The sequence below is a fragment of the Cydia splendana genome, chromosome 22, assembly GCF_910591565.1.
Source record: "Cydia splendana chromosome 22, ilCydSple1.2, whole genome shotgun sequence".
Lineage (NCBI taxonomy): Eukaryota > Metazoa > Arthropoda > Insecta > Lepidoptera > Tortricidae > Cydia > Cydia splendana.
Genome location: NC_085981.1, coordinates 11,328,405 through 11,472,583, shown reverse-complemented (window position 1 = coordinate 11,472,583; position 144,179 = coordinate 11,328,405). Strand labels below are relative to the sequence as shown.

General features: G+C 38.7%; 6 protein-coding genes across 6 annotated transcripts in view; 3 read left to right on the top strand and 3 right to left on the bottom strand.

The window, feature by feature from the left end:
- Positions 1-17,571, top strand: part of LOC134801497 (uncharacterized) — a 318,534-nt gene extending 300,963 nt beyond the window's left edge. The window contains exons 7-9 of the mRNA XM_063774106.1: positions 12,970-13,242; positions 15,448-15,459; positions 17,379-17,571. Of these exons, the coding sequence (XP_063630176.1) occupies positions 12,970-13,242; positions 15,448-15,459; positions 17,379-17,551 (458 nt within the window). The 3' untranslated portion in view covers positions 17,552-17,571. The remainder of the gene's footprint in view (positions 1-12,969; positions 13,243-15,447; positions 15,460-17,378) is intronic.
- A 14,164-nt stretch (positions 17,572-31,735) lies between these two features.
- On the top strand, positions 31,736-35,626 carry LOC134801557 (facilitated trehalose transporter Tret1-like). Its single transcript, XM_063774150.1, has 3 exons — positions 31,736-31,877; positions 33,478-33,623; positions 34,251-35,626. The coding sequence occupies exons 1-3, from the start codon at positions 31,772-31,774 to the stop codon at positions 35,385-35,387; spliced, it is 1,389 nt and encodes a 462-aa protein (XP_063630220.1). The 5' UTR covers positions 31,736-31,771; the 3' UTR covers positions 35,388-35,626.
- Positions 35,627-38,919: 3,293 nt separating this feature from the next.
- On the bottom strand, positions 38,920-43,827 carry LOC134801624 (facilitated trehalose transporter Tret1-2 homolog). Its single transcript, XM_063774243.1, has 4 exons — positions 43,767-43,827; positions 43,150-43,285; positions 40,822-40,967; positions 38,920-40,206 (listed from the first exon to the last, which is right to left on the bottom strand). The coding sequence occupies exons 1-4, from the start codon at positions 43,806-43,808 to the stop codon at positions 38,977-38,979; spliced, it is 1,554 nt and encodes a 517-aa protein (XP_063630313.1). The 5' UTR covers positions 43,809-43,827; the 3' UTR covers positions 38,920-38,976.
- A 6,747-nt stretch (positions 43,828-50,574) lies between these two features.
- Positions 50,575-55,353, bottom strand: LOC134801619 (facilitated trehalose transporter Tret1-2 homolog). Its single transcript, XM_063774236.1, has 4 exons — positions 55,209-55,353; positions 54,106-54,241; positions 52,896-53,041; positions 50,575-51,981 (listed from the first exon to the last, which is right to left on the bottom strand). The coding sequence occupies exons 1-4, from the start codon at positions 55,245-55,247 to the stop codon at positions 50,860-50,862; spliced, it is 1,443 nt and encodes a 480-aa protein (XP_063630306.1). The 5' UTR covers positions 55,248-55,353; the 3' UTR covers positions 50,575-50,859.
- A 5,030-nt stretch (positions 55,354-60,383) lies between these two features.
- LOC134801607 (uncharacterized) lies at positions 60,384-70,102 on the top strand. Its single transcript, XM_063774223.1, has 6 exons — positions 60,384-60,539; positions 65,595-65,894; positions 66,881-67,049; positions 68,501-68,586; positions 69,190-69,338; positions 69,945-70,102. Exons 1-6 carry the CDS (start codon positions 60,447-60,449, stop codon positions 70,063-70,065), a joined length of 918 nt encoding a protein of 305 aa, XP_063630293.1. The 5' UTR covers positions 60,384-60,446; the 3' UTR covers positions 70,066-70,102.
- A 5,073-nt stretch (positions 70,103-75,175) lies between these two features.
- Positions 75,176-109,811, bottom strand: LOC134801467 (facilitated trehalose transporter Tret1-2 homolog). The gene is made up of 4 exons (XM_063774067.1): positions 109,689-109,811; positions 81,097-81,473; positions 80,050-80,185; positions 75,176-76,506 (listed from the first exon to the last, which is right to left on the bottom strand). Exons 2-4 carry the CDS (start codon positions 81,463-81,465, stop codon positions 75,284-75,286), a joined length of 1,728 nt encoding a protein of 575 aa, XP_063630137.1. The 5' UTR covers positions 81,466-81,473; positions 109,689-109,811; the 3' UTR covers positions 75,176-75,283.
- Positions 109,812-144,179: the final 34,368 nt, after the last annotated feature.

Below are 144,179 nucleotides of genomic sequence, written 5' to 3'. Positions count from 1 at the left end.
TACTTAAAGGAAACATTCCTTTATTAAAAAAAAAAACAAAACTGCATTCAAAGATTTTCTAAAATTCGCTTGCCTCGCCCGGGACTCGAACCGACTAAAAATTAAAAAAAATAAACACTCGCAATTTTATTCTACTAGTTGATACAGTGAATGTTAATGATAACATTTCACCAAGAAACATTAGGTCTTACACTCGTCTGTCGTATAAAATATCCATAAAATCTAATATTTAGTACTCAAGATTTATTTAGACAAGCCAAATTGAAGCAAAAAAAGAAAAATCTTTAAATGCAGTTTTGTTTCTTTTTAAAAATAAAGGAATATTTTATCTCCTTTAAGTAAAATGAGCCAGTTTAAGGATTTAAGATAGTTTCCCTCCAGGGCCCGACTTATCTTTCCACACTGTAGATAGGTGATACGAAGTTCACCGGGTCAGCTAGTATTTTATTTATCATCTTGCTTTGGTTCCCGCCGGTGTCGCTCGAATTGTAGTTAGTTCTTTGTTGTTTTTTTTTTTTGTTTTTTTTTTTTTTATGTTTTGTTGTTATGCAAGTGAAATGCATCGAAAAGAGTAAGTAGTTGTATTTATTATTGTTTAATTTGAAACATACGGTTGTGATATTAGTGCTTATGGTACGTATGTGTTTTGGATGCATCAGTTCGAGAAACTATACGTACGTAAGTTGTAGGTTATGTATTTTGTTTAGTTAAGTTAAAAACTGTTGTTTTTGGTGGGCGGTATGGTCTGTCGATTTCCGTCCCCGTACTATATCTATACCTACCTAGCTGTATAATAGCCTCTCGTTAGTTACAATAAATAATGCTTAGATTCGGACCAAAAAAGTCTGCAGCGGATTTGATAGCCCACGCAGTGCAAGTGTCATTTATACGTCATAATTTTATAGAAGTTTGACGTTTAAAATAACACTTGCACTGCGTAGGCTATTTAATCCGCTGCAGACTATTCTTGGTCTGACTCTAGAAACCAGACGCGTTCGCTTTAAGATTCAGCTGCAATCGAAATTGAACCTTATTCCGTAAAGATAATACATACCTACCAAATTTTAGAACTGTTCTTGAGATTTCGAGGTTCGTCCTAATCCGATTGTCCTAAAAACAATTTGATTTGACCATTATTCTAATACTAGACGGGCCCGCAGCTCCGCTCGCGTAAATGAAATAAAGAGTTTGTCTTATGTTTAGGTAAATACCGACATTATTATGTATTCAACCCTGCCAGGGTTTATTTAACTGTGATAGGGACTTTTTATTTGTAACCGTTATTTGGATAAATTAAATCGAAAATTTCTCAAAAAATGATGTGATTTAACAAAAGGCAAGATTGTATTTTTTCATCTACGTAGGTATTTATTTAAAACTTATTTCAACATACAATTATTATTTAATTTTATAAGTCTAGTTGTAAAAACGTTCATTAGATTAATTTCCGCCTTAAGTCGAATATGGATGACCACCGCCCATAAATCGACTCAACTTTGTATTCTTGGCCCATCTCGGCAGCCCGTTCCCCGGACGAATGAAATGTTGGCGCTCGATGATCACCTCTCAGAAGGTAAGCACCTTATGACACGCATTTGTGGTATCATTCTGTGTATATTTCACGCCTTGTGTTTGGTGCAGATGCATCCGAAAAAGAATATAAAGTTGGGTGAATCATCGCTTGGCAGGAAAAGTGGTGGACGATTTACGTCCAGAACTTAACACGGCGGTGCGTTACAGGGAACTCAAAAAGTGTAATGCGGTACATATTTTGAGAAGTGGTGTTGGCGTAAAATGCTGCGTATACCTTGGACAGCTAGAAGAACAAACCTCTCATTTTAAGAGAGCTCAACATTGCCACTCGGCTCTCTGCAACATGCTATGAGACCCATGACTGGGCCTTTAGATTAGAGCCGGTCTCCAACGCATAATGTGTAGGTAGTATCACATAATTTTAGGTCGAATGAATAGCGAACGTGCTTGGGATGGGGCATGTATGAGATGGACTCAATATTACAATGATAAGCAAAGAGGGAACAAAACTGAAGTAGAAAAATGTTTGAAGAGGTCAGCAAATGAGTCTTTAGAGCGAAAAACGCGCCTTTAGGAAGTCAGAAGTCTTAGCCATCAAGTCCATCGAGCACGATGTATGAATGCTATAACATGCGATGTCATATAAGATCCCATCTTGACTACGTCATGTGACAGACATGCTTATGCATCCGAATTGTAGAGCATTTGTTGTCACATAGCGTATAAAAAATATACTTCATATTGACGCGAATTGCATAGCATACGCCTTGCATAGCATTGCGCGTCATATACAAACCTAGAAGACATATCTGTAGTGACAGGAATGCTATAACAGTCCCAATATTTCCATACAAAATTTAGGTGTCTAACTGGTGTGATGTGACTGAGCGTCCGCGAACGTGATAATATGATAATATTATTTTGATTGATAAGTCATATATGTCATAAGTCACTCGTATGAGCATAGACTAAGGTTGAGGTTGACAGCACTTTTTAATTTACTTCGTGTAAAAAAACGCCGAAATAACTGTATACCAACATGACAAACATAGTTTAGGTTTCTTTAACGTACGAATAATTTGGTCTAGTCTGTAACACTACCGAAACGAAAGCAACCGAGAGTTGCCGAGAAATGGCCGATCGTCGTAAAATGAAGATTGTTATGAAAATTTCTTTTGCGTATTTTTGTAAATTAAGTACGCATCGATAGCGATCGTTTTTATGCTTTAGTTCTATTCTCATGTTTATATAAAAGATTGGAACAGTTTCTTCTTATCATACGTTCGTCGTATTCGAGAAATGTGTCAAAAACTTTTTTTGAAATTTGTAAGGCGCCATCTCGCTTCTTCCCTCGTTTTTTATCCCATTCTGGTTTTTCAAATTTATATATATGATGATCAGTCAAGATAACATTTTATTCGAAATGAAGTACCTATTGGAAACAATTTTGACAAATCTCGCATGTTAAGTAAAGTCAGACCAAGAAAAGTCTGCAGCGGATTTGATAGCCCACGCAAGGCCCACGCAGTGCAAGTACATATTATTTTAAACGTAAAACTTCTATGAAATTATGACGTATAAATAACACTGGCACTGCGAGGGCTATCAAAATCGCTGCAGACTTTTCGTGGCTTAACTCTAGGTACTACTTGATATAGAACGATAGTGGCAGTCGGCTCCCGATTCTAGTTTGTCTCTGAATTAAAAAAAAAAGGATGCATGACATGCGTGAAAGTTTTCATTTACGGCCATTTGACGTTAAGTTTATCTTTGAATTATAGTCTGTCAAGCCATTTACGTCAGTAGAAACAGCGGAAAATTTAAAAAATGTAGGCTCGACGGGCAATCATCCCTTAAAAAATTTGAATTTCGTGCCTTTTTCTACTGAAAAAGTTGGTCGACCGGCTAAAATTAAGTAGTTTGTTTTGTTGATATGGATGTAGATAAAGCAGTGTATGTAACTGTACATTATTAGGCATTAAAATATACTAGACACGCCCGCGGCTCCGCTAGCGTAAATGAAATGAGTTTGTCGCATGTTTAGTTAAATACCAACATTATTATGTATTCAACCCTGCCAGGGTTCATAACTGTGATAGGGACTTCTTATTTGTAACCGTTATTTGGATAACTTAATTCAGAAATTTCTCATTAAATGATGTGATTTGATAAAAGGCAAGATTGTATTTTTTCATCTACGTAGGTATTTATTTAAAACTTGTTTCAATATGAAATTATTTTTTTTTAAAAGCCCAGTCCAGTCAGCAAAAACGTTCATTAGATTAATTTCCGCCTTAAGACGAGTATGGACAACCACCGCCCATAAATCGCCTTTTCATACAAACGTAGGTAGTCCCCATTTCCCTTTCTGGATATTAACATTACTTACTACGGCTACGGTGACGCAACGACCCAAAGTGAGTCCTGGCCTCCGACACCAGATCACGCCCTGTTTGTCGGTTTTGCGATAGCTCTCGCCAGTCGCCATGGCCGAGGTTAAGCAGGTCTTGAGCAACTACGTCATTTCAGCGGTACTTAGGACGTCCAATCGTGCGTCTCCCATTTTATTGTCCCAAGTACGCTCTCTTCACGGCACGATCAGTCCTCCGAGGTTTTAGACTCTTACAATCGGAAACTTAAGGCTAAACGTACTGCTTATTTCAACTCGTTGATTACTAACAACCCAAATAAGAACAAGGCGATGTGGAAAGCCATAAACACTGAGTTAGGTCGGAAGGTCCGCGAACGCGTTGATTACACCGAACTTAGGTGGACAACGCCGACCGCCCGTTCGCGACCAAACAACATGCAGTGGACGCTCTCAATCACGAGTTTGTGACAGCAGCTGGCGCCTGCGGAGCGCCCGCAGCAAACCGCGACTGTTGTATCGCTTTATTATTATCGCGCGGGTATGGCGCTAGTGATTCTTCTATGAGACTAAAGCAATTCACACCTGACGAGGTTGTAAGTATTTTTAAAAACTTTATCGCCCCTAAAAACAGCACAGACACTTACGGCCTATCCTCTAAGTTATTGAAACAAGCCAGCCCTTCAATCTGTCACGTGCTCGACCAACTGTACAAAAGTTGTATGAGATCAGGAGTGTACCCGGACAGTATGAAAAAGGTTAAGATATGTCCACTATAAAAAGGAAAAGGTAAGAAATCGGCCATCAAGTCTTACCGCCCAATATCCCTGGTCCCAGGCCTCAGCAAGTGCTTCGAAGTGGGCATAAATAAAAGGTTACTCAACTTCTGGATAACAAGAAACGTACTGTCCGATAACCACCCTAATAGCATTTTCTTGTAGGGATTTTGTTGGGCCTTTGTTTACGTATTAGTTGGGCAACCGTTATATTTGGCCGTACGATTTGCTGGAGGGCCCTCGACAAAGGCCCTCCCGAAGATTCCCAACAGAGGGTCATAAGAGTAATTTTTTCGTTGGGCCTATTTAAATAAATCATACAATTATTCAACGGTGGTGGTTTTGGTTGGGCCGTGGTTGGGCCTATACACATTTGTTTGATGGTTGGTTAATTGTTACATTTGGCCGTACGATTTGCTGGAGGGCCCTCGACAAAGGCCCTCCCGAAGATTCACAACAGAGGGCCATTAGAGTAATTTTTTCGTTGGGCCTATTTAAATAAATCATACAATTATTCAACGGTGGTGGTTTTGGTTGGGCCGTGGTTGGGCCTATACACATTTGTTTGATGGTTGGTTAATTGTTACATTTGGCCGTATGGCTTGCTATAGGGCCAACTGCAAAAAAATAAAAAAGGGCAATTTTTTCGTTGTGCTTCTGTTTGCAAATTCAACAGTTACCCAACGGCAAGTCAGGTAGGTCGGTAGGTAGTCGTGCACCAGGTTGAAGGCCCAACACAGCTTGTCCCACAAAGGGCCAACATTGTAACTTTAACGTTGGGCCTTGTGTAGGATGGATTCTTACAATACTACCGTAGGTAAATAGTTGTGTAATTTATAGTGTGCCTACAGTCTAATTATGTAATGGGCTTTTGTTTACGAGTCCTACAGTTACCCTACGTTAAGTAAGTGGTTGTGTAATACGACGTTGGGCCTTTGCTGATAAATATTACAATTACACTACGGTAGGCATTGGTTGTATCCACATGAAGGCCCTAGGCTAGGCAGCAGTTGTTGTTAATCTTCTCTGTATCGTTCCAATTTTAGTATATGTACTGCCGAAGCAAGTACACTTACTATACACTCTAATTTGTATATATACTAACCGCACTTCGAAACTTCGTAAGCGAGATTTATGTTTTTTGAGATTTAAATTGAGAAAATGTTGGTAAAATACAATTTTTTAAATTTATGTATAAATTTTATAGTTATAGCTATTAGATTTATAAGTAACTTTTAAAAAATATTATGATTATATCCGGAATAATCGAGAAAATAACTATAACTTCGATGTTTGGAGACAGTAACGCCATCTAGTGACACCACAAGCAAACTCAACTGATATTGTTGGGCATCAGTACCACAGCCAATGTTGGTAAATGCGATATTTTTGCTCACTGGGCCAACGAATGTTATCGTTGTTTAGCCACCGGTACCAAAATACACAAAGGCCCATTGTTAGGCGTCAGTGCCACAGCCAATGTTGGTAAATACGATATTTGTCATCATTGGGCCATCGGATGATATCTTTGACTAGCCAACGTTACCAAAATACACAAAGGCCCATTGTTGGGTATCCGTGCCACAGCCAATGTTGGTAAATGCGGTATTCGTCATCATTGGGCCATCGTATGATATCGTTGATTAGCCAACGTTACCAACATAAATAAAGGCCCATTGTTGGGCATCAGTGTCACAGTCAATGTTGGTAAATGCGATATTTGTCATCATTGGGCCATCGGATGATATCGTTGATTAGCCAACGTTACCAAAATACACAAAGGCCCATTATTGGGCATCAATGCTACAGTCAATGTTGGTAAATGCGATATTTGTCGTCATTGGGCCATCGGATGATATCGTTGATCAGCCAACGTTACCAAAATAAACAAAGGCCCGTTGTTGGGCATCAATGCTACAGCCAATGTTGGTAAATGTGATATTTGTCGTCATTGGGCCATCGGATGATATCGTTGATTAGCCAACGTTACCAAAATAAACAAAGGCCCATTGTTGGGCATCAGTGCCACAGCCAATGTTGGTAAATGCGATTTTTGTCATCATTGGGCCATCGGATGATATCGTTGATTAGCCAACGTTACCAAAATACACAAAGGCCCATTGTTGGGCATAAATGCTACAGCCAATGTTGGTAAATGCGATATTTGTCATCATTGGGCCATCGGATGATATACTTGACTAGCCAACGTTACCTAAATACACAAAGGCCCATTGTTGGGCATTAGTGCCACAGCCAATGTTGGTAAATGCGATATTTGTCGTCATTGGGCCATCGGATGATATCGTCGATTAGCCAACGTTACCAAAATAAACAAAGGCCCATTGTTGGGTATCAGTGCCACAGCCAATGTTGGTAAATGCGATATTTGTCATCATTGGGCCATCGGATGATATCCTTGACTAGCCAACGTTACCTAAATACACAAAGGCCCATTGTTGGGCATCCGTGCCACAGCCAATGTTGGTAAATGCGGTATTCGTCACCATTGGGCCAACGAATGTTATCGTTGTTTAGCGAACGGTAGCAAAATACACAAAGGCCCATTGTTGGGCATCACTGCCACTGCCAATGTTGGTAAATGCGATATATGTCATCATTGGGCCAACGAATATTATCGTTGTTTAGCCAACGGTACCAAAATACACAAAGGCCCATTGTTGGGCATCTGTGCCACAGCGAATGTTGGTAAATGCGATGGTGGGCCAATACAAAATTAATGTTGGCTACGGAACGAACCTCATCCCAACGTTTTCCCTACCGTTGGCACCGTGGGCCCCAACGAAAATGCTACTAGGGCAATATGCCTACCGCCACGGCCGATCCACCACCGATCTAGTGCGTAAAGTGGTGCGCTGTGTGATGAGCGCCGGCGAAGCGAAAAGACCGGTGGGGGTCATATGTTGTGACCTGTCACGCGCGTTCGACACTGCCGACCACTCGCTCATCGCTGACAAACTCGCCCACTACGGAATCCGCGGCCCGGCTAGTCAACTGATACTCTATTTCATGACGAACAGAGCCCAAGTTGTTGTCGGAGACGGGGGTGCCGTTGTGTCCTCAGAGCTGCGGAACCTGGTGGGTGTTCCCCAGGGTTCGTGCCTCTCAAACACCTTGTTCACTATCCTACTGAACGACTTGCCAACAGCGATACAAGGCGCGGAGTTATTTATGTATGCCGATGACGTCACGGCAGTCGTCAGCACAACCGCTGAGCAGGACCTGGAAGAGGCGCTAAATCACGTATCGGAACAGCTGCACGAGTGGTTCCAGTTGAACGGTCTGGCACTCAATAAAGATAAAACGTATTTTATGACCTTTAAACTAAATGGTCACACAAGCAGAGTCCTGAAGGTGTGTGCAGGCGGTACAGCACCTGTCTTGCACGCGCCTTCTTGGTTTCCAGCTTGATGGCGCGCTAACGTGGGAGCCGCACATATACGGACTCTGCGGTAGGTTGGGACGCGCGTGCTTCGCGCTACGGCGCCTGGCACAAACACGCTGGACACGTAGTGCGGGAGTGCTATTTCGCAACAGTGCACTCACTCCTTACCTACGGTGTTGAACTATGGGTGCGCGCCTCCGACTGGAACCGTGCGTTCGTAATGCAAAAGCGTGCGGTCCGCGCGATGGCCGGCACGCCTGCGGATGCTCCGGCACGACCCCTTTTTCGTGACCTCAAGATCTTGCCCCTGCCTTGCTTATTTATAAACCAGGCAGCGGTATTTACACGAACGAACCTCGAATCATTTGAGCGAAAGGGTACCAATACTAACTATAATCTCCGCAGCAACAAACACCACAACAGACTAGTCGCCGAAAAACATAGACTCGCGAAGACATAAAAACATATTTATTATTTAGGACCCGCTGTTTACAACCGCTTGCCTGACAATATCAGAGATGCAGCTACTACCGCGGCGTTCAAGGTTAGGTTAAAAAAGTGGCTCTTGCAAGAGCTATTTTATGACTACAATTAATTTTTCCAATTACCTTTAATCTTCTATACATATAATAAAGCTGAAGAGGGTCGAAAGTCTGTACATGGAAGATATTTGAAAAAAAGTTGGCTGGGGATACTTAGAATTGATAACAGAACACGTTCCAACAGTTTTTAGAATTTTTGTCCGTTTGTCTGTTTATCTGTTTGTCTGTTTATTTGAACGCGAATCACGTGAAAACGGCTGAACGGATTTTGATGAAAACTTTACTAATCTGTCGAGAAAATCTCCGGCCAGGTTATAAGCTACAAAAATTCAACCCCTAAAAGGGGGGGTAGCCACAATAATCGATTGACTTAAGTTTGCCCCTGAATCGTATGGCGCTACTTAGGAAGGAGTGGCAAACTTTTTTCAAATATGTGCTAACACTATAGAGTACCCTGGTAAACTAACAGATGGCGCTGAATTTAATACGATGTGACATAAATAAGCCACCGAGGAAGGATTTTGCCAAATTAACTCTAAGTTTAGAAGACCCCTCTTCTAAAATTTCAATCAATCGTACGGGTATCAACAAATTTAATTGAATAATTGTGTTGATTTAATACAACAAAATTAAACGACAGTAAATTAATTGCCCCTCATTGCACAGTGCCATCTTTTGGGCTAGCTGAGTAAACATTAAGTAACCAGGAAAACTAAAAATGGGTTTACATAGTTGCGTAGTGGTAAAATAAACACTATGTGTGTTTATATAATCAACACGCGTATAATTGTATAAAATTATTTATTTTCTCCGTCATGAATTATACCTAATCGTAATTATATCGCATCCATATCAAATCCATATTCATACGTATCGCCTCCTTAAGCACTTAATAATGGCCACGAAGGTGGGTACTTTGAAAAAAACACATTGACCTCTGTCATTTGCAGTGCCGGATTAACCCTTTTAAGCAAAATAAGCATTGCTTAGGGCACCATGTCTATAGTTCGTTTTTTTTTAGCATTAGAAAGAACTTGAAAGAAGGTAAGCGATCTTGACATGTCTTTTAATTGAAAAACGCTTTTTAAAAATCAGTAACTGTTACTTATGAAAGCAGAAGAATATAAACGATCGTATTAGATTCATAATTGTTACATATTTGCCGTAACTTATTTTTAAAATGTGTTTTTGAATTAAAAGACACATCAAGATTGTTTACCTTATTTCTAATGCTAAAAAACCGAATTATAGGGGGCACAAAAAATTATCGAAAAAAATTCGCGCTCGCTTCGCTCGCGTTTTCAATAACATTCTAAGATGCTTATAATAAAGGTGAACATTCGGAAGGCGCCTGCAGCAGCATTAGGTACTCTGTTGCAACGTTACTGCTGCCGCACTGTCAATTTTCGTGATAAAATGATGTGACTGATTTCCATACTAAAAGTAAAAATGTACAACTGTCTATCGAATTGCGTTTTTTTTATATCGAAAATTTGTCGCGCTCGCTTCGCTCGCGTTTTCAATAACTTTCTAAGATATGATAAAGGTGACATTCGGGTGGCGACAGCACCAGCATAAGGTACTCTGTTGCAACGTTACTGCTGCGGCACTGTCAATTTTCGTGATAAAATTATGTGACTGATTTCCATTCTCAGCTGAAATGCAGCAATGAACGTCACTCAATTTACCAAAAAAAATTCAATGTAATCTTGATGACCCTAGGGAGAGGGGGCACCATGGTCTAGAAATACTTAGGGCATCAAAATATTATTATCTTAATCCGGCACTGGTCGTTTGCGGAGTCAAACGATTTGGGACTCGCATTTTATACGCATTTACCATGCCTTCCCGAAAAAAATCGAATCATTCGCGAAAGTTTCGCAACGCATTGAGGTCTTCCTCAGGAGTCTGAAGAAGACCACGGTAAGTGGCGCTCTAGCCAGGCAGGCCGCTTCGCTTTCGCTCGCGCGCGTATACCTTACTGTATCGTCCGATATACACCTACTACTCTGTCGTTTAAATCCTTAGAGAATATAACCAACGGAGACGCCATGTCTATAATTTTCGGTACAAAATAGTCTGGCGTTTTTTGCGGGGGAGGGGCAAATCATATGTGTAGCTACGTAACGTAAACATAGCCATGTCAGATAAACGTCGGTTGACCATTGGCCGCCTATTTTCGACAGAGGGGACTGTTAATGACCACTCCGTTTGGTTATATTCTCTAAGTTTAAATCACGTGTAAAATTTGAATAAGGGCGAATAAAACTCTTGATTTTGGAGTGTAGTTTTATTTAGTGGTACCTAATTGTAAAATATTTTATCTGGACTTCAGTCCTCTAGCATATCCATATGTCAACTTTACTTCAAGTTCCGCCTCCAGGGGAGAGGGAAAGAAATTAGGATTAGAAATTAGCCGCTTACTGACACAGACCGAATTACACGCGGGCGGAGCCGCGGGCACAGCTAGTGATTTAATAATATGTAACTATAGAATATAATATAATAATATGCAAGAATATGCAATTATGATACCTATGTACTACTTATACTTAAATACTATTCTATACCTACTGACTTATAACGATGTGTTATTAATAATAAATTTCATTTCAATTTCATGTCAATCTGAATAATATAACTCGAAAAGAAATTTAAAACAACAAAATGCAAATTAGTAATATGATAAGTCATAAATATGATATAAGTCACTCGTCACTCACTAAGCTATGCTATGGTTCTGCAATAAATGAAATGAAATGGACTAAGGTTGACATAGACACTTTTTATTTTACTGCATATAGCCTCAAGGGAATGCAATCTTGATCTCGCAATTTCGAGATCTCTCGAGATCTCTCACGAATTTTCGAGATTCGATCTCGTTGACAGGAAATCTCGATTTTAGCAATCTCATTTTCAATTAATATTTTCGAGATCTCGAACGAGATTGAAAGATTGATTCGTGTGAATTAGGTACTTTGTTTTGAGTAATCTTTTTGACCTTAGATGCATGTTGTTCAGGCAGTGCTATTGTGTGCGGCCGGCTTTAGCTGACGATAAAAGCACTGTGGCGCTCTCTGTGCGGAAAAATCGGATGACCTTATCGTACCCAGGCACAATTATTTATGATTTTTGCTCGCTTACCCTACATTTTTTTATAAGTTGCTGAATGCTTGTCAAAAATATCAACTGAGCTTGTTACTGCCTCTGCTTACAATTTTGTATAAGTAATTAAAAATAATGATTTCCACTTTTTCATAATTAATTACATGCAAATTAGAGCTACATTATATAGTTTTTTATTTAATAAAAGTTGTTGTTTTATTAAATATCGTTTAATTTGGTATTTTTATCTTCAAAATAAAACATGACGTACTCTAAATACGTATATACGGGATTCTTAGAGATTTTTTCTCAAAATAACACTTTTTAATTACTTTGTCAAATCTCGATCTCGTCGAGATTAATCTCAATCTCGAAAGTGTGACGGTCAACTACTTACCTACTCGTGAGATCCTTTTATGAAATTCATTTCATTCGTTTCATAAACCCACACTCGTATTTTAATGCCTTTCATTATATGGTAGTCACATATTTAAAGGTACCATTAAGCAACTGCTATTATAATTTAATATTTTACGCAACCATAAGTATATTTTCACCACACCAGCTCGGAAAGGCTTACTTTGCACTTCAAAAACTGATAGCAAGGTTGCATTTTGTTCACATGTGAGGCAAAGTAATCAAATGCAAATTTTGAGTTTTTTCTTATGTTTGCTGGTAGAATTTACTAAATAAATGATCATTTTGGATGATAAATATTTAATAACTATCATTTGAATTTGATTTGGTTTTACTTTGTTTGATATTTTACATTTAATTTGCCTCTTGTTCGTGTGGTGAAAAATGTTGTGTTTAACCCTCGTGCTTTGAAACCCTCGCAACGCTCAAGATTCCATTTTTCGAACCACTCGCTCGTGGTTCAATTTTGGAATCTTTCGCTTGCTCGGGTATCAATATTAGCACGAGCGGTTATACAACAACTTTGCCCCCTTGTAAAACAAATAACTATTACTAAGATCTGTACTCCCTAGCTCGCTACGCTCGTGATTTATAGTTTTAAAACACATATCAGAACCTCTACCACCAGTTTTAACGCTGACATAACGCTCACGTCTACGTAATTTACTTTCGGTACATCTCGCTTGCACTAATATGCCAGTACGAGCGAGATGCATAGAAAGTAAGTTACGTAGACGTGAGCGAATGTGTCAATGTCAAAACTGGTGGTAGCCATACTGGTGATTGATGATTGTCTACTTAATAGATACTTGTTTGAATTTCCAGCGAGCTACTATAGAGGAAAATATAAATATGATTCAGCTCATATTAATCACACTCAGTTTCTAAGAGATGGAACCAAATATCAGTGGAGACTAACTTGGAATGAAACCACTGGGTCTGTCCTGTTTGACATGATCCTAAGGGACGGCACGACGTTTGTTCCCCCAAACGGAAGATTACAACACTCCTCCGCTGAATATGCATACCCCGTAAGATACATCGGGCTGGCGGGCGGCAACGCCAGTTACCCCACCTGGTGGGAGCTCACGGGCCCCGGTAACTTCCTTATTTTTCAAATAGTACATACATACATACATACATCACTGGCTCAGTGACCCAAAGAGGATCTTGGCCTCTGACACAAGAGAGCGCCACTCTGCCCTATTCTGCGCCACTTCACGCCAGTTGGGTATTCCGAGGGCGGACAGGTCTTTTTGGGCTTCGTCACTCCAGCGGTATCTGGGACGCCCCGACGGACGATTTTTCAAATAGTAGGCCAGTCAAATTTGATCAAAAAAAAACTTTTTTAGGAATTAATTCCCATCAAGCTAGAAATCATTTTAATACCTTCATTTGGTCCTAAATGCGTATAATTCGGGTTTGTTCCAACCCAGGAGGTGGGGATAAATTTTGGGAGCCTTGGGAGATATATTTTACCTTGTATTAACAAAACCACTGGATGTAGAAGGAACCCACCATCAAGATGTTGACAATCTTTTAAAACTGTATTCATTTTTAGGGTTCCGTACCCAAAGGGTAAAAACGGGACCCTATTACTAAGACTTCGCTGTCCGTCCGTCCGTCCGTCTGTCACCAGGCTGTATCTCGTGATCTGTGATAGCTAGACAGCTGAAATTTTCACAGAGGATGTATTTCTGTTGCCGCTATAACAACAAATACTAAAAACAGAATAAAATAAAGATTTAAGTGGGGCTCCCATACAACAAACGTGATTTTTGACCGAAGTTAAGCAACGTCGGGCGGGGTCAGTACTTGGATGGGTGACCCTTTTTATATATAATGGTACGTAACCCTGCGTGTGCGAGTCCGACTCGCACTTCACCGATTTTTATAGATAGACACGTAATTATTACAAAAAAATATATTTACAATTTTGATTCATTAATTTTAAATACAAAATAGAGCTAATTAGTCTAGTGTTTAAAGTTCGAGCCTAAAGGCTCCAAGCTGTCAAGTGATCTTGATGACGTCACGAACGCATAAATAAACAAACTGCTGCCAAAATTTCAGTCAATTTGAATAACATTAATTATGAGATTATTTTATTATATAAAATTAAAATTAAATATATAAAAAACGGATGATAAGTCGAAAAACGCTCGACATGTTTAAAATACGTGAGTGACCCGTTTTTAATATAATATATTTAATATGTCTGTGTCTCACGGAAGTTTTGTTATTAATAAAATTAAAATTATTTAGAAAATTTATGAAGGGCGTTTTTAATTGCGAATACTAATAACTTAACCTAACGAAGACAGGATCAAAAATGAGTCGATTAATGAACGATTCGTAACATACTTATATTTTAACATTGTTGTTTTTAGACTTATAGAGGGGAGAAAGTGTGACGAATTTGTCGTTATGTGTATGGTGGCGGGTAGATTATCTTTTTCGTTATAAATTAGTATATTTCTAGCCCACGCCTTTCATTCACGTCTCATTAGAATCGAAGTCCCAAATGAAGGTAGTAAGACGATTTCCAGCTTGCTGGGAAATAATTCCTGGAAAAAATCTGATTTGACTGGCTATTAAATTTCATTTGTTTAAGTTAGGTGCATATATATCCGTCTTTAGGTCGCAGGTATACAATACCGGGTGTGGCAAATAAATTAAACATAAATTGTACTTCTCAAACGATGACACCTTTGTTCAATAACTTTTAAATAATTATTATGTAATGTTTAGACTTCCAATTTTTCATACAAAATAAATAATTATTATCTTCTTGTCTTCAATGTACGCTGTCGTCAACTCGTCTGTGTGATTGAAGTTGTTTGTCACGCTTTAAACACGCAATACATTGCGTCTTAGAATAAACTTAGTGAGCTAAAAATCAAAACACAAGTTATTAAGTTGCTGTACAAATGTTGGTCAGTTTGATGAGTACCTAAAGCCTGCAATAATTTTTGCTCCTGTTACAGGCCCACCCTGGATACTAAATTTCAACTAAGGCTTCGGATACACGGACGCGGATACGCGCCGATCCGCTGTATGAGCAAGACAGCGCTATGAATATTATATAGCGATGTTCCGTTTGCACACCGCCGCGGAGAGCTGATCCGCGTCCGTGTCCGTACCGTACCGTACCGTGTCCGTACCGTAAATTAGTTTAGTAGTTTCCGAATAAATAGGCTATGACAAACGGACAGACGGGCGCACGACTGATCCTATGAGGGTTCCGTTTTATCCTCCTCCTAAAAAAAGCATAATTTTAATTGTCTTTTCTGTGTTTTGCAGGCAACCCCAGAGGTGAGTCGGCGAAAGTGGAGGACCCACGCGAAATCGCCCTTTCATACAAACGTAGTCGTCATTTTCCTCTCTGGATATTGGATTAACATTATTGAAAGCTGTTCTTCCTTGTCGTAACCACATGGCTGAGGGACGTGACGAATGTGGACACTCTTCACTTCACCAGTGATCTCCAAGCCGCTCTGCCCTGGGCCCAGTGCATGCTAGATATTCTGTCCGCCCAACGTGTGCCCATACTTCCATCCCTACGCTTCCTTGCCATCCATCAAAAACATTTTGACACAATATGTTGTATATCAACCTATGCTTCTACGTTTGATTATTTTGTTTCTCCATTTTGGATTTCACGGGCCTACAAATCCCGGTCTTTTGATAGGCTTGCGTGGGGATATAGATCCAACACGTAGAGGCCCCTTGGAGAGCTTTAATGTGATGTAGAATTTGAATATTTGATTATTACATTAGGTTAGGTTAGGTAGGTTAGGAGCATTTAATTTTTATTATGAAATCTGTTTTTGCTCCAAATTCTTAGGATAATCAAAAACTCCAAAATAGTCTAGTTAATATATGTAGAAACATCAAATCATGGAAAATATTATCCATAATCCAGAGAGGAAAATAGGGAGATCGGGACTCATACGTTTGTATGGAGCAACGGTCATCCCCTTTCCTTTAATTATTTTTATTAGCCCTTTTGAATCTTATAGATATCCTTCAATGTTTGTTCCTCTTCTATTTTGCGCTCTTTTTACCCATTTTAATTCAGGGCGTGTAGCCAACGTTCCAAATCCTTAACGCTCCGTAGCGTATCGTAGTCATCACTCTCTATCACTCTTCCACACAGGTGCGACAGTGACAGTTGCGTTTTGCGTTTCGATCGTTCGCTACGGAGCGTTAACGATTGCACGTTGGCTACGCACCCAGGTGTTCTTTTAGAATTGTCCTACCAACGCATTTTCGGCTTTCCTGCTATTGACTCTTACCAATGTCCCATCAAAAACATTACATGTAAAAAGATGCAAGTCTCGCAACGCAATTCTTCTACTACAAAAAAGTTTTGAGCTGTAATGTGAAACCAAGTCGGTTATTTTAGTCAGTGCTGTGGTGTTAAAACCGTATCAATATGATATATCTTTAATTTTTAATACATATAATTACTTGGCCATCGCACATAATGCTTTACTCGTACCGTAATCGTAAATATATATAACGCTCAAACTGCATGTGATTAGCGCTAGCGGTATGTTCAATTAGAATTAAGTATATTAGAATTAAGTGTATAGTTGACGATGATCCGTATGTCATTATGCAGCCTTGCGATGACCAAGTCATTATGCGTATTAAAAACCGGGTAAGTCCGAGTCGGACTCGCGCACGAAGGGTTCCGTACCATAATGCAAAAACCGGCAAAAAAAAACGGTCACCCATCCAAGTACTGACCCCGCCCGACGTTGCTTAACTTCAGTCAAAAATCACGTTTGTTGTATGGGAGCCCCACTTAAATCTTTATTTTATACTGTTTTTAGTATTTGTTGTTATAGCGGCAACAGAAATACATCATCTGTGAAAATTTCAACTTTCTAGCTATCACGGTTCGTGAGATACAGCCTGGTGACAGACGGACGGACGGACGGACGGACGGACAGCGGAGTCTTAGGAGTAATAGGGTCCCGTTTTACCCTTTGGGTACGGAACCCTAAAAATTAAAGATATCTTATTGATACGGTTTCAACACCACAGCACTGACTAAAATAACCGACTTGGTTTCACATTACATCTCAAAACTTTTTTGTAGTAGAAGAATTGCGTTGCGAGACTTGCATCTTTTTTGTTTTTGATTGGATTAGTTTGTCTTCCCCATACATTAGTTAGAGCATATGAAATGATATATGAAATAACGTGCGCGTTCGCACCGGCAGGTTACCTGATGGCGTACCGCGGCAGGTGCCGCGAGGACATTCAGCCGCTGCCGACGGAGCCGCCCTCTAATCTGCGCGACGATTTAGACATCAACATGTACAATTTCGCGGAGCGCATGGACGAGTTCGGCTACAACTTCTCGCGCGCCTACAGCACCCCGGCAAAGAGATAATTCTCTAATAAAATATTTACTTGAAACTCTGAAATTTACATTATAAACCTGGTTTTGAACCATTACGGAACTACTTGAGAGTCACCAGCTCGTAATATAGTCGCAATGATTTGACAAATTTTGCTTCATAAAATGGCATTACGAATATTACACCAAGAAAACACATCTTGATGTAGGGGAAGGTCGGGTAAAGCGAACACCCCAGGTAAGGCGAATTCGGGCTCCCAATCCTAAACTATTCGACTTTCTCGCACCACGCGCCTAATGATGTTCAAGATCCTTTGCTCTATGAGCGGCAAGCGTCATAGGGAGCGGTCGCTGCGAGCGTCGTCGGGGACGAGTCAAAATGTGTTTTTAGTGTAAAATATTCGATTTTGAAAGATAAGTACATTGTCTGATTGACATAGTAGTTATCTCGAATTGTAATTCTTGATGCTTCTATTGCTTATATAGACTGGTCATATTATTCACTAGCAAAAAGCAGAGCTTTGTAAGGGCTCGCGGAGTTTTTCTACCTAAACGTACCGGACCGCGACTTTGATCCAATCCAAGGCTTGTTTCATGTTCGATCTAGTGGGTACGTAATAAGTCCTTGAAGAAGGCAATTAACTATAAGTGAGAGCAAGAAAGAAATATACTAACCGGACCCCGGTTGCTGTCCGGTACGCCTGTCTGTTACAGCTTTTACTTTATCCATTAAAAACGTGTCCAGACGACAAAATCAAATTGCCAATATCATACACACGTAATATACAATTTCATAAGCGCTTTTATTGCATCCTACACGGTCGCCCAGTACCTTTTGTAAGGAAGGAACTGGCTTTCCTACATAATGTTGGGTCAGCCAGCCAATGTCCTTGAATTTAATTTTTGCGTCCACTCCACACAAATGAGCGAAAAACTATCCCATCGGGATACCTATACTGGCGGTAATCACGCTGCTCCACACATAAACACACACAAACACACACACACACACACACACACACACACACACACACACACACACACACACACACACACACACACACACACACACACACACACACACACACACACACACACACACTAGGTCCAGCCAGGGTTCAGCATCAGCTCTATCTTGGGTACTAATCTCCTAAGTGCTCATCAAGACGAATCAGATGACCAAAACAGCGTGTGCCTATGTTGCACCAAACCTGAGTTCCAATAGGCACAGCCAGGGTTCAGCATCAGCTTTATCTTGGGTACTACTCGCCTAAGTGCTCATCGAGACGAGTCGGATGACCAAAACAGCGTGTGCCTATGTTGCAACAAACCTGAATTCCACTAGGTACTGCCAGGGTTCAGCATCAGCTCTATCTTGGGTACTGCTCTCCCAAGTGCTCATCATGACAAGTCGGATGTCCAACACAGCGTGTGTCTATGTTGCATCAAACCTGAGTTCCACTAGGTAGGTACAGCCAAGGTTCAGCATCAGCTCTATCTTGGGTACTGCTCTTCCAAGTGCTCATAAAGATGTGTCTATTGACTAAGACAGCGTGTGCCTGTGTTGCACCAAACCTGAGTTCCACTAGGTACAGCCAAGGTTTAGCATCAGCTCTATCTTGGTTACTACTTTCCTAAGTACTCATCAAGACGAGTTGCATGACCAAAACAGCGTGTGCTGTTGTATAAAACCCGAGCTCCACTAGGTACTGTCAGGGTTCAGCATCAGCTATCTTGGGTACTGGTCTACCCAGTGATCACATGACGAGTCGGATGTCCAAAACAGCGTGTGTCTATATATGTTGCACCAAACCCGAGCTCCACTAGGTACTGCCAGGTTTCAGCATCAGCTCTATCTTGGGTACTACTCTCCTGAGTGCTCATCAAGATGAGTCGGATGACCAATGTGCCTTTGTTGCACCAAACCTAAGTTCCACTAGGAACTGCCAGGTTTCTGGGTCATTTTGTTGAACTGCACGCCGACGTTGCAATTGGCATGCAGTCGGCGTGCAGTTCCAATACAAGTTGCAGTCGTGTATCGGTCCTAAGTTACTGAACTGAAGTTTGTATTAATATTATCTTTATTTATAATTTTAGCAGTTCCAAGCAATAGTAACACTAAAGGCGCCATTCATTAATTACGTAAGACAATTTTTGCCAGTTTATGACCCCCTCCCTCCCCTAAGTAAGAAATAATAAGAATATGCTGACCCCCTCCCCCTCCCGCCCTTATTACCATATATTAACGTAAGAATGTAAAGGAAAAAATGAGTAGGTACACGTTTGGATTGTTTTAGCGTTTATTTTTCAAAAAAATATTTTTACGAATGTTTATTTGTACGTACGTTTGTACAGGACAAAGGTACTTGAGCTCGTTTAAGCTAACTCTGCACCGTGTTTGATAGCATAGAGTGTGGAAGTATTATTATTATTTTAAACGTCATAACTTCATAGAAATAAAAAAAATCGCATATTTGTGATCTTACTTACGTAAGATCTATGAAAGCCCCTCCCTCCCCCTAGTAAGAAAATAATGGAAAAAATAAGATATGTTCGATCCCCTCTACCCCAAAATCGTCATACGTAATAAATGAATGGCGCCAAAACTGTTTCTCGAACTGAAAATACCCGATTTAAGTTTTCTAACACAACATGACTGATCAGTACGGTTACCATCAGTTTGTCACTGACATAAACGCCGTCGAGAACGTAATTTACTTTCTATACATCTCGCTCGCACTCGCATATTAGTGCAAACGGGATGTATTGAAAGTAAATTACGTTCTCGGCGGCGTTTATGTCAGTGACAAACTGATGGTAACCGTACAGTTCATCAGCGTCACAAAACATAGGAGTAAATTGACCTCCGCAGTGAATATACAGCAAGATTGATTGTTCTAGTAGGTACTCACAGAAACTTAATTGCTAAATTGGGAATCAAACCAAGCGAAGCGAGGTAGGTCTGAATTCAAAATTTTAACCCACTTTTGTATTCATCGTTGTTAATGGCGTAAGCGCCATCGACATTATTGAAATTTAAAACACCACATAGGTATCGTTGTCTGAGTATTACCCACAACATAAGCCTTCTTGAGCTTTTCTGGGGCTTAGTCAATTTGTATAAACAATGTCCAATATTTATTTATTTAATACTAACGCCATCTGTTAGAGCAGTTAGAGCAATAAATAATTAACATTAGCACGAATGTTAATTCATTATTTTGCCAATAGATGGCGCTAGTAGTAATACAAAGTGTTATTTCATTATTTTATTTTTTTAAGTTCATAAAATGATATTTTTATGTTTGATAACACATCTAGACATGAATTTAAATTACTATGTGAAATCTCAAACCTAACAGTGCAGTAGTTTTTCCGTAAAGTGTACCACAAGAATGCATAGTTTGTCGAATAGTGATAGGGCTCGCTTCGCTCGCCCTAATAAAATTGATTTCGACTGGTAAATCATATTACTTTTTGGCAACCGGGTTTTTTAACCTAATTAAACCTCGCTGAATCCGAATTTACCGGTTGTTCAATCGAAATCTTGACCGGATGTGAGATAGTTTAACTTTTTTTAGATTTTCGTAAATAACTCTTAAACGGTGGCGCATAGCAAAAAATGTTCTATTACACAAGTAAAGTTAAGTTTTATGCAGATGCATAAAATTGCCTACAAGAAAGATTCAGTAATACAATTTTTCGCTAGGATCAATATTCAAAGAGATATTAACGCGGGATATTTAATTATAATCACTTCTAAGGTCCCTTTTTTAGTTTTTCGTAAATAACTCGTAAACGGTGGCAATATCAAAAAATGTTGTCATACGTTAATAATCTACACAAAATTTTGTACAAAAAGACTCAGTACACTTTTCGCAGGGATCAATATTTAAAAAGATAATAAAGAGGGAAAGTTAAGTTAAGTTAGTTAGTTATATGTCAACTCCAATACACATTAAATTACATTAAAAAAATTGTCTTAAAATCAAAATAATCCTTAATTAAAAACATCACTAATCTATTATAATAATAATATGATTGTTCGCACCTGGCTGTTGTAAATCCGCACTTAAACACTGCACTTTAAAGTTCACTTTCCTATCACTAAGCACTCTTACTTTTACTACTATACTTCACTGTATCACTGTCACTTTATTTTTGGTTACTGACTTGACCATGGAAACTGTTTGACTCCATTGTTTTTAGAAAACATACCGTTAGCTAGTTTGCATTTTAAAAAGAGACATCTAGTGATCAATTCAGTAATTAATTTAGAGTATGTACATTTATGCGGCAATTTTAAATCTCAACAATGATATATGGTTAAAAGAAGGTATTGCGGTATATTTTTGCATTTGTTATTGAAAAAAAAAGTTAAGTTTTATTAAGTGTAATTTATAATACAATTACATTGAATTTAAGAGATCTATAACAGTGCAGAAAGACTATGAAATTTGAGAAGAAATGACAGACTTCGCGTGCCATTCCATATATGGAGTACACGCGCCGCCGTCATGTGTGCTATATTTGTTAAGGATGAAGGTATATCGTGTACTAGTACCTATAGGTAAAAATATGTAATAATTTAATTGGACAAATGATAAATGCAGACTTGGAAACAAATAAAAAATAATAATGAAAAACAAATAAATCTGAAAACAATATGCAACCAAAATATATCGAACACTGAAAATTAATAACTATTTCCGTTATAGGTTAACCATCCTTTTAACCGTGTGTTTCGTCATCTAGCGGCATTTTCATTTATGAAATATTATCAATACTCAGGTATCTAAATTTAAATCGTTCTCACACACAACTAAAAAATAATGTGTTTATTAAAAATCTACGAAATACCATATAAAAATAGAAGTCTCTTAAAATATAATTAATGTCGTGTATGTGAGGTGTGCAATAAAGAGTATTGTATTGTATTGTAATGTCATTTTCACTTTTTTTTAATTCACTACCACTGTGATACGCTGGACCTCGTGCCTTGGCTAAGGGCACCAGTAGCTGCAGATCACGCCCCTATTCACCGACACGAACAACGCCCAGCAGCAACCATATCGTCACAAAAATTAGAAGTCCCAGTTTTTGTTTATTGTTATTACGTCCATTTAGAGAATCATGGGCGAGAGCGGGTATTTACCCGGTAAATACCCGATATTTACCTACCCGCGGGTAAATACGCGAGTATCTTCGTTTTTCTTCTAAATTTGAATTGTTAAATGGTATGTGAGTATAAATAAGATTAATTTAAGTATTTTTTTAATAATGTTACATAAAATGTATGTCCAAACTAAGTACGAAAAGGTTGCTATGAGGTGAAGTTCGATTTTAACATATCAGTACAATTATGAAAATCGTGTAAAATCATTCCCTGGCTTCCGGAAATGTTTTAAAACGCTTTTAATATACATTAGAAAGATGAAAATAAAGACTACTTATAAATGATAATAAAAAGAAATTATGCCGTATCACAACTTGGGAAGCTCATAAGTCAAATACAGTTAGTTTTAGGACAAAAATGTATATAACCTTTTTTGTAGAAAATTATGTCTACTTTAGTTTGTACATACAACACTTTTCGATATTAATGACAGATTCCAAGAAATATGAAAAAATTCACTTCTACCCCCCTCCCCAATCCCTCCCTCCTCTTTTTGCCCCCCGCCGACCGAAGTTGGAATGTGTATTATCAACGTATAAGTACGATAATTTACTCGAATCTAAAAAAATACTCTTACGACGGCCTTTTTTTAATATTTATCAAAATTGTACTAAAAATTCCTTAGTTACAACTGCAAGTTTCACTAAACCATTTCATTTTAAATGACACACAATAATTACAAACATTAACTCGGTTTATATCTCCACTTTAACACAAATCGACATGTGCAACAAGAAATGAATCTACCCGTCCATTTGGGTAGATACGGGTAAATACCGGGTAGATGGGTATTTACCGGGTATTTACCTGGGTGGGTAAATTGGGTAAATACCCGCGACCCATCTCTACGTCCATTTTTAGGGTTCCGTACCTCAAAAGGAAAAAACGGAACCCTTATAGGATCACTCGTGCGTCTGTCTGACTGTCTGTCTGTCTGTCTGTCCGTCTGTCACAGCCGATTTTCTCCGGAACTACTGGACCAATCAAGTTGAAATTTGGTACACATATGTAAGTTTGTGACCCGAATACGGACATGTAACGTAAACAAATGAATTTTAAACATGGGGGCCACTTTTGGGGGGTAAATGAAAAAATGAAAAAAAAATTTTCAAACTATATCATGTTACATATCAAATGAAAGAGCTTATTGTAAGGATTTCAAATAAATTTTTTTTATAATTTTCGAATCAACAGTTTAGGAGTTATTCAAGAAAATAGGAAAAAAGTGACCATTCCCCCCCTTATCTCCGAAACTACTAGGTCTAAAATTTTGAAAAAAATACATAAAATAGGTCTATACCTATAGATGACAGAAAAACCTATTAAAAATGTACAGTCAAGCGTGAGTCGGACTTAATTACAGTTTTTAATCCGACCCCTACGGATTTTTTAAAGAGATTTCACTCACGTTTCACATAAAAAATACATTGTTAACAGTGCCAGATTACTTAGAGTAGTAGTTTTCTTAGAGTAATTTGTGATAATTTTCTGATAAGATAATCATTTTAAATATTTAACGGTCTTACCTACTTACGAGTAATTGTAAGGTCAAATTAAAAATAATGTTTAAAAAAAATGTTAAATTGAGAGCTAGCAGATTTTTGTACTCGTCGACTTTAATGGTTGAATTAATAAAGACTTTGTAACCAATAAGCAAAACAAGCACGTGCTTAGGGCACCACGTTCAGGAGGGGCACCAAAATGCCAGGTTGAAAAAGGTGAACAAATTTTAAAATTAGGGACAGACACATCGTTTTTACCACACGATTTTTTTTAGCTGTCCAAAAGCTAATTTGCAAAAATAATGGCGCGTAATTCTTTGGGAAACAATCGGTAGCAGTAGAAGAGTCGTGATTACATGCATAGATTCGATTTCAACCCACTCTTTTGCGGTTCGGCGTTAGGTCTTATGCGAGGCCTTCTGCCTTAATTACACTTGGGCGTGGATCCAAATCCAAGCTTTCCTCTTTCGCAGCTAGGCCTACTGCCTTTCTCACACTTCGCCAATTCAATTCCAAGCTCTGCTTTCTTGCATATTTTATGCATGAAAACAACCTCGAATATCGAAGCCTATTAAGAAATATCGAGCCCTATGCGAAGCTAAGCTGATAGAAAACTGTCCCATCCCTTCTCTGTATGAAATCCTGGATTCGCGCCTGGTTGGGACTAAAAGTAAAATTGCGTTTGTATATCGAAAAAATTTCGCGCTCGCTTCGCTCGCGTTTTCAATAACTTTATAAGGTATGATAAAGGTGACATTCGGGTGGCGACTGCAGCAACATTACTCTGTTGCAACGTTACTGCTGCAGTACTGTCAACTTCCGTGATAAAATGATGTGACTGATTTCCATACTAAAAGTAAAAATTTACAACTGTCTATCATATTGCGTTTTTATATCGAAAAATTTCCGCGCTCGCTTCGGTCGCGTTTCTATTACTTTCTAAGCTATGATAAAGGTGACATTCGGGTGGCGACTGCAACAGCATTAGGTACTCTGTTGCAACATTACTGCTGCGGCACTGTCAATTTTCGTGATAAAATGATGTGACTGATTTCCATTCTCAGCTGTAACGCGGCAATGAACTTCTCTCAATTGACCAAAAAATCAATGTAATCTTGATGACTCGAGGGAGAGGGGGCACCTAGAAATCCTTAGGGCATCAACATATCTTAATCCGGCACTGATTGTTAAAAATTGTGTAATATACGGAACCCTTGGAACGCGAGTCCGACTCGCACTTGGCCGGTTTTTATTTATGTACGTTTACTGTCACTTGTTTTATTTTTAGTATTTTTTTTCCTTAATTTCACTGTCCGATTATTACGCAGTATTACGCACTATGTTGTATTGATAATTGTTTTATTTACTTAGCCGAATGTGAAGTCGAACTTATCACATTATTTCTACCACTTATAGAGTTCCGCTAAATCACTAAAAGTTCACCATAACTGTTCATAGTCCGATAGGTTTTTATTTTTTATTTCTCTTCTCGGCCTTCACTGGCTGGCGCGGCGCGCCGCCAGTACAGCACAAGGCCGCACTGGCAGGATCGCCATGTGAGGTGGGACGTAAAGACAAACACTATCTCAGGAGTATAGGTTTATTCTGATATACGACACTTATGCTAGGGTATATATAGGGTACATGTGAGAGAGTGTGCGTGTCATATATGGTGCACACTACAGGACAAAGCAGTCGGACTACGTTGCCACAAGGTGTAATTGTTCCACGATATATGATATGACCTAAATAACGCTAAAAGACATATAACGTCCATATTAATAGCGTTTAATAATTAAAATAAATGATGATTTCTAATTACCATGCCTAGAAAACGAGACATGGGAATTAGATTTCGTAGGAAATAAAATCGTCTAAAATCTAATTCGCATATTACAGAAATTCTATGTTATCCTCAATATTAAGATAGGAATAAGCTATGTCACACTAGTGCTCGTTAACGAAAAGATGTTTAAATTATATACATTATTGTGGCCATGAAAATTAGATAAAAATTGTCGCCCTACCCGTTTTCATTGTTCTGTCGTAAATTTCTAGAAACTTCAGTGGCTTGTCAAAATCGTACCTATATTATCTGTTAGAAGACACATGACAGAACAAGAAAAGGGAAGTGCAGTACTAGTCAAGGCTTCACGCGCGATGTTGATTGGCTTTGAAAATTTTCAACATAAAAATAGGCACGTATTTAACCGGTCAACTAATTAATCTAATTTGGGTAGTTTAATAAAATAGAAATGGGTACTAAAATTAATAGTTTGGCAACAAAAACGGAGCCTTAAAATATATCAACATGAGTTGTATTTTAATGCCGTTACAGCTTTTGATTATTTTTAGGCAGGTACCAAGTATTTATTTGGCAACTGAAATATTATATTAGAGACCATATTTATGAAGCACATTTTAAAAAGAAAACGGCTATCTATTAATTCAAATATGAAGTTCTTTTAAAATATTTTGTTTGGTCATTACACGGTCAACCTAACACGCTCCTCCTCGCTTTGCTCGTCGTCGCACCTATCTGTTGACTCTAGCAGAACACAGTGGTAACTATTGAAATTAGTAATTAAAAATTTAACAATCTAATGGTATAATGGCCATTAGGCGTTTCATGATTAGAAATTTCGACTATGAGTATACTGACCATTACGTATTGGTAAATTAATTTGATGTGTTTTGTGTAAAAAGTGACCAATATTCATTAAATTTAACTACTTTCGTGTTAAAATACTACCTAGCTGAAACGACATGCTCAGTTATGACTATAGTTGATTCCTTAGGTGTGAACAACTAGATGAAAACTAAATTTTATGATCGCTTTACAATATTAGTTGCCAATTTATTATTTTAGTCGCTAACCTATCACTTTAAGTTCCCTATATTTTTTTGGGTGGCTTGATTTTGCTGCCAGTTTTTTTAATAATATGATGCATATATTTGAGGCTAATATTTATTTTTTTGCGCTAAAATATTAATGCACAGCCAAATTATATTATTATATGCCCAATGAAAGTTCCTGTTTAATATTTTAGTTGCCCGGTTAATAATAAGCCAAAAAAATACTCTCGAGCTCGGACAAAATTTAATCATCGATCACGAGTTATTTACCACAAAGAAGTTAATGTTTTTTGGTGATAGTAAATATCATCTAGTTTAAGTATTTAATATTCAACAAGTGATACTAATGTACAGTTTTTAGTAGGAATTTTCATTATACTCCAATACAGATTCCGGACAGGGCACGGGAGTAGTAATTTGAGGCTTTAAGTATTTTTAAGTGTAAAAACAAATTAATTAGTGAATTCATGTTGACCGCGGAGTGGAAGTGTGACTTCAATTTGAAAAAAAAAATGGTACGTATTACCTGATGCTACCTTCCGATTTTCATCTCGGACACAAAAAAAATCGCGTTCAGAAAATGACCCAGTTATCTGTGGAAAGAAAAATAATTATCATAGTGATTAAAACTTGTATCAAAAATGATAATTTTGACAAAAACTTATTAAACTTATTAACACACTCAGTTGAAATAAACATGTTGGTCGCGTTTTTATCGCCTAACTCTCCGTTCTAACTCTAACAAGTATAATATGTAAGTGCGTAAGTGACGCATGACACGACAGGCGATAAAACGCGACTATGCTACCGCGGCAGACTGTAACAACTGAAGTAGAAGGCACTACAATGCGCCATATGTTTTGTGGTAATAGGCTAGCTGGTAAGATTTTATTACTGATATAAGTCGATCAGTTTTATTTTGAGGATCAAATGTCTATTATGGGACCATTGCATTCAAGCAACACAAAAGCACAGAATAAATAATAGTACTAGGTACAGAAGACTCACTCTCTAACAAAACGCGTCTGTTACGATCAGCCGGGCTAGCACATGATTGGCGCGACAGTATCTCGCGGCGAGATAGACTACCCGCCCCTTTTTTATTGACCTAGTTAGAAAATGACGGGTAGTCTATCTCGCCGCGAGATACTGTCGCGCCAATCATGTGCCCGGCCTACTGGACAGACATGGCCGCCAGGTGGCGACAGCGCCACGCGCGGTTTATGGCTAGCCACCAAAATTGGTGTGGAACGGATGTAATTTTAGCTACTTGTTGCAAAGCGATGAAATCGCGGAGTGAGCCACGCCTGACAAAAGTCGGAAATGACAGTTGACTGTCATTTCCGACTAGTCAGGGCCCGTAGACAACATGCCAATCGCTAACGCTCCGTAGCGAACGAAACGCAACTGTCACTGTCACACTAATATGGACGAGTTATAGCGACACAAAGCGATTGGTTGGCGAAGCGACAGCGATTGTCACCAATTGTCACCTTGGCTAGGCCGCCTGACTACTCTACGCTCGAAATGCCCTTAAAAATAAAGGTAAGCATTTAACCTACATTATTTGATCGTGTAATGTTTTCATCTACCTTCAACTTAACGAGCCATTTGAGGGTAGATTTTGTTTAGTTTTATTTAAATACCTAAAGATACAGATAATAGTTGCGGTCGATGTTATGTTTCTAGTTTCTATACTGTGTGTTTTACAACACATAGCGGAATTTTCTTATAACAATCCAGTCTACCGTAGGTAGGTAGACTTGGTAGGTATATTCAACTTTTATCTACCCTCAAGTTGTATACTTTATATCTCTTCTAACAATCTTTCTTAAGTACATTATTATATAACGTACTTTGTGCTTGCGTTATTTGTTATTAGTAAACATAATTAATTGTATAAACTATACCTATTCAAAGCAATTACGTAAATCGACGATATGAATTGAACCTTATGGCTATAGCAATATAGGAAATTATATCGTTACAGAGTATCTAAACTAGTTCATTAAATGTACATTACAATATCAGTATCACACTGGTAATTTTAGTGACATAACAAATTGGTTAGTCTTTTTGCACGGTTTGCTCGTGCAAAAAATAAATTAAAAAAATGTCTGATTTAAAGTGGTACATTCCATTGCTGAGACAGGTGAGTGTTTTTTCACCACACCAGTAGTACCATGAATCACTGACTGTGTTAACACTGACATTATGCGCTAACGTCTACGTAACTACGTAAGATGACAATCGTTTGCAGAAAACGAAACGCTGCTCTATCATTCTACCAGCATGTTAGTACGATAGAGACAGATAGTGTTTCGTTTCTCTGCGAACGATTGTCACCTTGGCTAGGTCCCCATGAGTTAAGTGACTCGGCGTAACGGAAAGTGGAACTTAATTTTTTTTTTTCATTTGAACAAACACAAACAAAATTTACTTTATTCATGTAGGCCTAGCAACAAGCTCTTATGAATCGTAATTAATCTTAATCTAATTATCAGAGCAATTTATTGATGTTAATATTATTCCATAATAAAATTGGATTATTATACATATCAAATTTAACACTAAAAATTTCACAAAAGGATCGTCAAACATTAAAAAGATTGTATAAAAAAATACTAGTCTAGAATTTCTAGAATAAAATCTAAATGCTTTGCTTCTTCCTTTCATCCTGTTACGCTCTATTGGGGTGTAGGGCTCGAATCTTTCACTGACTGCGGTCCTGGGCACTTTGGGTAACCTCTTCCCACCTCATCCCCAATACGTCCAAGTCTTGCTCCACGGCGCCCAATAAATTTATGGCGACCATGTTTCCGTTTGCCGGACATCTTCTAGATCTGGGTCACTTTGGATAGGTGGGCATCAGGCGGTCTAGCATAAGTTGCGTTCTCGCGCGCGAGTCCATACTAAGACTTGAAGTCGCGCTTGATGTATGGAGTCGCGAGAAGTCGAGAACGCAACTCATGCTAGACCGCCTGGTTTTCTGAGGATATGCCCAATCAAGTTCCCCGTCTGGATCTCCTGTTTTTGTTAAAAATATACGTATGTCCAATATTAATAACAAAACTTCCGTGAGACACAGACAAACCCACTGCCTGATTCGAATTTTAAGATACGTCAAATATTACGTCTAGATACGATATGGATTAGATATGTCAGTGTCAAAAGTGACGTTTCTTCAAACAAAAAAGGCATTTTTGACACTGACATATCTAATCCATATCGTATCTAGACGTGATATTTGACGTATCTTAAAGTTCGAATCGGGCAGCCAGAGAAGGTTACATGAGTGACCATTTATTAATATATTTAATATGTCCAATATTTGATGATATAACTTACGGACTATTTATATTTTTAGGACACTAGGAAAATTTCTCATCTCGTAACCAGTTATCTACCAAACGAGAAAAGTTTTCTTTATTAAACCTAACGTATCAAAATGAATAATGTCCTGACTCCGACAAAAAATGAATACTTAAATATCATTCTGAAATATAATTAAAAAGTATCATATTTAACTAGAAAAACAAGTTACAGCCTTAGTTAATTTCCGTCGGCGTTTGTCGACGCCGCCGGCGTGGCAAAAGGCCCGGCGGTGGCGGAGCGCCGACGCGGCGGCGGACATGTCTAATGGATATTATAATTTACAATCCTGAAACTTGTCTTGCGTGGCGTGTGTTTAAACGGATGTAATTAGCTACACAATCAAATATCACTTACAAAACAAACTCGTTAATTGAGCATAACTATCTATATAATATGCTTACAATACATGTAACTTATTCTTGTTTACCTACATCTATTTAATTAGATTGCCACAACGTGGATAAATAAAAACAAATAAAAATTATCTGCTACAGTCCAGACAAGTTAAAATTAAAGACCAATAGTGTTGAGTTCCTCATCCAATGGGTTAAAAACACTGACAACTGACACTCACGCTAGAACGGTCCTTGTCCGGGCCGAGGCGTCCGCCACTTCGATTTCTATGACGGTTGATCAGTGATCACGTGATGCTTTCTATAGAAAACGAAGTGTCGGACGCTTCGGCCCGGACCTGAACCATTCTAGCGTGAGTAATCCTTTATGTTGGTGGTTGAAATAAGTTCTAACAGTGTAAATAATTAGCTACATGCATGATTTTTTTGGAAGATATTAATCGACTCTACTTCTCGTGAGATTCAAATGTTATGGTCCACTAAGATGTGCCAGCGTGTAGAGAGGGTAGTGCATAAAAAAAAAAACGTTCGTCACTGGAGCATTCCATGAAATTGTCTACCGTTTGTCCCGTACAAACGCGAATTTTCTGAAGATGTGCAGGTATACGAGTTTCCTTTTCTATGACGAATGATCAAAAATATGCACAGAAAAATAATCCCCTGCTTTGAATGCCGAAAAAGTCGCAACACAGGAAATAAAATGTGTTTGTACGGAACAGCCCGTGGAATGCTCCCTCTATATCAAAGGTAGTGGGCAGTGGGCCAGCGGTGGTGCGTACGCATCTACACGTGGCCCATTCCATAGTGCGTGCTCTCAACCATCGCATGGTCATCTCGCTGGTCTAGTGCTGGGCCATCGTGTAGAGGAGCCATTATGTATGAGTATAACAATATAATAAACCTGCTGTCTCTTAATGTTAGTATGACTCACGACAGTTTAAATCCGATCTATTGTTGTCAGTGCCTGGTGACGGCGGCGGTCAGCATCAACATGATCGGCTACGGCTGCGGTTTCGGCTTCCCAGGTATCCTGCTGCCGCAGCTAGAGCTGCCAGGGTCCCTCATCAACGTCTCCAAGAACCAAGAGTCTTGGCTAGGTAAAACACTAGGATTTAAACTGAAATAAATGTCATATATTAAGAAAAAGTGACTAAGGCGTCCAGTGCCCCATGCAGGCACCTGCCGCGATAGCAGAGGACGCTGGTTCGAGTCCAGCCTGGGGCACTGGAGGCCTTGGTCACTTTTTCTTAGTATATGACATTTATTTCAGTTTATTAGTTTGTATAGTAGTGTTTCTACTAGAAATAAAAACAAATTAAAATATTTTATGAAAATAACTTAATTTGTTCTAATACTTCTAATAGTTCACTAGGATTTACAAATAGTGAATAGAATTAGGCGTTACTTTGCGGAAATCCATATTAATTAAAACCAAAATATTACTTTTCTCAAAAATGGACGGCAAAGTCGACTTTGCCGTTTAAAAAATACGTCGCGAAGCGCGTAGTTTATGGTCAGTCAAAAATTAAAAAGTTAAAAACATTGCAGTCTCGATTTTGGGACTGCAATGTTGCATACAAATTCCATTATTTGTCGAGTTCCAAACTTTTTAAAAGTTGAAATGGCCATATCAAATGAAGGCACAGGCCCATTAAACAGCCAAACAGATGATTAGTACCGCGACTATTTAGCTGTCTCAAATAGGTTGGCGTATTTTCGGCAGAAAAATACACTTCTATTTTTTTATTAAAAAAATAAAAAGGCGGCAAAGCTAATTTTTTCAATTGTTTCTACTTTTTTCTGTGAAAATATATACGTAAGAACGTTGCTTTTGTAAAATATTTCTATGATATTTATATTTCTTGCACCATTTTTGAGAAAAGCACTATATATGACTCGGCTGGAAGGCTACTTGCTGGCTTCGGATTCAATTAAACGGACTCCCAAGGTCGTCCGTTTAAAACGAATCCTCAGCCTGCAAGTAGCTACTTCCGAACCTCGACAATAATGTACTATTGTTAATCCGCGAAAAGATAACGTGCTAGTCAATCGGTGCTAACCCGTTATACTTACTTGCGTATTTTTACATGCATGTTCCATTGTTCCCACCCTCGTACCACATAAGTTCCAAGAAACTCACTGGTATGAGCCGGGGTTCGAACTCACGATATTTGGTTTGAAATTCACATTCCTTACCGCTAGACCCAACCAACACTTTGTCCATTGAAGTATTTATAGACATTAAGCACTAATAAATCTTTTTCACCACACCAGTTCGGAAAGGCTTTTACTTTGCACATCAAAAACCGATAGCAAAGTTGCATTTTATTCACATGTGAGGCAAAGTAATAAAATGCAAATTTTGAGTTGTTTTCTTATGTTTGCTGGTTGAATTGACTATTAAAAGATGATTTTGAATGATAAATATTTAATAACATTCATTTGGATTTGATTTGGTTTGTTTTTGTTTGATATCTTACAGGTAATATTTTCTTCGGGTTGATGTGGTGAACAATTTTGTGTTTCACTCGGGGGCAAATTTTGTTTAACCCTCGTGCTTTCAAACCCTCGCAACGCTCAAGATTCCATTTTTTCGAATTTGAAATCTTTCGCTTGCTCGGGTATCAATATTAGCACGAGCGGTTAAACAACAACTTTGCCCCCTTGTAAAACAAATAACTATTATACGTTTTACAGCTTCGGTCAGCTCAATTCCGATGGTCTTTGGCAACTTCTTAGTGCCAGTGGTGATGTCACGGGCTGGCCGGAAGGTGGCTCTCTATGCTGTGACCTTGATCCTCACGCTGGGCTGGTTCGTCGTCATCATAGCTACCAGCTACGAGGTAAGCATACATCACACCCTTTCAATACCTATATATGTGCAAATGTTCACATACTTACTTATGTTATGTTCGTATGTTATCTATTAGATTTTTGGATTAAAATAATATTTCATATTTTTTAAGTGACAAGTAGAAGATTGTAACTGTTACTAAGTATATATAGCTGTGCGAGGGTAAAGGCGGGATCCTGCCTTAAGGTAAAAACTTGTGTGTTTCGATGACAATCGTTTGATAGAAAACGATCGAAATTTTAATGCGCACTTAATGTTCTGTTTCTCTGCTTTTGTTGTGTGTATACAAGTTCGTACATGTTTGTGATTGTCACGAATAAATGTTTTTTATCTTTTATTTTTTAAATAATGCATGGAAATAGTTACGTGACTTTTCCTAATTTTTTTTTTCCGTTTGGCGTTTGACGTAAGTAAAATATAATTGCGTCTCGTGCCTTGAGATTCTCTGAACACTCAAACATTTTTTTTATAAATAAAATAGTTTAGTTTTTATTTGCCAGAAAGTGTACAAGTTTTTCTTAAACGATCACTGCCACACTAGGCTATGCCTGTCTTGTCGAAACATAACAAACGAATTGCCACAACATTTCGTTGATATATTGTTATTTCTTTTCAGATGCTCCTACTAGGGATGATGACCCAAGGCTTCTCGTTTGGCATGTTCATGCCGCTCCGCTCCGTGTACATCGGCGAGTGCTCCAGCCCGCGCTACCGCGGCGGGTTCCTCACGTCTTCGGTCCTCGCCCAGATCTTCGGCATCCTATTCGTCCATTTCACCGGATCTCTCATCAGCTACCAGCTAACGGCCCTCTGCTCCATATCCTTCGCTTTGATCAGTATCATCTTGACGGTATACTCGCCAGAATCCCCGAGCTGGCTCGCGACAAAAGGACAGTATGAGAGGTGCAGAGAGAATTTCACATGGCTAAGAGGGGAGGATGAAATGCCTGAGCTGGAGAAAATGATAGAAACTGTTAATCTTTTGGAGACGCAAGAGAGTACTCGAAGCACATTTAGAGAAATGATTGCAGTAGTAAAGAAGAAAGAATTCTTTAAGCCCGTTTTGCTATTATTTGCCTTGTATATCATGCTCAGTTGTGGCGGAGCACCAGTCATGGGAGCGTACTCAGTGACGATTTTAGAATTGCTAATGCCAAAAGCCAACGCCAACTTCTGGATGGTAGCTTTAGACTGCCAGAGGCTACTCTTTACTGGTGCAGCTATTTTTGTGGTCAACAAAATTAAAAGAAGACCAATGCTGTTCTTTATTGGGGCTCTCTGTGCCGGTAGCCAGCTGTTGATGGGTGCTTACCTCTTCGCGAAGAACAATGATTACTTGCCTTTCGATTCATTGTGGATACCCGGTGTACTTATCAGCTTGCAAATGTTGAGTATATCCATGGGAATGCAGCCGCTGCCTGCCGTGATAGCTGGCGAGGTGTGTCCTTTGCAACACAGGAGTCTTGCAGGGGGTATTGGTTTGACAGCACTGAGTGTGTCTGCTTTTATTGTGCTTAAGACTTTTCCTGGTCTGATATCTGTTGTGGGTCTAGAAGGAACATTGGCTGTGTACGCTGGGGTTATAGCGGCGTGCCTGGCGGTGGCGTGGGTGCTGCTGCCGGAGACGAGTGGCCGGACGCTGCAGCAGATCGAGGAACACTTCAGAGGGACGACACTCATGAACCCTGAAACTGATGAGGAGAAACCATTGACATATGCGGCGCAACCCGTTTACTTCTCTATTCAAAAATGAGTCTAATTTGTACAGATGAAATAGATAGAAGAGGAAAATAATGAAGACTGTTCTCACTAAACTGGAAAAAGTAGCAGGTGAGATATGTCGAAGGCCAATCGAAATACAGTAAACTTGATAAACCGTACAGCCCGGTCCACACAGTGCGAAAATGATGTAAGTCGAACAGGGAACGAAATAGGTCATGTTTTTATTAGATTAAAAATAAGTTAATAAGGTATATTTTATAATATAATAAAAGTATATAATATATTATGTAAATACTGGTTTTATTTGTTTAATTTATTTATTCAGTTATTATTTTGTACAAAGTTTTAAACACATGCCACTATTGGAAACCTCGAGGGTTTATGTAATAATTGGCGAGATAGCCACTGACTTAATAGAGATAGCGTGGACCGATCCACGTTTGATTGAGTAAGGAGGAGGAAGGAATCTCTGTTTTAGTAAATGTCTCCTTATTATATAATAGTTTTTTATACTAATAATAGATTGCTGTGGCCTTTTATTTTTATGTGCCTATTCCCATCTCTATAGCTCGCATAATTATATGGGCCGACCCACACCAGCGTCTTTTGACCGTCGGCGTCTAGTCAGCGCTATGGAAAGGGGCGTCGCTGCGCAGTTGCGTCAACGTTGCGTCGAGCAGCAGCCATAGAGTTGACTAGACGACGACGCTCGAGAGACGCTAGCGTGGGGTGGCCCTATTGCTGTCTCGCCTATGTTACCGGCCATCTATGCCACTGTGCGAATGGTATACTTAATTATGCGCGTGCGATGGAGATAGGAAATGCCGGGTTATTGTACGTGTACGTCTTCGTGCTTAGCGTCCTTACTTTAGTAGGGTCCAAGTTGTGTACTATGTAATACGAATATGCGAGCAATAAATGCTTTTGAGTTTGAGTTTTGTCGTTTCTTATCTTATCTTGTCGACTTTAGCAAAAATTGAATAGGCGGGATGTAGGTGGAAAAAGTAGTGAAGTGTTAGAAGGAATACGTGATGCTTCCCTTTTGCACACTTCAGTGTGCAGCACATTGAGGTATATGTATAAGTTCTAGAGTCGGCCTCTCCAATAAAATGTTTCCGCACCTCAAGGAAGTGCTGGCAGCATTTGGGTTCTGTGAGGGTCGCAGTTGTAACCTAACTTAACCCACCTTTCTGACAGCATTTCGGTTCTGTGAGGGTCGCAGTTCTAACCTAACTTAACCCACCTTTCTGACTGCATTTCGGTTCTGTGAGGGTCGCAGTTCTAACCTAACTTAACCCACCTTTCTGACAGCATTTCGGTTCTGTGAGGGTCGCAGTTCTAACCTAACTTAACCCACCTTTCTGGCAGCATTTCGGTTCTGTGAGGGTCGCAGTTCTAACCTAACCTAACCCACCTTTCTGGCAGCATTTCGGTTCTGTGAGGGTCGCAGTTCTAACCTAACCTAACCCACCTTTCTGGCAGCATTTCGGTTCTGTGAGGGTCGCAGTTCTAACCTAACTTAACCCACCTTTCTGACTGCATTTCGGTTCTGTGAGGGTCGCAGTTCTAACCTAACTTAACCCACCTTTCTGGCAGCATTTCGGTTCTGTGAGGGTCGCAATTCTAACCTAACCTAACCCACCTTTCTGGCAGGATTTTAACCTGACTTGACCTACTTTTCTGTTTATTTTTGTCTTTTTTTTTCTTATTTAGAATTTACTATTGCAGGTCCATGCTGCTATAAATAAAATCAAATATGTTGAAATCGATAATTATGTCGAGTAATAATATATGCATAAAATTTAGTAATAGAGATATTTATGTAGAATGACATTATGAATATAATAAATTCGAAGTTCCAATGAGTATTGTTTAAACTTTAAAATGAAAATGTATAATGATCATTAGGACGAAAATTTAAAATAAATATTAAAAATGAAAAATGCCTTTGTGCGTAATGATAATTTATACTAATAATACCTATAAACCTAATAAAAGCAATATTTATGTGATATACACCGATTATAGCAAATGTTTTGATCGAATAGATCATAACATATTATTCAAATTACAGACTCTGGGTAAGGTAAACGTACTGGTGCTCGACGCGGTCCCAGTACATGTCATCTTGAAACTTAAGTAATTGTCAATAGAGGTGACAGCAAGGTGTCATCTATTGGGCATTAGCATGTCGAGCACTAGTACGTTTACCTTATCCGTGGTGATCTTTTGACGTGATAACGTCACGTTGTGGACAGTACCACCAGCTTTGACATTGACAGATACGCTCGCGTCTACGTAAATTACTTTCTATACATCTCGCTTGCACTAATATGCGAGTACGAGCGAGATGCATAGAAAGTAAGTTACTGAGACGCGAGCGTATCTGTCAATGTCAAAACTGGTGGTAGCCGTACAGATCTCCATGGTAACGTTTTGGCCAAATGTCCATGATCACGTTACGGCCACGTTTTCTTATGACGTTATCACGCAAAACTATCGCCCGTAAACTGACGTTATAGACAACCATAATTATATTTTTTTAGGTGTCGGCCTACGTATTAAATAGAACTCAGGCTGTTGTTCTTGATGGTTTCAAGCCGTCCGTACTCTCTGGAGTTCCCCAGGGATCATTGTTAGGGCCACTCTTATTTGTGATCTTTATCAACGACATTGATTCAATGTTTATCAATAGTGAGTTTCTGCTGCGGACGATATGAAAATCTTCAAAATAGTTAATAGTGAATTTGAAGCCAAATTATTGCGAGATGTGAATGCTTACAATATTTGATTGTTTTTACTTACCGGTATTTGACAACAAAACTGTATTGCTAGGTGCACACTATTTTAATCTGTCTTGATTTAATTTAGACTTTTTCTTGACGAACTATTATAAGTATCATGTGAATGAATCAAATCACATCAAATTCTACTTAGCACGTTTGAAAATAAGAAACAACATTAAAATTATTGTTTTTTTTTAATTTCATCATAAATATTATCAATAACTTAAGCTTAGAGTAACATGGAAAGAATCAGTTTAGTCAACTTCCTCAGTAAATCAGGGCTAGGTATAACTGCGAGCCGTTTCTTTCTATCGTTCGTTCGTCTATTTGCCTCTTTATCGGGTTTGCATTTGCGATATGCATTGATTGTCCCTTACCTAGTATTATACCAATTTATCCTACAAGTGGAGGATATAACCAAACAGAGTAGCCATTAACAGGCGTTCCTCTCTGTCGGAACTCCATGACCAATGGTCATACACATTATATGGACTGGCGTTTATCTGACATAGCTATTTTACGTTACGTATCCATTTGACGTGCCCCTCCCCTGCATAAATCGGCAGACTGTTTTGTACAGAAAATTACAGATAAGGCGTCTCCATTTGGTTATATCCTCCAAGTACGAGTGCCTCGTTGACGCAAATGACAGGATCAACTATTGTATAAGTTTTCGTTGGATAATCTGATTGGCTAAATTTTTTTTCTTCTTCTTTGGCCCAAGCTTTTTTCCGTACGGATCGACGGTAGTACGTTGTAATTTATGAAAATGCGCAGGATATTTTAATTAGATGTCTCATCTGTCTAGTGCCTTCCTAAATTGCTTATGAGAAGTTATTTAACAGTACCTACAGGTTCAATTTCTTCTAAACTTACTCTCTCTATGCCATTGCAACTTGACGTTAATGTTTGACTAGTTTTACTACCTCTTTTATCCACACAATTAAGCTTCTCATTCAAAGGCGCTGACTCCCTAACATCAGCCTCAAGGTCCGGGAGCGGAGCCCCCCTGAAGTGTTCTTCAATCTGCTGCAAAGTCCGGCCGCTTGTCTCCGGTAATAGCACCCACGCCACCGCCAGACAAGCAACTATCACTCCAGCATACACAGTAAATGTTCCATGGAGACCCGCAAGGGCTATTAAACTAGGAAATGCCTTAAGAACAATAAAGACAGACCCACACTGCGCTATTAAACCTATACTTCCACCTAAACCTCTGTACTGCAAAGGAAATACTTCCCCAGCTATAACAAACGGCAGTGGCTGCATCCCCATTGACACACTCAACATCTGCAGATTTATAAGTATACCAGGAATCCATAGATAATCAAACGACAAATAACCCTTAGCTCTAGCGAAGACGTAAGCGCCCATAGCTAGCTGGCTACCAGCACAGAGCACCCCAACACTGAACAACATTGTTCTCCTTCTAACTTTGTTTATCACATAAACTGCGACTATACTGAAGATTAATCTCTGGAAGTCTAATGCCACCATCCATAGATGAGCATTAATGCTAGGCCCAAGCAGAAGCTGCAGAATCGTAACTGAGTACGCTCCCATTATAAGTCCTCCGGAATACGACATTAGAATATACAAGGCAAACATGAGGAATATAGGTTTGTAGAATTCCCTTTTCGTCGCCACAGCCATCATCTCTTTAAGTTTGTTCTGCTCAGTACTCTGTTTTGTTTCTAAAAGCTTAACGCTCTGTATCATCTTCTCCAGCTCCGGTATTTCTTCTTCTCCTCTATACCATATGAAGTTCTTTCTGCATCTGTCATATTGTCCTCTTGTCGCAAGCCAGCTTGGAGATTCTGGCGAGATTACGGCTAAGATGAGACTAATGATAGCGAAGGATATGGAACAGAGGGCTGTCATCTGGTAGCTGATGAGTGATCCGATGAGATGGACGAATAGGAGGCCGAAGGTCTGGGCTAGTGTGGAAGTGGAGAGGAATCCACCACGGTACCGTGGGCTGGTGCACTCGCCGATGAAGATGGAGCGGAGTGGCATAAACATCCCAAACGACAGTCCTTGGAGTAGCCTGCCTATCAGCAGCAACTGGAAAGATTAAGAACATGTGAGAAAAGTAGTGATGGGTGATGTGAATGTTTCAATCCTCGGATAATTGAAAGTGTGGGTATTTCTGGAAAATTCACGACTAACTAACTGCCTATAATTTAAGCTTAGAATAAATTTAAAAGTGGAAAAATTACTGTCTTGTGTGAGACTTGAACTCACGGCCTCTGGAATATAATAATAATAAAATCTATAATTTTCCAATACTCTCAGCACTCGAGGGATGTTAACAGTTAGTTGGAATACTGTAGTGTTTGTTGGATTACTGTACTATCTTTTTATTTTCACCAGAAGATTGTAATCCCGGAGTGGACCCCATCAGCCTCTCAGGAAAATAAGCCAAGGCAATGAGCCAGGCCAAGAACAGCTAAGGAGACTGGTTTGGTTTGCATGTTGTGCAGCCCTGTAGCTTACCTTATAGCTGTGAGCCAGGATGATTGTGCATCGGCCCACCATCTTGGTATGACTGACAACGTAGAGCGCCATCTTCCATCATCACTGCCGGACCTTTAGGATCTGGCTAGGCTGTAGGCGGGGCTCTGAGGCCAATTGCCACAGATCGGGGCTGATGATTGAGGATATAGTCTGCGAGCATACCTCATAGCTGTGGGCGAGTATGATGGTGCACCAGCCCAACATCATGGTGAGGGTCACTACGTAGAGCGCCACCTTCCTTCCTCCACGCGTCATCAATGCTGGCACCATGAAGTTACCGCAGATCATTGGGATTGAAGAAACGGAGGCTGAAAGAATATAAAACATTTTGCTTTAGCTTTATGGGAGATTTTGGGAGTGCATTATAACTAAAACACGAGAGAGAATGTAAGTTCTTATAGGCTTTTAAATAATAATGATGATGAAATGCAAAATAAAGACTGTCAAATTCAAGGTCGTCGGATACGTGATAAATGTGTACCGTAAAATGGGGTGAGTAGGGTTCGCGGGGAGAGTTGGGTTATGAATGGAGAGAGAAGGGATGAAAGGGGGGTGAGATGGGATTTTAAGGCTACTGCTACAAAAATAATGTATTCCAATTTAAGAAGGAGCTATAGTAATACAATACAATACAATACAAATACTCTTTATTGCACACCTCAATAAAAGAAGACAATACAAAAGAAAACAGAAATACAAGCAGAGGTAGACAACAGGCGGTCTTATCGCTAAAAAGCAAATACAATATGTAATATGTATATAATATGTTAGTAATACTCATAATAAAAAAAAATCGATCCAACAATCTTCCAAAATCACCTTTGTATGAAAACCCAACTTACCCCAAATACGAGGGACTACGGGGTGAGGTGGGTTTTCCTGTTTATCGTCAAAGTTATGAAATGGAACTACCCAAAATAAAATAAAAACAAAAATACAAATGTCCGGAACACTTATTATATACACCATTCAGTTTGCATATGTAAAAATAAAATGTTATCGAGGTTTGAATGTCAGTTTTGCACCTACTCAACCCATTTTACGGTAACTAAAGTATTTTTCTCAAAAATGGACGGCAAAGTCGACTTTGCCGTTTAAAAAATAGGTTGCGAAGCGCGTAGTTTATGGTCAGTCAAAAATACAAAAAGTTAAAAACATTGCAGTCTCGATTTTGGGACTGCAATGTTGCATACAAATTCCATTATTTGTCGAGTTCCAAACTTTTTAAAAGTTGAAATGGCCATATCAAATGAAGGCACAGGCCCATTAAACAGCCAAACAGATGATTAGTACCGCGACTATTTAGCTGTCTCAAATAGGTTGGCGTATTTTCGGCAGAAAAATACACTTCTATTTTTTTATTAAAAAAATAAAAAGGCGTCAAAGCTAATTTTTTCAATTGTTTCACCATTTTTGAGAAAAGCACTATATATGACTCGGCTGGAAGGCTACTTGCTGGCTTCGGATTCAATTAAACGGACTCCCAAGGTCGTCCGTTTAAAACGAATCCTCAGCCTGCAAGTAGCTACTTCCGAGCCTCGACAATAATGTACTATATATGGCTATAGTTTAAATCAATTAGCCTAAATGCCCGAGTTCGTGCACGTGGAGACATTAGCCTAAATTTCTTTACAATTTTTTTATCCAAACTTGAACGGATTGATTAAATATTTACTGCATTAAAGTGGCGCCAGCTAGAAGTCCAACCACTCAAATTTCTATGAACGGTAATAGTTTTTTTTTCTGGTTTCCAAGGGTTCACGAATTGTTTTCGTCAGGTCTTGCTAAGGTGCCGTTTTTAATACTTTTATTATGACCTGGGTCATTTTATTTAAAGTTAAACACACTTCTTTAGCCTCCTCCTAGATCTTAAGAGCAAAAATGCAGATTGGTGCAACCGGCTCTTTGAGGATGCTTCTGAAAAATTATTACTTTGTATTTACAGCGGTAAGGAGAATTTCCTCCCGCGGACGCTCCGGCTGTGGAATGAGCTCCCATGTCGAGGTTTTCTCGAGGGACTACAGTATAAGGTTCTTCATAAAAGGAGTGTACAGGTTTTTGAAGGTTTGAGACGCGATAACAAGATGGAAATAAACTTAAAATAATTCGTGGCCTGTACGAAAGTTAATGGCAATAGCACAATGTGCAAATGATATGCCCTATATTACAATTAAGTCGTTTCTCAACTCTTCGGTGGCGCCAATATTTTCATTATTATTAATATCATATGGTGGGATTTGAACTGACCGAGCCAAGAAGCCTGGTCTTCAGGGACTTGAAGCGCTGAATCAGGATGCTCTAGCTGTGGCAACAGGATCCCCGGGGAAGTCCAACGCGCAGCCGGAATCGATAACTCTGCTGCTGTTACCAGACTTTGGTGAGAACTAGTCTAGCCAGAAAGCCTGGTTTCCGAAACTTGAAGTGCTGAATAAGGGTGCTTCAACTGTGGTAACAGTATCCCTGGAAAGACAGACCTTGGTGAAAACTAACCTAGCCAGGAAGCCTGGTCTTCAGAGACTTGAAGCGCTGAGTCGGGATGCTCCAACTGCGGTAACAGGATCCCTGGGAAGCCAAACGCGCAGCCGCAGCCGATGACGCTGCTGCTCACCGCGGCCGTTACCAGACACTGGCAATGATTAAAAAAGTGGTTTAGCACACAAGCATGTTTTTATAAGGCTAACCTTGTCGGTAAGTACTTAGGTATAATACATACAGTGGGTCATTTTATTTATTAAAAATGTACTCTACACTTTTGTTTCGATTTAAGAATTTTTATGTTATTTCTACTCAGAATCACGAACTTATTCGATTTTAATAAGAAAAAAAAGTGTTACTAATTTTTCATACTTGGAAAACTTGGAGCAATATCGGACTATCACTTTAGTACGTGGAATATATAAACAAAGTGATAGTTAGAGTCCGTCTAAGCTAACTTTCCACTGTCTTGAATAGAGCAAAGTGAAGGAATGTCGTTACAAACGTCATATTTTCATAGAAATTTACCATTAATGATGACATCGCCTCACATTGTCATTGCAAGTCCCATGCAGGGTTAACGTGGTCCGACTCTAAATTACTAAATATATAAAGTTACACAGTAAACTTACTTGTCTCAAAAATGGACTAAACGTCTTCGTTTTTTCTGTCATTTTTTAATATTTTTATTATGTTAATAGCTCCCGCACGGGTACACTACTCAAACGCACTAATTCTTCTGTTATGTCACTTTACTAGTATTTATTTCTGATAGCGTTTAATTTATATTTAATTAGTTCACGAGACCGACACCTTGTTATGGTTTAAATCCACTTAAAAAACGGCCTTATTGTTTAAGTCAGAAGGTTAAAAATACATTGCAATATTACAAATGTTCTTAAATAGTTTGATCAATTATTTACATTTATAAACCGCTAGAGTTTAAAGTATCATATACAGTTGTCGTTGTTGTTGAACTAGTCAGCAAATTGCAGCTATGTTTATTTAAGGTATGTTAGGGTTATTACAAAAGCCAGCCAAACTGTGAAATGAACTGTCGCCTGCGGTGTTTCCGGACCGATACGACCTTCACACCTTCAAGAAAAGAGCGTACCCCCATCTTAAAGGCCGGCAACGCGCTTGCAACCCTTCTGGTGTTGCAGGTGTCCATGGGCGGCGGTAATCGCTTACCACCAGGTGATCCGTCTGCTCGTTTGCCTCCTATATCATAAAAAAAAGTTTTCGGGCGAGGTGGGAGTTATGTTTGTTATTTGACAGTTTTGAGTTTTCTTTATACATACTTATACCTAATTCTGAAAACACTGTTAATAAATAGGTATGGCTGGATTTAGAAAATGCTCGTGCTAAAAAAATGGCAGTATTGCTTCTTTAAAAACCGTACCATTACGCAAAAATACGGCAAAAAAAACCACGTTAGTGTATGGGAGACTTAATTATTTATTTTATTCTGTTTTTAGTATGTTGGCAGCAACAGAAATACATCATCTGTCAATACAAATTCCAACTGTCTAGCTATCACGGTTCATGAGATACAGCCTGGTGACCGACAGACGGGCAGTGGAGTCTAAGTAATAGGGTCCCGTTTTTACCTTTGTGTACGGAACCCTAAAAAGGGGATGGCTCCGAAAAACAGTAATGATTGATATGCTTATGAAATGCTTATCTATTTACACTTTTACGGAATAACCCCACCACACCGTATGCATTTATCACTGTTTAAATTATCAACTAGTTTTGATAACCTAATTCTATAAAAGATATGTGGTATAGACAAGGTCATGAAATGTTACGAACATTGAAACATAAAATATTACTTTTTCTACTCGTCGACTGTAATTCTTGAATTAAGATTTCTTATACCAAACTGTAATTGGGTATTTTTAATGTATGGGCTCCCAACTCAACTACCTATAATATTCATTTCGATACAGTTTAGTCAACTATAATGAAATTGACCAATCACAGCTCGCCGCGATCAAGAGGACGAAACAAAACCATAGCTCAAAATAATTATTTATTTTAGGTTGTATAGTAGAAACAATTGACATAAGTCAGAAACGCGCATGTGACACCCTTAATATAGCAACATCCATAGTCTACGAAAACCACTTAGCGTTGCTTGTTAGTCTCCATAGGCTACGCTGGCTGAAATCGAGAAAACAACTGTCTAAAAATTGAATTTAGCGCGGAGAAAATACCAGGGCCTCATGAGTTACGAGAAGGTGTCGTTGACCAGTCCGCCGGGGCGCGTACCAGTATGAAGGTATCGCGGCTGCTCGCGTATTTTAGCTTTTGGTTTGGTTTATTTGTATGATAGACGAGTATGATAGATCAAGCTTTTCAATCTCGTACCTTACTTAGACAACTCAGCAAGCTTCGTTGTCTAAACACGGTACTCGACTGAAAAGCTCTCTATTATATCACGATTGTATAAAATACTATATGCTGTCTACAACAGAGCGTCTATGATACGTATACCTAATTATTTTTATACTTTAGTTATTGGCGTATAAAAACTGCCACCCTACTGTTCTATTTATCACTACACATTATTGTTACATTATAATAATAATTGTTAGAGAGGGTGAAGTCATTTCTCACCTTCTGTACATGGATGACCTCAAATTATTTGCACCAAATAGGACTTGTTGGAGCTACTGAAAACCACCGAAGTCTTCAGTAGTGCCATCCACATGGAGTTTGGTGTCGATAAATGTGCGGTTATGCATGTACAGCGGGGGAGGGTTGTAAATTCAACAAATTTACAACTTTCTGAGACAATGTCTTTCAGATCTATTTCTGAATCAGAAACCTATAAATACCTTGGTATGTCACAGTCGTTGGGTATTGAGGACGAGGGTATTAGACGGTCGGTGAAGGAGCGCTTTTTCAGTCGGCTCACAAAAGTCCTTAACAGTCTTTTGTCAGGAGGCAACAAAGTGCGCGCCTTCAACGCCTGGGTAATGCCCCTACTCACATACTCCTTTGGCATACTAAGGTGGACTCAGACCGAGCTGGACGCCCTGGATCGGAGGGTCCGGTCACTGCTCACCACACATCGCATGCTACACCCACGCTCGTCAGTTATGAGATTGTACATCCCACGGAAGTGTGGAGGCCGAGGCTTCCTAAACGCCAAGGATCTCCACAACCGCGAGGTGTACAATCTCAGGAATTATTTCCTTAACAACGAGTGTGGGATCCATCGTGATGTGGTGGCAGTAGACAGGAACCTCACGCCGCTCTCCTTGGCAAACGAGAACTGGCGCAAACCTGTGGTACTAAGAACTGCGGATCGCAAGGCGGCATGGGAGAGTAAGGTGCTACACGGGCGGTTCTACAAGGCCCTCACGGGACCCGATGTGGACCTGCTCGCGTCGGTGAACTGGTTACGATTCGGGGACCTCTTCGGAGAAACCGAGGGTTTTGCCTGTGCAATTGCGGACGAAGTGATGATGACGAACAACTATCGGAAATATATCCTGAAGGACGGTACGGTCGACATTTGTCGGGCATGCCGCCGTCCCGGAGAGTCACTCAGGCATATCATTTCCGGTTGTTCTCATCTTGCTAACGGCGAGTACTTGCACAGACATAATCTCGTAGCCAGAATTATTCACCAGCAACTTGCTCTTCTATATGGCCTTGTGGACCGCGAAGTACCGTACTACAAGTACTTACCTGCGCCTGTTCTCGAGAATGGTCATGCCACGCTCTATTGGGATCGATCTATCATCACAGACAGGACTATTGTAGCCAATAAGCCTGACATTGTGATAATAGATCGATCGCAACGTCGGGCCGTGCTCGTTGACATCACCATCCCCCATGATGAGAATCTCGTGAAGGCCGAAGTCCAGTAAGTACCTAGACTTGGCTCACGAGATAACCGCCATGTGGGATGTTGATTCGACGATCATTGTCCCGATAGTCGTTTCAGTGAACGGTCTAATAGCGAAGAGTCTCGACCAACATCTTGAGAGACTCTCGCTAGGTGGTTGGATCAAGGGTCAGATGCAGAAGGCGGTGATCTTGGACACGGCGCGGATAGTCCGCCGGTTCCTCTCTCTGCAGCCCTGACCACCGGTAGCTTGGGCCTTGTCCCGCTGCTGGCGGCACCCTAGGTTAGGTTTTTTATAATGTGTTTATATTCATTTTTATTGTTTTATATTCATATTATAAATAACCTAACTTAAGATGAGAAATGAATAAAGAGAATAAATATTGTTACATTAGTGTAGGTACTAACAATGTTTGTTCTGAGCATCGGAGATGTTTTTTTTACATTCTATCAGTAGCTATTTGTAAGAATACGTAAAAATAACAAATAATTAGTTAGCAAGAATAATTAAATAATTATTTATTAATTTTATTTGATTAAATAATTTTATCAATTCGTTCGTGGAAACTGTGTGGCTTGTGAATGTGTATTCTGTATTAACTATGTGTGTTGTATTTGCCTGTATGTTTCCCAAAGGTTTAAATAAAGAAAATAAATCATAGGCACAGGATCATTAATTAATCATCAGGGTTTTTAATTTTAACTGATTTTATGTTGTGCATTTAAATTTTATTCATTTAATTTTTAGTATTTTACAATAGATATAATAGAGAATAGATTTAATAGATATTTTACAATACAATAATTAATACATATTAACAATAGATTTTAAGTCACTATGTACCTAACCCCAATGGATCCTAGTTATCTGAATAAATAAATTATATTATTATTAATTATCGACTAGCCCGGACCGGTCGACAAATCATCATGTGGCCTTCAGTTATTTTGATTACCTACAAAATAACCATTAGTTATTTTGTATATGTGAGTGTGAAGCACAATTAAGGTCTTGCCAGTAATTTGTCTCATAATTAAGATATTACAAACAAACAGTACATGTATGTAAATATTCTTGTTGAGCGTTTCTTTTATTTTTTGCCAGTTTTATATATTGTGACCTTTTTTGCCACTTTTGTGTTATTTCTACTCAGAATCACGAGCTCTTTCGATCCTAATGGGATAAAAAAATGTCCCAGAGTTTTTTTTTGCTATTGTGTTAGGTACTATTTCCCCATATAACTTTGTATGTCGGTGGCGGTAACAAAAAGGAAAGTTTGAAAAATGTATGAAAATTTTAGGACACTTTTTTTCTCCTATAAGGATGAAAAGGGCTCGCGATCCTGACTAGAAATAACACAAAAGTGGCAAAAAGGTCACAATATATAAAAATGGCAAAAAATAAAAGAAACGCTCTGTACAACGTATACGGATACAACAATTAAAGCAACTACCAAAACGACATTTTATCCACTCTGCTCCACAATGCTTAATAGACATTGAATTTGGACTTTATCCCTCGGTAATACTGTGAATATTTGAATGAGTTTTTCAATGGCTGTTAGGACTTTTATATGTGTTGGGACATTTATACCTATTCATAGTAATGAGTCTCTTGTAAGAAGATAATGTTATTTTAATATTCTTGTATGATAATTATTTTATTCTTAGACGGGGCTTTATTTCAGGACTTTTACAACAAAATAAAAACACTACGAAAACTTATAAATAAAAAATTTGCCCTAAATCGTGGTCTGTAGGTAGGGTGCCCAGAAGGCTGGCCGCATTGCCCCGCTGGATAGCAATGCTGATCCTTTGGGCAAAATATTGGCCAGCCCTCTGGTCACCGGAGGCCTCTATGAGGCGCTTTGACAGCTCCTCATAGAGGCGACGCGCGCTAGGTCCCCACGGCCCCAGGGTTTCCACTCCAAACGCCGCAAATATGTAGCTACTACCTAGTGTGACATATTTGCGGCGTTTGAGGCTTTCGGCCGAGGATGCGGCCGCACCAGCGCCAACTTTGGTGCCTGGAATATGGGACGGCGCCATTCTTGTTAAGTACAATATATAATAAATCAATCAACAGTTAATTAATTATCTATTATGATTTAATTAATCACAATAGATAATTAATTAACTGGTTTTGTATCAAGTACAGAAATTAATATACAATTAATAAAATGCAAAGTTCAAAGTTAACACAAGCCTTATTGAGCTTACTGCGGGACTAGGTCGATCTGTGTAAAGAAAAAAATACTAATATATAACTATATTCAAAATTTGAACTTTCTTCGAAAATTAAATTACGAAATAACCCCATACTTAATTCTTGAAATCAATAAAATTACTATAAAATTTAGTATAATCGGTATAGGTACAACTATATAAAAATTAAAGCATAAAACTGTTTTGCATAATAATATATCCACTAATTTTTGATTCTGATTTTGATAAACTTAAAAAAATTAAAAAACTTACTTGTCTTAAAAATGGTGTAATTGTCATCATAGTTGCTTAAACAATTTATAATTTTATACACAACATCTTTTTTAGTCACTCAGAAAGGAACATTATTCAGATGACTAAAATTTCGAGATAATGCCAGTCGCTCTTCTGCTCTAACCGTATTCGACTGATCCTAATGACATGACTAACGGTTACTGTAGGAATTGGTCAAGTAATTACATAATTAATAATCTCCGGTCGCCACACACGACGGATCGGAAATAAATATCGACTTTGGCTAGCCTAATCTGATCAATTAGGTAAGTGACGTCATAATTTAGTAAAAATGCGACTTTAAAAGGAACCTAGCGCGCCGCCATACCATCGAAGATCGCTCTAATGTTAAAATGACGTTTTAAAACATGTGAAATTTGACATGAACATTCAAGTAGGTAGAGTATGTTCGGAAAGAGAAGAGTCATGGAATGTATTGGGCCCCATACATTCCACGACTCTTCTCTTTTCGCACAGACTCTATCATATATCTTTGCAGTGAATGTTCCCTTCAGTTTAGGAAAGAAATAAGTAGGTAATAATAGGTACCATGGTTTTCTATTTGTTGTGATTAACGTATTAATTAAAGAAAAAAATATATTCGTTTATGAAACTTGTAATAAAAGAAAACTGTAAATGCGACTTTAAAAGGAACCTAGCGCGCCGCCATACAATCGAAGATCGCTCTAATGTTAAAATGACGTTTTAAAACATGTGAAATTTGACATGAACATTCAAGTAGGTAGAGTATGTTCGGAAAGAGAAGAGTCATGGAATGTATTGGGCCCCATACATTCCACGACTCTTCTCTTTTCGCACAGACTCTATCATATATCTTTGCACTCTTTGCAGTGAATGTTCCCTTCAGTTTAGGAAAGAAATAAGTAGGTAATAGGTACCATGGTTTCCTATTTGTTGTGATTAACGTATTAATTAAAGAAAAAAATATATTCGTTTATGAAACTTGTAATAAAAGAAAACTGTCCATTAATATTACTTTCATTTTGTTAGAGTATTTTAAAACATAAAATCTCACAAAATCTGTAGAAATGCACACGGTGGGACTAATTACATTTTAAGTCGAATAGTTTTGACTGCTTAGGTACTATGTACTTACGAAGTATCTGTCAAATTAAATATTAAGTAGAACTTTTCTAGTGATTTTACAACTAAAGTCTCAAAACGTCATATAAGTCTAATTAATCTAGACTCATTTGTTTTGGATTCGCGTAGTATCATAACAAAAAATATGGTGCTAATTTGCACTGTACTATTTTTGATCTACTCTTTTAGTCTGTCCTTTTCTTTACTAATTTGCAGTTTTTTTAACCCCTGTTCCGAATTAGGAATGTTTAAGGAAACATCTATGTCTTCTCATTCTCAGATCCATTTAGTATTTCTAGTTCTTTATCATGTTCAGGCTCATAACGCTCTCCTCTGAAATGTTCCTCGATCTGCTGCAGCGTCTTGCCTCTTGTCTCCGGCAGCAAGAACCACGCCACCACCAGACCTGCTGTAATTATCCCTGCATACAGCACATACGTCCCATGTAATCCTACAGAAGATATCAGACCAGGAAAAGTTTTAAGAGCTAAAAATGTTGAAATAGAAATCGCTATTAAGCTTATGCTTCCACCGAGGCTTCTGTATTGTAAGGGAAAGACTTCACCAGCTATCACGCTTGGTAATGGAACCATTCCTATAGCAACGGATAGAACTTGCAAGTTCACTAAGACTCCAGGTATCCATATAGAGTCAAAAGGCAGCAAGTTGTTCGTTTTTGCGAAGACGTAAGCAGCCTGAGCAAGATGGCTTCCAGCACAGAGCGCTCCTGTGGCGAACATCATGAACCTCCTACCAGTTTTATTTATAACATAAACCGCGCCAATATTAAAGAATAATCTCTGCGTATCCAAGGCAACCATCCAGAAGTGAGCATTAATATCAGGGCCCATGAGCAAATGCAAAATTCTTGTCGAATAGGCAGCAAACATTGTGCCTCCCGCGAAGTTCACTATGATGTATAAGGCGAACATGAGTAAAACAGGCTTGTAGAACTCTTTCTTCTTCGCAATTGATACAATCTCTTTTAGGCCTCGCTTTGTTTGTTGTTCCTCCAACTGTTTACTGGCTTCAATCATCTTATCAAGCTCCGGTATTTCCTCTTCTCCCCTCAGCCATATGAAGACTTTTCTGCACTTGTCATATTGTCCCTGAGTCGCAAGCCAGCTTGGTGATTCCGGAGAGTAGATAGTCATGAGGAGACTGATGAAGGAGAAGAATAGAGAAATGAGAGCTGTCAGCTGGAAACTGAGGATGGAGCCGACGAGGTGGACGAAGAGTATGCCGAAGCACTGGGCGAGGGCGATAGTGGTGAGGAACCCGCCGCGATTGTGGGGGCTGGTGTACTCGCCGATGAGCACGGAGCGGAGAGGCATCATCATGCCCATTGAGGTGCCGTGGAGTATTCGGCCAATGAGTAGCGCCTGGAAAATTTAAGATAAGAGTTACAAAAATAGCCGTCGCCATTTTGAAGCGACTAGCTGAAATAACATGAAACTGGTATTAATTTTCGATGCCAGATCTTGTGATACAAAGAAAATAGAGCGAGTAGAAATTTTAACTATGTTTGCATTAAGGATGACACGCTAGACCAGGCCGTGCCCGGGCAGGGGCGTCCGACATGTCATTTTCTATGACGGCTGATCGGTGATGACATGGTGCTTTCCATAGAAAACGAAGCGATGGTAGCTCCGGCCCGGTCCCGGCCTGGTCTAGCTTGAGATCATTTAAACTTCTACCGAGCTGAGTAATATGATACGTAAGTATACTTTTGTTGTTATTGTTTTTTATTTTGCACAGGTAATTAGCGGTTTGGTTTAACAAAAGATAACAAATTAACAATGCCATTCATCGTCAGGTGAGCGTTTCTTTTACTCGTATTTATTGCCATTTTTATATATTGTGACCTTTTTTTGTCACTTTTTGTTATTTCTAGTCAGGATCGCGAGCCCTTTTCATCCTCTGCCGTCAAATGGTAAAACGCTGCAACTCGAGTTACCATCCTGTCAAACAAAGTGTCCTAAAATTTCCATACATTTTACAAACTTTCCGTTTTTGTTATCGCCATACAAAGTATATGGGGAAATGGTAACACAATAGGAAAAAAACTCTGGGACATTTTTTTATCCCATTAGGATCGAAAGAGCTCGTGATTCTGAGTAGAAATAACACAAAAGTGGCAAAAAAGGTCACAATATATAAAAATGGCAAAAAATAAAAGAAACGCTCATGCAGGTACCTAGTCTTTCAAGTGGATCCCGACATTTTAAAACCATCCTACTATACCGGAGGACCTTTGTTCAGTAGTGAGAAACTCGGATATAGACTAATATGATACCTCAGGGCTCGTGGCGAGTATCATGACGATCCATCCAACCATGACAGGCGCCGTGACGGCGTAATGTGCTGCTTTACGTCCCAGCCGGCCCATGACTGGAGGTGTCAAGAAGTTGCCGAAGAACATGGATATCGCCAACACTGATGCTGAAATAAGAATAAGAATAAATTTTATTATCAATAAAACACATAACAGAATATGTCAGGGGTATCCGCACTAGGCTACGCCTGCATCGCGGGGAACCAGTTACAGTTAAAATTATTGAACTAGTTACACAATAAAGTTACAATTACAAATAACAAACTTAAAGTGAACCACTTAAATACAAGTAAGAGAAAAAAAAACAATCTTATTGCAACGCATGGAAACTAAACTTAAAGTATTTTATTTAACTATAATATCTTCTGTCTCGGCATAAGTAAGTGCAATCTTTAAGGTTGCAGTGTTTAAGCAAAGCGTTGTAAGTAGTCAAATCAAATAAGGTTAACGCTTAGATCATTTATACTCTGTATCTTTAGGTATTTAAATAAAAGTAAACAAAATCTACCCTCAAATGGCTCTTTAAGCCAATTGAGGGTAGATGAAAATATTACATGATCAAATAATGTAGGTTAAAGTCAGGTCGTTCAGTGACAGATCCAGTCGGTTTTGTATTTGGTTGGTTAACCAATAGATGTTATAACTACCCGAAAATGTACAAATTGTTTGTTTTTTTTATATAAGTATGCACCTAATGATACAGAGTATAATAACCGGAGTCGCCTTTAAGAGCTTACTCCTCTGCCGAAAACCTTGCATAATTCTGCAATCTTTTGTATGGACTGTCGTTCATCTGACATGACTATTTGTACGTTACGTAATACAAATAACCATACATTTGACGTGCCCCTATTACGTGACGTGAATATTTTATAAAAAAAAAATGAAAAGTGCATTACCGTGTCAATTGCACATTCTGTTGTATTCTGCTTCGGTTTTGTTTTTTTGTTGTTTCGTGTTTGTTTTACGTGTCAATGGGTACACTGAACATCAGCGTTGTAACACTACTCATGTGCTGCGACACACATGCTGAGTGTTATCCTGAGTGTGTAGGTGTAGTACTGAGTGTGTTGTTTCTGGAACCACTTGCAGCACTGTAACTTATAATTTACCTAAGTATGTGTGTTTCGAATAAAAGCATCATTCATTCACTTTGTTGACAAGTCCTCACCTATCCAGGACTCCATCTCCTTGCTCAGCATGATGGGTGAGTCAGGCTGGTGAAGCTGCGGGAGCAGCACCCCTGGGAACCCCAGCATGCAGCCGTGGCCGATAATGTTGCAGCACACCGCCGCCGTCACGTAACACTGTCAATGGATTATCAGTCAAATATAAATCGTCCTTCTTCATTAAGATTTATACTGTGGCTGTGGTTACAGAATAAATAATAGTTTTACCGTACAGAAAGGAAACTTCCTAGAAAAAGCGGTTCAGGGTCGAATCATGCCGTCCCTTTCTAATATCTTCACTATCCCTTTCGGCTTTTTAGTGTTGTCAAAATTCAAGCCATTATCTTATCTGTGGTCGTGCACGCCAAGGGACGTCAAGATGTGTCAACCCTAATAATTGCTCGGAGCAATGCTGAGCCGAACGGAGCCGAGTTTGCCCGAAGGGAGGAGTTTCACACCCCTGCTGCTGTGGTACATTAAATTGTAGAAATTTATTGAGGGCGCCACTGAGCTTCTTTATGTAAACATCCGTGCAGCCATCTCCTTTTGCCGCATAAGTGCATCCTTAACATTTGTTGTTTGACATTATCCATTTCATTAAATTTCTATATTTCATGTACATAGGTATAATATATATATCGCCAGTCATCACTCTCTATGATGTGCTCAGGATTCGCATGTTACGACCAGCATTGCGGCATTTGCGGTGTTAGTCTTTGAAATATCGCTCGCTGATTATACACTGATTGATCGTATAATTATTGATCGCTCATTCTACATGAAAGTGTTGCAATAATTTCTTTCTAAACAACAAAATAACTGCGGCAAAAAAACAAGATAAACTGAACGTCAAATGGCGGTAAATACCTAAACACTTTTTTCAAGCATGTCACACACAGCCGTATTTCTTTAATCTAGAGAAAAACTAAAAGATATTTTATTTTTAATTTGAATGCCATTATAAAACCGTTTTTGATGCTATTATCACATAATTATAACATTTTCACAGATACGAAATTTGCTCTACTCTACACTCGTATATTAATGCGGTTTTGAACGCTTCATAGATGGTTTATGCTGTTTGTAGATAAAATAATAAACTTACTTGTTTAACGAACGGCGAAAACCTACTCTTTTTTCCCATGATCTGTAGATTATATACTCCTATACCTAAATATTCTCAAAATACTTCAACACAAAATTCGCACTATTTATTTATTTATTCGATCATGCTGCATTCTTATCTATCCACCGACTATCATTATACTCGTAATTTTCGCTTCAGGTGATCATGAAAATATCTTATCAGTATTATCTGGAAAAGGAGCGTAGTAGATTAATTCGAGTACCTATATTAAGTAGGTATATTTCATATTTCATTTATTGCATAGTCATGAACATAAATTACATAATAAGATTACAGTTAAGTTGGCCAATTCATGACACCCTGCTAGGACACACAATATTTAACTTACTACCTAATACCTTAATACCTATTAAAACATTTCATCATAATATCTACCGTAATTAGTGTCATATCATATCATTGAGAACCCGAGACCATTGCAATCTTGAACGTTGTGAGAATTTCGGAGCATTTTATAAAAACAAACCTAACCTAACCAAAAATATTGTCTTGTCATGGTTAATTTTATTCATGCCATGATAATTTATTAGGTACGTTTAAACTTTAATAAGGATTATACTGGATGTGTTCAAAGCTGGTTATAGCAAGTTTATTTGCATAATCATGCGCTTACATTTGTATGACCGGAACACAATGTAGTATTATGCTAGTCGGCTTTATCAGATCAGTGTTATAAATAGATTATTAATATCTGGAGGTCGCGGGTTCGAACCCCGGCTCGTACCAATGAGTTTTTCGGAACTTATACATATACGAAATATCATTTGATATTTACCAGTCGCTTTTCGGTGAAGGAAAACATCGTGAGGAAACCGGACTAATCCCAATAAGGCCTAGTTTACCCTCTGGGTTGAAATGTCAGATGACAGTCGCTTCCGTAAAAACTAGTGCCCCAAGCGGACCCCAGGCTAACTCTTAGGAGTTACAATTTTGCGTTAGCGCCCTCAAACTTCAACAAACTTAAGGGGCCCACAGATTACCAGTTCGCCTGGCGATATCAGCCTGTCTGTTGTTGGGAACTGTCAGTGTCACCTTTTGCGTTTAACTGACAGGCCGATATCGTCCGGCGGACTGGGCCCCTTTATAACAACGCATTCGGTTTTTTTAGTAAAGTTTTCCCCTGAATTCCTAATATGGTTAGTATCTAGCTTGGCCTTCTCGGGGCGCGACGGTAACAAGTCACGGCCTATTGCTCCCAAACATCCAAGTTTAGGAGTAAAGGTCTCTTCACACAGGCGCTTAAACGATTTTTGGGCGATTTTCATGATCAATGTGTGGCAGCTCGTGTCAAAGGAAATCATTTTTGTCACGTAGGTTAATAAAAATGGTTAAGCTTCATTAAAAAAAATATTGTTCGATACAAGCTTTTATACTGTACTTTTCTTCCAACAGGCAAACTTACTCATCAAGACAATTCCAAAAAACCCAAACACAATTAGGTTGCGTTGTTTTATCACAGAGTTCCTATGGCTCCTAGTATCCATCATTAGATCAGCCCGATGGTACCATAAAATTTCACTGTCACCCGATTTACATTTGTATGCAAATTTTTAGCTTTCTCGGAAGACGGGAATTGGGTCAAAAACTTGCAAGAACTGATTACATATTCACACACAGACAATTAAACTGGATGAAACTAAATGAAAGCTTGTAAAAACCGCATACGTTTCCGCGCGTGCAAAATCTAACAGGCGTCAAAAGTAAAAAAAATCTATTTCATCGTTTTAAATATGCAATAAAATATGAATATGCCACGACCCCGCCGAAAAAATGTCATACTTTACTTTATAAATCAGCCATTTACGCGTGCGTTATAGTCGTCGGTTGACTAAATCTGTCATTTGTCTAATTATCGCAGTTTTCGGCACTTGGCCAATTATTTTATTGACTGTTGAGTGTGACATCGACTCAAGTTTTATCTATGTCTTATCTAATTCTGCCTTGATTGTTGCAATTATAAAAGCCACAATTTTGCGTTAGCGCCCTCAAACTTCAACAAACTTAGGGGCCCAAGGCCCAAAGATTACCAGTTCGCCTGACGATATCAGCTGGTCAGTTGGTCGGAACTGTCACCTTTTGCGTTTAACTGACAGGCCGATACCGTCCGGCGGACTGGGCCCCTTCAGTGGGCCCCTTTATAACAACGCATTCGGTTTTTTTAGTGTAGTTTTCCCCTGAATTCCTAATATGGTTAGTATCTAGATATCGTTTATCATTGGAATTGAAACATTCGTCAGTTTTTGTCAAATTATTTATCGTATGGCGATTACCATACACTGTACATTAATTAATTACTTAGTTTACAATCTAAATCAAGGGTATATTTTAGATTTATTAATTTCGTTTAGCAGTACCGCTTGTATGTAAATAAATGGTTCATAGAGTCTGTTCGGAAAGAGAAGAGTCGTGGAATGTATTGGGCCCCATACATTCCACGACACCTCTCTTTCCGCACAGACTCTAACAAAAAATAAAATCTAAATCTACATTTTTCAAAGTAGGCAATAGGTTTTAAAATCTTCCACTCGGCCATCGTAGTTTGTCAAATATGTAAAGTACCTATGTCGCTTGCATGGTATGGTTATGATAGTCTACAGTCGTGTTTGCGATAATGACAATGTCTATCCCATTGACGCCCTTATGCCACCTTATGGGCACTAAAAATGGTACGAGTTCAGCGGTGTCACACCCATTCATACCCCATTCTTATTGTTCGTGTCATTCTTATTATTGCCCGTAAGGCCAGTCCTGATATACGTCAATGGTTTATCCCATTCAGTCGCGTGGTGATATAAAGCGACACTTATTTTATTACGTCGATAAAGCCATTCATAATACGTCTGTAGAATACCTCGGAACTTCTTATATTTTAATGGCCACTGCTCCATTTAAAGTTCTTGGTAAAGGCGATGGCAATTAGAAATGACCGGAGATGAATTTGTCTGGGAATGATCGGTCTGTGTTTGATGATACATTTTTACATTACGATTTTAATTAAGGTAATTTAATTTAGATCACATCTGGTATCAAAATTGTATTACTAGGCGCCTGCAATTAAATAATTGTATTAGTTAAACTTTTCCTAAATAGGTATGCTTTTTGTCTATGATTGTCATTAACAAGTCTACATTTGTTGTATCTTGCAAGAGTAGAAATAGTTTTGCATTAAATGTAAGTCTGAGAGTAATTGACATATCTTAATCATAACGCAATCAATGTGAACAAATCCTTAGTTTTATCTACAATTTTTATACCTACGATCGTTGATTAAAAGGCCGTCTCAAAGTTCCTACAATAAAAACTAAAAAACCGTGGAGTCGTCTTGTCAAACATTTTCGTAACATTACATAACATTTCCTGCTAGAACGAGGGTCGTAATATTAGTTTACAACCATCTTTAATCTGTCAACTCCTTTCTTTTTCATTGCCAAGATTCAGAAATATTGTGAATTCCGTTATTTTTGGCGGAGCAAGGCAGATAATCAGTTTGTGGGCTGGGACGGGGTAGGGTGTATGTGACATAAAAGTGCTAGTTCTAAATTACATCATATCACACTTCGAGTGTGACTAAGCTCTGTTTTTAAATCCTAGATACTAAAATGATAATTCGATTTGCCAATTTACCCAATCGTCTTGATTTTGTACCTATTTTGTACTAAAAAAGACAGATTGGCCGGACTAAATTCTGGCAATCGAATTGTCATTTCAGTGTCTGTAATATAAAAACAGGACTAAAAGTCTAAAAGACAAGTGCTGCACACACTAGTCTACACTAGTTTGTCTGTCACATTCGTTCTTGTAGTTGCACTTTTTTTGTACGTGTTGTGGAACATTATTTGAGTGTTTTACCTTAGTGTTTTGTAAATCACACTTTTATAGTCCAAATTTATCTTGCGTCTAATATATGTGTGGACCTAATTTGGACTAATTTTAGTGTGACTTGTGACTAGTGTTTGTAGTGTAGGTTAGTGTAAGATGTCGGTGACCGTGATAATACCGAGGCGAGATATTGAGGACGTACCCCGGAATAAAAATGCCGACGGTGAGGTTAGTGAAAAAAGTTGTGTAATTTGAGAATTGAAGACTGGTTTTGTGGTAAGCTGCTGTGAATAACTTGATCTAATAGAAAGATCGTAAGTACGAAATCCAAAGGTGTTTGTTTACTCTGGAACCTGGAATTAAAAGCGATAACCACGCACGGCGTAGTCGGCGTAAGAATAACATGTAGGTTGGTACTATAACAAAAGGATTTATATTTTTAACAAGCTTTTATTACTTTTAATAGTCACACAACCTAAATGATATCTCGGATATCTTATCTATTACATTTAGGTAGTAGGTAAACATAGGTAGTATTTAGGGAAGTTCTAGGTTTTGTTTGAGATGCCCCCTCCCCTACACTGCTGCAACAGCACGACGCACTTTCCCAATCCTCAGCTAAAATATGTACTGAACTTACAATATTTTTGACTATATACGTGCTCATTTGCACATTACACAAATTTTGCTTTTACCGGGACTTGAACCCAGGACCGCAAATTTTGTAAGCATCTGCTCTCACTTTCTATTCGGTCATAATAATACTGCTACTAAACATTACTACGCGGCATTATTATTTAGTTGACATCGCAATTAAGTTTACTTAATTGGATAGGACTTTCCTAGTATCCTACTAGTCAAATCAGCTTCTTTTTTAGAACTGTCAAAACGATTTGCCAATATGGAACTTATATGAAACGTAGTATAATGACGTCACGGTCAACTCGCATACTTTTTAACCGACTTCCAAATCTCAAAAGGAGTGGAGAGGAGAAATTGCGTTTAAAAATATGTAACTGCTAGCTATGTTTTCCTAATAATTATCTGGTGCTTTATTATTTCGTGCATGATGTGAAATAATTTATTTTAAGTAGAGGAAAGTACCCAAATCAGCATTATTCATTATTGGACTCGTAATCGTAACACAGAAGTATGGTAGCGGTGAAAAAAGTCACGTGACTTCGTAGCATCTGTCATCTCGATACATTTTTTTGGCTAGGCCCCCTGAACTGCCAATCGGTAAGTACCAAAAACTTTAACACAATCGTCTCCACGCCATCCCTCGCCCGTACCCAAGGAGCGGCGGCCACGGCTGAGCAAGCATCAGTTCCACACCAAAACCCGGAGCTTCACATCGTGCACCGCAGTCGCAAGACCATGTCCTTAGCGGAAGGCGTGTCAGACACCGACCACAGGCCCGAGACGCAGGAAGACAAGAACGGGAAGAAGAAGGAGGTTAGACGGGGGCAGGTACGGTTATTGATAAGTTTTTGGAGTTTACTCCTTAAGAATCGATACATATTTAAGCCTGGGGTACCTATGAAAATTTACGGGGAGTATAGGGTATTTGACTACTAGTCAAATCAGTTTCTTTTTTCGAACTGTCAAAACGATTTTGCTTCTATGGAATTTATATGAAACACTAGCCTGTGACGTCACAATCAAATTACCTACTCTTTATAGTTTTATACGGGTTTTAAAATAGAAATTGTGTTTAAAAATAACTGCTGTCTACGTTTTTCTATTAATCTTCTAATGCTTTATTTAATGCATGGTGTAAAATAATTTATTTTAAATACTTACAGTCAAATACCCTATTGGGAGTAAAATCAAACGTTACGTTACGTTATGTTTCGTGCGCAACTTATCTTGCGCATCCCATAGCAAAGGCTGCATGGAAACACTTTATTCAATGTCAACAAATTGCTGTTGAGTTGTTTGAGTTTTGATCTTAAATTTTATAATGTATTTTATAATCATTCGTAAGGAGCCAACTCCAGTCATGCGTCGGAGCTGACACACACTGTACACACACACTGTTTTTTGTTTTGATAAGTGATTTTGGGGGTTTTTGATAAGTTTAGCCGTTTAGTTCGTTGGCTGGTTGGAGTAATTATTTTTTTGGGTTTAATTGGTGTTTTAAGGTGGTTTATGATAAGTTTTGAAGGATTTGATAAGTTTTTGGGCAATTAGATAAGCACAACTGGTACAAGATGGGTAAAAGGTGTAGGGATGAAGTTGTGAAAAAAATGGTTGCGTTGTTTTACAAGATGGTAAGAAATATTTCTTTTGACCCAATTAGTAATGGCTTTTAATGCACATCATTATGTTATACGTTTTACCCTCTGGTGCCACTAACGTCCCTTCATCGTTCACTGCTGAGCTTAGGCCTAAGGTGGTGGTACTAGTGCTCGACATGCTAATGCCCAATAGATGACACCCTGCTGTCACCTCTATTGACAATGACTTAAGTTTCAAGATGACATGTACTGGGACCGCGTCGAGCAACAGTACCACCACCTTATATCTCTTCGAGTACGCCACTTGTCCCGGTCCTAAGCTAATCTCATCCAGAAGTGACCCATAACGGTGCTATGCTCCTATAAAAGTGACCTCAAAATTGAGTCGCTTAACTTCAAACTCGGGCAAATCCAACTGTCAAGTAATAGGGTATATATTTCCTAAGAGGGTCGAATGGATTTATCCGAGTTTGAAGTTAAGCGACACGTTTATTAACAAGTTCGAGTAAAACCAATTAACTACAGTTTAAAAACTAAAATTAAAAACTACCTAAAATTAAAAACTAACTAAAATTAAAAACTAAGTACCTAAAATTAAAAACTAATCTAAACTAAAGTAAATCTAAAAAAGGCCCCCGCGGCATTGTGCCAAAGATGCTGGCAGCATTCCCTCGCTGAATGGCAATACTAATGCGTTGCGAGAGAAAGCTGCCAGCTCTCTGGTCACCGGTGGTATCGGCCAGCTTTTTCAACAGTACACGTCGATAAATATTGCACATCGGTCTTTGGAAAGAGACTCGACTCCGTTCAACGTACAAAGTAATAGTTAGGTACAATATTCAATATTCTAGTTTAGTTAGTTTAGTATATGCACAGTTTCTATAATACCTCTGTATATATATTTTTCAATAAAATGTTTCCACGTTTAAAAAAAAACCGGGCAAGTGCGAGTCGGACTCGCTCACGAAGGGTTCCGTACCATAATGAAAAAAAAAACGGAAAAAAAATGCAAAAAAAAAACGGTCACCCATCCAAGTACTGACCACGCCCGACGTTGCTTAACTTTAGTCAAAAATCACGTTTGTTGTATGGGAGCCCCATTTAAATCTTTATTTTATTCTGTTTTTAGTATTTGTTGTTATAGCGGCAACAGAAATACATCATCTGTGAAAATTTCAACTGTCTAGCTATCACGGTTCGTGAGATACAGCCTGGTGACAGACAGACGGACGGACGGACAGCGAAGTCTTAGTAATAGCGTCCCGTTTTACCTTTTGGGTACGGAACCCTAAAAAACATTCAGTTAGTCGTTAGCAATAGATAGGTACAGATCTAGTGCATAATTATTTTCCATCGTATTTTCACGGAAACGTACGAACGTGTCTTGCTATTTCAGTCAGTCTCGGTACAAAAAGTACTGAGGTTTACTGAAGTAGCATGACAAATACGAACGTTTCTGAGAAAATACGATGGAAAACAATTAATGCACTACATTTCTAGTGCCTACTACTTACTAACTGCAAATTGATTATTATTGTACTCCAGCCCCACCCACACAAACAATTTGCAATCGACCACAACACCAAAAAGGCCGAAACAAATAATCTTTTAACCAAAAACTATCTTGTCCTTGCTACAGTAACTTATTATCCAATTTAATCAATTTATACACAACCATTTATGGCTCTGTGGGAAATTACACTACGAAAAGACCGAATTCAGTCGTGACGCAGCTAAGGATGTGACTATACTAAGGCTGTTTTGACTAATCTTTATACTTACAGTTTATTTAGTGACTTGAGTTCGTCGAAGCTTTCGTACTTTGCACCGACTTGAGTTAGGTGCGAAGAACAAATTCCATACAAATTATTACAAGTTCACTGATTTAAACTTTCACGATTACGTCGAACGTCGGAGGTAAAAATTAAACTTAAATACGCGATTAAGTACCGTTATATTACTATTTATTACAAGTTCCCATGTAACTATTATAATAATTTAAATATCTAAAATATATCAAACGAAGGGGCATAGCTATCGTTAATATACGAGTATATCAAATCGCTTAAAAACATTGTCTATGATGTTTATATCCAGAGAGGAAAACGGGAACCACGTTGTATGGGGAAGCGGTCGCGACTTGGGGACTAAGTTTCGTCTTCAAATACAATGTAATATGTTTTTTAAATATAGGTAAAGAACTATTTTGTGTATTTTTTCCAAAATTTTAGACTCAGTAGTTTCGGAGATAAAGGGGGGGGGGGGTAATTTTTTGGCTATTTTCTTAAATAACTTTCCAACCTAATGTATTTTAAAATTTATAATGTAACTGTAAACTTTATTATGTAACTTTCTCATTTTACTTACCCCCAAATGTGGCCCCCATATTTAAAATTAATTTGTTTACGTCACCATGTTTGGGTCACTAATTTACATATATGTAGCAAATTTCACTTTAATTGGTCCAGTAGCTTCCGAGAAAATAGGCTGTGACTGACGGACAGACAGACGCACGAGTGATCCTATAAGGCTTCCGTTTTTTCCTGTTGTACGGAACCCTAAAAATTAAACAAAGCCTAACCTTTTTGTCGCCGAACGCGCGTTTATAATCGCTAGTGTATATATAGCTTTATACGGCTAATAAGTTTGCCAGATGGCAATTGATAGCAATAACGATGGCCATTAGGTTGTCCACCTACGATCCCAATTATTGTGTTGGATTGTATTGTGGGAGGATTGAGCCGTTTATTGATTGGCGTTACCGTTTTTATTGGCAACATCGGCAATTAATGTTTTACAACTTGTTTTTTTTAGGGTTCCGTAGCGAAATGTGCGCGTGTGTGTGTGTGTGTGTGTGTGTGTGTGTGTGTGTGTGTGTGTGTGTGTGTGTGTGTGTACCTCAAATTGAAAAAAAAAAACAACGGGTTGCACTCCGGGAGTGCCGGCAGAAGTGAAAACTCAATGACATTGTAACAGTTTTTCGATCAGGTCACGTGTCCGTCTTACGAAGCGTCTTACGTCTAACGTTTTACGCTCTCGCGAGTTTAACATTTTTTTCCCATCACAAAAAGTGCACAGCGCCACTAAAAAAGTTTTCACTCCAAAAATTCTTCTTAAATACCTACTTACCACGAAAATTTAATATTATCGCTTGAGCAAATAATATTATTAAACAACATAGTGTGTATCATATAGACATATTTACGCATCTAATATCCGGAAGCGATGAACTAAGTCGAGATGCGTGGTTGACAATACGTTCATAATACAATTATTTATAACAGTATAATAAGTAAGTCAGGCTAAGCTATACTGAAATAAATGTTTGTAGGTATAACAGTAACGGTTCCATTCCAGCCTTGGCTACAGGAGGGCTTGGTAACTTTGTTTATTGTATGATATTTATTTCACTTTATAATTTATTTAAAAGTTCGAATCAGGCCGCGTAGCCAACATGCCAATCGCCTACGCTCCGTAGCGATCGAAACGCAACTGTCACTGTCGCACTAATATGGAAGAGTGATAGAGAGACATAAAGCGTTTCGTTGTCGAAGCGATAGCGATTGTGACCTTGGCTAGGCCGGCAGGGCGCTGTTTGTATTACGTATCACTTTTTTATGAAAATAAGCGTAATGATATCAAGCTCATGCTACAGTTAGGGTACTACATACGATTGAAATGTACGTATAAGAGCCCCAAATACATACATGAGATGAGATAAAAGAATAAGCATTTGAATTAAGTCACCCTACTGTTCACTATATACACTGTGACATGCGCACACGCAGCCACGCGCGGCGCTGCGCCCGCCATTGTATTCCACTTTCAGATCATTGCTCATTGATTTGTTTATCGATCCTTTGAATGAATGGTGATTTAAGTTGTAGATCATGCTGATAGATTCTTATTACTATTTAATATGACTGAGGTCTTATATGGATCAGGTTTTTAAACCCTACCCTAGATTGTACAACAAGGGCATAAAGCGATCCTCAACTATATTGGTTCTCGCTGCGTTCGGAATAAGTTGCCTCGGATAAAAATGGACATTTATGCCCCACTCGGCTTTTCACTTCGACTTTGAATAAAATATACAAAAATATCCAATATTTACTGTATTTATGCTTGCGATGCTTGGCGTTTAAAGTGTTAAGAACCCTTGTCCATCAGGGTTGCCCCTAAGCACTCGTGCCCTGACGATAATTGTAAGTGATTAATTGATTAATTGTGAGTGACTAATTGATTGTGTATTTGGCCGTAACCAAATATTTCCCCTTTCCCCCAGATGTCAGACTCGTTCATGTGGAAGGAGCAAATCCACACTTTAATGAAGGGCGGAGAAAGCGAGTCCGACATATCGGACTCTGAGAACTTCCTCACCAAAGGCGCGTTCCTTCTCACCCCCTCACACGGGCTCAGCATGGAGAAGGCGTCAACCATCTGCGAGAAGATGGAGTTCAAAGGCTGCTTCTCGCTCACGAAGACGGCGACGGGGATACTGTTCAAGTTCTCTCACGTGGATGATTACCAGATGGTGTTCAAGAAGGGATTCCATAAGGTTACGGGGTCCAGGTTCTATAGGAAGGTAAATGCCCTTGGCACCTTGGATACAGTGGGAATAATCTGACCAACTTTATGGCCCAGGCAAATTAAGGGTTTCTCCTTGGAATGAGAGATAATAAGCTGGAAACTCGTTTATGAGATTATCAGCTGAGCAGCTGAACTTGCATCATAGTACTAAGTAATGTACATACACAGTCTATGCAGAGGGGTCAATTATATCTGCAGCTGACGTTTGGTTGACCGCTGCGCGTTCTGTGCCCTATATCTTGAAAACGGCTGATCGCATGAAAAAATGCTTGATACATATTAACTTGTCGCAATTTTTATTCTCTACAATTACTATCCAGATGTAAACAAAATATGAGCCATAGAAACCTTGATATCCGCGAAGAACCAATTTTTATAAAACATAACCTTGACTAATTTCCGGTGACTTTTAAGAGGAACTTTAGAACACCATAATGAAGGTGAATACGAGTTTCCAGCTTGAAATGATATTTATGTAAGTCCCGAATCTTAGGAGATTGAATAGGGCAAACTTATCTTAATCAATTCAATGTCACACGCCACTCGCTAATCAATTTACAGTAGTATCGATCAAGTTGGTCATTTTATTCTGGTCCACCCTGTATGAACGGTGTAGCAAAAATTTACAAATTGGGTACATATATTGCTCCTATTGGGATTTGAACTTTGCATTTAAGTTTGAATAAGTTTTTTACTATTAGATTTCAGTAACAATTATTAGCGCGTTCTTGAAATTGTTAAATGAACACTTTTTCATTCGGAGTAAATAAAACACCTAAATCTTCTTCAGTAAATACTTTTCTTAATGTTTAGTAGCCTTATTGGTGTATTTTTAAGTTTGAGAATACGTGCCTGAGTTTTGATAAGGATCTCTTCGCCCTTCTATTAAAATGTTGCGTATTTTTAGTTATTTAGATATTACGTTCACTTGAGATTGTCCCCTCTTTTATTTTTTATCATTAAACCGCTGGCTATCCTCAGATCGCAATCCCCTGCCGCCCCCAAAAGACATTCACGATCTACGTGTACGACATCCCGGATGAGGTGCCAGAGGAGGACGTCCGCCACGCGCTGTACAAGTTCACGTCCGTCGTGGAAGTGCTGCGGCTGCACTTTTCCGGGTCTCCACGAGAAGGTAGTTTACTTAACGGTCTACCATTAGATACCCTGCCCGCAGACATTCACGATCTAAAGACATCCCAGACGAGGTGCCGGAGGAGGACGTTCGCCACGCGCTGTACAAGTTCACGTCCGTCGTGGAAGTGCTGCGGCTGCACTTCTCCGGGTCTCCACGAGAAGGTAGTTCACTTAACGGTCTACCCTCAGATCCCCTGCCCGCAGACGTTAATGATCTATGGTACAACATCAGACGAGGTGCCAGAGGAGGACGTCCGCCACGCGCTGTACAAGTTCAAAAACGATTATATTATTTTAATATAAATACAATTATATTAAGACGATTAAAAAATGTGAGGTACCTAAATTACTGAAAATATTAAACGTTTCATACTTGAAACGGAATTTGTGATAAAAATGCAAAGACAAAGTTTTTTTTCTTTTTAACAATTATGGCCTGGATGCGTGTTTTTTAAGACATCACAGACAAAGCGGTGACACCATCTAGTTGATTTACATGGAAGCATCAGGTGAGGAAATGTTGCTGTAAACATAACGCTGACTGCGCTAGTTTCCATATATAAGGTACCCCTCTTTGATGTTTCGCCCCCCTGGTCAAATGTCGTGTTTCAGCATCATCAAAATCTGAGTCGGCATAGTTTGACAGATAGATGAGTTTGATGACAACTTGGCCCAGCGCCAAGGGCCAAAGAATGTCTCATGAAGACATCGTCTAATCAAACGATTCCGGATATAGGTATATCTATCTATACCAACAGTCGACGTCAAAGATATTATGTTTACATTTCTCGACGTATTACAAAGGAGTAAGATGCAAAATTGTAAACATATCTTGACGTCAACTGTACAGGGTATAATGTCTATCCCCCTTATCTGTCATTTTGACTTATGTATTTGTAAGAATTAAAACATAATTTAACTAAATCAGGTCCGTAAAGTTTTAGAATAAGGACAAACGATTATTAGCTAATAGAGGTTTGTAGCGCGTTTATGAATAAGGGGTATCTCTTTTAGTACAGTCACCAGCAGAAATTGGTAAGCGGGCGAGGTGTTCAAAATTACCTTGACGCGCTCTTATTCAATAACAAAATAACAATAACAATAAAGTCGCATCAAGATCAATTTGAACACCTGGCCCGCTTAGCAACTATTGCTGCTGACTGTAGATAAAATAACGATTGTGGTTTTGGTGTTACAAAAGTCAGGTCAGAGTATATCTGAATCGGTAATAATTTCATGGATATGGGAGTGGTCATTTCTCCATACAAGTACTCGACTTTTTCCTCCGTGGTTTTTGACCATAATTATATGCCAAGTAATATCTTAGTCGTTTGTTCCGAATCACTTCCATTAGAAGTGGCAATGATTAAAGTCAAAAATATGCTGACAAAGTGCAATTAAGAGGAGTTTAACGCGTAACAATGACATGTCTAAAAATAAAACTTTGCTATTAATTTCCCACAGGCACGTCCACTCCAAAGCCTCATGACAAACCGTCGCGAGCGCTCACCACCATCGACGGGGAGCTGGTCAGCAGCATGGTGCCAAAGGTACGTCTGTGTGACATTTGACAGTTACAGTAAAAAACGTTTATAACATCCAGGGGAAATTTAAAAAAGCTTGTGTTTCGCCTGAAACACATCAGAGAATAGGCTACTTTCCTACTAGTGAAATCAGCTTCTTTTTTAGAACTGTCGAAACGATTTGCTAATTTTTGTAAAAACGAAAGTGACGTCACGGTCAACTCACCTACTTATTATTTATTTCTATCCGATTTATTAAATAGAAATTTGTGTTTAAAATAACTGCTATCTAATGTTTTTCTAATAATTAAGTATCTGGTGCTTTATTTCCTGCACGGTGTGAAATAATTTATTTTATAAGAAGAGGAAACTTCGCTGTTCTACTTTAGGCACATTTAATCTCTCGACGGCTTCAAAATTCGCAGCCGTGAGGAGGTTAAATGCATAAATTTAACTTTTTCCAGTTGACAAAGAGTCAAAATTTAATTGGGACCTATGTACCTACTATGTGTAGGACGCTGGTCGTCAGGAACCTCTAATAAAGTCTCTGATTTTATGACAATATTTGTAAAATACGTGTAATTATGTAGGTAATATTAGGATATACTCATCTTTTATTTCTAATTCCAGGAGGCAACAAGCGTACTTCGCGTGACGCTGGCCAATATTGAAGAAGCTAACATCCTGCTGCAGAACGGCCTGGACTTCTACGGCGCCACCTACTTCCCCACAGAGCTGGCCACTCCCGCGCAGGCCGCTAAGCTCATCAAACCTAGCAGGTGACTTATTTACAATCTTCTTCGACCTCGCGTTTTCCCGGCCTAGCGCCAGGGTTCACTTTCCTACTCAATCTTCTCCACTTTGCCCGGTCTTCAGCATCCCCAGGTGCGAGATTGTTCTCTTCCATATCGGCTATCACGAAGTCCAGCCAGCGCTTCTTAGGCCTATTCTTTATTGGCACACCTCAGGGATACAACTTAAGGGACATTACGTTCAGCCAGCTGAGTTTCTGAAAAATCATAGCGCTTTTTAAAATAATAATACGGCTGTCAAAATATATGAAAGGCATTCTTGAGGCCTTTTTCTGTAACATCATCGATTCGAAACCTAATTAAAAAACTTTCGATCGACAGAACAAAAAAACGAAAATAGGTCTAAAACGCACCATTTGAATTTGAACCCTAAAGATAACTGCATATACTAATTTATGGCTACCATTACTTTTCCTTATACAGCTACTTATATATTTTTATTCGTGATGTAGGTATTTACCGACCGGCGCAACGCCGGTTAGCTGATATTGCATACCAAAACATTCAATTTTATATAAATGTGATGATTATACACTTGAACTCCCCATTTGACACTAAGTTATATCATTTCAGGGTAACAGGAGGAACTGTCTCAGCTCGCGTCCGCGATCTCCTCCCAGTCTTCGACCAGGCCGGATTCACCAAGTTCAACCCCCCAGCCTCTCGCCTCGTCAAACCCAGGTCCAATAAGTAACCAGAAAATCAACAGGGGCAAAACATACCGACGAAAGCAACACAGATCTGAGGTTTTCGAAGATATGTTCACAGTTTTCGAATCTTTGGGTTCAGATCAGATGGGCATCTACATAACTTCATTCGTTTGTCTGTCTATTTGCTTCTCCATCACTTGAGTGTGCAATAATAGAGAGTCTATAGAGAGAGAGAATAGATATTCAATTATCGTAGTAGGGCCCTCAGATTTCGGATTTTCATAGACATGTGTACGTTCAAAACTTCTCTAGTAACTTTTGAACGAGGCCAGTTTAAATGCTTCAGTCGGTGACGTCTTGCCCCGCTTTTCATCAAGACGTTTCATCGGAACATCTGTCATCGGGACATCATCAACTGGGACATCAAGACTTCATCATATTCATCGGGACATTTTGCATCAAGATATCATTCTGAATAACCAAAAGATTAATCAATTGTCTCAAGATCTCTGAACATGAGCATTTACATAAATTACGCAACTATATGCTTCCTTTGGGAATCATCACGCATCTTGTCATGATCATCATCATCTGTTACATTCATTAGTACCTATTTTATTTACTAAAATAATTTATAATTACAGCTTATGAAGATCTGGGACAGCACACACGATAGTAACAACTAAAACGTAACTGCACTAATTGTAAATACAATACAATACACAAACAAACAACAACAAACAAAATTTACTTTATTCATGTAGGCCTAGCAACAAGCTCTTATGAATCGTAATTAATCTTAATCTAATTATCAGAGCAATTTATTGATGTTAATATTATTCCATAATAAAATTGGATTATTGTACATATCAAATTTAACACTAAAAATTTCACAAAAGGATCGTCAAACATTAAAAAGATTGTATAAAAAAATACTAGTCTAGAATTTCTAGAATAAAATCTAAATGTCAAAAAAAAAGCATAAGTGACAAAAGAAGTAGATAGTATTACATCGGAATATCCATTTCCTCATCAATAATCAAAGATACCTAATAAATAAATAATCATTTCGAATAACAATTAATCCCACGTTGTAATATCATTCATGTAGTCTTGTGTGGTATAATAAGCTTTAGAAATAAGTTTACGCTTTACATAATTCTTAAATTTATTAATAGATAATTCAGTAATATGGTTTGGAAGTTTATTATAAAATCTTACACAATTACCCATGAATGATTTTTTAATTTTATGGAGCCGAGTGAAGGGCACTGCGAGCTTATGTTTATTTCTAGTATTAATATTATGAATTTCACAATTTTTCCTAAAATTTACAATATTTTTATGTACGTACAGAATATTCTCATAAATGTATTGACAGTGCACTGTCATTATGTCAATTTCCTTAAATTTATCTCTAAGTGAGTCTCTATGGTTCATTTTGTATATTGCTCGAATAGCCCTCTTCTGCAGAACAAAAATGGTATTTATCTCTGAAGCACCGCCCCACAGTAAAATACCATATGCCATAATGCTATGGAAGTAACTAAAATATACTAATCGAGCTGTTTTCACATCAGTTAACTGACGGATTTTGCTCACTGCAAAAGCTGCAGAGCTCAGTCTATTCGAAAGAGTAGCAATATGGGGACCCCACTGGAGTTTAGAATCTAAAGTTATACCAAGAAAAACTGTACTATCAACTAATTCCAATTCCTCATCCTTCACAATGACACTTGTTTGCACATGCCTTACGTTACTACTAGTGACAAACTTAATACATTTAGTCTTTTTCTCATTTAACAGTAAATTATTAACATTGAACCAATTTACTACTTTTGAAATAGCATTGTTTACATCATTGTAAGCTTGTTGCTGTCGTTTGACTTTGAAAATAAGTGAGGTGTCGTCTGCAAACAATACTATATCATGGTGGGTCTTAATAAGGAATGGCAAGTCATTTATGTAGATAAGGAACAGGAAAGGCCCCAATATTGACCCCTGTGGAACACCCATAGAGACCAATGACCCAGGTGATCGCTGTCCATTCACATCGACCCTTTGTATTCTACCATTTAAGTAGGACTTAAGTAAATTCAGTGCCGATCCTCTAACTCCGTAATAATGAAGTTTCCTGATTAATGTTTCATGACAAACACAGTCGAAGGCCTTAGATAAATCACAGAAGACACCTAAAGCATCTCGTGACTCCTCCCAGGCATCGAAAATATGCTTAATTAGCTCAACACCAGCATCGGTTGTTGAGCGACCCCGTGTAAAACCAAACTGCTTATTATGCATCAAATTATTAACGTTAAAATGTCGTACTAATTGAGAAAGAACTAATTTTTCAAAAATCTTGCTAAATGTTGGTAGCACAGATATCGGTCTAAAGTTAGTGGGGTCAGAGCTGCTACCAGATTTAAATAAAGGAATTACTTTACTATGTTTCATTAGATCAGGAAACTCGCCGCAATCAACACTGTTGTTAAATATAACTACCAAGTCAGGCGCTACAATTTCTACTAAGGATTTGACAGCATGGACAGAGACTCCCCAGAGGTCATTAGTTTTTTTGACATTAATTGATTTAAACGCCTTTATTACATCTGAGGTACAAACATGTTCAAAATGAAGGTCTCCACAACACTCTGGAGCGTTATGTTTTAATAATGTAACAGCAGATGAGGGTGATGAATTTAAATCCTTAGTTGTGGATACTGGTACCTCGGTGAAAAATTTTTCAAATTCTGTAGCTACTTCTAAATTGGAATCTATAATTTTGTTATCAATGTTTAGTTTAAGTTCTTTAATTGTATGTTTCGAGCGACCAGTCTCCACATTTATAACTTTCCAGGTTGCTTTAACAATGTCGGAACTACTTTTTATTTTCTGACTTAGATAATTTCGCTTAGCTATATGACAATCTACTTTAAACTTCTTCGAATACTCCTTCACATGTTCTTTAAATTCATCACTCTGATTAAACCGCCGTTCCTCATATAAGGCATACAGTTCACGTCTTCTTTGATGTAAGTCCGCAGTAGCCCACTCACTAAAAACTGATGCACCACTAACTACGACCGATTTTGAGGTGAATATCGCATTATAATGATCCATAAAAGTGTGAAAGAATGAATTATACATACTATTAGGACTCATATCGGAAGACAAAAAGGGTAGCGCCTGAACTAAACTTAGCTTCATTCTTTCCACGCGGTCCGAGGTTACTGGTACAAAAGTTATTTGTTTTCTCATGGTATTTTTCCTTAATGCCTCAAATACCATTAATTGACCTAAGTGGTCTGATTCTAAATTGCTGATAACTTTTTTAGCAATAGGAAAAATATCTGTGAAAATATTATCTATACAGGTTGCACTAGTAGCAGTCACTCTAGTGGGCTCCATAAACATGTGGTTGAGATTACAAGATTTAAAAAGATTCAATAATCTACAAGACATTGTTGAATTTTCCATAATATTTACATTAAAGTCGCCGCATATAAGCAATTTCTTACTAGAAGATGATATTTTAAGTAGGGCAGATTCCATTATGTTTTCAAATAACTCAAAATTACTTAATGGCGGCCTATACACACAGACAACAATAAATTGCTCTAATTCTACTGCACTTAGTTCTATAGTCCGTTCAACAGACATGGATACAATGTCCTTACGTTCCTTAAATTTTAACTGACTATTTAATATAATTAATGACCCACCATGTATGGAACTAAGTCTGGTGAACGAACTTCCTGCCTGGTGATTATTAAACACACACACACACTACACACAGACGACTAATTAAACTCCGCTCTGGTCGAACTCTAAAATAACAAAACACTATCAAGAATTGAAGACTGGTGTATTTGCTATTAAATAGTTGCAGGCACCTTTTTGTATACCCAACCTCTAGGAACTTTAAATGTCAGCCTCGTGTTTAATTCCGTTCATCCTAATATCGGTTTGTGCCTCGCACAAACTCTTGTAGATACCCTAAAGTAAGAAAAGGCAAGGCACACAACAAGATGACTCGTATAGACATGAAAACGTCAGCGCCATTGTAAATCATCATGCCTTAAAAATGCGAGGCAGATTCAGTGCTATAATTTTAAGTAACATTTTAAATTATCAGCTTCATTCTGTAGAGCTTTGGACAGGTCATACCGAACTGCATTTAATGGTTAAATTGTAGATTTAATACTCACTAATGTGCCATTGAAGTTACTTAATAGCTATATTATTTTGTTAATAAATTTTATAACAAATTTGGATTTTATTTATTCCCGTTTTGATAAGATCTCCCTTAAAAGCAGAAGTACTAACTTAGTAAACTGTATGCGTGAACTCAAAGACATTTTTTGGTTAGTTCCCGATTCGCCAGATTCTTGTTTCGTCGGATTCCTGTTTCGCCAAATTTACTTTAGTACGTTATCATCCGACTATACGAGAATCCGGCGAAACAAAAATCCGGCGAATCGGGAACCAACCCATTTTTTGTAGAATAATTATAAAATCTCTCAAAAATTGCTCCTGACAATTTAGTTATCGCAAAATATAAGGCATAAGGGACCGGATCCCTTTGTTTGACATAATTATTGAACGTCATAATAATATAATGATTGTCAGATTATCATTAGTCATAATTCTGAAACCGTTAACTTTTCAGGATTTTCGTAAGGTTATCATCCTAGGCAATTCTGAAAAGTTACGTGTTTCTGAGGAAAACGAATTTATGACTAACGGAAATGCGGACAAACAATACATTATGATTTAAAACTTTATGGGAAACTATAGAGACCCCATAAGTACAGAAGAGGAAAACCCAGACGCAGCTTTTTGGAGCAAGTGAAAGAAAAAGTAGAAGTCGTGTCGTATCAAAAAGTGAAAGAGCTGTCGCAAGATAGGGAAAGCTGGAAGATACTCCACCGACAAGAGAATAACTCTTAAGTTAATGATGATGATGACTTACCTAAGCTTAGTTCTAAACGAGGCGCCCTAATTGTTGGGACCTTCTGCCCTGTGATTTTATTTACAATGTATTACAAACTAGGTTTTCCTTGTAGGAAGAGTAATAAATAATTATGGAAAAAAAGTTAATATAACTTAATCATTTATATCCAGTGTCTAAGTAGGGGAAAAACAAACACACAATTAAAAATATAATTTTAATATTGACTACATAAGTATCACAGATAAACACTGTCGCTTTTAGCGTAAAAGTATTATAAAGAGTTTTATCTTCTATTACAATTACTTAGATCATATTTTGTGAACACTCTTCTTGCCATATTTGAATTCTTCTTCAATTTCTTGTAAGCTCTTCCCTTTCGTTTCTGGGAGAATGAAGTAGAGGACTCCAGTGCCAACTAATGCTACAACACCATAGCTAAGGAAGGTAATAACTTCTCCTAAATGCTGCATCATACCTGGAGCGGTCTTTACCACCGCGAAGAAAGCGGTGAAAGTTGTCGCAGAGCTAATACCAGAGCCCAAACCCCGAACTTTAGTAGGGAACACCTCCCCACACATGATCCATGGTAAAGGCACCAGACCAATAGAGATCGCACAGATATATATCATGAGACAGGACAAAGGTATCCAAGACATTTTAATCTGCGTACCTTCAGTTGCAAATAAGTACATAGAGAGCCCGATCATTGATAATGCGGTGAGTATACCACTGATGAAGCATAAGGGCCGTCTGCCGAAGCGGCGGCAAGCCACGCAGGCGAACACTGACATGATTACTCTAACTATATCTATCACCAGCATGGCCACGTAGTGATCCATGCCGGTACCAACTGCCTTCTCCATTATATCTATAGAATAGAACGCAACGGCGTTAACTCCTGACAATTGACAGACTATGAAAAAGAATACCATTATAAACAACGGTTTTAACAGCTCCGGACTTTTAAGCGCTATTAGTTTTTCTTTCCAATCCAGAGCAGGCTCTGAATCAGCCGCTTTTTGCTTATCCAAAATCCCTCTAAGCTCAGCATTCGCTTCTTCGCTATGACCTCTAAGCCAACCATAGGCCTTCACACCTTCTTCTATTCTCCCCTTTGAGATCAGCCATGTAGGACTCTCAGGGATTAAAGTTAGAAGTAGAACTGCCAGGATAGGGAAGAGGCAGCATATGTTAGCTGTCCATTGCCAAGTCAGGAAAGTTCCTAATACATGTGCCGCTATGAGTCCTACAGCTATAGCTAGGGAGACACCAGCTAGAAAGAAGCCTCTGTATTTAGGTTCTGTGGTTTCCCCAATGTAAACGGGGCAGAGTGGGCCACAGAGTCCGACGCAGATGCCAGTGAGGAATCTGCCAGCTAGGAGGAGAGGGAGGTTGGTGGCCGAGGCGATGAGAATCCAGCCGAGGAGGAGAGGGGCGCAGATGATGTACTGAGAGGTGCGGCGACCAAATTTCTCCATCATCCAACCGGAGATCAGACAACCAGGCGCCATTGGGAGCGCAGCCATTGCAGCTGAAAGAGAAAAAAACCTTTAAACATACTACTTGATACACTAAAAAAAATATACTTAAAATACTTTAAAGTAAAAGGTAGATTAGGCTTGCCTCATTACTAGTTCACTGAATTTTCGATACAGCTTACGAAATTAAAAATATTCATTGGTTACACTTGCGGCGAATAGCATCAGATTTTAACTGCGAGTATGATAGACATTTTATGTAAAATAGTCTGTCGGTAACGCAGCAAAAAAGAAAAACCGGATAAGTGCGAGTCGGACTCGTCCACCGAGGGTTCCGTACTTTTTAGTATTTGTTGTTATAGCGGCAACAGAAATACATCATCTGTGAAAATTTCAACTGTCTAGCTATCACGGTTCGTGAGATACAGCCTGGTGACAGACGGACGGACGGACGGACGGACAGCGGAGTCTTAGTAATAGGGTTTTACCCTTTGGGTACGGAACCCTAAAAATATTGTAGCTACATATTTAAAAATACCTAAATTTTCTGATTTTAATGTCTGGTACTTGGACGATGGAACCTTAGGAGGCAAGTTGGAAACAGTCCTTTCGGATCTCTCCGTCCTCAAGTCCAAGTTCGAGTCCATAGGTCTAGATCTGAACTGTAATAAATGTGAACTTTACATTCACGATGCGTTTCTAAACCATTCGGACGTAACAGAGAAATTCAATGCTTTAACACCTAATGTTACCACTGTCACGAGAGATTCCCTTAGCCTACTGGGAATTCCAATTTTTGACAATTATTTTTCAACTTTTATCAGTAACTCCGTTTCTAAATTTCAAAATTACGCCGACCGTCTTCTAGAAATAAGCCCCCATTCAGCCCTCACCATTCTTAAATTTTGCCTTTTTGTTCCAAAGTTAATGTATGTGCTTCGCTGCAGTCCTTTCTGGAAACATCAAAATTTGCTCCTACCTATAGACATCATGGTCCAGACTACCTTAGAGCGTATTATCAATTTAAAGCTATCCGATCAATCGTGGTTACAAGCATCGCTACCTGTTCGATACGGCGGGCTGGGGTTGCGCAGAATTTCTAGCGTATCACTGCCGGCATTTCTATCGTCTGTCCACAGCTCTGCTGATCTTGTAGGAAAAATCCTAAGGGTTTTACCCACAAACTATGAGGTCACAGGCTTGGACGATGCTAGAAATGCCTGGCTGTCTGCCTGCCCGGGACAAGACCCTCCATATAATCTAAAATCACAGAGGAGCTGGGATGACGCCTTATCGAAATTAACTTATACCACATGTTTAGATAACAGCGAAGGAGCTGAATGCGCCCGTTTGATCGCAGTTGGGTGTAGGGAGGCTGGCCACTGGCTCAACGCATATCCCTCGCCCAATACTGGCACTCATTTAGATGGAAACACCCTCCGTGTGGCAGTTGGGCTGCGCCTGGGGGTTCCAATCTGTGCACCGCATAAATGCCACTGTGGGAGTGATGTGGACCAGCTGGGGCTTCATGGTCTGTCTTGCCAGCGAAGCGCGGGGCGATTGTCACGTCACGCCGCGCTCAATGACATTATCCGTCGGTCTCTTGTCACCGTCAACGTGCCAGCGATACTCGAGCCGACCGGTATGGCCCGGGACGATGGCAAGAGACCGGATGGTATGTCGCTGATTCCGTGGAGGATGGGACGAGTGTTAGTGTGGGACGCGACCTGTGTAGACACACTGGCACCGTCTCACCTTCACGGTACCACAAAGAAAGCGGGTGCCGCTGCCGAAGCTGCCGAGTCCCTCAAAAGGCTTAAATACGGGGGTCTCGACGATAATTACAAATTTATCCCTTTCGGTGTCGAGACCCTCGGCCCGTGGGGCCCGGGAGCTCAGAGTCTTTTTACAGATTTGTCGAAACGGCTTGTTGAGGTCTCTGGGGACAAAAGAGCTGGCAGCTTCCTCGCTCAACGCATAAGCGTTGCGATCCAGCGAGGAAATGCTGCCAGCATTCTTGGCACTATGCCCCAGGGGCCCTCTCTAGATATAGATTTTTAGGTTTTTATTTTTAGGTTTAGTTTTAGTTTTGTAGGTAGTTCTATATTTTTTTAGATATTAGTTTTAGTTTTGTAGGTAGTTTTAATTTTAGGTTACTTTTTATTCTAAGTTTGTTATTAATGTTGTAAACAGATTTGTTATTATTAATAAATTAATGTCTTCTTTTTTCCTAAATGTTAAATTCCAATATCGTGATTGAACTTTATTTCAAGTTCACAGAAATCGTTAACATTAAGTACCTAGTTTCCTTTTATGACATGTTTCCTTTTATAAGCCTCACTAAGTGTTAAAATAAGTTTCTAGGCTAAAAAGAAGAGATTAAAATAATCTGACAGCAAAGTGGATTTTCCAGACGTATTTAATAGCAACGGCCTTGGCATTTCAATGTCAATGACGCTTACTGAAGACTTGAAGAGGCTGATGTACTTAGAAAGGACATCTAGACCTTGTATAATTTTTTTAAGGGGTTACGTCCTACGTTCTAGGCAATATAGTATGCCTATTGTGGTCTTTTTTTTACGGCAGCATGAAGGTATAGTTATTTGTTTTAAAAGGGGGCAAAGTTGTTGTTTTACCGCTCGTGCTAATCTTGATACCCGAGCAAGCGAAAGATTCCAAAATTGAACCACGAGCGTAGCGAGTGGTTCGAAAAATGTAATCTTGAGCGTTGCGAGGGTTTCAAAGGACGAGGGTTAAACAAAATTTACCCCCGAGTGAAACACAACATTTTTCACCACACCAACCCGAAGCAAATATTAAATGTATCAAACAAAATCAAATCCAAATGAATGTTATGAAATATTTATCATCCAAAATCATCATAAAAAAAAAGTCAATTCTACCAGCAAACATAAGAAAACAACTCAGAATTTGCATTTGATTAGGTACTTTGCCTAACAATTAAGACTAAATTATTACTACTCGTATCTAGGAGTTAGGACACACACTTCGTACATACAAATGATAAGATCGTGTAAGTTATCTTTACGTTAAATAATGAAGAATGACTTCCTAGTACAGTCAGCAGCAGAAGTTACTAAGCGGGCGAGGTGTTCAAAATGATCTTGACGCGACTTTATTGTTAAGAGAATAAGAGCGTGTCGAGGTTATTTTGAACACCTCGCCCGCTTAGCAACTTTTGCTGCTGACTGTAATATAGGCATAAAAGCCGATGTCGTTTATAAAAATCTTGGCATACCTATCTCGAAATAATCTGTCAAAGACTTTACACAATTAAAAGATAAAGATTGTTTATTTTTCAAGTAGGCAAATAACAATGCCCTTATGAACGCAAAATAAAGCTAGACCGGTTATAACCGTACCTCTGCCCTAGATTTAAATCCCTTCCAAATTGAAGGAGGGTATCCCAATATGGTACCGGCAAGAAACTCGGCGGGATACCTAATACAATCAGTAAATCTTATTTAAGTATTTATACTTTATTGCACACAAGAAAAACTTTTCGTACAAAAGGCGGACTTAATGCCAAAAGCATTCTCTACCAGTATCCTCCAAATCTTTGCTTTAATACTGACCTATCCAAGACTGTGTGGTAGGATCCCACGGGATGGCGCCATCCTCTGCTTTAAGCTGGGGCAGCAAGATGGCGGAATACCCTGACGTCAGACCGGAGATAAATGTGATGAGGATTGAAGCCGATGCTGCTATTGTCTGGAATAAAACAAATAAAGTTAAGTATTTTTAGTTTTTCTAGGGTTCTGTGCTTCAAAGGGAAAAACTGAACCCTTATAGGATCACTCGTGTGTCGGTCTGTACGTCCGTCTGTCACAAGTGTCACAACTAATTTATTCTGAAACTACTCGACCGATTGAGTTAAAATTTTTGAAGATGGAGGCCAGTTTTGGGAGAAAAATACAAAAAAAATTGCAAACTATTAGCAAAAACTTTTAGTTATGTTATAAAAACCTTCGTTTTGATAAGTCTCTATACACTCTATACAATCGTAATAAGTCTCTAAACGTAAACGCACGAAAACTGACAATTTATTTATATAAATAACCTCCTTTTCTAAGTCTAACAATGATTTATGTATCTTTGAAATGCCACCCGCATGTTCAATGAGTTACTTGTTGGAAATGAATTACATATTGACATTATGCCCTCATCATAGACATTGATTTCAGGTTGTTCAGTTTTTTAGTCTCTATTATTTACCATATCTAAAGATAGAAAGATAGAGGCGGACCAAGATTTGCATGGGATTTGGTAAGACAAAGTGTGGAAATGTTATCATAAGTCGGCATAAGAATTCGGACGAAAAGCATCTCACATTTTCATATTCACATTTGTTTTTATGTTTGACCATACAAATGAATGTTCCTAAATATCTCTAAAACGTATCGGTTTTATGATAGGTACTCTGGTGATGGTTTTATACAGGTTTTCACTCAACAGGTGCTTGCTTTGAGGTGCTATTTTAATTATATCACTTTTAATTATGTATTTTGATTATTTTTCTAGTAGTGACAAAGGTCTGCCATCTTTTGCCCAAAAGCTGTAATAAAATCTTCGCCCATCCACAGTTACTTTTCCACATTATTCATATATAAAGGATTATTTACCTGTTTCCATACTGGTGAAAACCGCACAACAGTCCTGGAGTCCTCCAGGAGGGTTTCTTCTTTTGAGGTTACATTCTTATTACTATCTAGCGCTAGTCCTGTGGCCGAATCATGCTTCAAATTCTGGTAATAATTTGACAGCTTTCCAACCATATCTGGGTCGGGTATTTTATCAGTTTCGGGCGTTTCTTTTTCTTGGTCAGGATTATCTTCTTTAATAACTTTTTCTATGTCGGGATTATCTTCTTTAATAACTTTATCTTTATCGGGATTCTCTGCTTCTTTGTCTTCTGTGTCCGCGTCTTTGTCTGCTGTGTCTTCTTTTTTTGTTTCTTGATCTTCTGTGATCTCTTCTCTCTTTGGCGCCATCGCTTATTCTGTAAAAGAGAAGATCATTTTATGAATGAAAAAGGAGAGAGACAAACGAAGGAACCTCTGTGTAAGTTAACATTAAGTTCATCTTACAACTTATGTTATTTATTTTATGTATCATTTTCCTGTTGGTCTTTAAATAACTCATATACCTATTCTTAGTTCAGAAGTCCGTTAATTAATTAGACCAAATTGTTTTCTTATCTACAACAAGATAAACTTTGCAATTTACTTTACGAGTAAATATATGCAGTATCAAATTATCTAAAGTATACTTTAATTAACTTATGATAATGCTATGAGTGCACACGTTTTTGTTAAGCGTAAACAAACATTACAATTGTTTAATTGTAAACATTAATTGTTTTGTTGAAATGTTTATTTTCAATTACATCATACAGAAAACCATATTTATAAAACTTATTCAAATATTGTTTTAATGACGTGGATTTTAAAAGTGCGATTTTTAGTTGCCACAGCTGTGTTATTACTAAAGGATGACTCATCCCGGCTCGGGCCGGGGCCCGATCATTTTCTATGGAAAGCACCGATGATCACCGATGAGAAGTCATAGAAAAAAACATGTCGGACGCCCCGGCCCGGGCACGGCCCGGTCTAGCGTGAGTCATCCTTAAACCGGTGACAAAAATACTTTACACTGTTTTTTTCATTTGACACATTTAAATATAGCGAGGTATAGTAAACTGAATACTAAATATGATACGCCAGACATTGGAAAAAATATATTAAGTATGCAAAAAAAGGTACCGTTACTGCGCGCAGTGTCACACTGGTCACACACGTGTTTACCCCAAAATAACTTCACATTCTACATTGTACGACTTACATATAAATGTGTAAAAATGTCCCATAATATTTATAAATAAATAAATATTATGGGCCAAATTGGCTAAGCGCTACGGAAAGCTCAAGAGGGCTTGCGTTGTACTCAAACAACCAATATTTGATTCGGACAAATTGTGTTTTTTGAAAATCAAATTATAGCCAGCATTCAATGAATGTAGTATGATACCTTTGGGTATGGTGCTTTACGCACACTGGTGTCCCATGCCCTCCCCCTGACGCAACCCTCCCTTTTAGCATGAAATATGTCCCAGTTGACCGTTTTTTTTTTGGGGGAAAGTAAACAATATAAGAAAAAAGTGTCAATGAAAGAAATAATCCTTAATAAATTCTTAACAAAAAAGGTTATATTCATTTTTTTTTTGATGTGACGCACCATATTCATGTTATGGCTAGATGACCTTCAACAAAATTTAACCGTCGAAAAGTTTTTGAAGGTCAATATAACATAGTACGTGATAGTACTGAAAGAATTCTTACACGGAAAATAACCTTGCAAGCTTATTCTCCGTATAAGATTTCTTTCAGTACTATCACGTACTATGGTATATTCAACTTCAACAAGTTAATACATGAATATGGTGCGTCATATCAAAAAAATTAATATAACCTTTTTTGTTAAGAATTTAATAGGGATTATTTCTTACCTTTACACTTTATTCGTAACTCTAATACTTTTCTCAAAAATTAAAAAAAACCGTCAACCGGGACATATTTCATGCTTAAAAGGGTGGGGGGGGTTGCGTCAGGGGGAGGGCATGGGACACTAGTGTGCATAAAGCACCATACCCAAAGGTATCATACTACATTGATTGAATGCTGGCTATAATTTGTTTGTCTTCCATGGGGAAGATTCGGTCAAGTTGTGTTCTAATGTATGGACATTAGAACACAACTTGACCGAATCAATTAAAGCCATCATTAGAAAGATAATTAAACATCGCATTGAATTATGCAATACTTATTGCAAATTATACTATATTTAAAGTTTAAATATAGCGTTTAAATTTTAAACGCTAGGTGGGCATTACCTCTTTGTCACACGTTTAGTTCAGACTAAATCAGATACATATACAGCTTCTCTCAAATACCTTTTTATTTATATTTAGTTCGTCGAAGATAACGTCACTTTTGCGACGTTATGACTAAGTATGTCACTTGTTTTGACGCAGAAAGATAAGTGGAAGTGCATCTGTAAAGTTTTAAGGATGACTCACGCTAGACCGGGCCGGGGTCGGGCCGGAGCTTCCGGCGCTTCGTTTTCTATGGAAAGCACCACGTGATCACCGAACAGAAGTCATAGAAATTAGAAAATAACATGTCGGACGCCTTAACCCGGGTAGGGCCCGGTCTAGCGTGATCCTTTAAGCTGTTTATGAGTTGTGTCCTTCTCGTGATATATTTTCTATAAACGTCATTTCCTGGATTGGTTTTTAAGCATGTAGAACTATCTTATTTCTTTATTATTTTTATCGTTTAATAGCTCCCATCGTTCTTATTTTCGTAAATAAATAAGTCATACAATCTGTAAGTATATGGTTTAACAGTAATCGTAAAAGTCTTCAGCATCCTGGCGTAGTTTTCCTGGTATTATTATCCAGGAAAATGACTAATATAGCAAAAAAATATTATAATGGTTCATAGTAATCAAATTATATCATATCATATAAAATCATTTATTCAGTAATTGTCATTCATTGGCATAATTTTAGTCTATTTTATACAGGCGTCATTTTCCCACCTTGGTTGTCATTCTAGCCCAAATTATTTCAATATCTCATAGCTAAAAAATATTAACTTTTAGCTGGTGATTTGTATTCCACTTTAAGGAAATTACAACTTTCTTGAAACCACTAAAAAAACAATGCCGACGTCATTTTCTTGCTAACGGCGTCATATTCCTGGCCCAATTTATTTTATATATCATTACTTCTAAATTAGAAGTTCTAATCTATTGACTTTAAACTGGTGCCTTATGTATCATTCAAAATCTGTTTTTAATAGTTATTTTAATTAAGTACATTTCAAAAATCCGCCTGAAAACAATCAATCGAATAAGTCTTTCATGATGTATTTTACAGAATAATCTTTTGACATGATATGATAAGCGAAACGTAAATAAAATACTATCTTAAATACTGAAAAAATACAGACTGAAATGCTAACAGTTAACTATTATTTGTTTGTAAAAAAAATAGGTATGTCCGTAGTCCGTAAACATTTGCAATCATTAACTTAAACAGAGATTGTCTGGCATATCTTATCTTCTTTAAATGAATTCATTGTCTAAGTGGGTCATTGCTCTACATGACAGCTAATCACTTCAGCATTTTTATTCCGCTGTCCGTCTGTCCGTCCGTCCGTCCGTCCGTCTGTCTGTCTGTCTGTCTGTCACCAGGCTGAATCTCATGAACCGTGATAGCTAGGCAGTTGAAATTTTCACAGATGATGTATTTCTGTTGCCGCTATAACAGCAAATACTAAAAACAGAATATAATAAATATTTAAGTGGGGCTCCCATACAACAAACGTGATTTTTTTGCCGTTTTTTGCGTGATGGTACAGAACTCTTCGTGCGCGAGTCCGACTCGCACTTTCCCGGTTTTATCAAATTATTTCTGTCCAAGACAAGATGGCACAGACCAAGCCATAGTTATTAGAATCATAGTCATATGTTTGATAGTTGTTTTTGATAGTATATTTATTTCATATGACAAAAGTGAGGAATCCATACTATCATGACTGTTTTTCAATAGTGTTCCGAAGTATATACTCGTATATGTATATATCTTCGTTTACAAACATAATATGGTTACAAATCATACTCAACATCATGTATACTTACTTGGTTGGCGCGGTGACCCAAAATGAGTCTTGTATGGATCATGGATGCATACTAATATTATTTTGTCTTTCTAGTTTGTGCGAAAATAATCGCATTTTTAGCAATTAAATAAAGTTGTAACTGTCGAAACATACAATTTGTGAGATTTTGGTAAAGATTATTATTTTAATTTATTTTTGAGTGAACAAATTCGGAGGTTAGTTACACAATAAAATTTGGCTACAGGATTAAAATGAAAAAAGCGTAATGTTCTGGAAGTTAAGCTTAGAATAAATTTAAAAGTGGAAAAGACACCCAAGACAGTAATTTTTCCACTTTTAAATTTATTCTAAGCTTAATAGCATCGTTCGCAGACGTTTCTGCTTGTTAAAAAATAAAATTTGTTCTGGAAGTTTCCGTCAACGTATTATTTGACGTTAACCTAAACGTTAGCGTTATTATAAGCACGCACCTATTGTTCTACTGTTTGCATTTTCTTACTGCACTTGGCCCTTATTCATTTCCGCACTTATATGTGGTATTATCTATGAAAAGGGACCTTATTGTCGATGGCGCTTACGACACTAACATCGATGAGCACAAAACGTAGTAGTTTAAAATTGGAGATTCTGGCCCAGTTTAGTTATTTTGATTTCCAATTTAGCAATTAAGTTTCTTTGATTACTGGAACATTCAATGTTGCTGTCTATCCAATGCGGAGGTCAATTTATGTTATGTGACGCTGATGAACTTATCAGTCATCGGGTTTAAAGGTCCCTTTGTAGTTTTTTATAAATAACTCGTAAACGGTGACCTGTAGCAAAAATGTTCTGATACATAAGTAATCTGCGTAAAATTGTCTACATTAAATATTCTATACACTTTTTCGCTAGGATCAGTATTTAAAAAAATATTTAAGGTAAAAAGTTAAATATGATCAATTGTTAATATTTTTTGTAAATAACTCGTAAACGGTGGCCTGTACCAAAAAATGTTCTGATACATAAGTAATCTACTTAAAATCTACTCACACCAGAGGATGCTGAAGACCGGACGCTTAGCTAAAACGCTAGGTTGAAGGAGAAGAAGATTGATCGTAGCGTAAAAGTGTATAGAATATTTAAGGCGCTCTTATACTCGAGTTTTACGTTTTCAAGGGGGTGAAGCAGACGAGTGGTAGAACGGGCAGGCGGGCGCCCCGCTCGGCGCTCCGCACCATTCCCGCGCAGCACGTCTACGTCCTTATTCTGACGACATCGGTATTCTGAATCGTCAGTTCCGGGATTTTTAGTTCGGCAATTAATATTGAAAAAGATTTATTAGTAAATTCGAATTTTGATGAGTACTTAATGAAATTAAAAACCGGATAAGCGCGAGTCGGACTCGCCCACTGAGCCCACCGAGGGTTCCGTACTTTTTAGTATTTGTTGTTATAGCGGCAACAGAAATACATCATCTGTGAAAATTTCAACTGTCTAGCTATCACGGTTCGTGAGATACAGCCTGCTGACAGACGGACGGACGAACGGACGGACAGCGGAGTCTTACTAATAGGGTTCCGTTTTACCCTTTGGGTAGGGAACCCTAAAAATGGTAGGTAAGACGGTGAGGTCGGTGAGTGTACCTAAATAATTATTAATTATATGTATACAATATGAGTGTATACTTGACTGATCATGTTTTTGTAAAAATCGATTTCGACTGGCAAAACATATTAACCGGGCAACCGGGTTTTTTAACCTAATTAGACCCCGCTGAATCCGAAATTGCCGTTTGATTGATCGAATTCTTGACTGGAAGTGAGATAGTTGATATTAAAGGTCCCTTTTTTTTAGTTTTTCGTAAATAACTCTTAAACGGTGGCGCATAGCAAAAATTTTCTTAAACATAAGTAATCTGCATAAAATTGCCTACAGGAAAGATTCCGTACAATTGTTCGCTAGGATCAATATTCAAAGAGATATTAAGGCGGGAAAGTTAATTATAATCAATTTTTGAAGGTCTCTTTTTTTAGTTTTTCGTAAATAACTCGTAAACGGTGGCCAATATAAAAAAAATTGTTAAACGTTAATAATCGACACAACATTTTCAATAAAAAAAGATTTAGTACATTTTTAGCAGGGATCAATATTTAAAAAGATAATAAAGAGGGAAAGTTAATTATAATAAATTCTAAGGTTCCTTGTTTTTATTTTTTCGTTAATAATTTGAAAAGTATGACTCATAGCAAAAACAAATTTTACACAAATAATAAACATAAAATTTCCTACAAGAAACATAAGAATAAGAATAATATGCGCGCCTATTATGGGGCTACAGAGGGGGGAACACAGCTATCCGCCTATCGTTCGAGAATACTGCCTCTGTTTCAGGCTCTTGAACCTACCATCACCGTGTCGGAGCAGCGATTATCGGATCAGGTGCGCGTCATTCAGCGGCTAAAGCGCTTGGATGACGCGACACTTGATCGGCTTCGCCAGGAGGCTCTCTCTGCTCGCGCGGACTCCACCTCGGTGCGGGATCTGCCCGCCACGTCGCCGGATCCGGTGCCCGCACCCGACCTGGCACCGGCGGCGCCACGGGTTGATTTCTGTACCGACGAGGGGGACTTCGCGAGTCAGAATGTGAGTACAATTGCTAATGAGCAACTGAGGAGGACTTTGGAAGAGGCGATTACGCAGTATCGCGCCACAACCAACTCTAGGCCCCGATTACCACGTCTGCCTATGAATAGACGCAATCTAGCGCTCATGGGAGCCCTAAACGCTTTACTAGAACCACATCTGCGGACTAGTAAAGATTTAGATGATACGCACTCGATCATGTACTGCGGAGCCATCGCGGCGTGCCGTGTTGCTCGCGTCAAGTTCCCGGACGCTGAACGTGCACCTAGGACCGCCGGAGGTGTCCCTGCATGGCAAGTGCGGATCGAGCGACGTATCAGCTCGTTTAGGACTCTCATCGCAAAGCTGATCTGCTTCAGGGAGGGCAACAATCGCCCCCGAGTAATGCGCTTTGTGAACCAGGCGTTCGCGGGGACGGATATCAGGCCCCGCGACTACATGGCCAATGTCACAGAGCGCATCGACTTTCTAAAGCAGAAAGTCTATGCATGGGCAAACCGTATTCGCCGCTACAGAGAGCGTGTGGATCGATTTCAGCAGAATCGCCTTTTTCAAAGTGACCAAAGGAAGGTGTACCGAAAGTGGGAGGAAACCAACCTTCGTACGCCCGACACGCAGCCGCCGGATGTTACTGCCATGACCGACTTCTGGCGTAGCATCTGGTCGGTGCCTGTCGGACACACCGAGGGGAGTTGGATGAGTGTTGTCGAACGTGAGTGCGAGTCCATCGAACCTATGGGGGCAGTCACCATCAGCCCCGATGACGTCAGTTGTGCCATCCGCACGGCCCAGAACTGGAAAAGTCCTGGGCCGGATGGATTGCACAACTTCTGGCTAAAGTGGTTCCGATGCTCGCACTCGCGCTTGGCAGCACAATTTCAACAAGCCCTCGAGCTTGGTTCTCTCCCACCTTCCTTAACAACTGGTGTCACCTTTCTGCTCTATAAGTCCGGTAGTACCACGGAAGCGAAGAACTACAGACCCATTACATGCTTGCCTACACTCTACAAGCTCCTTACATCCATTTTGAGAGCAAAAATCAACGCGCACATTATCGCAAACAATATTCTGGCTTTCGCTCAAAATGGATGTCGGGTTGGGTCCCGTGGTACTAAAGAGCTCCTCCTCATAGACATGACCATTTGCCAACAAATCCGGCGGAACAAGGGGGCCCTCTCAGCCGCTTGGATTGACTACAAGAAGGCCTATGATTCGGTGCCTCATTCATGGTTGGGGAGGGTCTTAGAGCTGTATAAAGTTGATGCAGCTTTGAGAGCCTTCCTAAGCGCGTGTATGAGACAGTGGACCACAGTCCTTCGTCAACCAGGAGGCGGAGATGACCGCCCTGGCCCGCAGGATTTTATAAGGATTAAGCGAGGAATCTTTCAGGGCGACAGTCTGAGTCCCCTGTGGTTCTGCCTAGCTTTGAATCCCCTCAGCACCCTGCTGAAGGATTTGGGACTAGGTTGCCGGCTTCGGAGAGAGGGTGTAGTCATTTCTCACCTTCTGTACATGGATGACCTCAAATTATTTGCACCAAATAGCCAAGACTTGTTGGAGCTACTGAAAACCACGGAAGTCTTCAGTAGTGCCATCCACATGGAGTTTGGTGTCGATAAATGTGCGGTTATGCATGTACAGCGGGGGAAGGTTGTAAATTCAACAAATTTACAACTCTCTGAGACAATGTCTTTCAGATCTATCTCTGAATCAGAAACCTATAAATACCTTGGTATGTCACAGTCGTTGGGTATTGAGGACGAAGGTATTAGACGGTCGGTGAAGGAGCGCTTTTTCAGTCGGCTCACAAAAGTCCTTAACAGTCTTTTGTCAGGAGGCAACAAAGTGCGCGCCTTCAACGCCTGGGTAATGCCCCTACTCACATACTCCTTTGGCATACTAAGGTGGACTCAGACCGAGCTGGACGCCCTGGATCGGAGGGTCCGGTTACTGCTCACCACACATCGCATGCTACACCCACGCTCGTCAGTTATGAGATTGTACATCCCACGGAAGTGTGGAGGCCGAGGCTTCCTAAACGCCAAGGATCTCCACAACCGCGAGGTGTACAATCTCAGGAATTATTTCCTTAACAACGAGTGTGGGATGCATCGTGACGTGGTGGCAGTAGACAGGAACCTCACGCCGCTCTCCTTGGCAAACGAGAACTGGCGCAAACCTGTGGTACTAAGTACTGCGGATCGCAAGGCGGCATGGGAGAGTAAGGTGCTACACGGGCGGTTCTACAAGGCCCTCACGGGACCCGATGTGGACCTGCTCGCGTCGGTGAACTGGTTACGATTCGGGGACCTCTTCGGAGAAACCGAGGGTTTTGCCTGTGCAATTGCGGACGAAGTGATGATGACGAACAACTATCGGAAATATATCCTGAAGGACGGTACGGTCGACATTTGTCGGGCATGCCGCCGTCCCGGAGAGTCACTCAGGCATATCATTTCCGGTTGTTCTCATCTTGCTAACGGCGAGTACTTGCACAGACATAATCTCGTAGCCAGAATTATTCACCAGCAACTTGCTCTTCTATATGGCCTTGTGGACCGCGAAGTACCGTACTACAAGTACTTACCTGCGCCTGTTCTCGAGAATGGTCATGCCACGCTCTATTGGGATCGATCTATCATCACAGACAGGACTATTGTAGCCAATAAGCCTGACATTGTGATAATAGATCGATCGCAACGTCGGGCCGTGCTCGTTGACATCACCATCCCCCATGATGAGAATCTCGTGAAGGCCGAGAAGGACAAGTCCAGTAAGTACCTAGACTTGGCTCACGAGATAACCGCCATGTGGGATGTTGATTCGACGATCATTGTCCCGATAGTCGTTTCAGTGAACGGTCTAATAGCGAAGAGTCTCGACCAACATCTTGAGAGACTCTCGCTAGGTGGTTGGATCAAGGGTCAGATGCAGAAGGCGGTGATCTTGGACACGGCGCGGATAGTCCGCCGGTTCCTCTCTCTGCAGCCCTGACCACCGGTAGCTTGGGCCTTGCCCCGCTGCTGGCGGTACCCTAGGTTAGGTTTTTTATAATGTGCTTATATGTTTTTTTTTTATCGTTTTGTAAGTGTTTTTATATTTTACTTTTATATTCATATTATAAAAACCCTAACTTAAGACGGAAAATAAATAAAGAGAATAATAAGAATAATAAAAACCGCTCTGACAATGACAGACGTCTCGTAAATTTTATTTGCTATAATTATATTTTTATACGTTTTTATTGTTAAAACTGTTGTGTATTTTGCCATCTAATGTACCTTTGACCTGGCTATGTGGAAACATAAAAATCGACTACAATACGTGTGACTCAAATCCCATACACACACCACTTACATTGACATTTGTTTGACAAAACGGTCAACACAACATTACGGCAAATCAGTAATAACGTATGCAAAGAATGATTACGAGGAGTCAAAGACGTGCAGCGGAGTCGACCAACAACGCACGACCACCACCCCCGCCCGCCCCGTCCAGTTCCTCGTCCACATCGTCGTCAGGCGACGAGTTCGCAACGGCGCCTGACACAGACGGATCCAGTGACGAGGGCGGGCCGCCGCCGCCGCCGCCACGACCACCTGCGCGACGAGGGCGGCCACCGCTGCCGGCACGCTTGGGGCCTGCGGGACATCCTGCCCCGCCCACGGCTCCCGCTGCCGGTGGTATAGTGCGACGCATGAGATGGACTCGAGACATGAACGAGAATGTCATGCGCGCCTATTATGGGGCTACAGAGGGGGGAACACAGCTATCCGCCTATCGTTCGAGAATACTGCCTCTGTTTCAGGCTCTTGAACCTACCATCACCGTGTCGGAGCAGCGATTATCGGATCAGGTGCGCGTCATTCAGCGGCTAAAGCGCTTGGATGACGCGACACTTGATCGGCTTCGCCAGGAGGCTCTCTCTGCTCGCGCGGACTCCACCTCGGTGCGGGATCTGCCCGCCACGTCGCCGGATCCGGTGCCCGCACCCGACCTGGCACCGGCGGCGCCACGGGTTGATTTCTGTACCGACGAGGGGGACTTCGCGAGTCAGAATGTGAGTACAACTGCTAATGAGCAACTGAGGAGGACTTTGGAAGAGGCGATTACGCAGTATCGCGCCACAACCAACTCTAGGCCCCGATTACCACGTCTGCCTATGAATAGACGCAATCTAGCGCTCATGGGAGCCCTAAACGCTTTACTAGAACCACATCTGCGGACTAGTAAAGATTTAGATGATACGCACTCGATCATGTACTGCGGAGCCATCGCGGCGTGCCGTGTTGCTCGCGTCAAGTTCCCGGACGCTGAACGTGCACCTAGGACCGCCGGAGGTGTCCCTGCATGGCAAGTGCGGATCGAGCGACGTATCAGCTCGTTTAGGACTCTCATCGCAAAGCTGATCTGCTTCAGGGAGGGCAACAATCGCCCCCGAGTAATGCGCTTTGTGAACCAGGCGTTCGCGGGGACGGATATCAGGCCCCGCGACTACATGGCCAATGTCACAGAGCGCATCGACTTTCTAAAGCAGAAAGTCTATGCATGGGCAAACCGTATTCGCCGCTACAGAGAGCGTGTGGATCGATTTCAGCAGAATCGCCTTTTTCAAAGTGACCAAAGGAAGGTGTACCGAAAGTGGGAGGAAACCAACCTTCGTACGCCCGACACGCAGCCGCCGGATGTTACTGCCATGACCGACTTCTGGCGTAGCATCTGGTCGGTGCCTGTCGGACACACCGAGGGGGGTTGGATGAGTGTTGTCGAACGTGAGTGCGAGTCCATCGAACCTATGGGGGCAGTCACCATCAGCCCCGATGACGTCAGTTGTGCCATCCGCACGGCCCAGAACTGGAAAAGTCCTGGGCCGGATGGATTGCACAACTTCTGGCTAAAGTGGTTCCGATGCTCGCACTCGCGCTTGGCAGCACAATTTCAACAAGCCCTCGAGCTTGGTTCTCTCCCACCTTCCTTAACAACTGGTGTCACCTTTCTGCTCTATAAGTCCGGTAGTACCACGGAAGCGAAGAACTACAGACCCATTACATGCTTGCCTACACTCTACAAGCTCCTTACATCCATTTTGAGAGTAAAAATCAACGCGCACATTATCGCAAACAATATTCTGGCTTCCGATCAAAATGGGTGTCGGGTTGGGTCCCGTGGTACTAAAGAGCTCCTCCTCATAGACATGACCATTTGCCAACAAATCCGGCGGCACAAGGGGGCCCTCTCAGCCGCTTGGATTGACTACAAGAAGGCCTATGATTCGGTGCCTCATTCATGGTTGGGGAGGGTCTTAGAGCTGTATAAAGTTGATGCAGCTTTGAGAGCCTTCCTAAGCGCGTGTATGAGACAGTGGACCACAGTCCTTCGTCAACCAGGAGGCGGAGATGACCGCCCTGGCCCGCAGGATTTTATAAGGATTAAGCGAGGAATCTTTCAGGGCGACAGTCTGAGTCCCCTGTGGTTCTGCCTAGCTTTGAATCCCCTCAGCACCCTGCTGAAGGATTTGGGACTAGGTTGCCGGCTTCGGAGAGAGGGTGTAGTCATTTCTCACCTTCTGTACATGGATGACCTCAAATTATTTGCACCAAATAGCCAAGACTTGTTGGAGCTACTGAAAACCACGGAAGTCTTCAGTAGTGCCATCCACATGGAGTTTGGTGTCGATAAATGTGCGGTTATGCATGTACAGCGGGGGAAGGTTGTAAATTCAACAAATTTACAACTCTCTGAGACAATGTCTTTCAGATCTATCTCTGAATCAGAAACCTATAAATACCTTGGTATGTCACAGTCGTTGGGTATTGAGGACGAGGGTATTAGACGGTCGGTGAAGGAGCGCTTTTTCAGTCGCCTCACAAAAGTCCTTAACAGTCTTTTGTCAGGAGGCAACAAAGTGCGCGCCTTCAACGCCTGGGTAATGCCCCTACTCACATACTCCTTTGGCATACTAAGGTGGACTCAGACCGAGCTGGACGCCCTGGATCGGAGGGTCCGGTCACTGCTCACCACACATCGCATGCTACACCCACGCTCGTCAGTTATGAGATTGTACATCCCACGGAAGTGTGGAGGCCGAGGCTTCCTAAACGCCAAGGATCTCCACAACCGCGAGGTTTACAATCTCAGGAATTATTTCCTTAACAACGAGTGTGGGATGCATCGTGATGTGGTGGCAGTAGACAGGAACCTCACGCCGCTCTCCTTGGCAAACGAGAACTGGCGCAAACCTGTGGTACTAAGTACTGCGGATCGCAAGGCGGCATGGGAGAGTAAGGTGCTACACGGGCGGTTCTGCAAGGCCCTCACGGGACCCGATGTGGACCTGCTCGCGTCGGTGAACTGGTTACGATTCGGGGACCTCTTCGGAGAAACCGAGGGTTTTGCCTGTGCAATTGCGGACGAAGTGATGATGACGAACAACTATCGGAAATATATCCTGAAGGACGGTACGGTCGACATTTGTCGGGCATGCCGCCGTCCCGGAGAGTCACTCAGGCATATCATTTCCGGTTGTTCTCATCTTGCTAACGGCGAGTACTTGCACAGACATAATCTCGTAGCCAGAATTATTCACCAGCAACTTGCTCTTCTATATGGCCTTGTGGACCGCGAAGTACCGTACTACAAGTACTTACCTGCGCCTGTTCTCGAGAATGGTCATGCCACGCTCTATTGGGATCGATCTATCATCACAGACAGGACTATTGTAGCCAATAAGCCTGACATTGTGATAATAGATCGATCGCAACGTCGGGCCGTGCTCGTTGACATCACCATCCCCCATGATGAGAATCTCGTGAAGGCCGAGAAGGACAAGTCCAGTAAGTACCTAGACTTGGCTCACGAGATAACCGCCATGTGGGATGTTGATTCGACGATGATTGTCCCGATAGTCGTTTCAGTGAACGGTCTAATAGCGAAGAGTCTCGACCAACATCTTGAGAGACTCTCGCTAGGTGGTTGGATCAAGGGTCAGATGCAGAAGGCGGTGATCTTGGACACGGCGCGGATAGTCCGCCGGTTCCTCTCTCTGCAGCCCTGACCACCGGTAGCTTGGGCCTTGCCCCGCTGCTGGCGGTACCCTAGGTTAGGTTTTTTATAATGTGTTTATATGTTTTTTTTTTATCGTTTTGTAAGTGTTTTTTATATTTTACTTTTATATTCATATTATAAAAACCCTAACTTAAGACGAAAAATAAATAAAGAGATAATAAGAATAATATTTATTTGAAATAACCTTGTTGACAATATATATATATATATATCCTGTGGCCCCACACTAGGCTATGCCTGTGACGTGGCAGCCGAGTCTTCAATTTGTAAGCAAAAGGTTAAGAAGAAACTAATCTAATAAACTAATAATTAAGGAAATTATGAAATTCAAAGAAAGAAAAAAGGAATGAAAAAATGGTGCGTGTGTATGTGTGTGTGTGTTTGCGTGTGTGTGTGCGAGTGTGTGTAAGGCGTAAGGCTACAGAGATGGTTATCATGTGAGGGATTAGGTGATGACCTTTAACAGCATCTCAGTTCGAATATAGTTAAGATCTTTCAACCAGTTCTTAATTATGAGTTTTGCTTCAACAGGAGACTTTTCAGATATGTTGCATGCCTTTACTACTGAATTGTAAATATACGGATGCAGGAAGTTAGGAAAACGCCTCGCGAATGTGGTTTTTACGATGGGCGTAGGAATTCTAAAGACTCGATTACGGATTAGGGTAAGAGTTTATAGTTATAGTTATAGTATAGTTTTTTGATGCACGTGAGTTGCAACTCGTAGGATTAATAATTGCCTGACACTAAGAACATCCGCGTCTTTATAAAGGGAAACAGTCGGAAACAACCCGGGTTTCCCGAGCATGACCTTGAGCACAAACCTTTGGGTCCTTTCGAGAGGCAGTAGTGCAGAGCTAGTGGAGCCACCCCACACACCAATGCGGTATGATAGGATGGATTCACAAATCGAAGTGTATGCAAGCTTAAGCAACTCCCTCGTAGCAGAATTTCGTAGCAGCTTCATAATGAATACAACCTTTCGGACTCTAGCAGACAACAATTCGATGTGCTTTTTGAAATTAAGATTTTCATCAAGCGTAATGCCCAGGTACTTTACGGTGGTACAATTACTAACCACATCGAAAACTCTACTCGAGTGAATAGCTGGGTCATCCTCTGCACTGCCACAAGAAAGCTTGAGATCTGGTCGCGAGCTGGGGGCAGAAGAGGCCGTTTTATGAAAACATAAGTATTTTGTTTTTGAAATATTAAGTGAAAGCAGGTTGTCAGCGAGCCACTTGGCAATCACAGTCAAACCTGTCTCTGCTACCGCGAAGCAACGAGCCCAGGAGACATCGTGAAACAGCAGAGCAGTGTCGTCTGCGTAGCAGATAATTTCTGCCTGACTGACGGGTAGAGAGATTAAGTCATTGAGGTAGATCAGAAATAGAGTGGGACCGAGGACGCTTCCCTGTGGCACACCGAAGGTTATCGGGGCTGAATCACTGACTAAAGTGCCGAGTCTTACACACTGCTTCCGGTTTGTAAGGTAGCTTTGGAACCAGTTCCATGCGATACCGCGAATGCCTAACAGTTCAAGCTTCCTTAGCAAAATCGGGATTGAGACAGTGTCAAACGCCTTGGCCAGATCTAGGAAGATTCCCACGCAGGATTCTCCTCTGTCAAGATAGGACGAGACAAGGTTAACCAGTAAGGTGGCGGCTTGTTCAGAAGATCTCTTTTTCCGAAAGCCATATTGTCTTTGAGAGAGTAGGTGTTCTGATTCAAGGAAGTTGATTAGTTGATTATTAATAATCTTTTCCAGTATTTTAGACAGACTGCTGAGAAGAGAAATAGGGCGATAATTCCCGGGGAGGCTCTTGTCACCTCCTTTATGAACGGGAACTACTGCAGCTACTTTCCAGCACTCCGGAAAAGAACCCGATGAAATGCTGAGGTTAAAAATATGTACAAGTGGTTTGACGATATAGTTTTTTAGGATTTTTAAAATACGAGTGTTTAGTTTATCAATGCCGGACGCGCAATCAGGGTTTAAGGACATGATTAATTTTTCTACTTCAGTATCGTCGGTAGGATTTAAGAACATTGATCGAAGAGGGGAGTTTGTTAAGGCTATTTCAGTCGCAAGTGTGGCCTCACTCTTGTTTTTTTCAGAGAGTATAACATTTGCTAGGTTTTTGCCCACTGAGGAGAAGAATTCATTGGTGTGATTTAGGGAGTCAGAAAAATTAGGCTTGATGGTGGCTAGTTCATGGGGTGTATGCCTATCCCGATTTAGGTGAGATATGTCTCTAATAATTCTCCAAAGTTTCCTCGGGTGTTTTTTACTATCCAAAAGTTGTTTCCGGTCATAATCATCCTTGGTTTTTCGTAAAATGCTTATATAAAAATTTCTATATCTAGTATAAGTTATTTTGGCTATTTCATTATGGGGGTGTTTCCTGTGATTGATATGTAGTTTGTCCTTAACTCTAGAGCATTTAATCAAGCCTGGAGTCATCCAGGGTTTTATAATAAATTTTGAATTACTAACTGATCTGCATGAAGAATGTTTTGAAATTAGGTTAGACAATATGGAGTAAAAGGCTTCTGCGGCTTCATTAGCTGATGTTTTACTAGTGACTGTGTGCCAGTTTTCTTCTTTAAGCGCCGCTCCGATTGCTTCAAAATCCTGGCTGATCACAGTTTTGGATGGCTTTGTAATATTAACCTTATTGGGGATTGAGATACCGATCATAACTAGGTCATGGTCTGTAATGTCAGAGACACAGACCACTGACGCAAAATTCCTCACTGACCTTACAAAGAATTGATCCAAACAGCTATTGTTCCTCGTAGGTTTATCAATTGCAGGCATAAACCCCAGACTAGCCAAAACACATAAATACTCGGATGCATGGGTGTAGAACACTTTTCGCTAGGATCAATATTTAAAAAGACAAAGCATCCGGTAAGTCAATTATAATCAATTTTAAAGTCCCTTTTTAGTTTTTTGTAAATAACTCGTAAACGGTGTCCCATAGCACAATAGGTTTTTATGAATAAATAATCTCCATAAAATTTTCTGCAAAAAACATCTGAACTCTTTTCTCTAGGATCCATATTTAAAACGATATTAAAGGAAGAAAGTTAATCACATTCAGTTCACAGGTCGCTTTTTTTTCGTAAATAACTCGTAAAAGGTTGCAACGGGGGCAGATAAAATTGTCCACAAAAAAGGTTTTGTACACTTTTTTTGAAAAGTGTTCAGATGTTTTTTGCAGGAAATTTTATGTAGATTATTTATTCATAAAACCTATTTTGCTATGGGACACCGTTTACGAGTTATTTACAAAAAACTAAAAAGGGACTTTAAAATTGATTGTAATTAACTTACCGGCTGCTTTGTCTTTTTAAATATTGATCCTAGCGAAAAGTGTTCTACATGTTTCTTGTAGGAAATTTTATGTTTATTATTTATGTGTGATCAACAGGGTAAAGACCGGTAGTGATCACCGAATCGTAAGAGGCACACTGACTATCAATATTAAACTTGAAAGGTCCAGCCTGATGAAGTCTACGCTCCGACCTACTCGAGCCCATGTTCAAAACCCCGAAAGCTTTCAACTCGAGCTCTCTAACCGCTTTGCTTGCCTAGAGAACTTGGCTTCAGTGGACGAAATCAACGACGGGCTAGTGGAAACTGTCCACACAGTAGGGTCTAAGTTTTTTAGACCCCGCCGTAAAGATAGACCTCAGAAATTGACCGAGCAAACCTTAAACCTCATGGCTGAACGACGCTCGCTACAGTTGCAGTCTCCCGATGACGCGGAGTCATATAGGCAGCTCAATAGACGTATATCTAAGTCCTTGCGACATGATCTGCGTCTCTTTAATACTAACCGTATTAAAGAGACTATTGAGCGAAACCAAGGCTCCAAAGTGTTCGCAAAGGACAAAGCAACGCAAGCAAAGCAAGGGTCTATTGGGCAAAGCCAGCTGACAAAGCTGAAACGGGAAGATGGCAGCATAGCGTCGAGCAAAGCGGAGGTTTTAGGTGAGATCGAGAGGTTCTATGGACAGTTATACACTTCGATCGCAAAGCCCGTTGACAGCTTGGTAGGAGATCCAAGAGCCAAGCTGTCCCGACATTATACCGAAGATATCCCGGACATCAGTCTGTACGAGATTAGGATGGCCCTGGAGCAGCTTAAGAACAACAAGGCGCCGGGCAAAGACGAAATCACTTCAGAGCTTCTGAGAGCGGGTGGAACACCGGTACTTAAAGTCCTCCAGAAGCTCTTTAATTCCGCCTTGTCCGAGGGCATAACGCCTGAAACATGGAATAGAGGCGAGGTGGTGTTGTTCTTCAAAAAAGGTGATAACAACCTATTGAAGAACTACAGACCCATCACGCTTCTGAGCCATGTCTATAAGCTGTTTTCAAGGGTCATCACGAACCGTCTCGAACACAGACTTGATGACTTCCAGCCTCCCGAACAAGCCGGTTTCCGAAAAGGCTATAGTACCATAGACCACATCCATACGCTGCGGCAAGTTATACAGAAGACCGAAGAGTATAACTTGCCATTATGCTTAGCGTTTGTGGACTATGAGAAAGCCTTCGATTCGGTGGAAACATGGGCGGTGCTTGAGTCTCTTCAGCGATGCCATATTGACTATCGGTACATCGAAGTGTTGAAGTGTTTGTATAATAACGCCACCATGTCGGTCCGAGTACAGGAGCAGAGCACGAGGGCGATTCCATTGCAAAGAGGCGTAAGGCAGGGAGACGTTATCTCTCCGAAACTGTTTACTGCCGTAATGGAAGACGCCTTCAAGCTCCTGGAATGGGAAGGACTTGGCATCAACATCAACGGCGAATACATCACTCACCTTCGGTTTGCCGACGATATCGTAGTCATGGCAAAGTCGATGGAGGAACTCAGCATGATGCTCGATGACCTCAACCGAGTTTCACAACGGGTGGGCTTGAAAATGAACATGGACAAGACGAAACTTATGTCAAATGCCAATGTTGTGCCCATCCCAGTCTCTGTTGGGAACTCGGTACTCGAAGTTGTTGACTCGTACATCTACCTAGGACAAGTAGTCCAATTAGGTAGGTCCAACTTCGAGAAAGAGGTCAACCGCCGAATCCAACTCGGTTGGGCAGCGTTCGGGAAACTACGTAATGTCTTTTCGTCCGACATACCTCAGTGCCTCAAGACGAAAGTCTTTAATCAATGTGTGTTACCAGTGATGACTTACGGCTCCGAAACGTGGTCTTTCACTACCGGCCTCATCTCAAAACTCAAAGTCGCTCAACGAGCTATGGAGAAGGCTATGCTCGGAGTTTCTCTACGTGATCGAATCAGAAATGAGGAGATCCGTAGACGAACTAAAGTCACCGACATAGCCCACCGGATTAGCAAGCTGAAGTGGCAATGGGCAGGCCACATTGCACGCAGAGAAGATGGCCGATGGGGTCGAAATGTGCTCGAGTAGTGACCACTACCAAGCGCAGCGTAGGACGTCCACCCACAAGATGGACAGACGATCTTGTTAAGGTCGCCGGAAGACGCTGGATGCGGGTCGCTTCCAACCGGCACGTATGGAGGTCCAAGGGGGAGGCCTATGTTCAGCAGTGGACGTCTTATGGCTGAGATGATGATGATGATGATGATTTATGTGTAAGATTTGTTTTTGCTATGAGTCATACTTTTCAAATTATTAACGAAAAAATAAAAACAAGGAACCTTAGAATTTATTATAATTAACTTTCCCTCTTTATTATCTTTTTAAATATTGATCCCTGCTAAAAATGTACTGAATCTTTTTTATTGAAAATTTTGTGTAGATTATTAGTTCATTTTTTTTATATTGGCCACCGTTTACGAGTTATTTACGAAAAACTAAAAAAAGGGACCTTTAATATCACATATCTCACTTCCAGTCAAGAATTCGATCAAGCAACCGGCAAATTCGGATTCAGCGGGGTCTAATTAGGTTAAAAAACCCGGTTGCCAAAAAGTAATATGTTTTGCCAGTAGAAATCAATTTTTACAAAAATGTGACCAGTCTAAATTATTCAATTTGATTAATTTTATAGCCTTTTAAAATATGTTTACACAATTTATCAATCGTGACTGAATTCCGGATTGGTTAGATGGGTGTGTGCCTTTGCTGCCCAACTTGTTATAAAATGACAATATGACGGATGAATGTCTGAAATGTCACCGTATTTAAGAATTATTTTGCTTTTCTTCGTAAGTATGTTGAAAAACATTGTGTGTATAACATATTTGCATATTTATACTGTGATTACCCATTTTATGAAACGTCCGCTAAACTAGCACAGGTCCGACGCTGACAGTGGTCACGGGCGTACTGGCGTGAGGAATAGGCGCAAGGTATTGCCGCGTAGGGTGTAATTTAGTAGGCAAAATGTTGAATTCATCAAATGATGAATGAAAAAATTAACGTATCGATAAAAGGACAAGCAATAATGAAGATTTACTTAAAAGCTATCGACTGAAGTAAGTTTCATATACATTTTCGTCCTAGTACTTCTAACATAAGGAAATAAAGACAGTGTTAGGCATGTTTTCAACTTAAGATTCTATCGAGAAAATAATGAGCCGTCGTGTTTCTGACAAGCAATAACGTAGTTCAAGGACTTATACATACTAGAAAATAATGCATGAAATCCTTGTTAAAGTCTGTAAATATGGTGGTGGTAATCAAAGAAACTTAATTGCTAAATTGGAAATCAAAATAACTAAAATGGGCCAGAATCACCAATTTTAAACTACTACGTTTAGTGCTCATCGATGTTAGTGTCGTAAGCGCCATCGACAATAAGGTCCCTTTTCATAGATAATACCACATATTACTAAAGGTTGTAAGATCACAGTTTTTACACAAGAACGTGCCCTTTTGTGTATTGTTACGCGTTTGATAACAATGAACTCGTATTATGACGTTGAGGTGTTATGACGACGTCATTATGTCTAGTTTTTATTCCGTCATTTATCAATTTTAATGGATTGGCTAACGAAACAAGCATTAGGTTATTCTATGATTTAGTCCGTTGTGGACGTTGACGTATATCTCTGGACTGGCCTTACAGGCAATAAAAAGGGGCATGAATTGGGGCCAGTACAGCGGTGTGACACCGCTACAACGCGATTGGTTGATGAGTTCGCATCACGCGCGCGATTGATCGCAACTAGTTGGGTACTGCACGATGGGCCCGTCCCGAGATAATGGTTGATTATGGTTGTGGACTTAATTAAAGGCAAAATCTGTATTTTCATCAACACAACACAAACACAGCTGATGGCAAAATTATTCTGCACGCGTTCTCTTTATTTTCTGTATTTAAAAAGAAAGTTGACGACCGTTTTTCGTAGTTACCACTTTCCTCCTTGGAAACTATTCTTACAGAATGTATCGTATTTTTGTTTTGTACAATAAAGAGTTTATATATACATACATACATTAACCAAAGCTATGCTCCTCCATATGACTTTTTTTGATTTTTTTTATAACTATACTAGTTAGGAGCGCAAAACAAATTCCATACAAATTTAAGGCTCCTTTTTAAAGATTTGACATTCATCTGACTGCTTTTTATAATCTTATAATCATAGAAAAAGATGGTAAATAAAATAATTTGAAATGATCCTCAGTTGTAATGATGAAACAGTTAAAAATATTGCTTCATGTTTACTTTAATCATGCAAAAATAGTTTGACTAGTTACTCGCAAATGATAAACTTATGTAGGGTATCAGAAACTGCGTAACTGCGCCATTTATTTGGTATTTTGGTCGTCGTTATTATCTCGGAGAAGATGAAGATAAAATGCATGATAACTACCTATACTTTTACTATAAGGTTTGCCCTTTAACATAACTTTGCCGCGTCACAGCTCACAGTTCGGTAAAAGCGAAATAACTTAAATAACTTTTCTCAAAAATGGACGGCAAAGTCGACTTTGCCGTTTAAAAATTTGGTCGCGAAGCGCGGAGTTTATGGTCAGTCGAAAATTAAAAAGTTAAAAACATTGCAGTCTCGATTTTGGGACTGCAATGTTTGCTACTAATTCCATTATTTGTCGTGTTCCAAACTTTTTAAAAGTTAAAATGGCCATATCAAATGAAGGCACAGGCCCATTAAACAGCCAAACAGATGATTAGTACCTACTTATAATTATAATGTTGGTACCGCGACTATTTAGCTGTCTCGAATAGGTTGGCGTATTTTCGGCAGAAAAATACACTTTTATTTTTTAATTAAAAAAATAAAAGGCGGCAAAGCTAATTATTTCAATTGATTCTACTTTTTTCTGTGAAAATATATACGTGAGAACGTTGCTTCTGTGAAATATTTCTATTATATTTATATTTCTTGCACCATTTTTGAGAAAAGCACTATATATGACTCGGCTGGAAGGCTACTTGCTGGCTTCGGATTCATTTAAACGGACTCCCAAGGTCGTCCGTTTAATACGAATCCTCAGCCTGCAAGTAGCTACTTCCGAGCCTCGACAATAATGTACTATAAACGCGGTGGTGGTTGTGTGTATGTACGCGGTGGGCAAAGTTATGTTAAAGGGCAAAGTTTTATACTTTTACGGTATTGAATATTATCATACGACCCTGTATTGTGTATCAACTAGATATGTATACCTACTTACTTATAACAACCGTATCAACCTTTATCTGAAGACGAGCCAAGCGAAGCGCAAAGGGCACTAGGCACTACCTATCATTCCTTAAAGCGTTTCGTCGTTCTTTTGAACTTGAGTTTAGATTATTCTAGGTATAAATTTTAGTTTCAATCACATGGCTCTTAAATACTTTAGATTTTATTGATACCTATCTCGATTTCGTCACTAACTCACTCACTGATGATTATCAAAATTTTTAGAGTACTTCACGAAGTTGAATTTTGGTATGTATAAAGCTAGTATTAGTACAGATAATTAACAAAAAAATCTAAAACATGGAACAATTACCCCTCAAACCCCTTAAAATATGGGATGGAAGTCTGTTTGAGACTTTTTGATGTTAGGGGTCTGTATAAATAATAAAATAAATAATTAAGGATTTTTAGTAAATCACCTTAAAGTACCCTTTAAATCTACCTTTAAAGTTTTAGTATCTTTGTATCTTTAATTTATTCGGTCTTGAAAAAAAGATTGAAACTTTTATAAATTACTTAAGTACATCAAGTTATATATTTTTGGATAATATTTACAAATCTGGAATACAACGAATAAAGTCGCTCGCCCTTTAAATTATCTAAGATAAGAGATGGAAGTTTGCATGGGTTTTACCATTAATTTGATGCTAGAGATCTGAAAATTATACGAGTATACAGCCTTTATTATATAAATCACAAAGGGGGCTATGAAAAAAAGGCACCTCTGATGTGCAAGAAATAGGTACTTACACCAAGAAAAAAAGAAAAAAATTAACAAAATAGGTAAAACAAATGTCATAAGCAACTTACATAAAGAAGTGAAATCCCACCAAAACATTTTCATATAAAAGGTTGCGAAGACGAGACCTATTGGCTCGCACTGTCAATAAGTTACCAGATCTTGTAAGCTTCTAACTCTACACCAGGGATGTTACGGAGCTCCGTTTCCGTTTCCGTTAAGGCGGAACTTCCGTTTGGTATTACACATCCGTTTCTGTTCCGGTTCCGTTATGTTTGAAACGGAAGTTATAACGGATGTCAATGCTTTGCGCGGCGGCGGCGTACATCAAAAACAAACAGGTTTATACCTGTCATTCGCTCATCGCCCCGCTTGCCACGTGCTACGCTAATTTGTTGTTTGTTTGTATACTTTGTTTTATTCGTGTTATTAAAATTAAAATCGTATGTGTTCTGTTGTGTAGTGACTACTGACTGTGTGTAGTGTGTGCGGTGAATATTAGTGTGTAAAAAAACGCACCATTGAAGTCGAAATCAAGTTCGATTTGGAACTATTTTGATGAAGTTAGTGGGGACACGGCTAAGTGTAAACTTTGTCTGAAGGTTTATTCTAGAAAGGAGAAAACGGCTACATCGTTAAAAAGTCATTTGAAGTGTATGCATGTTGCAGAATATGATTAATTTAACCAATCAGAAGTTGAAAAGATAAATAGTTAAATACACAGCCTTCGACATCCAAAGACACGCCGCTTCAAGAGGCGAAAATACAAATGACCCTTAAAGAGACTTTGCTAAAAAATCAAAAGTGGTGCAATTCCAATCCAAAATAAAAGCCTGGCATAATAAAGGCTGATTAATATTTGGAACTTTTGTTTTTAATAGATCTACCCTTAACATCTCGTCCACCTATCACTCAGGCTCCGATTCTGGTTCCGGTTCCGTTTTCGGTTCCGTTTCCGTTTTCGGTTCCGTTAAACTAAATTGAAAACATCTGTTTCCGTTTTCGGTTCCGATAAAACCACATCCGTTACATCCCTGCTCTACACGCCCTAACTCTACAAGCCCTAACTTCAAAAAACCCTACACCCTAGTCAAAATATTTGGCTTGGCCGTTTCGTTACTACACGTTATTATATAACAGAAAAGCAATGAATAGTGAATATTTTTTTCATCTTACGCCCACGTGACGGTAGCGATTCAGATATAATAGTTCAAGTTCAATCTTTGCAAGGAACTGAAATGTTATATATTTATAATTTTATATTTTGTTAAAGGTACTATTTTATCGTGTTAGAATTTAATATTTACTTGCGTGAGAATATGGTTTACAATTAAATGCGTTTTCCAATAGGTAGTTATTAGTTTTATGGATAATTCTTCGTGGTGACGCAGAAATATTGCCAAAAATATTGTATTGATAGTTGATACAATCCGTATCAAATAGTATGACGCAAAATATTGATATTATTGTAATGACGTCATCGGATTGATAATACACGCGTGATACATCACTTCTAAACTGGTGTCCGGTTAAAACAATTAACTTGCAAAAACATAACTGGCAAGTTAACAATTTTACCACAATTCACGTTTGTCTAAAAAAAACAACGGGTTGCACTCCGGGAGTGCCGACAGAAGTGAAAACTCAATGACTACCCCAAAATGTCTGCAGCACTAGAGTCAGACCAAGAATAGTCTGCAGCGGATTTGATAGCCCACGCAGTGAAAGTGTTATTTTAAACGTCAAACTTCTATGAAATTATGACGTATAAATGACACTTGCACTGCGTGGGCTATCAAATCCGCTGCAGACTTTTTTTGGTCCAACTCTATGTATAATTGACCCATCCTCCTTTCTATTGAAAAACTTTAGTTCCGAAATTGCTGGCCAGTGAGCTTAAATTTGTAGCGTTAATTGTTGAAAATTCGAATAGAAATTGTAAAGTTACCTTGCAGACCTCGCATCTAAATATATTTGGTCATGATATTTTGAGTTTTATTCACCAGTACTAGAGTTCACTTTTATTAGCGATTTCATCAAGATGTAGCTTTATTGAATTATATTGGAGTAATATAAAGTTAGAATGTAACTGTGAGATCCTCGTATTTCAGCCCGTACAAGATTAGAACATTGAGCTTTATTGCTTAATATAAAAGTCCAGTTTTAAATAATTGACCTGATTATGATACGTTATGACTAAAGAAGTTCTTTGGTGAATAAAAACGAAACAGCAGGGGTTACGCCTTACGCTGTCTCGAGTTTAACATTTTTTCCCCACCTCAAAAAGTGCACAGCGCCGCTAAAGAAGTTTTCTCTACAAAAATATTTAGGACGACCGGTCGACCATATACAAATCGATATACTATAGTCGGAGTAACGTCAGATGAATTGATATTTGATAGTTTTGAATTGAACCATTGAAGCTTACTGAAAACTACTGGACCGAATATAATGTGATTTGATTCAGAGTGATGTGCTATAGGTACTAGGTAGGTATGTTTAAACAAATTTAATCGTTTTAAAAATCCCTGTATCAACAGTATAATTCGCGTCTATATTTGTGTCGTTCACAAGTAAAAGGTACCACGTTGTCGCATAAGGACGCTCTAACAGGTAATTCGTATAAAGACACAAGCAAACGTCCTTAATTATGGTAAGCGAAAAAGTGCTACCTTTTGCTTAAAAACGATACATTTAAATTATTTATTAAATTTGATCTGAATAATCCATTAATAAATTGCTAATAATATTAACATCAATAAATTGCTCTGATAATTAGTTTAAGATAATGTATACGACACGTAATACTTACGTATATTTCATAAGTGCTTGTTGCTAGGCCTACATGAGTAAAGTATATTTGAAGTTGAACTTGAACTTTAATTTTAATAATCATAACATTTCGAATAAACATTCTTACATACCTACTTACCATATGTAATGTTTACATTGGTAATCCATAATATTATTGCATGTTGTAATAATCGTGAAAGTGAGAGGTGAAAGTCATTCTCTCTCTTACTCGGTAACATGATCACATGTCAAAGTGCATTGGCGGGAAAAAAAAACCGGACAAGTGCGAGTCGGACTCGCGCACGAAGGGTTCCGAATCATTACGCAAAAAACGGCAAAAGATCACGTTTGTTGTATGGTGGCCCCACTTAAATATTTATTTTATTCTGTTATTAGTATTTGTTGTTATAACAGAAATACATCATCTGTGAAAATTACAACTGTCTAGCTATCACGGTTCATGAGATACAGCCTGGTGACAGACCGACGGACGGACAGACGGACAGCGGAGTCTTAATAATAATCGTTTTTACCCTGTGGGTACGGAACCCTAAAATACGGCTTTAAGATAAGTTTTTTTTTATATTGGCTGATTTTTATTTTGCTGTTGATTTTTTTTCGTTAGGTTTTCGATAAAATTTCGTGGATAAATTGAGTTTCCTATTCTGTACAATATATGGGGCATTATCTATGACAAGGGACCTTATTGTCGATGGCGCTTACGCCGCACAGCGTCGCGCGGCATTTTATTTATATCGGTGCATCGTTAATAAATAATGGCGTTAACGCCATCGACAATAAGGTCCCTTTTTATAGATAACGTCACATATGAGCAATCACACCGTAAGTATGTCATAAAAACCGTATTTCTTAAATACACGTCGAAAACATAAGATGAATAGCACTTTCAACTTTCAACGTGCAAAACAATCAAAAATTTAGAAATAGATTTGAAATAAAGCGTTTAAAAACAACGAGTTGCACTCCGGGAGTGCCGACAGAAGTGAAAACTCAATGACAGTCTTACGTCTTACGGTCACGTGACACCTGTTACGAGTTAAACTTTTTTTTCCCATCAGAAAAAGTGCACAGCGCCGCTAAAGAAGTTTTCACTTCAAAAATACTCAAAAATATGTTTGAAATAAATGCCTCGTTTTTTATATAGGTAACTTCGATTGTCTTAGTAACATAACTAACATAAGTTAATAAATACACGATTACATAGAGTTCACTTTATGAAATATTGAAAATACAGCAAATACCTACTTACCTAAGAAACTTGTCCTACGTAAGTCAGTGTAATTATTAAAATCACGACTTATCATTGATTATTGTTGTTTTATAGTGATTTATTATGCATTAATTATAATATCATAAATGTAAATACATGTCATACGTATCATTCTTCCTGCTAGATTCCAATGACTTGTTTATTTATCAACCGAGCGAAGCGAGTTTTTAGGGTCAATTGAGTGCACTTTCATGTTTGTATATATATACTAAACTAAATAATTACTAAGATAATCTCGAGTATAAATAAATAAATAAATATTATAGGACATCCTTACACATATGCACTAAGCCTTACATTAAGCTTAAGAAGGCTTGTGTAGTTACCTACTCAGACAACGATATATATACACAACTTCTATCACTCTGGAACAGATATTTGTGTTCATCACACAAATAAATGCCCTTACCGGGATTAGAACCCAGGACTATGGTCTATATATGCGACCGACAAGGCCAGACGGGTCGTTAGTCGTCAGTACCGTATAATATAAAATATAAGTTTGAAATGTACATCAGCTAAGTACTTATAATTTTTATAAAGTAGTAATGTTTGTCTATTAAGGAAGAAAATCAAATTAAGTATTATATTTTTGCTCGTCTGTTCGGGGCAAAGTGGTAGTTTATCCCAAACAACAGTGCGAAAATCCAATAAAATCAAATAATACGTTGATCAGTAATCTAAAAATGTATTAGGATATAATTATTTTGATTAAACTGTCATAAAAAAATAACCTTATATACTTAATTATTAGAGACACGTTGTTCAATTGTTATAAAAAAAATTTCCTACTTCCAATAAGAAAATATTAAGTGCAAAAAAATACGCTATGTTGCCAATGCGTCGCGCTTATAAAAGTGGCAATTAGTCTAGATTTGCTATTTTAATTGAGCTATGTAGGGAATTCGCGGATTCCGATACTACGCTTTTGGCTATTTATTTTTGATACCTGGACTAGTAGTCATCCTTTGACCTAAGAGGTCTACATTTTTTGGACGGCCTGTCTTTTTAGGGCAAGTTCTATGATTACGGTAAAATATAGTTTAAAAATCAAAAGTTTAAATTACATTGGGAAAAGTTACTAGTAGGGATAGGTATTAATATCTGTATTTTTTATTTGGGTTTATTAATCTTAATGTTACGATGAAAATAATATTATTAAAAACATTTTGTACCATTTTCTAAAAATGTTTATACTTACCTAACTTAAACTTTAAATGTATGTGTCATTTGCAAAAATGTAAAAAAGCTTTTAAATAATAAATCACAAAATAATTAAAATCATTAAATTCTTGTGACCATCCCTTGTCATCTTTCTCCACTATTTACATAAAAATCCACAGATAAAAAATAATAAGCTAACCTTTTTATTATTCGTTTACACAAACACTGTCAACTATTTGATCAACACTTGTCTGTGACAGCTGCGCGGGCGCGTGCGGCGGCGATCGAGCGGGGACTGCATGATCTATAGATCATTGATAGCAATAATATAGCGAGATGTCGTCTTGTGTGGTTAAGTGTAATCGTTGAGTAATTAAAAATTACAGTCTGTGTAAATAAAATTTAGTTCTAATTTAAACATCTGAGGTAAAGATGCCTCCGTTTCTCATTTTTAGGGTTCCGTACCCAAAGGGTAAAACGGGACCCTATTACTAAGACTTCGCTGTCCGTCCGTCCGTCCGTCCGTCCGTCCGTCCGTCCGTCTGTCACCAGGCTGTATCTCACGAACCGTGATAGCTAGACAGTTGAAATTTTCACAGATGATGTATTTCTGTTGCCGCTATAACAACAAATACTAAAAACAGAATAAAATAAAGATTTAAATGGGGCTCCCATACAACAAACGTGATTTTTGACCAAAGTTAAGCAACGTCGGGAGTGGTCAGTATTTGGATGGGTGACCGTTTTTTTTTTTGCTTTTTTTTTGTTTTTTTTTTTGCATTATGGTACGGAACCCTTCGTGCGCGAGTCCGACTCGCACTTGCCCGGTTTTTATCTATAAAGAAAAATTCAATATTGATTTTAATCAACTTATTTTTCACTAGTTTTAAAATAGCGGTCAGATAATTCAATTACAATCAGCAACAGTGAAAATGGACCACCTGTTTGGGATTTTTTTGACTCTGTAGAACCCTACTGTATTTAATATTAATGTAAATTATACAAACTTAATACCTTATAAAATAAAATAACTAAAACTAAGCCTTCAGCAAAAAGGCGTCGTCGAACGCCTTAGCGCTGTCTAGGAACCAACTGCGCAACTTGGTAAGGGTGCTTACTGGGCATTGCGGCCTAAATAAGCACATGCACACTATGGGGAAACGTGACATGCGGCGGTGCAGACTCTGCATGGAGGCGGAGGAGACGCCCTTGCACATCCTCACAGAGTGCCCTTGCCTAATGCGTACTCGTGACCTAATCCTGGGCGGACACTTTTTGCGCCCGGAGGAGGTAAAGTCTCTCGAGACCAAAAAAATCCTACAGCTGTTTGAAGTTGCAGGTTTGGATCGAGAGTTGTAGTAGGTGGCGATCACAATAGATCAGGAATGGTCGCAGTGATACATAGACTTTGGAGTCTTATATAGCCCCTAAAAAGAAGAAGAAGAAACCTAACAAAAAAATAAAAATCCCTAAAACCTACCTTCTAAGCCTAGGCCCCTCGGTAAGGTGCCCATCACGCAGGCAGTATTCCCGCGCTGTATAGCGATGGCAATCCTTTGCGCGAGAAAGCTGCCTGCGCGAGAGTCCCCTGTTGCCTCCCTTAACCAAGCTCCTTAAGGAGCCCACGCGCTCCTCTACCCCTCGGCCCGAGTGTCTCTAGTGTATAACTGTAATTATAATACAATAGTGTTCTACTGTATTATAATGTCCTTATTATTGATAGTGTCAGGTCCGCATTACATTAACTTCCTTTAAAGGTAACAAAGTTGTTATATTTAAAAATACCTTCTAAAAATAAGGTCTTAGAGTTTTAAAATAAGTTTAATGTGCTCAAGTCACGCACACTGGCGAAGCGGCTAAAAAGTATGCAAACTAGAGCGCCTACCGCGAATCACGTTCGACGTGTTGCCTGTCTGTCGCACTTGTACATTCGTACGTAAGTGTGACAGGGAGGCAACACGTCGAACGTGATTCGCGGTCTTTAGGTTTTCTTTGTCTCAAACTAGTTATAAATACATGTTAATTTATAGGTATAAAATATAATAAGTAGGTATATATATATGTGGGAGACTGGTTGCACTTTGTAACTAAGCTTTTTTTTAGTTTTACTGTATCTTGAGTAGTTTAATTAAATGTACAGTCAGCTAAACTATTAGCACCCCTTTTTCATACCACATCGGTGGCAAACAAGCATACGGCCCGCCTGTAATAGCAGTCACCATAGCCTTTGGACGCCTGCAACTCCATGGCTGTTACACGCGTGTTGCCGACCCTAATGAAAACCCCCTGCAAACAAATGTAATATGCAGGGGTGCTATGAGCTAATTATTTTACTGCATGACATCTTAATAAAACCAAAATAATATCATTTTCACCACACCAATTGGTAAAGGCTCTCTTGATTGTTCAATAACTCCAACATGAAAATGATCCACTCTGGTCCATTTGCCATGTCAGTCAATATTTATAATAAAATTCCAAAGTCAATACAGGTAGAAACAAACATAAATAGATTTAAAGTGCAATTAAAGCGACATTTAATTAGCAAAGCATATTACTGTATCCAAGAGTTTTTAAATGAGAACTAGATGTTTTAGTTTACTTTTAATTAGACTTACGTTGCTATACCCTCGCAGGGTTCATGTTGAAACTGTACTTAGCCCTAAGATCCTCTGTACACATGAAATGCAATAAAATATATGAGTATGAGTATGAGTATGAAAACTGATGAGCAAAGTTGCATTTTATTCACATGTGAGGCAAAGCAATCAAATGCAAATTTTGAGTTGTTTTCTTATGTTTGCTGGTAGAATTGACTTTTAAATGATGATTTTGAATGATAAATATTTAATAACATTTATTTGGATTTAATTTGGTTTGATTTTGTTTGATATCTTACAGTTAATATTTTTTTCGCGTTGGTGTGGTGAAAAATTTTGTGTTTCACTCGGGGGCAAATTTTGTTTAACCCTCGTGCTTTGAAACCCTCGCTACGCTCGTGGTTCATGTTTGGAATCTTTCGCTTGCTCTGGTATCAATATTATCACGAGCGGTTAAACAACAACTTTGCCCCCTTGTAAATCAAATAACTATTGTTCCATAATACGCTTTTTTCCTACCTCGATTAGTTTTCACTTTTTGCTACAAACTAAATATTAAGATATCTAAAACGTGAATTTGTGAAATGTATCGTTGAGTTAAGCATTTAAACTATTTTTATTTTATTTTATTTTTGTAGAACACTCCGACAGTCATTAAAAGAAAAATGAATATTAAGAAACACGCTGAAATACTAAGAATTAAATTATAGATTACTATAATTTAACTCTTAGTACGCTGAAATACTAAGAATTAAATTATAGATTACTATAATTTAACTCTTAGTATTTCAGCGTGTTTCTTAATATTCATTTTTCTTTTTATTATCAATGCGTGATTTTACAAAAAAAACTACATAGTCAAGGGGTCATCCATTAATTACATCACACGTTTAGGGGGAGGGAGGGGGTCAAGAAAATGTGACATGTTGTGACAAGGGGGAGGGGGGAGTCATAAACTTTGTGACGTCACTTTAACTTCATCAGTAACGAAAATATATTTAAATTATTTTATATGCTAATTATCATTTAAATAACAAGGTTTTCAAACGATAATCGTTTTCATTCGGTTAATTTTATTTCTTAATCAGTTTTGGGTTATAAAATTACTAATATTTCTTTTGTCAAAAATATTTTGATAAGATATTAAATCAATATTTGCCGATTTCGTTGAAGAAATGTGACGTCACACCAGGGGGGAGGGGTTTGCCAAATGTGACCAAGTGTGACAAGGAGGGGGGGGGGGGGGGGGTAAAAAACCTAGTAAGTAATTACATAATTAGGTTATAAATGTTATAATTACGGGTTGTGGTAATCTGATACGTTTGGAGGTCGTTTCCTACATAATCTAACTTCTAAGTACGTCTACTAGCTATGACCTGCGTCACACCCACTGCGTTCCATGCGCTTATCAGTGACGATAAGGTAAATGTACGCTCCACCGAACGCTTAAGACCAGAAAGCACGTTTCTTTTTTTAATTAGCTCTGGTATTTTCATACGCATATGTTCACTACTATAATAGAAACACAGGTAAATTTGTCCTCATTTAAACATACCTATAAATTACTGAAATGATTGCACGTATATTAAAAACATTTTTAAAGTATTTTTTTCCGGTTTCCTTGATTGTACCATTTACCGAACTAAGAAACGTGATTTGCACATTATACCGAATAGGGAGGCCGCATTACCGAACTAGGAAATAATTGTATGAAAATATGGTGTTGAGTGGTGCTCAAACTTTAGTAGTTCAGTATTAAATCCCTACTATACTTTGTTTTTTAGCATTAGAAAGACGGTAAGCGATCTTGACGTGTCTTTTTTTATTGAAAAATAAGTCGTACCAAATAGGTAGGTATGCAACAATTATAAAACATGTACGTATATGTATAAAAAAAATTTGGCTGTTTCATACATTTTAATTGGTCCATTTTCTATGGAAGGGTAAATTTTTTTTCGCGATTTCGGGGTTGGTCCCATAGTAAAAGTTGCTCGGTATAATCCCAAAACCTCGCTGACAATGGGAATGCAGTTATTTTTTAGGCACCCTGTATGGGAACCCCGGAATATCATAACAAAAGTTAAAAGTTTATAAAGTCACAATCGCCCACTCCACGAGAGGGTCCAAAAAAAATTTTGGACATCAAGTTTTGGACCATCCTGTATAAAATATTATTGCTGTATTATTTTTATTATCTTATTGAGTTTTTTTGTCCACAATCGGAGACTATTATCAGGCGTCCAGTAAGTATGTCTAAAGTTTGAGAAGCGCTGGCATTGAAATCATAGTCACAAAAAATAAACATATAAATATCGACCTAGCCGTTATCGTAATAAGGATGATATTCTAATAATTCCGAACGGCCGTTCGGTGAACGAACCATGGAAAATATGTGGAACTTATTTCGCGAACAGATTTTGAAAATAGTATTTAAATCGTAATCAATATGGTATAGCTACAAATCTATCATTAAATTTAATACTTGAATCCATTACAAAACCGTACCCGTATAAAGTTCTTGCTAATACTGACGTAAGATATCTAAAATTATTGTTTGATAACAGTCTTGCCAAAAACCTTATTTTGATGCCAAAAAGTCGTAAAACATGAACATTTCAAACGCAATTTTATAATAATCTATATAGGTTATTGTTGTTCGGCAATTGCTCATAAAATTACAAATACATTAATTTATTTGTGAAATTAGGTAGTTAATCTAAATAGTTCGTAATCAACCACCAGAAAAATAATTTCAAAAACATACGCTTTCCCTGATTCCGGACGCTGTTCGATAATACCTTCTAGTCAAAATGTCGGTGTACTCATCACCGAACTCACATTAAACTTAATTTCTGATAATATGACTGCACTAAATTAATTAAATTTACTAAAATACACAAACTAATTAAGTAATCACACTGTAAAACCATACTTTGGAACACAGAAATAAAATTAAAAGGTTTTATGACCTTAAGAAATATACGCAACTTCTTACTGATTTCTTTAAGGTTGCCCATACAAAGTGACAATCGGCAGCGATGATCCGTTTCGATCAGTTGCCACGTCCCAACTGCGGCACAAATTGGCCGACTCTGGGGCATAATGGAAGGGATAGGTATTTAGCTCGTGGAAAAAAAATACGCAACTAAATATCAGCTGTAGGTAATCGACTTATAGCCTAAAATAGAAGAAATTCGGTGATACGGACGGATTTTGAGCGTTCGGTGGAGCGTACATTTACCTTAGTGTCATTTACTTCGTCATTGAAAGGAAATTCAAAGGCAATTAGTGAGGTAATTTACTATAATTAATTGGAAAACTGTTGCTGGCACAAATGGGCTCTTTATGTTACGTAGGTACTGCGCGATTGAGGATTGGCAATTGTGCATCACAAGTTCAGGTTCTGACGATTTACAACGACAAAACAATGCTGTTTTGTCGATGGTTGAGTATGTTGCTCACTGAGTGAGACAAAATGACATTCAAGTGACCTTTATAGTCAAATGTCATTTCAACATGCGGGGTCTAATACAAGTTCGATATACTTGGGTTCTATTATCTCTGTCCCTCTAGGTATGTTCTCACTGCTTAGGGTGAAAAATTTTGTGTACTACACGAGATCAAAGTTATTTACATCTCGTGCGCTTTTGAATCCCTTACTACGCTCAAGATTCTAAATTAGATTCACTCGCTACGCTCGTGAATCTATTATAGAATCTTTCGCTTGCACGGGACTCAAAATTAGCACTCGAAGAAATATCAAACTTTGATCTCTTGTTGTACAAATAACTATTGCCATATTCGTTGGTACAAGTCGGAAGTACAAAAGTTGGGAGATTAGTAAGGTTACGTAAATTCTCGTGTCTACTTCTTTTTGATAATTAGAAATGGCAGTCAATGTAAATAATGTATTAATTTCAGCTCTAAAGAGCGATAAAAAAAATCGTGTACCAAAACGTTTTATTAACATGTGAACAAAACACTTGCATAAAGTAGTAAATTGTCATTCCATAGAACTTGCTAATGTATACAAACCGCCATATTGAAACTGCACTGAATGATGAGTTCAGTATGGCGGTTTGTTTACATAGTTAGCAAGATCCATAGAATGACACTTTAAGTAGGTACATGTATAAAATACTAGTTGTACCTACACTTACGATACCATTTGTGTTTAAAAAAATATTTAACCGATTTCCAAAACCGAAATGACCTAATAAGTGCTCCGTGAACAAAGTGTTGTACGGAACACTAAAATATTTGACTTATTACGTCAAATCAACTAACCACAACTAACGAATAAACCAGAGTTAGACCAAGAAAATTCTGCAGTGATTTTGATAGCCAACGCAGTGCAAGTGTTATTTATACGTCATAATTTCATAGAAGTTTGACGTTTAAAATAACATTTGCACTCGACTATCAAAATCGCTGCAGACTTTTCTCGCTCTAACTTTATTAACAATCATAAGATCATAACCGGTTGTTTATGCAACAATCAAATAAATCGAATAAAAATGATGTAACGAATTTATTGATTAAAAAAATGTAACAAAAAACGCGGCACAATTCCGGGTAAAAAAACTCATACCTTACATTCAATCAGAACGTCGTTTTGTTCCTTGCAAATAAAAACAAATCAATGCAAAAAAGACTTTGTTGCGAAATATATAAAGCTCAGAATTAAATGACTATCTCAGAACAGTTCCTTTGTAAATTGTATGTGAATGTGAGCTAATATGTAAACTAAATATTAACTATTTACAATTATCAATCTTATTTCAAAGCAGTAAGACACATTATCAAATAGACAATTACAACGGGGTTGTTGTTTCCGCCTTAATATGGACACTTACAAGCCAATTCAAACGTACACTGACATCAGAATGGTATTTGAATCATGTTATTTTAATTGTCATGCGTCTCGCTCGCACCAATACATGTACGGACACAAATAAGCGCGAAATGCACGATCACTAAATAATATGATTCAAATATCATTCTGATGTATTGTCAGTGTATGTTCGAATTGGCCTGTCTGTTACTTATCTTACGTAGGTACATTGTGGTGACATTTTTTTAAAGATTTCAACATAGTTGCTTTTAAGTGAGGTGCATTGGGGTAAGCTCTAATGCGGGATAACTTAGTAGATTTCATCGCAACTTCAACTGTAGCAACAGGAAGCAAGACGCCTGGGTTGGCCTGGGCAGGCGTGGCTCACTCTGCTATTTCGTCGCTTTGCTACAGGTAGCTAAAAGTACATCCGTTCCACACCAATTTTGGTGGCTAGCCATAAGCCGCGCGTGGCGCTGTCGCCACCTAGCGGCCATACCTGTCCTGATCGTAACAGACGCGTTTTGTTAGAGAGTGAGTCTTCTGTACCTAGTACTAATATTTATTCTGTGGCCTGGGCAAGCTTTGCGGTAGCGTAAGTTTTGCCAAAGAAAGAAGTGCTACTTGGCTTAGTTGATATTAGCGATTTTCGAAATTAACCCGCTTTCGAAGTTATCCCAATGCACCTAAACTACCATGAAAAGGGGGATTTTTCTTGGCTTTTTTGCTTTAAAAGTTTGCTGATACTTGATCTAATATTTTGTCACATACTTACCTGACAAAATACTAGTTCAAAAAATGTGTCACTGTCCATACAATATTAAAGTTACGATTGGCATTTTTTTATGAACGATATGCACTTTACTAGACTTGTATCTTTACCGGTAGTAAATAGTGATGTAATCAATTAGGGTCATTATAGTTTGTTTTGTTCACGTTTTATTCAACAACTGTACGAAATAGTGTGAATACACGATAAGAGAGAGAAATAAGGCCGCGTGTTCACATTAGGTATATTTCGTATTGGCTGTGTGCACTTGTCCAGAATATTTAGAGTTCTCCGGTATATTTTTAATAATCTGAGACCTTGGGAATTTTTATTTAAACTTAAATACTATTATAATATTTAAGTGTAAAAAGCGTGTTTTACGGTGTTTTTTTTTTAAATATTCTCAGAGCAGTTTGAGTTCTGCAAGATTTTTCAATAATTCGAGACTGATGGCAATTTTTTACTTATAACTTTATTGAGTGTTTTTTTAATAGTGTATGTTTCATAAATACGCATCGTATAACTGGGAAGGACTTAAAAAAATGGAAAATCATTCAAAATATTTCGAAGTTTTGAAAATAGACCCTGCCGGCCTAGCCAAGGTTACAATCGCTATCGCTTCGACAACGAAAAGCTTTATGTCTCTCTATCACTCTTGCATATTAGTGCGACAGTGACAGTTGCGTTTCGATCGCTACGGAGCGTAAGCGATTGGCATGTTGGCTACGCAGCCTGATTCTATAGTAGTCCCAGTGCATCTCACTCACTCGCACCAATGTATAAATGAAATTACTGAAATTTATGCCAAACAAATGCTATCATATTTTTAAAATTCGAATGCACCTCATGCACGCTTACACTGGTCCATTTAAGGCGACGTGCACGCTGCGCCTTGTGAATAGCAACCGTCATGTGACATAGAGATAGGAAGTGCGAACGTAAACAGACATTACTCATATCAATGTTTAGAAATAAATTCTGTTATTTAACAAAGACTTGCGTACACATCTTAAAGGGGCACACTGATTAACAGACCGCCGGACGGTATCGGCCTGTCAGTTAGAACAAAATTTTGACTGTTCCGAACAACTGACCGGCCGATATCGTCCGGCGGTCTGTTAGTCAGTGGTCGGCTTTAAAGTATATCAATTTAATAAGGGTCATATTTATAAACAGTTGACACACGATACCTAACGCGTGTCGAGATTCTCGGTGCATATACTTATAGTATTGTTTAAGGCACAGATCGCCTCGACTACAAGATTGGAGCGGGTACACTACATAATTCCGAAATATTTTATGCCGAATTTTAAAATATCGATTTTTATTATTTCGATTTTTAAATGCTCGACCCATCAAAATTCCGATTGTCATAATTACCGAACGATGCAAATCACGAAGTTTTATATTTCCGAATAGTAAAACCGACGATTTTTTAAATTCCGAACCACATAATTCCGAATATAACAATTCCGATAGGGAGAAACACCGAATTTAACATTTACGATTTTTGATATCACGAATTCCGAATTGTCATAATTCCGAAATCTTGAATTCCGATTTGACGTAATTCCTATTTTTTTAATTCTGAATAACGATATTCCGAATTTGTTGTTAATAAATAAAGGTACCTACGTTTCTACGGGGGGTAGCAGTTCTAACGTAACCTAAACCTACTTTTTTAAAAACAGTTATTTACTGTAGGGGTCGCAGTTCTAACCTAACCTATACCCACTTTTCTGTAAGCAGTAAGTTTCTAGGGGAGGGAGGGTCGCAGTTCTAACCTAACCTACACCTAATTTTCTAGTAGCAGTTGGTTTCTGTAAAGGTCGCAGTTCTAACCTAATCTAACCCACTTTTCTAGTAGCAGTTGGTTTCTGTGAAGGTCGCTGTTCTAACCAAACCCACTTTTCTAGTAGCAGTTGGTTTCTGTGAAGATCACAGTTCAAACCTAACCTAACCCACTTTTCTAGTAGCAGTTGGTTTCTGTAAAGGTCGCAGTTCTAACCTAACCCACTTTTCTAGTAGCAGTTGGTTTCTGTGAAGGCCTCTGTTCTAACCTAACCCACTTTTCTAGTAGCAGTTGGTTTCTGTGAAGGTCGCAGTTCTAACCTAACCCACTTTTCTAGTAGCAGTTGGTTTCCTTGAAGGTCGCAGTTCTAACTTAACTTAACCCACTTTTCTAGTAGCAGTTGGTTTCTGTAAAGGTCGCAGTTCTCACCTAACCTAACCTACTTTTCTAGTAGCAGTTGGCTTCTGTGAAGGTCACAGTTCAAACCTAACCTAACCCATTTTTCTAGTAGCAGTTGGTTTCTGTAAAGGTTCTAGCATGTCCAAATGATTTAAATGCATTTTTTTTTGCAGATCAATTTTAAAAACGGCTGACCATTTAAATACTTCCCTTTTGAAAATCACGAATTTCATTATTCCGAGTTTACAAAAGATCGAATTTCTGAATTCCGAATTATTTTATTTCCGATCGGTCAATGATTTTTCGGAATAGACAAAATCGGAAAAAAAACATCGGATTTTTTTAAAATCGGAACTTTAAGCTTTCGTTCATATGACAATCGGATTTTAAGTATTCGGAAATAGCGCAGTCGTGATTTTCTTCTTTCGTGGTTTTCAAAGTCGTGATTTCGATATTTCGGACGTATAAAAAATCGTGATTATGAAAATCGAGGTTATGAAAGTCGGAAAAACATATATCGGAATATTTGGGTGTTCCCGATTGGAGCATATACCGGGTGTGGCCTGTAACATGAGCAAATAATTAAAACATAGATTGTACTCCTCAAACGGTGACACTTTTGTTCAACAACTTTTAAAAATTATGAAGTATTTAAACTCCCTATTTTTCATATAAAATAAATATTATCTTCAATAGACGCCATCGCCACGCCATATCATTGTGATTGACGTTGCTTGTCACGCCTTAAACATAAAATTCGCAACCACAAGTTATTTTTAAAAGTCGCTGAACAAATGTTGGTCAGTATGAGGAGTACATCCTGCAGTTAAATTTATTGCTCATGTTACAGGCCACATACAAGACAACTCGCGATCACCACATATAGGCCCTCCCAAACCCTAGTGTAAATTTAATACGGTAGCGTGACGTGACGTACGCGTTTGTGTTTAGTCTCATTTTGTATGGGATTCTGAACAGCGCGCCAAGCGGGACGATATGTGAACTCAAAATCCCATACAAAATGAGAGTTAACGCAAACGCGTACGTCACGTCACGCTCTATCGTTACAATGAAATTTACACTTATTAATTTCGTGTGTAAGTCTAGGGTTACCAGGGTCAGGGGGGGGGTCTAGCCGTAAGCGATATCTATGCATGCTTGATACATTGGTTATATTTTTGTTGGTCTGGATTTATGTAAGTAAATTTGAATAATGTTCCCTTTAGGTACATAATAGAAAAGTCTGCTGATTTACTAAAATTCCTGACATTTTCGTATTCCGGCCGCATTCCTGACAAACGGCCAAAATTCCTGACATGTCAGGAGAATTCCTGTCATCTGGCAACCCTATGTGTAACAAAGTTTGAAATGTAAAAAAAAATTGTCTCTAATTTGCCAAAGATATACAACATAATTATTTTTATTTTTAAGTAAGTATATTGGTAACGGTGTCATGATATTACGTGGAACGGGAAACTGCTGTTAGGACATTAGTGTCACTTGCATCATTCCACTAACCCGGGGTTAACCGGTTAAACCGTTAACCCAGTGTCAAATGTACTGGTAACCATGGTAACTCCAGGTTTAACCGGTTAACCCGGATTGATTGATGAATGGTGCAAGTGGCCCTAACTAGGGTGGTCGCACCCGTTGACCGGCCCCCTTTCGTTAGGTCCGGAGACCGTAGATGTACCTGCACTCCAGTCCGGTGTGAGAGCGGGACTTAGCTATGTGTAGGTATACTTACATATCGCTGTCTTGGTCTCACACCGGAGCATCGGTGTGATAACCGCGTACGCCGAGCGACCGCCGTAAGGTCAAGTTTGCTGTTTGGCCGCCGGCCATATTTTCACCGACGAAAGTGACATGATGTAACAATAACAACGGTTATAATACGAGAAACATGCCCTGAGGATTCCGCGCTATTTGTTTTGATTGTGTATAGTTTCACTATATGTAGTTTGGTCACATTTATATAGGTAGGTACGTACTTCCATTCCAAAACAATTTTATAAGACATCGCTAAATTGGAGTTTTTATACAGGGTGACCTTAGCCATTGGACAAACCCTGAAATCCCACTTAGGGTTACTTCTCAGAAATGCTCTAACGGTAATATTTTAATTACAACAAAAGATAAAAAAATAAATTATAAAACAAAAGTTATTTCCAATAATCGACAACAAAGAGAAATTTACTGTATTAATCATTGGCAGTGCTTTTGACAATTTGTTTGAAAATGTGCGGCAATGATGATAGGTATTTGTTAAAAGTCAGAATCTTATTAATGTTATAAATAAAAGATAATCAAAACGGTCGAAGAAGGTTTCATACTATTTATTACCTCAGGAGCTATTAACACATACAGTTGCTCCAAAGTAAAAAAAACGTAATTTGTTAATTTCTTCGTAACCGCTACACCGATTGTTATGATACTTTGTATACTGGTTCTAAATACCCTAATGCATATGTACATTTCGGCTTTGTCCATTGGCTAGGGACACCCTGTATTAGTAAACTCATTGTTGTAAAGTAATGTCATTACTTGTGATAGTAATTTATCGGTGTTGTTCGTCATCGTGATCATAAAATGTCGCCTCTAATAAATACTAATAATTTTATTTAAAGCTCCACGTGCATCTTCTAATAAATAGGCATTCTTCAATTGCTGACACACATTCAAATTGATTCATCAAAAGGCTAACATTATAACACAACATTTTAGTTTTTAGGGTTCCGTACCCAAAGGGTAAAAACGGGACTCTATTACTAAGACTTTGCTGTCCGTCTGTCTGTCTGTCTGTCTGTCTGCACGTCGTGGTATTAAATGAAAGGGTTTTTTGAGCCGATTCTAAAAATATATCACATCATTACATTTCAGTCATTTTTTAATAATAAAGACAGACAAACAGACAGACAGCGGAGTCTTAGTAATAGAGGGTCCCGTTTTTACCCTTTGGGTAAGGAACCCAAAACAACGAAAATACGTTTAATTTTCATTTATTTTCAGTTGTGTATTGTTACCCTGCAGGCCTGCATAGCAGTATATCTGACGAGCAAATATAAATTTAAATAAAAATAATAGGTATACTCACCTAAAAATTACATATGTTATTAAATCCTTAGCCATATTTTACGAGATGGATGTTTTCTGTTGGAGACTCAGAGAGCTTAACGTATTTTTGCAGTTTCGAAGTTGGTAAAATCTTGCTTAGACAAAAGTCAAGTGGCTTATAAATATTTACCTTCCTAAACTTGACTAAGGGTAAAAAACATCCCATATTTTTATGACATTACAATATTAGGTAATATGGAAAAAACAGCTGCCAAGTAGTAAAACGACAAAGCCCCTTTTTTGGCGATGTAAAAAACATATCAAGCTTTGGCTTAAGTACCTATAGCAAACAAAGGTAGGCATTGGTCATATAGCGAAATAAAAAACCGGCCAAGTGCGAGTCGGACTCGCGTGCGTAGGGTTCCGTACCATTACGCAAAAACGGCAAAAAAATTACGTTTGTTGTATGGGAGCCCCACTTAAATATTTATTTATTATATTCTGTTTTTAGTATTTGTTGTTATAGCGGCAACAGAAATGCATCATCTGTGAAAATTTCAACTGCCATGCTATCACGGTTCATGAGATACAGCCTGGTGACCTCCTGGTGACAAACAGACAGACAGACGGAAACATGGACAGCGGACTCTTAGTAATAAGGTCCCGTTTTTACTCTTTGGGTACGGAACCCTAAAAACAATCTTTTTCATATATTTTTTTATAATACGCTCATGTCAGTCAACATTAGCAAAAACATTATAAACATTTATGTGGAAAATGAGCCAGAAGATCAAATCAAATCACTTTAATATTAGTAGCTTTGATTGGTAGCTTTAAGGGGCCCACTGCTTTACAGTTCGCCGGACGATATCAGTCTGTCAATTAAACGCAATATTTGACAGCTCCGAACAACTGACAGGCTGATATCGTTCGGCGAACTGGTAATCTGTGGGCCCCTTTAGTAGATAAACTAACACGTAGATTAGGTGTTTTCGCGCAATTTCTAAATTCATACTGGACGCAAAACAAATGGTGGTGAAGCAGCATACAGGGTAAATATTTAGATGAGAGCGAGATGATATCACGATAATAATTACTCACACTTTATCTTCTACAAAACTCGGTATTGTTTTATAAAACTATTGTTTCTCGAATCTGGGCTCGCCGGAACTGTACGGCCAGCGTCTGCGCATGTTTCGCTGTCATTCCCTCTAGAACTTGCCTCAGAGATCCAGTTTTAATAGATCCTTGACTTCGCATGATCTATATGGATATAGAGGTCATGTTATATTGGTAAGTTTGAGTGGATATGGTTGGTAATGGGAATAAAAGTTGGCACGATGTCAATGGCGTCTAGAAATGTCGGCAATTGACTGTTTACTACGGAATTTGATAGAGCAGAGTAGCTAAATATTTACTCTTACAAAAAAATGTCGCTTGTAAAAATAAACCAATTAATAATAGGAGCGGATTTAAGGGGGGCTCATATGCTTTACAACGCGGAAAAAATCTCTATCTAAGTATGCCAATTTGATTTTTTTACTAAACCATGATTAAAATATGTACACCGTGTACAATTTCATACTGTATGTGTATATACTGTTAACCATAGGCTACCTAGATTCTCATGGTTAATAAGACAAACACTAAATGCAATCATTTGTTCTTGACACAATTTCGATTATCTAATATAATTTTCGTTGATAAATAAATACAACAAGGAGTTTATAACTAACTAGCCCCTACCCGCGACTTCGTTCGCATAAAAATGATTAAATGGGCCGAATTTTATTATGTTGTCGAATTTTTTCCCGTCAGTTTTCGATATAATTTGGTGGATTGATATTTAGTTCCCTAATTCTGTACAATGTAAGCGCAATTTCACCGTAAGTATGTCCAAAAAATCTTCCCCTGAAAACGCAATGGAAAACTACACAGGTACAGTCGCCATCAGATATATCGAAGCGGCCATGGTGCTCAAAAATGTCTGAACATGCCCTTTCAAAAGCGTCAATATTGCACTGGGTCTTACGAGGTTAACGGCTTGATATAGTATGAATTATCTCAGATGATTTTTTCGGGCTTGGGCCCTAATCCGTTAAACAAAAGCCTTTGTTTTTTTTTAAGAGCGGTCTTCAGCACGTGCCGAAGCAACCAATGTCGTTTAAAAAGCATCTATCGTGATAGTATTAAGGTTCAAATTCATGTGACAGTTCATTCAGAGAACAATCAGGGTGGTCTTGGTTTTGGAGATAACAAAACGTGTTATCTCCGAATGGGCTGTTTCGTGAATCGGAACAATATAATAAGAATGGTAAATTTGCTTTTTAAACGGGCTTGTTCCCGTCACTTATGTCGGGCCTATTAGCAGTAAGCAGTGTAACTACTGCATAAAGCAAACAATACCTTTTGTTTAACAGATTAGGGCCCGAGCCCGAAAAAATCACCTGAGATAATTCATACTATAATAGATGCTTTGTTCAGGTTATCTTACTGTTTATTTTATTACATACTGGCTCAACACAAACTACGAGTATGCTAATACAGAATAAGTATTGAATTTTAACGATGAGAATATTTTCCCATGCTTTGTTTACCGTTAATTTTGTAAACCAGTTTAAATAACTTAAAATTCACAAAATATTTAAACTCACTATTGGGTTCTTCAAAGCATCTTAATAAGTTGTTCTTACGCGAAAGGCACTATCGGTTATCTTCATACATATAATATGGCCCACTTTGGTGCTTGCCATAAGGATGCTTTGACAGGTTATTCGTATAAAGATACAAGCAAATCTCGCCCTTATGGCAAATGACAAAGTGGAACCTTTGACTCATCGACACATATAAAGTATATAAAGTACATAATAAATACAAATCAAAATATTTATGAATGCATGATCACTGTGCCTCTTCTGCATTCAGCATCATAACGGCAGACTCAAGATGTACGCCAGACATAAAATCTAGAATAGGCTTAGCAAAACACACTTTTTACAATAAAAAATATTTAATGACTGCAAATATATCGAGGAAAACCAAGAGAAAATTCATTAAAAGTTTTATATGGAGCATAGCGTTGTATGGATGCGAAGCATGGACCATGCCACAAAAAGACAGAGAACTACTAGAAGCGTTTGAAATGTGGTGCTGGCGGAGAATGGAAAAGATCAAATGGACAGAAAGAATCACAAATGAAGAAAATGTTAAAAAGAGTAGGAGAGAAAAAGGCAACTGTTGAGGACAATAGAGAGTAGGAGAGGGAAAATTATTGGTCATCTTATACAACATGACGCTTTTATAAATAACATAATAGAAGGAAAGATTGCAGGCAAGAGAGGAAGGGGAAGGCCGAGAATAAGCTACATAAAACAAATAAAAGAAAAGGTAGCTGTAATGTCGTATAAGGAAATCAAGGAGGCGGCCCTGGATAGAGTCAAATGGAGAGAGCTACACCGACCAGAGTCTAACTCTTAAATTTACGACGATCACTGTGCGGCTTAAGATGATAGTAGAGGACCTCTTCTCTAAACAAACGTAGTTCCCATTTTCCTATCTGGATAAAAACATTATAGAAAATATTTTGACACAATTTGATGTAAATTTACCGCAGCTGCAAATTTGCCCTTTCGTTTGACTTTCTTCTTTTTATAAATTTACACGGTGGCTAAAAAATAACTGCATTCCAGTTGCCAGGGAGGTTTTGGGGTTATACTGAGCAACTTTTACTATGGGACCAACCCCTAAATTGCGTAATTAATATTTGACTGTTTCATACATTTTAGCTGGTCCATTTTCTATGGGAGGGTAAATTTATTTTTCGCGATTAATGATTGGTCCCATAGTAGAAGTTGCTCAGTATAATCCCAAAACCTCCCTGGCAACAGGAATGCAGTTATTTTGTAGCCGCCGTGTATATATCCAGAGAGGAAACAGGGACTACCTTTGTATGGAAACGCGTCCTTTCCTCTTGTCTTAACGACAACAAGCCCATTATCATTTTGACGTGATTACGTCTTATAAATCGATGAACACCGGTAGCATGCACGAAAAAGTGTCACGTTGTGGACATATCTCCATATGGTAACGTTGTGGACGGATCTCCATGATAACGTTACGGCCACGTTTTCTTATGACGTTATCACACAAAATTATCGTCCGTAAACCGACTTTACAGACAGCCATATTTTTTCTGAGAACTTAACCTTACCTACAGTTGCCTACAGTAAACAACAAATCGCTGTCAAGAGGCTTGGCCAATTGGCATGTGTCAATTCAAGCAAATAGACAAATAACATTTGAAAAGCTTTTAGAATCTGCTGGTAACTGGTTTTTCCACATATTCATAATCATAATCATAATCATAATCATTTATTGCAGCCATGGTATTATTACAAGGTGTTCTTATTTAAGCCAGTACATACATGGACCCTACTAGGGCGTGGCAATATTTAAAACTATAACTAATCTAAGACTAAGTTGTAACAAACGTAGGATAAAGATAGAATATAACATATTCGGACAATACACATAATAATTATAACAGTTGAGCATCGTCTTTATTAGTATTTGGGCTAACTGTCCATGAACTCTTGTAGAGTATATGGACATTCAATTGTTAGGTAAGATTTTAGTTTGTTTACGAAGGTTGGGTAGTTGGTTATGTTCTTTATGTTCTGAGGTATACGGTTATATATTTTAATTGACATTGAGTAGGGGCCTCTGTTAAACATTTTCAGGTTGGCGGGGATAGCTTGGACTAGTTTGTTACGATGGCGTAGATTATGGATTGGCGGGTTGGGATTTTCAGGATTGTCAAATATTTTTTTATATTTTCGCACAAACTTGCAGGTCTCCAGTATGTATAGTGATGTGAGGGTGAGTATATTTAATTTTGAGAAGTATGGTCTGCAACTTACGTCGTTTCTTATGTTACAGATAACATAAGATTTAGAACCTCTCGCGTCGAATGATGGTCTGTATGACAGTTCCTTCAAGTGTCTCATAAGATCGTGTCAGATATTTTTGCGGCCTTCGTTGTGTAACATATTATTGCAGGTGACTGTACTTCCTCTGGCGCAGCGACCCTTTCTTATTTTCGTAGTGAAAATAATCTACAATTCTACACAAACTAAACTAAATAATCATTTACTAGGTACTAATTTTCGAGTTCATCTCGAAAATCACGATTGGGTACCTAATGGGTAATTAATTTACCCATGAACCCGTTATGGGTTATTCCTCAAAATTAATTACAGGAATGGAGGATAGGTATTCAGGGGGAAAAGTTACACAGTTTTTTAGCAAAGTTAGCCTCCAATATGTTCATACGTTTTCCAGTTTTAATAGATTTTCAATTGATGATCTTAATATTTATTTAATATCTTAAAAATCTTAACTCACCTTATTTTAAATTAAAACATTTCAACTTCATCACAAAACCTTTCACTAAAACTATGTTATTTATAATATAAAACCGGCTTTTTAGCGCCTATATACAAGCTGTTGAACTCGCGTGGATCGTAAAAAAAAGGATTGAAATAAAAATGTACTGGTGCAAGTCCGGTCGACGGGCCGCAGTATTCGCTACTACGAGAGACAGGTTGCTAGGGATGTCTGTGTCGATAGAATTATCGACTCGATAGTGCTGGGAATTTTTAATAATTGTTGAATTAAAGTTTCAAAAACTATAATTGAAATAGACAAGTAAACATTAAGATTTCCACCTAATCGGTGATGTAAGAGAACGTTAAAACACTTTAAAAAACTTTCATTTCATTTAATTTCACGTTATATATTATATTAATTTACCTAGAATAAAATGTATTATTTCTGCCGCCACTATAAACAGTGAGACGCGTAGTTTGAATTTATGAAATCAGAGTATCTTGTAACGTAACCTTGATCTCCTTTCACTTTTCGTTGCACTTCACGTAATCAGGGATGGGTTGATTACATTTCAACTGGTACTTGCATTTTTTTAACTAGGTAATTATAACACTAGACAAGTTAGGTACTCCACCAGAGTTGTAAGCGCCCATAGGCTGCAGTGGCTGCTTAACATTAGGCGGTCCACACGCTTGTTTGCCTCCGTCGTGGTATAAAAAAACTAAAGGATCGTTTTTTTTTAATCCAAGACAGATTGTGAGCTGTGTGCTTGAAACAATTAATTTTCAAGCATATTTATTTATATGCGATTAAATCCTATTTTTAACCGACTTCCAGATTTCAAAAGGAGATTCTCAATTCGGATGTTTTTTTTATGTAATAATTTTGTGGAACTGCTGATGAAGACCGGAACGCTCAACGACACGTATTTCAGGTGTGGCGAAATTACTTCTTCGTTAAAATTGTACAGCAAGTTAGGTTTTTTAGCAACGTTTTTGTCGAGGTCGAGTTCTGATGAAAGATTAAATGAAGAATTGAGGGAACTTCTCAACGCTTATAAGCATTCTTATAGCGATTTTTCTATCTTTATCTAAAAACCAAGCATTTGCATTAAAACAGTGCTATTTGCTGAAATGTAATTGCTCGTGAAGACCAGAATGGAAGTCTTCCACAAGTTCCACGACAAGTATTTTATTTACGTGGGCTAATTGTAATTGTTATGATTATGAGATGCACTATTATAAATAATTCAAATGGCATTTAAAAATTTTTGGTGAAGTTTTTTTCTATTAAAGATTATATAATACTTAGTTAATAAATATGTATAACGTTATGTATAGGACACTTTACGCGCCTGCATTTAAATTTCAATTAGATTACTTTACGTAAGTTAGAATACGAATTTGACATAATTGTTAAGTATTTTTAAGGGTTGATTTTAATAACTCGTTATATTAGATTTTTCTTAGATATCGACATTTATCCCATCTCTAGAGACTCGGACCCGCCTTGCGCAAGCTTACTTTCGCCATCGCTGCGCGAACACCGTGTCAGGTACCACATATGTCATATCTAGACTGGCCAGCCAACCATGTATCTTCACTTCACACACTACTTACAATTAGATATTATGCCCCATTTAGACGGATCAAGAACTTGCATGCGATTTTCGTTAAGGGGCCCACAGATTACCAGTTCGCCGGACGATATCAGCCTGTCAGTTGTTCGGAACTGTCACCTTTTGCGTTTAACTGACAGGATGATATCGTCTGGCGGACTGGTAAGTACTGGACTGGTACCTATATATTATCATGTTATCGTACGGCGGACTGGTAATCAGTGAGCCCCTTTACAGTGCGCTACGCGTGTTCTATTCGATTACAAGATGCATCTTCTTCCTTCTACCTAGTCGAATGTCTGAGGGTCATGACCACCATAAGTCGCTCTGTGCTGTAGTCCTCTCCAACCTGGCCGATTCATTACCTTCCTTAAGGAACCCTGGAACCCCTCGCGTGTAACCTCTTGAATGGCGTTGAACCAGCGTGTGGGTATCCCTCCCTGTTTTCGATGACCTTCAACAGGCCCAACTAGCAGAGCCTTTTCCAGGCTATCAGACTCACGCCGGGCCAAGTGCCCAAAAAAGCCAAGCATTCTCCCACGGCAAATAGCAGAAAGACGAGTCTGGATCTTGAGCTCCTGCAGAATAGACACATTAGTGCGACGCGCTGTCCAGGATATGCCTAACATTTTGCGCCAACACCACATTTCAAACGCATCTATTCTGGCTTTGGTCCGAGCTTTTAAAGTCCAAGTTTCTGAACCATAGAGAAATATGGAAAAAACCAGTGTGCGCATGAGTCGTACTTTTGTGCCGCGTTTGATGTTACGGTTTTTCCATATTTTCTCTAGTCGCTTAACTGCAGATTTGGCTATTTGTCCACGCCTCACAACTTCTCTATCACAGTCCCCGTCGCTGCAGATCAGTGAACCCAAGTAGACGAATTCCTGTACTATATCCAGGTCTCGCAATTCGTGGGTTCTTTGCATTTTACCTGCTCTGTCCACAAACATCAGTTTGGCCTTACTCCGGTTGTTTACAGTGCGCTACGCGTGTTCTATTCGATTACAAGATGCATGTACCTAATAAGTGCGTCGAAATATCGGGACTATCGGGAGCTCGAAAACAATACAAAAGGTAATGACAATGACGGTTCATTTCCCGGTCAATTTAAGTTTAATTCACTTATGAGTGAATTGCAAAAAACTTGTACATAGTTAAGCACCTGTAATTAGACTAATTAGTCTAAAGTTACTTGATTCCATTGTGTTACCACAGTTAAGCCATTTCTATTTAAGTTAGATGCATGAAAGTGTGTTAGCGTATGCTATAGACTTATATGTGTACGAATTAAGTACAATAAATACAATACAATACAATTTACATAGTTAATTATCGTAACACAAATGAATTAATTAAGTTAAGACTAATCACAGCTTCTTAACTGCGCTTAATTACGTACAAATTTTTTGCAATTCACTCTTTAATTATTCGTTCAATCACTAGGTACTTTTTTATAATTATGGAGCTGTATTATGTATCTATTTATATAGCTGTGTACATATGTAATAATTCACCTCACAGTTACTCTTCAGCCAATATATTATATACCATTCATAGCCTATACAGGGTGATTCATAAGACGTGAGCAGGACTAATCCTGCACACTCAGTAACTGATATTTGATCGATCACCGTCGTATTTAGGTGAAACAACCACAATTTTCCTATTTTTGAAACTTTTTGGTGAGGGCAAATTTAATTCTCTACAATCATGGTCACCCTACAAGACCTAATTAATAAACAAAACCTTTTTAACCGTAATGACAGCAATTTTGATTACGAAGAAAATAAACTGTCAAACTTGAGTGAGATACGAGTTTTCAAAAGTAACCAGACCGTGATGACAGTGATGACATTCAATTTGACACAGAATTTCGGTAGTTTAGTATTCTAATTTTAGGGTGACCGTGCATGTCGTAAATAAATTAATAACTTTTTTTTTTCAACACGACTAGAAAATTAACGTTAACCTCACTAATAATGATACGAAACAGTTGCTTATAATTTCCGAAATACGCAGTGTTAGTCCTGCTCACGTCTCCGGAATCACCCTGTATTTATACCATTCATTCATTCATTCATTCAAAGAATCAATAGCGGAATCGATCCAATTCCTACATAGACCCTTCGACGGATAACTCGTTAAGGGGCCCACTGATTATCAGTTCGCCGGACGATATCGGCCTGTCAGTTAAACGCAAAAGGTGACAGTTCCGACCAATTGACAGGCTGATATCATCCGGCGAACTGGTAATCAGTGGGCCCCTTCAAATTTTGCTTTTTGACAGGCCGATATCGTCCGGCGGACTGGTAATCATCAGTGGGCCCCTTTAGCAAACAGAAATAAATTAGCTTATGGCTTCTCTACACGATGGGCCAACGTCGGCCACTCCAAGGGACGCAGCCATGCGGTAGAATGAGATAGCAATGTCACTTGCTCCCTCTAACACATAAATGCGTCCCTTGGAGTGGCCGGCGCTGGGCCATCATGTAGAGGAGCCATTAGAGTACTTAATCCATACATCAGTTTCCTTATTTATCTAATAAGTTGTATGGGAGGTATGTATTGTAAAACGTATTATTAAATATGCCCGTTAGCAACAAGATGGGAAATCCGTCGCCATACAAAACAGGTGTTTGAATTGAAACCAGTTGTGACGCCAAATTACGTAGGTATGTATTTACGTGTGTTTTAATTATGGTGTCCTATAAATTAAGTATAATATTGATATGACTTTAAATAGCTGTTAAATTCAGTATTCTATTACAATAGCGGCAACAGAAATACATCATCTGTGAAAATTTCAACTGCCTAGCTATCACGGTTCCTGATATACAGCCTGGTGACAGACAGACGGACAGCGGAGTCTTAGTAATAGGGTCCCGTTTTTCCCTTTGGGTACGGAACCCTAAAAACAAACGATTCATAGCTAATTCAGGCTTGTAGGGTTTATGAATAACTCCATTATTAAATGTATGTACAGATGTAGTGCATAATTATTTTCCTTCGTATTTTCACGGAAACGTACGTACGTGTCTTGCTATTTCAGTCAGTCTCGGTAAAAAAAGTACTGAGGTTGACTGAAGTAGCATGACAAATACGAACGTTTCCGAGAAAATACGATGGAAAACAATTATGAACTACATCTGTAACGCGTTTATGAATAACGCCTTTAGTAGATGTAGGTACTAATATATTTCGTCACTGGTAAAAAACATGCAAATAAAAACTCGCACTAAAGGGGCCCACAGATTACCAGTTCGCCGGACGATATCAGCCTGTCAGTTGTTCGCCACTGTCACCTTCAAATCAAATCAAATCAAATCAAAATATCTTTATTTGCTAGAATATGGTAACAGGGTAAGATCTTATGGTTAAGTTGTCCATGCATATACAACCTGCAGGCGTGCAAATTATTTACAGTTTTATTATTATTTAATATGTCATTATGTTACAAATTCTACCCCTTATTCCATGGTATAATAATATACTCCGCCTGGTACTCCATTCCCGTCTTTTCTAGGTCACCTAACTGACACGGGCTTACGTCATCATGCGACAGCGCTATATGATAATATGCGATAGCGCTATATATAGCGGCCATGTTGTTGTGACGTAGCCCCGTGTCACTCTGGGAATGGAAGACCATGTTTTATTAGACTATGCCTTATTCCTTTTACTATTAACTGACAGGCTGATGTCGTCCGGCGAACTGGTAATCTGTGGGCCCCTTTATGTATAATAGGATGTACTTTTATAAGAAGTCGACCCTGAATCATTTGAAACAATCTAATTTAAGCGAGCAGCCAAGTTCAAGGAAGTGAAATTTAAGTTCTCATTTAAATTTACTTTCGTGCCTCGTACACCTTGAGTTTATTTATTTTTAACTAAGTATATAGTAATCAAGTTCAAGGTTTTAGTGATCAGAGGGCCTGCCTCCCTGTCACACTTATGTACAAATTTACAGTAGCGACAGAGAGGTAACACATCGAACGTGGTTCGCGGTTCGCGGTAGGCCCCCAGTTGAAAAAAGGAGAGCACTGACGTAGACAGCGATGCAATCAGGGCTATAACCGCGAATATCGAAGTTCGCAAATTGTGGGCATTTTTCTCTGTCACTCTAATTACGCCTTCATTGGCGTAAAAGAGAAAGATCCCCGCAATTTGCGAATTTCGGTTTTCACGGTAGCCCCCCAGTTCTCAGCAGGTTAAGAGCCCATCAACGTGCACACTAGCGCCACTGCTAATTAATCGTGATTATTTAAATTTAACGACAGGTATTTCAAAAAGGGGGCCGCTACGTACCGTAAAACGGGGTGAGTAGGTTTCGCGGGGAGAGGTGGGTTATGAATGGGGAGAGAAGGTTTGAGAGCGGGGTGAAAAGGGATTTTAAGGCTACTGCTACAAAAATAATGTATTCCAATTTAAAATGGAGCTATAGTAATACGCAAAATAAAAAAAAATCGATTCAACAATCTTCCAAAATCACCTTTGTATGAAAACCCCTCTCACCCCAAATACGAGGCACTACGGGGTGAGGTGGGTTTTCCTCTTTATCGTCAAAGTTATGAAATGGAACTACCCAAAATAAAATAAAAACTAAAATACAAACGTCCGTTACACTTATTATATATACACCATTCAGTTTTCATATGTAACAATAAAATGTTATCGAGGTTTGAATTTCAGTTTTGACCCTACTCACCCCATTTTACGGTACTGTATTGTGTATTTTAGTACCTTTTGAATACATCTAACTAATTTTCATGTTGCTGGATTCTGGGTGACATGGTTAAATCTGGAAAATGTCCACAATCAGAAGTATATTAAATTATCACATATTGCATTTGGATTTGGTTACTTAACAATTACGATATTCCGTTGAAGGAGGTGCCGATATCCTAAAATGACTTCATGTTACATTAATGTTAAAAATAGGCACTAATTAATATGATACGAATCTCAGCGTGTCTCGCTCGCACTTACATCGTGCTAGAGCAATGCAAATATGTACATTATTAGAGTCAGTCCATGAAAAGTCTGCAGCGGATTTGATAGCCCACTCAGTGCACGTGTTATTTTAAACGTCAAACTTCTATGAAATTATGACGTATAAATGACACTTGCACTGCGTGGGCTATCAAATCCGCTGCAGACTTTTCATGGTCCGACTCTATTAGCATGTTGAAATCTCTTTTTTAAAATCGGAATACGCTCCCCTTCGACATTTTGTCGACTTGGTAAAAACTAGTCAAGTGCAACATGTGTTAAGCCCTTATGTATAATGTATAATTATTGCTACTGAAATCTAGATTAGGAAAAATTTAAAAACATTATTTTGCTAAGCCCTATCCGGGTCCTAGTAGTTATGTATGTGCCTACCTAGCATTAAGTTGCATGTTCCCACTGTACCTACTTGGTTGCAAACAGAAATTGAGCATTTAATAACCGGAGACGCCTTTAAGACCTTACCCCTCTGCCGGAAACCTTGCACAATTGTGCAAACTTTTGTATGGACTGACGTTTAATTGACATGGCTATTTGTACGTTACGTACAAATCATGTACAAATAGCCATACATTTGACGTGCCCCTCCCCCGCAAAAATCGGCGGACTGTTTTGTACAGAATACGATAGCCAAGGCGTCTCCAGTTAAATGCTCTAATGCCAGAGCTATTGCACTGGTGAATGAGTTTCTTGCACAGATCCAGGACGCTGATGTATTAGCCGATAACATGGCACTATTAAGAACAAAAATACTTAGTTCATGTTGCAAACCTTTTAGTCCGTTAATTGTAAAGAATAATTATGTGCTTGCGTTGTTCTATTGACATTTATTTTGATTTAATTGTATAATTCAGTTTTAGGTACCTATTATTAGTGTACCTATTGTTTTAGGTTTTAGGTATTTGTTATTTGACACAATTTGATTCAATTGTAATTTCACATTTATTAAATTGTAATTTGGTGTAATTTAATTTAATTTTATATAATTGTGTTCTTCAATTTATTTATTAGGTAAGTTGACCTTGTTTGTATGGTAATTTTATGTTGCATTATCTTGAGAGCGTTTTGGGGTCACCTGTAAGCCCGCAAGAGTTGAACACAAATAAAAAAATATATAAATAAAATAAAAATAACTTTAAGCTCCGTTTAGACGGCTCAAGAATTTGCATGCAATATCTATTATACCTATCAATTACGGCTTGATTGGAGTAAAAGAGAAAGATGCCGCATACACGGGTAATTTTGGATCAAAGTGTTGTAGTGAACGTAATTATGATGTGCACGCGCGCCCGTCTCGACTTTGACCTAATTCCGTCTTTTAATCACTTTGTTTGTCTCCCAATCTAAATCCAGATGACAGACTGCGATTAAATTGACCAGACTAGACTTAGGCCATAGAGAAATATAGTAAGAATAGAGTGCTCACTCCATACATCACTTTTGGTACCAAAACGACGTTATTTTCACAGTCGACATCTAGCATCGAGTAGCGGAATTATTAGTATACCTATATCGCTACTTGATACTAGAATTCTCTAGTGTCGCGACTCACGAAAATTGTATTGAACAACAATTTACAACTAATATTAAAAGCAGAAGGAGTTGAAAATAGAGTTCCAGTTAATCTGATTATAATATTAGATGAAAATTGTTGAGCATTACACTTTTCGGTCGTTGCAACATTTATTTTCAAGTAGCAGTACTAATAATTCCGCTACTCGATGCTAGGGAGCGTTCAAGTATTACGTAGTGACCATTTTTTTACCTAAAGTCCACAATTATGTGGCGTAAAGTACCGGAAAGTCGCTAAAATACCTTTGATATTGTTTTAATCGCGTTAATATTATTCATTAACATTTGAAATGTCTAAAATTTTGAGAAAAAATGCGTGAGAGAATCTCTCTACGCGACCGTTCTGAAGGGTTAAAAAACAATGTTACGTAACGTGTAGTTCAAACCCCCCCGCCCCTGTAACGCATCGTAACGTTTTACAAGACCCCCCCACCCCCCAAATTCGTTACGTAATACCTGAACGCTCCCCTAGATGTCGACTACGAAAATAATAGTCGTTTTGTTACTAAAACTGCTGTATGGAGTGAGCACTCTATGTATTTTTTTCTCTATGCTTTAGCTCTGACTTTCCGCAATGACAAATGTATTGTCTGGTGACACGTCATACTAACTAACATACTGTCACGTTATGATATTATAAAATAGTTGGATTTCCGTTTGTACTTCAAAATGGCGAAGGCGTCTCGAGAATATTTTGTTATTGCTCATTAATGTTGTTTTAAGTGTAATATTGATAGTTCATTATGCCGTGAACTAACGTGGAAGTGCAGCTAATGATTAATCTTAAAACACACAAACAGTACTCCTACTAAAACCAACTATTGAACAACGTCATGATATGTAGAGCATGGTCTACGATGTCCAGTCGCCATCAGATATATCGGAGCGGCCAAGGTGCTCACAAATATCGGAACACGCCTCTATTGTCAGGGTGTTAGAGCGCGTGTTCAGATATTGTGAACACCTTGGCCGCTCCGATATATCTGATGGCGACTGTCCTATATATCGTCGGGTGACAAGCAAAACTCACTAAGTACTATCAAAAAATTAAAGTAACTATGCAATTTATTAGACTTGTAACACGGTTTATTGTCCAATAATTTCAATGATGTTAGTTAGTGACTTTTGCTTGTCACCCGACGATATTATACTACTCTTTGGTCTACGAGCACACTTTTGATATTGGCGAAATTGTCATATAAATTTGATGAAAGTCATTTAAAAAATATATACTTATATACCTATAATCTGTATCTTTAAGTATTTAAATAAAAGTAAACAAAATCTACCCTTAAATGGCTCCTTAAGCCAGTTGAGGGTAGATGAAAACATTACATGATCAAAATAATGCAGATAGGTTAAAGTCAGGTCGTCAAGTGACAGATCCAGGCGGTTTTGTATTTGATTGGTTAATCAATAAATGTTACAACTACCCGAAAATGTACAAATTATTTGTTTACTTTTATTTAAATACCTAAAGATACAGAGTATAAATAAACCAGAAATAATTGCAATATTTCTTTAAAAGATGATAGATTTTATTTCCTGACTCGATAGGAACGACGCATTAAAAACGTTACAAAAAAGTTTGTAAACAAATGCCGTCAACCACGTAATATTTACCAACAAAACTGCCGTAACATTATAATAGTCACGCCAAATAATGCGCACGTACGAAATATAATAGCCAATGCCTTCCTTCTATTGGTATTATTAAGCTTCCTCCTGTTTACTTGTTGCGAGGTCAAGGGCCGACGATGTGACGTCGCGTTGCGTCATAATCGTAATAACTATTATCAAAGAGAATAGAGAGTTATTACTGTCATGGTAAATTACGTAGCAACAGTATATATACTACCATCTTTCGACAGAAGATCAACTGTAAGACTGTAAGAACGCCATTTGACTTTGATCCAATATTGAAATTAACGCCATCTACTCGACAGTAGGCCAAAGGTTATGGCGCCATCACTCGAAAAGGTTGCACCATACCTTTGGGCTACTGTCGAGTAGATGGCGTTAGTTTCAATATTTAACAAATTAACACATATCACGGAAATAATAAGGATCAAAGTCAAATGGCCTTCTAACAGTTTAATCTACTGTCGAAAGATGGCAGCAAATTTATTGTGGCTACATAATGCACTTTGACAATCCGCCTCTATTTCAAATTTTGGTATTATCAAGCTTCCTCCTGTTTACATGTTGCGAGGTCAAGGGCCGACGAGGTGACGTCGCGTTGCGTCATAACATAATCGTAATGTATTAGGTACAGGTAGCAGGGATGTTGCGGATGCAGATTTTTTGACATCCGTGGATGCGGATGCGGATGCGGATATTGAAAGGCTCAAATCCGCGGATGCGGATGCGGATGTCAAGTCTACTTAAAAAATGTCAAATTAATAAGTTTTAGTAATTTTGAATAAAAAAAACGAAACTTTTGGTATTTAAGCAACAATATAGGTGCGTTATATTTAATAAACAGCAACTTACCCGACTTTTCTGGATCTAGACGATTTCGTTATAGCGTATAGGTAATGACGAAATTACCTAGCACTTACGCCGCCGCTAAGGCGTTCCTGTAACGACTTTTTCGACTTCCGCATCCGCATAAGCTCCGCAACGATTTTATGCGAATGCGGATGCAGATGCGGTTGTTGAAAATTATGTGGAAGTTCCGCGGATGCGGATGCGAATATTCGCAACATCCCTGATTACGAGTACAGATGTGCATACATAATTGTTTTCCATCGTATTTTCTCGGAAACGTTCGTATTTGTCATGCAGTTCAGTCAATGTACTTTTTGTACCGAGGTCCGAGACTGACTGAAATAGCGAGACCCGTTCGTAAGTTTCCGTGAAAATACGATGGAAAAATAATTTTACGGACATATGGGGTTACTTTACCGCACTAGTGCGAAATTAGCCGTATGTACTGTAAAACGTTGTACGATACATGTGCGAATAGGTAATTCGCAGCTGGTTTCGAATTTCCTATAAACGCATTTATGACCAGTTAAGAATGACTCACGTTAGACCGGGCCGTGTCCGGGCCGGAGCTTCCGGCGCTAATTTTTAGGGTTCCGTACCCAAAGGGTAAAACGGGACCCTATTACTAAGACTTCGCTGTCCGTCCGTCCGTCCGTCCGTCCGTCCGTCCGTCCGTCCGTCCGTCCGTCCGTCCGTCCGTCCGTCCGTCCGTCTGTCCGTCCGTCTGTCACCAGGCTGTATCTCACGAACCGTGATAGTTAGACAGTTGAAATTTTCACAGATGATGTATTTCTGTTGCCGCTATAACAACAAATACTAAAAACAGAATAAAATAAAGATTTAAATGGGGCTCCCATACAACAAACGTGATTTTTGACCAAAGTTAAGCAACGTCGGGAGTGGTCAGTATTTGGATGGGTGACCGTTTTTTTTTTTGCTTTTTTTTTTTGTTTTTTTTTTTTTGCATTATGGTACGGAACCCTTCGTGCGCGAGTCCGACTCGCACTTGCCCGGTTTTTATTCTATGACATGACAGGTGATCACGTGATGCTTTCCATAGACAACGATGCGCCGGAAGCTCCGGCGCGGACACGGCCCGGTCTAACGTGAGTCATCCTTTAAAGTGGCCTCAGAAGTTGTCGACATGGTCAGGGGGCCATTGTGCGTGCTTTGCGCGTTTTAGACTACAGACACGATTCCTACCTACCTAATGTTATAAATGCAGAAGGAAATCTCTCTGCCTAAAACCTAACTTACTGAAAAACCGGGCAAGTGCGAGTCGGACTCGCGCACGAAGGGTTCCGTACCATAATGCAAAAAAACAAAAACAAAAAAAAAAGCAAAAAAAACGGTCACCCATCCAAGTACTGACCACTCCCGACGTTGCTTAACTTTGGTCAAAAATCACGTTTGTTGTATGGGAGCCCCATTTAAATCTTTATTTTATTCTGTTTTTAGTATTTGTTGTTATAGCGGCAACAGAAATACATCATCTGTGAAAATTTCAACTGTCTAGCTATCACGGTTCGTGAGATACAGCCTGGTGACAGACGGACGGACGGACGGACGGACGGACGGACAGACGGACGGACGGACAGCGAAGTCTTAGTAATAGGGTCCCGTTTTACCCTTTGGGTACGGAACCCTAAAAATGGTAGTGTAAGTTTTGATTGTATAACAATTTTTAGTTACAAAACTACTATATTGTATACTATCATATTGTTATATCCTTTAGCTTAGACTAGGGGCAGGCGTGGCTCAGAATCATCTGCAAAATAAATTAAGGTCAATGTTGCGACGACCGGCATATTATTATAAAACATTTGATTGGGCTTAACTCTAGTAACCTTATCTTTCGGGAATAGAAGATTTTTTTAGGGTTCCGTACACAAAGGGACCCTATTACTAAGACTCCACTGTCCGTCAGTCCGTCTGTCTGTCACCAGGCTGTATCTCATGAACCGTGATAGCTAGACAGTTAAAATTTTCACAGATGATGTATTTCTGTTGCCGCTATAACAACAAAATATACTGAAAAGTACAAAAGTGGGCGAGACCGACTCGCACTTGTCCGGGTATTTGTGTTTATTTAAATAGAAATATAGGTATAGACATGTTTTCCTGAGTTAACTATTAGCACAGAATAAATAATAGTACTACGTGCGTACTATTATGCGCTCTCAGAATTTAAAACGCCTACAATTATTATACGAGCAATTTCAACCAAACACCAAGTTGTAAACTGAAATAAGTTTAGTATAGAGGGGTCCTGTCATAGTAAATTTTGTAGTCACAGTAAATTTCCTGCCATCTATCGACACACGACTAAAACTCAAAATGAAAACGTATAAAATTATCAAAAAAATGTATATATATGGATAAATGATTTAATTATTTTTATATCATTTTGACCCATGTTCATTCACTGATATCTATGTTTTAAATTGTTAAATATGAAACGGTGTCGCCACGCCATCTAGCCGACCCTAGGCCAAAGGTGTGTGCGCCATGTATCCGAGAATGACTTTTTCTTGATTTCCGAGGCACATTTTTTCCTTAGACTTTATTCATCTTATACGAAGGTCTCTTTGGTTATAGTCATCACTCATCATTAATGTCAAATTTCTATGAACATAGGTAATGTCAGACCAAGAAAAGTCTGCAGCGATTTTGATAGCCCACTCAGTGCAAGTATAATTTTAAATGTCAAACTTCTATAAAATTATGAAGTATAAATAACACTTGCACCGCGTGGGCTATCAAAATCGCAAACTTCTATTAAATTTGATTTGTATAATAATCCAATATTATTATGGAATAAAATTAACATCAATAAATTGCTCTGATAAGTAGCTTAAGATAATATATATGTAATACTTACGTCCATTTCATAAGTGCTTGTTGCTAGGCCTACATGAATAATAGTAGATTGTACAACAAGGGCATAAAGTGACCCATTTTTACCCGAGGCAATTTTTTGGTCTGAGTGAAGCGAAAACCAAAATAGTAGACGAGGGTAAAAATGGACATTTATGCCCTTGTTGTACACTCTGCTTTTCACTTCGATTGCGAGGAAAATAAAACACATTTTTCACGGCAATTTACACCAAGAAATTGTCGTAATGCGAAAGAACATAATACATAACCAATTCCCGTCAACTAACTTTTTTAATTTTTTTTTTAATTTTTAACATATGATCAGAGTTTCAGACGCTTGGTTTTCTGCCAAGTCAAACATTTCGGAGCATTTTCGAACGATAATCGACTCCTATTTTATGTGATTTACTAAATTTAATGACAGAAAATACGGATTTCTAATAAATTGTAGCAAAAATAAAATAATATAACAAATTTTGTCATCTACACAATTTTATTGCTCAGTAAAATTGTGCAATATGTTTTAACTGTTTGGCTGTTGAGACCGATTACCTTAGTCTTAGAAGAAAATTTTACTTTTATGCTCTAGAGCATAAAATGCGATTTTATGTCGTCTACGCACGACATAAAGGTGCACTATTTGAGCATGAGAAGTGAAAAGTATATTTGAACTTGAACTTGAAACTTGAACTTGAGCACATATATAGGTATACGATTGCCGCGTTTCTGTACCCTTGTTTATAGAAACAGAGATTGACCGTAACTTATAGGTTATTTGACTAGGTACTAGTCAAATCAGTTCCTTTTTTCCAACTGTCAAAACGATTTTGCTACTATGGAATTTATATGAAACACTAGCCTGTGACGTCACGATCAAATTACTTACTCTTTTTAGTTTTATACGGGTTTTAAAATAGAAATTGTATCTAAAAATAACTACTGTCTACGTTTCTTTATTCATCATCTGATGCTTTATTTCATGCATGGTGTAAAATAATTTATTTTAAATACAGCCAAATACCCTATTATACCCGTATACAACAAAGATTCACCTCCTTTCGTCCGCGACGAAATCTAATTAGTATTCAGAATGCCAATTATTATGACAACTGCTAATAACTATGGCAGATGCAGCCTTGGCACACTTGCTCAGATATTTGACGGGCCATTCCTGTCACGTCGGGGGCCTATTCTAGTAACTGCCGTAAGCGATGATATTATAACTCATCATCATTTGCTTGCCCTTGTCCCATTCACTTGAGGTCGGCGCAGCATGTCTTTTTCTTCCATACCTCTATGTCACCCGTCATCTCATCATTTACTTGCGTTCGTTTCATATCATCTCTCACACAGTCCATCCACCTTTTCCTCAGTTTTCCTTTCCTCGTACCAGTCTCCCTCCACATTCATTCTTAATACCTTTCTTGTCACATGACTTTCATCCCTCCGCATCACATTATAGGTACGTTATACGCGCTCCAAAACTTAAGCACTTATCTTGTGACGATTTTACGACGACGTTTGCTGTTAGTCGTTGGACTTTAACCACCTATGACCCGCTAGTAACAAACACTAGTATTATTTTTCTTTGCGTAGGTATTCTTTTAAATTATGCTGTCTCTTTTACGCCTTTTGCGTACCTATGTGTATGTGAATAATAAACAAATTGTAAGTGTGTGTTGCCGTGACGTTGCAAGCATTTTTGTAGCTTGTTATTTTAGGGTAACATGCCAATGCCATATAATAGATATGTTATAATATTTAATTGACCGAAGCGTAGCGAAGGTCTACGTTTTGACTCGGGCATTTTGCTTTCGTATGTCCGTCCGGATGTTCTCCTCTACAGGTCACAATTCTCAACCGATTCTCGTGAAATTTTGTGACCAGATTCTATGATTAAATAAAATTTTTAAGTCAATCCAGTTTTTGGAAATTTTAAAAAATGGCGGATTCGTGATACCTCGCGTCTAAACAAATAGTCGTATCGATATCATTAGAGTTTTTTTCTTTTTGAGATATGATTATAGATTAAATGGCCAAAATTTCAGAAAATTTATTTCGCTGGTTTCGGAGGTATTGAGATATTTAATTTTAACTAATTTAAATTTGAGAATGAGTAGCTAAATTTCGTCAGCTTATCTAAGAACTATTTGGCTCAGTTTGTAAACGTTCGCTTTTTTTGTTTGCACAGAGAGTCTGGGTTCGATCCCCAGTATTTGTATGCTGGGATTTTTTTACACTTAAAATTCGTATTGTTTTTTTTTAATTTACTATAGGTATTTAAAGC

Bases quoted from the DNA above. Each gene is read 5' to 3' on its own strand.
- LOC134801557 (XM_063774150.1), top strand. From the start codon at position 31,772: ATGATCGGCTACGGCTGCGGTTTCGGCTTCCCAGGTATCCTGCTGCCG. The intron at 31,878-33,477 runs GTAAAACACTAG...TACGTTTTACAG, and splicing joins GAACCAAGAGTCTTGGCTAG to CTTCGGTCAGCTCAATTCCG. The intron at 33,624-34,250 runs GTAAGCATACAT...ATTTCTTTTCAG, and splicing joins TCATAGCTACCAGCTACGAG to ATGCTCCTACTAGGGATGAT.
- LOC134801624 (XM_063774243.1), bottom strand. From the start codon at position 43,808: ATGACAGAAAAAACGAAGACGTTTAGTCCATTTTTGAGACAA. The intron at 40,968-43,149 runs GTTAGTTTTCAC...ATATTCTTTCAG, and splicing joins AGACCAGGCTTCCTGGCTAG to CCTCCGTTTCTTCAATCCCA. The intron at 40,207-40,821 runs GTATGCTCGCAG...TAATCTTTCCAG, and splicing joins TACTCGCCCACAGCTATGAG to TTGCTGCTGATAGGCAGGCT.
- LOC134801619 (XM_063774236.1), bottom strand. From the start codon at position 55,247: ATGGGAAAAAAGAGTAGGTTTTCGCCGTTCGTTAAACAA. The intron at 54,242-55,208 runs GTAAGTTTATTA...ATCCATTGACAG, and splicing joins TTTCGCCGTTCGTTAAACAA to TGTTACGTGACGGCGGCGGT. The intron at 53,042-54,105 runs GTGAGGACTTGT...TTCTTATTTCAG, and splicing joins GGAGATGGAGTCCTGGATAG to CATCAGTGTTGGCGATATCC.
- LOC134801607 (XM_063774223.1), top strand. From the start codon at position 60,447: ATGTCCTTAGCGGAAGGCGTGTCAGACACCGACCACAGGCCCGAGACG. The intron at 67,050-68,500 runs GTCTACCATTAG...AATTTCCCACAG, and splicing joins AGAAGGTAGTTTACTTAACG to GCACGTCCACTCCAAAGCCT. The intron at 68,587-69,189 runs GTACGTCTGTGT...TTCTAATTCCAG, and splicing joins TCAGCAGCATGGTGCCAAAG to GAGGCAACAAGCGTACTTCG.
- LOC134801467 (XM_063774067.1), bottom strand. From the start codon at position 81,465: ATGGCGCCAAAGAGAGAAGAGATCACAGAAGATCAAGAAACAAAAAAA. The intron at 80,186-81,096 runs GTAAATAATCCT...GTTTTATTCCAG, and splicing joins TTTCACCAGTATGGAAACAG to ACAATAGCAGCATCGGCTTC. The intron at 76,507-80,049 runs GTCAGTATTAAA...TTTCTCTTTCAG, and splicing joins TACCACACAGTCTTGGATAG to CTGCAATGGCTGCGCTCCCA.